Below are 113079 nucleotides of genomic sequence, written 5' to 3'. Positions count from 1 at the left end.
ATATTCTGAGCGGACCAATCACAGCTCTTGTGGTCTGTGTCAATGCGACGCGTACTTTGGATTTTTTGGAGGTGCGAGTCAGGCTATGGTGTAGGGGTCCACGTTGACGGCATAGTCGACGTGATGCAGAAGCATAAACTAGGCTTTACATTCCCCATAATGATTGAGGCAAGATACAGGTATTTCCTCTTCCTCAGCCATTGTTTCCTCCCGGCTCTGCAGACAAATATTTCCTCCTAAGTTCCTTAGGGATCTCGTGTCTCTCGCTGGCCACACCGCTGCTTCAGAGTAGTGATTCACTTGAGTCAGTAAAAGGAATCGAGTATCTCATCACTACTTCGGAGTTCCATCAGCTGATCCCTGGTGTAGACAATGGAGCCAGCACGATAAAAGTACTCCAAACGCGAGAAAAATGTAGGAAGCCACATCGTTCTACTTGCGAGATAACTTAACTTTCTACTTAACTACTTAACTTGCTACTTAAAGAAGAGAACAATTAGGAAAAGTGAAAGAATATAGAAAAAAGACAGGCAGGCTGCCGCCTGTGACGGAGCCGTAAGTCTTATGCACCACCTTGTGCTCAAATATGGTGTTTGTGATGGGCAATCCATGTCTAGCACAGAAGTCCAAAATTAAGATACCACTCGGGTTCAGATAAGGGAGGCTGTTCCTCCCTATCACGCTTCTTCAGGTCACTCCATCATTGCCAACATGGGCATTAAAGTCCCCCAGAAGAACAATGGAATCCCCAGGTGACACCCTCTCCAGGACGGGAAAGCTGGGTAATCTGAACTGCTGTTTGGTGAAAATGCACAAACAACAATCAGACCCTTCCCTCCTGCAACTTACAGCTGGAGTGAGGCAACTCTCTCACTCACCGGGGAGAACTCCTATGTGGAGGCGCTCAGCTGGGGGCTTATGAGTATCCTCACCCAATGCCTCTCTCAATGGGTAACTCCAGAATATGAGAGAGTCCAGCCCTTCTCTGGGAATTTGGTTCCAGAGCCAACGCCGTGTGTGGAGGTGAGCCCAACTATATCTAGTTGTTACCGCTCCACCTCACAAATCAGCTCAGGCCCTTTCCCTGACAGTGATGTGACATTCCACGTCCCTAGAGCCCAGCTCACATTGCACCAGACCTCAAATTTCCTCCTTGATTCCAAGTGGTGGGCCCACGTGGCGGTGGCTTCCTGATTCTTCTTTGGGTTAAGCCCAAGGCTCGGCCACCAGGTGCTTGTCAGCCAGTCCTTCCTCCAGGCCTGGTTCCAGGGAGGTGTCCTAGTTTCCCTTCTGCAAGGCAACTAAATTCCTCTGGTGTTGCTCAATCAAGGTCTTTGAATCGCACTTAGTCTGACCCCTCTCCCGAGACCAATTTGCTATAGGAGGCCCTACCAGGGGTCAAAGTTGATCCAGTACTGATATGCCCCTGACCCAGTGTTTCTCAATTCCGGTCCTCATGACCCACTGCCCTGCATGTTTTCTGTGTTTCCCTCCACCACCACACCTGATTCAAATGAATGGCTCCTTATCGGGCCACTGCAGAGCTTGATGACGAGCTGATCATTTGAATCAGGTGTGGTGGAGGAGGGAAACATCGAAAGCATGCAGGGCAGTGGGTCATGAGGACCGGAATTGAGAAACACTGCCCTGACCCAACAGAGGAGGTAGTAACAAAGTTGTGTATCATGATCAATCAGCATCGTCGAACTCACCACTCTAAAGGCCATGGTATGGTTCGTGTGATGACATCACTGTGTTGTGCCGGCCATATATAGTGGCGTGAGTCAATGCGCCAGTAGTTGCAGTCTTCTCTGTCACAGAGGTGTCGCTGCTACGTGAAGGTTACTGCTAACTACTCTACAACGATGAAAGTGGAGAAGAAAACAATGCCCTCGTCAAGAGTAGGAAGAGTAGCACTGTCATCAATGATCAGCACTCTCACGTCTGCTTACATAATAGCTGATGAGCCTACGGAAGTTGAAATTTCAATCGGCATGATGATGATGCCCATCTCACCTCCAAATTCTTGGGCATTCTCACCCATTACTTACATAATAGCTGATGAGCCTGCAGAAGCTGAAATTTCAATAGATGTGCTATTACCATTATAGTCTGATATAGTACTTAATTGTTACAGGACTTTTCAGTGTATTGTGTTACCTTTTATTTGTTTGTTTGTTATGAAGTAGTGTGCTTCAATGGACACACTTGAGAAATTATCGTTGCCTTTCAGGCTTTTACGTATCTGTCCCGTAGCTTCTTCCACACACTCTTCACCTCTCTCTTTCCCCAAAGTTCTGCCTGTCTTCGTCCACAAATTATGTGAGTTGACGTGGTCACTATGCTGTTTCAGTGCAGTGTTGTACAGGTGCCTGTACAGACGCACTCCCTTGCTGAGCCTGTTTTTCTAATTGGTCCATCCAGTTTGTCCGCGCCAAGTTACAAATTTTGACTGGTGCACGACTACATGCTGTGCTGCTTTTTCATGGCGCACGCCAGGTGGAAATACAAAATTTTGACGTTACGCGCCATGAGCGACGTGTCAACTATAAAACAAGCTTAACAGTGCTGTCATCACTCAGCTGATTCCATGATGCTGGCTCAATGTGTGTAGGCACACACTGATGCAGAGTTGAAAGTCCTCTGTCTGGCATGTGCCAATTACTAAGGAGGAAGGGTGGCACATTAATAAAGATGTCTTTTTTTCGATTTGTGAAAAGGACGATAGTTGAGTGTGTAGCATGATGTAATAAAATATAAGGATTTATAAGAAAGTCCTCACTATCTAAATAAGCCTTATATAACTTTGTGTTTTGGGTATCACCATCAATCGAAGGAAAAGACAGAATCTTACGATTCTGGTATGTTAAAATTAATATTACAGTCTCATGCGCTACTCGTGAAATTCTCATTTGGTTGGACTGAGAAATACGTAAAGAAAACATACAACACAACCGGTTAATTATATACATATATATATGAACCATTTATTTAAATGATATGACCAAAGACACAAACCTTAAGACAACAGTAGAAATGCTTTGAATATGGAGGATTATATAGGAAACATTGAGTGAATCGAAAAGAACTAAGGGGGGGTGAATGGAGGGATACCGGACAGGCTGACAGCTTGGATTAATTTATCATTTTAACAGTGAATTCTCTCGACACCCATTGCATAACATCTGAAATGTGAGAACAGGGGGATCTTACTTGGTTGACACCTTCGTCCTGTTAAGTCAGCTCCGAACAACAGGCGATCGCCAGCAGGTCCAAGTGGTTTCTCTCGGTTCCATGTCTCACGACCTTCCTTAGTCGTGGGTGACTTTGTGGACTTTCAAGTCATCTGAGGCAGGTCGCTGCTTCTACACAGGAGCTTCTCTGTGCAAGGAGACGTAACTGGGTGGTATAGAGGAATTCACCGAAAAGAATGACAAAAATGTCCAAGTCTCGGAGTTGGTTCATGTTGCTGACCAACAAGGTGAACTTAAATTCACAAAATATAAACAAAAATTTTGAGAAGCTTAACGCTGGCTCTCTTGGTGAGCAAAACTATGTGATGACGCGTGCCGCTGTGGACGAAAACGTGCGATGTAAAACAGACATGGAGACAGATGAGATGGACGAACAAAGAAACACAAAAGCGTCTGTCTTTCTAATACTTCATCCTGTTTCTTTCTTTGTTCGGATCTTTTTCTTCCTTCTCATCTTCCTCTCCTGTCATCTTTCTGATTACTTTCATGTGTTTTGTAAGATGATCTAATTCTAGCCTTAAGAGATTTTGGATGAAACAAAGAAACTTCATTTCTCCATTCCTCCGTTTCATAGACATTCGTCTCGTGGATTTTAAAAGCACCACAACTTGTTAAGATATGGAGGTTAGAGATATAACATAGACTTATGATATAAAGACATCAAAAACAACATAACATAACATAGCTAATGATTATGAGTCTCAAAATTCAGATGGATCTCTGCAAAGTTATGACATGAATAATGAACCAAACAATGTTTCATGTGTTAAACATGGAATACAAGAAGAAACAGCAGGAAACATCGGTTAACAGTTGCATTATTTCACATAATTGTCCAGTTGGTGACTTCATTTTTGGGTTTAACTATTCAATACTACGGACCACAAGGGGGGAATGTGGCTCCATAGGCAGGTTTGTCATTTTCCAAAATAATGATTTCTTCGGTATTCTTCCAAATACGATTGTGAAAAAGGTCTAAAATGCAGCTTGTGATTTCACTGAGAACATGAAAGAACCTGTACAAAAATATAAAGCACATTTAATACAGTTTCAACATTCAGCTGAAAGTGAATCTGAGTAAGGTAATTTTAAGAGTTCCATGAGACGGTCTGTCCCTTATCTGGCTGAGTCAGGGAAAATGTCACTGTTGGTTTACTTTTGTCCAGATAAGTTGGGAGTGTTAAAGTCTGGGTTTTCTCCAATACTCTCCTAAGAGGTTCCATTGTTTGTTCAGCTTAGTTAGCACTAAGTCATTAATACATCCACCTAAATTTATGGTGCAGGTATGTGAAAGAGGGGCTGGTAAACTTCCCAAAATGCTTTCATGGGGCAAAGGTTGTTGTAAATTTCTCTTTCTTGGTGTAGAAAAACCCCCCATCTGGTCTTTCCACACTGACCATCCCCACAAAAGAATGTTGGAGTCATTCAAAATCTTAAGTTTGTATTAAATTCTACACTTGAGTTCGCTACAAGTGAGATACCAAGGAACCAGAAGTCAGTCAGAGTCGGGAGTGCTGTGAGAAAATCGATATACTGACATCATAATAAATGCAGAACAACAATAATTTTCTTATTTTAATTCAAACAGTTTTACATTATTTTACAATGTAGAAGACAAGAAATTTGGATACTACTATGCTATATATTAAGACAAAACCAGCAAGGCTATACCCAGAAATGTTTAATCACACTCAGAAAACAAATGATTTTGCATATGCGTAGACAGAAAACGTTTTCAACACATGCATATTCACATTTGAAGGCTTTTGTTTAAAGACCACACTTCAAAACACAACTTCAAACAGTGGGGCTAACTTTTACTTTCATTCAAAGCACATTCAAAGTCACACTACCAGAGCTGTCACATCAATAAGACTTAACATAACTCATGAACTGATAAAGTAAGTTCATACACCCTGTAACTGATAAGACAGGAAACTGGGACACAGCTTTTGTCATCACCCACCACCACCACACATTTAACAGCAGAATTGCAGGGCTGGTAAAAACTACTTTGAGGCAAACTAATTTGTCAAATAAAGTTAATTGATTTAACCAGGCACTGGAGTAACAATATGAGGCCACCACTTGAAAATCAATGTTTAAAAATGAAAATGAATATTCTATTGATGATTGAAACTTATAGAGCGGCTCACAGGGTAGCATACATTTAATTTTTGTAATCAAAGCAGACAGTAAGGCAACAGAGGTTCTTCTGCAGTGGTGTGATGCTAATAACCTCGATCCTCCACTCTTCACTGTTCTCTGTGATCAACACTAGTCCTGTCCAGTGTGTCCATCTTGGGCTGCATAAATGGCACAACACCTATGTATCAGATCAGCTAGATTGAAAACACATCATATAGGTAGGCTTTCAAATCATCAATAAATAATATTTTATTGCCTACTTGTCAATAAAATAAAAATCCTTTTTCTTTAAATTGATTTGTCCAGTTAACTTTTTATCTTGCAGTTACACCCCCTGCTGTCCCTTCAGCCCCCTTCTTCCTGCATCCCTGCCAGAGACTGTAATATAGGTGACAAATCTATCCATCCATTTTCTTAACCCGCTTAAACCTGAGGGTTTTTCCAATTTAGGGTTGCAGGGGGGCTGGAGCCTATCCCAGCAGTCATCGGGCAAGAGGCGGGGTACACTCTGGACAGGTCGCCAGTCCATCACAGTGTCACAAAAAGACAAACGAGACAACCATCCACAGCTCACACTCACTCTTAGGGTCAATTTAGAGTAACCAATTAACCAAACATGTGTTTTTGGACAATGGCAGGAAGCCTGAGTACCTGGAAAGAACGCACGCATACACAGGGAGAACATGCAAACACAAGGAAAGAACCAGCTGGGATTCAAACCTGGAGGTTTGGTCTTGCTGTGACGTGACAGTGCTAACCATCACACCCCCGTGCAGCCCCAAACATCAAACTTGATTTCACTGGGACTTAAAATCTTGGTTTATGGACTAATTTCAACTTATTTTGGTTTTACAATTGCTGTGTAGAATTACATTTACATATTTCGTAAACTTTGATGTTAATTTATTCCAAAGCTCTAACCTGTGTGTTCCTCCTCTGTTTGGCACGTTTCCTGTCCCTCTGAATCTTCTCCTTCCTGCTCACCTATGCTGCCATCTCCTTTACAGTCTGCTGTACTTCCAGTCAGCACCAAGGGCTGACCCACAGTGGGCTGTTTCTGGTCTGACTGCGAAGAGATTGTAAACCTACTGGGATCTTTGCTCATTGTTAGAGCCGTCTCCATCACTTGCATCCTGAGGGTTTTTTCTGTAAGCCCTCTCTCAGAGCTGGATTTTTTCTCTTCTTGTCTCCTTCCTGTACGTGTGTCCTTCTCTCCTCTCTTCTCATCCTCTTTATTTCCCTGTACACAGAGTTGTTCCATCCTCTCAGCGAGCTCTCTCAGATCCTGCTCTTTATCAACGAAGCTCAATGAGCCAAACTCTGGTTTGGCCTCTCTCTCAGTTTTTCTGTCTGTAAAAATCAAAATACAAATAAAATGAATTACTCATGAAATATACAATATCTTTCAAAATGTTCTCTTTTAGAGACTAAAGGAAGATCATTGTAATAACAAAAAACATTATTATAAATACATTTCTGGGAATTTCCTGCCAGGAACCTCTTCTCGCTTTTATTTGAGTGTAAATAATTCCATCCATCCATTTTCTATAGTACATCCTGGACAGGTCGCCAGGCAATCATAGCGCCACACAGAGACAAACAACCATCCACACTCACTCTTAAAGTCAATCTAGACCACCAATGAACATACAGGCAGAAATTCAAATCTGCTAAGCCTGTAGTGAGGACTGTGGAGAGATGGACTGCAGAGTCAAAGCTGGAGTTACAGGCCTGCTTTGACTGCACAGATTGGAGTGTTTTCGAGGCTGCTGCTACAGATCTGGATGAACTCACCGAGACCGTGACATGCTACATCAGCTTTTGTGAGGACCTCTGTGTGCCAACTAAGACTTTCTGCACATACAACAACAATAAACCCTGGTTCAATGCAAAACTTAGGATGCTTTGTCAGGCCAAGGAGGAGGCCTACAGATGAGGGGACAGAGTCCTGTACAACACGGCCAGGAACATGCTGACAAAGGAGATCAAAGTGGCAAAGATGTGCGACACTGAGAAGCTGAAAAACAGGTTCTCAGCTAACAAGCCTGCGCCAGTGTGGAGAGGTCTACAGGAGATCACCAACTACAGGAGACCATCCCCCCACATTGCAGAGAACTGTTAACTGGCTGATGACCTGAATGTCTTCTACTACAGGTTTGAGAAGCCACCATTCACACCCATCACCAGCTCCAGCATCAAACAAACCTCATCACCTCCTGCACCACCCTCACCCCTCCCTACCAAACCCCCACCAACACTCAGGATCTGTGAAGAGGATGTGTGTCAGCTCTTCAGGCAACTGAAGATCAGGAAAGTTCCAGGCCCAGACGGCATGTCATCCTCCTGCCTGAAGGTCTGTGCTGACCAGCTGGCCCCCATCTTCACCCAGATCTTCAACAGATCACTGGAGCTTTGTGAAGTCCCCTCCTGCTTCAAACACTCCACAACAATCCCGGTCCCAAAGAAACCAGCTATCTCAGGACTAAATGACTACAGGCCCATGGCCCTAACGTCTGTGGTCATGAACTCCTTTGAGAGACTGGCGTTGAGCCACCTGAAGGACATCAAAGACCCCCTGCTGGACCGCCTGCAGTTTCCATATCGGGCAAACAGGTCAGTGAATGACGCAATCAACTTGGGACTGCATTACATCCTGCAACACCTCTGCTCCCCAGGGACATATGCAAGGATCCTGTTTGTGGACTTCAGCTCAGCGTTAAACACCATCATCCTGGACATCCTCCACTCCAAACTCACCCAGCTCACCGTCCCAGCCTCCACCTGTCAGTGGATTACCAACTTCCTGACAGACAGGAGGCAGCAGGTAAGGCTGGGAAAAATCACATCCAGCATCCGGACAATCAGCACAGGCGTCCCCAAGGGACGTGTGCTCTCCTCACTGCTCTTCTCTCTACACCAACAACTGCACCTCGAGAGACCCATCTGTCAAACTCCTGAAGTTTGCAGACGACACAACGGCCATCAGTCTCATCCGGGACGAGTCTGCATACAGGCAGGAGGTGGAACAGCTGGCCCTCTGTTGTGGTCAGAACAATCTGGAGCTGAACACGCTCAAAACTGTGGAGATGACAGTGGACTTCAGGAACAACACCCCCACACTGCCCCCATCACCATTCTCAAAAACTCTGTCTGCTGTAGAAACCTTCAGGTTTCTAGGATCTTCCATCTCCCAGGACCTAAAGTGGGCACCCAGCATCGACTCCATAGTGAAAAAGGCCCAGCAAAGATGTACTTCCTGCATCAGCTCAAGAAGTTCAACCTGCCCCAGGAGCTGCTGATCCAGTTCTGCACTGCAATAGTCCAGTCTGTTCTCTGCACCTCCATCATCATTTGGTTTGGATCAGTCACCAAACAGGACAGGAACAGGACTGAAACGGACAACCAGGACTACAGAGAGAATCATTGGCATTAACCTGCCCTCCATCCAGGACTTATACACATCCAGGCAGGTAACATTTCTGCAGACCCATCACACCCTGGACACAATCTGTTTGAACGTTTCCCCTCTGACAGGCGTTACAGAACACTGTACACCAAAACATCCAGATCCAAAAACAGTTTCTTCCCCCAGGCCATCACACTGATGAACACTTGATCAGTCACCTTGTGTCAGCAACCCCCTGACTCCAAAATTTACTTTGCACTTTATATATGTCTCACAATGTCATAGCATGCTCAGTATGCTCAATATACTGCCTGTACATAAATGAACAGCATAAACCTCACTGTAAATAAAATAACATGTATATATTGGAATATATAGGTCAGATCTTTGAACACTTCATTCATTTATTTTCACACCTTTCTTTAACTTATTGTTTTTTGTTGTCCTTCTTTTTTCTAGTTGAATGTTTGTTATGTTATGTTTACCTTTAGTCAACTTCCTTGTGTGTTCACATACTTGGCCAATAAAGCTGATTCTGATTCTGAACATGCATGTTTTTTGGCAGTGGGAGGAAGCTGGACCCAGAGAGAACCCATTCATACACAAGGAGAATATCCACACTCCACACTGCAAGAACCAGCTGAGAATATAACAAGGAATCGTCTTGCTGTGAGACGATGGTGCTAACCGCCACACCACTGTGCAGCCCTGCTGGCCAAGATGTAGCATGTAAATAGGGAACAATTTAGCTGAGCCTTTGACGAGAAAAAGTTATTCAGATTGTTCATAAGGATTCTATTAGAGAAATGTGAGTGTATTATGCAAAGAGCCAAATCTTTTATTCCAATCGGAGACAACAATGCAGTAAACACTGTGATCATCAGTATGAAAGACAGCGATTAAAATTGAGCAGTCTCCTCTATCTGCACTCAGCAATAGGTCAACGATCACCTTAATAAGAGCCGTCTCTTTACTATGAATTGTTCCAAAACCACGCTGGAAACGTTAAAATCATGTATATATATGATATATATGATGTCAGCTGTGCAGATATGACTTTCTCTAGAACCTAAGATAAAAAAAGACAGTTTGGAGATAAGGGGTCCAAATGAAGTGTCTTCTGCATCAGATTAATAGCAGCATGTTTAATCATCTGGAAAAGAACCAGAGGTCAGAAACAAATGTTTTTATGATAATAGGGATGGATGTCTGTACAATTTGATTTTGGTATGTAATGCTGAAAGAAATCATATGTCATGCCATTAGTGATGTGTCCATCTGTGTCGAGGTTTCGAAGCGTGTCTTTATCTATTACAAACTTTCTATCACTTAATTTCCCTCTGCTTATTGAGATACTTCTAGACTTAGTGGGTTTGATTTTCATACCAGCCCACTTTAGATTGCCATCCTGACGTCTCTCTCCACCTGCAACCCACTTGGAAGCTCTAATAATTATCTCCATCGCCATTGTAAATGCTAATGGAGAAATCGTACACCCTGCCATAATGCCTATTTCTAGCCTCTGCCAACCTGTTGTGAAACCTGCTGTACTTAGGACAGTCTAATATCCTGGAAATATGTGTCACAGTCGGCTGTGTCACTGTTTATATTTAATCATGATTTCAGTTATGTTCTAGTCATGTTTTTCCCCTGCCACCTCAGGTCACTCAAGTCACCTGGCTCATTGTTCACAGCTGCACCTCATTCACTGATCACTCCCTCCACAGTATTTAGTCTTCTGGTTTTCTTTCAGTCATTGCAGAATCCTTACCTCACTATCCCTCCATGCTTCACCACAGAGATAAGTCTGGTTATGCCACAGAGTCCTGTGTCTTTGTTTATTCATAGTCTTGTTTTGTATTTCACAGTCTTGTTTTTTTTTTGTCATAGTTAAGTATTTTGATCCGGCCCTGCCGCGCCTTTTGTTCTTGTCTTTTGCTCCCTGCTTGTGAAATAAACCCTTTTTGTGAACAAAAAGAACTGCATCTGGGTCCTACCTTTCCAACGATCCGTGACAATATGTTCTTATTAAGTTAACAGCTACTACAGACACTCTAAAATAATCAAACGCTTTCCAAATAAGGCTATGTGGGACCAAATGCATTTTCTAGATCCAGACATATAACATAAGTCTTTTTTCTAAATCTTGGCTGTGTGGATCTGATGCCAAATCATGCTAGTGTGCTCTAAACACCCTGCAAAACCTGGTTTTCCTGCCCTCTGCACAGTAGTATCTATTAAGCTATTCATTACTAAATAACTAGCTAATTTCTGTGCAACTACACTAAAGAAAATCTTCTCCTCTACATTTAGGAGCGAGATCATCCAGAACTGACTCAGGTCTGAGGTCATTTGGAATAAGAACACCATCTGCCCTACGTCATGCTCTAGGAATAAACTGTTTCTCCCAAACTATTCTTAACTGCCTCCACAAAAACTTTAGGCTATCAGGTGCACTTTTATAAACCTGGTAGGGGACTCCATTTTACCCTGGGGCCAATGAAGCCTTTGCACACCTGACTACCTCCTCAAACTCCTTACACCTAGGTGGTCTAACATCCATCATATGAGCTATCTCTCCTAATGGTGGCATGTCAGGTGGAAGGCCTACTACTCTACACTGCTCAAGATCTGAATATGTATTTCTTAGATACTCTTCCACCTCTGCCATCCCTTTTCTTGCTTAAACCCTTTAACAAACTTGAACGGGTCCCTGTAAAATGCAGTCCTTACATATTCTATCTTCTTTCTCTTTTTCCTAAGATATTAAGCCGTTCTGAGTATTGCTAGCCTGCTTCTCAATTCTTCCTGCAAAACAATAATTCCCTCCTTCTCTTCCTCTGTAGCTCTTTTCCACTGCTTTCTTAAGTTTCTTCTTTCCTTAACCAACTTTTCTATATCTTTTTGCCGTCTAGACTTAACTAAATGTACTCTCTCAACCTATCTTGCATCTGAAATCTTTCTATACCGTAGGAGTAAATTATATCTCCCATCTTCTCTAGCCTATCGCTTGCATTTCCTCCTAACCTACTTAATATTAATGACAAATCTTTATTGACTGCCTCCCATTCTTTGTTGCCATTTGCCCTCGGCCACTTAACTCTTGCTTTCTGCTCCATATTTCTCTCTCTAACTGGCGTATTTATGGCATTATATTTGTATGGAGTGAGAATCCTGCCAAAACCTTGTAAGCGAACAAAACGTGTTCCACAAGCGAGTAAAACGTGTTTCACTCGCTCCCAACAATTCACAAACAAACTTAGTGTGATTTGCAAAGAAACACTGCCCTTCTTTTACCACACATCTCTTTCTTCCCTGATGCATTTTAAGGCCTCTAACTCGTGTTACTTTGTACCAGCCAAATGGACAAACCTGGAGCTAATTTCCCTCTAGTCTACCACTTTTATTCTCTCCAGCTGCACTCTCTTTGCCCTGAGAATCATTCTGCCCAGTTGGAGCCCTAGAGAATAGGCCCATGCCCCTATCCTTCACTGAGTCACATCTCCACCTGTGACTCTGCCTGTGAGTTATCTTCTGCCCCTGCTCTCGCTGACCCCAAGTGTATTCTCCTTAATTTGTTTGTAGCTTATGCTAGTTGTAACAAAGCTGCTAGGCCTTGCTACTGCTACCATGAATTGCTAGCCTCCTGTCAGCTGTCTTTCAAATCTGTCACATGGTATTTTCCTTGTTGTCAGCTGCCCTATTCACAGCCACTAGCTAGGCTAGATCTGAATTCAAGGTCAACACAAGAAACTTGTGCTAAAGAAATATATGAACCAGTGAATAATTCCCAATAATCCCTATATAGACCAGTGAGCAGTGCTGGCCAACATGTCATTGGGGTCATCAGGTGGGAAAGTAAGAGAATCCATGAGGTGACATTTGAAAAATTCCCTTTCAAACAGGAAGACACTTCTGTCAGAACCAGACCAAGAAAGGGCGGCCATCTGCCTCACCCGGTTGGGGGTTGAGAGGACAGGAAAGAGGGGTCATAACACCAGGCCAGGAATACCTACCTGGTGTTATTGTAATGACCAAGTAAATGCAACTGTGACTACAGTATATGTTTATTACCAGATAGTTGCTGTGTCTCGGCAAGAGGCTCTGTGGTGGACTGAGGCTTCCCGGGCTTCAGACTCATCTCTGCTTTGGTCCCAGCTCTCAATGTGATGTGAAGGGAAATGGCTTGAGGGCCACTGAGCTCATCATCCACTCTCCTTCCATGTGAGCCTTCAAAGCTGCTGTTAATACTGTCTATTGGGGTGGAGATCACGTCAACATTCTTGTCATTACAACTAATGGTTCTGCCATTGTCACCACACAATTTTTCTGCTTTGCGACTTTCACCTTCACTGAGGTTTGTAGGAGTAGCGCTTTTACTCTTTTTGATACAATCTCTTTCATTCAGTTCAGCATTACAAAGTACTCTATTGTTGCTAATGTTATTGCGTGCTTTGTGAGGTTGGTCAGGTAGCAGGGGGCGGCCCCTGAATGCCAGGTCAGGGTATGTCCTCTGCATTTCCATTATTGACTGGTCCACACTAACGAGGTGATTGCCTTGAGGCTTTGGTTGGGGGTTTAATTCAGTCGTTGTTTCCAAACATTGAAGAACCTAGAGAAAAGAAACAGAGCTAAGTTAAGTGCAGACAGAAGTTGTTTCCATGTCATATGTATTTAGTGTGTGGTGCTGTGTTTGATTGCACATCTCTTTCTAGAATGCACTGCACCATAGTGGCAGCAAATTGCAGTAACTTCACTCACAATGTATGTACAACATTTTTTTTTATTTTCAGATTTTTACTGAACTATCTTTTCTGCAAACACTGTTTTTTGAAAGCTCTTCCAAGTCTAGCCAACAAACATCTGAAAAAAGATCCCAAATCCTAGATGATTTGATGAGGATATGCCATTGATGTTGGGCAGGAGCAAGAAGGAGGAACAGGTGGAGGAAGTTTAAACCAAGTTTTACTTTGGTACTGGTAGGGAATATCAGATTACTTCTAAATAAAATGGATGAGCTTCGTGTTCTAATGAGGACATGTCACTGTGAAGGAGAGAATCGGTTAGTTGTGAGTTTATGTCCATGGTGCTTTGACTAGACTTGCTAGACTTGAAAAGCGCTATACAAGTACAGTCCATTTACCATTATTGGCAGGGAGAGCTATACTCTCATGACCCGAGCCATGTTATTCTGGTAGTGGTGCATATACTGTATTACCTGGCACTGCTGTAGACACTGTTTGGGATGTCATCAGCTCAGTTGTTGCCAGGATACAAATACAACATCCCAATACATTTGTGGCGATTTATGAATATCTAAAAAAAAGTCTCATTCTCTACTACACTTCAAACCATTTAAAAGTTCGTCAACTGCTCCACCAGAGAAAATAAAAAGGTGAAATTATTTTATGCAAATGTAACAAATGCATAGAGCTCTTCTGCCTGTCCTCCATTTCAAACATCAAACCACAATCTTGTTCTCATCACCTCAAACTATATACCCATTGTTCAACAACAAACTGTGAGCATACACTTAAGTGGTCTCAGGAAGCTGAAGAAGATCTGCAGTGATGCTCTGAGGCCAAAGACTGGAATGCACTCTGTGAGCCACATGGAGATGATATCAATGTCATGACTGAGTATGTAACAGACTACATTAACTTCCATGTGGAGAGTACTATTCCCACAAGGATAGTGAGGTGCTTCCCCAGTAACAAACCTTGAATAACCTTAACTTCAAAAAGCTACTGAACGTGAAGAAGAAGTCCTAAGGGATGGAAACAGGGAGTTGTGAAAAAACAGCTGAAAAAAGATAAGACCACCCCCTTCATAACATCATGTTGAAACAACTGAGTACTATCAGTTTGAGTTTTATTTAATACAGAAAGATAGAGCAGGTCTTTCCTGCTAGCAGCAATAACTGTTATATGAAAGCTTATAACGATTGCTTGATGAAAAAAAAAAAGAATACAGCAACAATATAATTTAACTTCGGGACATAATTTTTTTCATTTTCATTAGATTCAGCTCAGATCAATACTCAGCATGCTCCTTTCCTGCCTCCAGCAACACAGGCCTCTGATCCTACCTGTACCCGCAGCTTCCCTGTCAAACCTCAATATCATCATTATCCACCTCAATCATAGATCTTAACAAAGCCTCACCAACATCTCCCTCCACATCAGAACACAATGACCACCTCTGCCTCTCCTCCAGAGATACTGAACAAGAACGATGTTGCAGGTCCAGATAGAGTCAGCTCCAGGGTCCTGAAGACCATTGCGGTACAGGTGTGTGGGATACTACAGTATCTCCTCAACCTTAGCAGAAGACATTCTGCCTTGTTCCTGTACCTTACAAATCTCATGCATCTGACTGAGACTGAGACTGTTATTGGCTCACCTCAGTAGACAAGTAAACACCTTTCAGGACCCACTATAGTTTGCATACTGTCCCAAAGTTGATGTTGAAGATGCCATAATTTACCTACTTCAGCAAGCCTACTCTCATTGGAACAAAGCAGGCATCACTGTGAGGATCATGTTTTTCAATTTCTCCAGTGCTTTTTATATAATTCAGCCTATAAAATTATGCTTGAAGCTGCAGAAAATACAGGTGGATGCCTCCACTACCACCTGGATTATCGACTACCTGACATACAAACCACAGTTTTTGAGACTGAAGGGTTGTGTGTCTGACAAAGTGGTCAGTAGTACAGGAGCACCACAGGGGACTGTACTCTCATAGGTTCTCTTCATTTTGTACACCTCAAACTTCCAGTACAAAGGCAACTGGTTGATCACTTTGTGGCATGATTTGGAAACAATCACCTCATCTCAAACACATACATTTTAGGACGACCATGAATAAGCCAAACACTGTCTGCATCTTAGCTGAAGAGGTAGAGTTTGTTGAGGAATATAGATAACCTGGGTGTCTACCTGTGCAGTAGACTAGGTTGTCTATAGAAAAGACATAACAGTATGTATTTCCTGAGAAATCCTGTACCTAAATGTCTGCACAAAGATGCTGCATATTTTCTATAAGTTTGTGGTGGAGAGTACAATTTGCTTTGCAGCATCTGTTGGGGCAACAGCATCGGAGCCAGAGACTCAAAGAAACTGAACAAACTGATAAAGACGGCTGGTTCTATGATGGGGACTGCCCTGGAGCTCCTGGAGATGATTGTACAAAGAAGAATGCAGCACATATTAATGAACATAAAGAACAACACTGACCACACTCTAAATAACATTATGTAAAGCAAAGGAGTGTGTTCAGTTCAAGGCGATAGAAACAAGAGGTCCTTCCTCCAAGTAGCAATAACTTTTCAAAATGAAAGCTTATGATAATTGTTTCAGTAAATAAATATATAATTACTACAGCAATAAGTATAAGTGTTTAATTTTATTCTGACTGCTGTTTTATATGCATGTGGTGAAGAAAAATTACTGGTAATGAGTGTCCACTCACAAGTTTTATTCTATGCACTTGGTTTTCACATGTGCGGCTTTGGAAATTAATTAAACACCATCAAAAAAAAAACACTTGTTTGGACCAGTGTTTGTAAATGCCACTCTGCATTTATAAATTGGAGAGTTGTGAAGCTGAATCTGCTGGTTAAGATTTGGTTATGACAGCACTTTTGAATATGATTATTTTGTAATTGAATTACAGGTTTTAAAAGAAAATATATTTTCAATTGTGATAGAACTTGCTTTGTAATGTAAATATACAGTTACTTAAAATGATCCTATCATATCAACATGAAATTCCAGCGCCACAATGGATTCCAGTTTTTAGGTAACCGTTAGGTGATCTGAAGTCTCATTTTGTGCAGCCATGAAAACAACTGTCTCATTACAGTTCTCATAACACAACGATTGTATCTGCAATCTCCTCTTGTTAAAAGTTTTCCAATTTTTTTTGTTTTTCACTGACTCATACTTTAAAAAAAATCTTTCGTCCTACCTCTTTGTTATCCAACTCTTTCTTTTTCTTCTTCTGGCCTTTCTTTTGTACTGCCATTGTCTTCTCTTCTGTGTGCTCTAACAATTTTGTTGGCTGCCCTCTTCTCTGGAGAAGCTCCAACCATTCCTACAGTGTAAGATCATAACTGTCATGAAAGTCATAAAATCAGACCTTACCTTTCACTCCAGCCCCTTTCAGACATAAGATATGTAACACCAATGGCTTCATTATTCATCTAGGTCACATTAATGTCAATTACAGTACATGAAGTGAGGTATAACACCAAAGTCTATACAGTATTAGCTTTTGAATATTTTTTTTATTTATTTAACATGGCATTTGGCAATCACAATTCATTTTAACATGCTAAGTGCACATGCTGATATGAATGGCATGTCATCTGTACGCTATACGTGTCAAGCATGTATGTCAAATGTACATGCTTGACAGGTACTGCGGTAAAGATCATGCAGCTATGAATTTTGGACAGTGCAGTATTTTTTTTTATTTAACCAATATCTCCTAAAAGAAGATCATACATCAGATTGAGCTGAGGCCCAATGCTGCCTTGGTGTTGATGTTAATTGATTCAATTGAGTTGATTCAGAGTTGTGTTGAACATGATAAGTAAATGTTATCTGACCAAGCAAGATTGCTGCCGCAAACTGTTCTGGAAAAACAGCTGGCACATTCTGTCATTTTAATCTGATTTAAAAAAAAGCAAAACAGGTCCGAAAAGGGTAGGTCTCATAAATGGCATTCATTTAAACAAACACACCAGTTAGAGGCAACAAAACAATCTTTTTAATATCATAAAAAATGTGTATGATAAATCAATAAATAAAAGTTAACTCATACAAAAGACAGCCAGGATCTTTCTTCTTATTTTGTCTTTTATGACAAGATTATGTTTTTGTTTTTAGACATTTCTTTGTATTTAGTTATTCAAAGCAATTTCATGTAGAATTTGAAATGTGGAGTGTAGCAAGACACAGCCACAAACTGCCAGTTGGACGTGGTCCTGTGCTGAATTTAAAAAAGATTAGAAGGTGTAATGATTTTCCAGTGTGGACCTAAATAAAATAGAATAGTATGTTATTTACTACAATAACAAGGCAAATATGAAATACTACAGATTACTGATCATACCTGTGGACCCAGATGATCTTTCGTCTGGATGTCCAGGAGGTGATAACATTCCACCCTGGCCAGCAGTAGTTCAAAGCCCATCTGCATAGCTCTGTCAACATTAGCATCTGCACTGAGTCTGAACTCACTGAAATACATCAAACAGAAGACATGTTAGGCAAGGCGAGGCGAGGCAAGGCAAGGAGGCAAGGCGCGGTGCAGCGCGGCGCGGCATGTTTATTTGTACAGCACAATTCAACGACAAGGTGATTCAAAGTGCTTTACAGAGACATTAAAACAGTGGAAATAAAAAGCATGATTTAAAATTTACACAAAAGAAAGAAAGAAGAACAATAGATAAAATCAGAACAATAAAGATAACATTGAATAAAAATGTAATAAAAGGATATATATGAAAGATAAAATCAGTAGTTAAAATATGATACCGTTTGGGATTGGACTGTCATATACCAACCACCAAAATACAACAAGGATTTCTTGGTTGAGATTAACCCAAAATATGACAAGGTTTTAATTAATCCGTGTTTGATGCCTAAATAAGCCATTTGCGAAAGTCTATTTAAATCTAATTAAATCAACACAAGAATATTGTTATGCCAGGTCCCTTTAGGCCAGGGATGTCCAAAGTCGGTCCTCGAGTGCCGTTGACCTGCAGGTTTTAGATGTTCCCCTGCTTCAACACACCTGATTCGGGTGAAATGGATCTCTTCAAAAGATTGTTAAGTTCTGCACAAGCCTGCTAATGATGCATTGATCAGAGTCACAGACGGTAAAGCAATAGATGATGGCCATCCACTGTGCAGGCGCTGCTATCAAGCTATAGGAGTCAAAGAGGCAACACATCCAACCTCATACAACACCTGCAGTGACGTCACCCAGATTTATATCTCAAATACCAGGTTAGTATACCGAACCACCCAAATTAAATAAGTCAATAAACACAAGAGAAAATCCAGAAAACCTCAAAAAGATTAAGACAAAAAATTTAACTGAACAAAAACATCAAACTATTAAATGTGGTTTGCTGAATATTAGATCTCTCCTTTGGAAGTCTCTGTTAGTGAATGATTTGATCTGTGATCATCATATTGATATATTTTGCTTTACAGAAACCTGGCTGCAGCAGGAGGATCGTGTTAGCATTAATGAATCAACTCCCTCTGACTATCACCTCATGCACAATCCGGACGGGAGATTGGACTGAAGAGAAGTTTCGGTTCAATCTGTTGGTTTCCTTAGCATAGAAAATTGTTTTTTTGATTGGCTCTGTATGTATGAATTGGACTAATTTTGAATTTAATGTGTGGTTGTTTGTGTCGTTTGTCTCTGTGTGGCCCTGTGATGAACAGGCGACCTGTTCAGGGTGTACCCCGCCTCTCGCCCAATGACTTCTGGGATAGGCTCCAGCCCCCCCGCGACTCGACTGATGGATAAATTATGATTAAAATTAACTGAACTCTAATTGGCTTGAATTGGACTGTATCATTGACGTGCCTTAAGATGACATTTGTTGTGATTTGGCGCTATATTAATAAACTGAATTGAACTGAATTAAATTAAACTAATTGTGTTTTGGTGCCACCTGCTACCAATCTAACAGCAGACACCTTTGCCTCATTTTTTACTGACAAAGTGGCAGCTATAAGCAAACAGTTTATCAAACCTGGTACCACAAAATCTGCATGCAGAAGTCCTACAGCATCATTTTCCTCATTTACCCCTCTCGCTCAGAGCAGTGTGTCTAAACGTCTCACATGTAGCCGTCCTACTACATGCCCGCTGGACCCCGTCCCTACTAATCTTCTCCAATCCATTGCTCCTACTGTAACTGCCGCAGTCACGCATGTGATTAATACTTCACTGACATCGGGCACATTTCCTACCACATTCAAGCAAGCTCAGGTTACACCGCTGCTCAAGAAACCTTCCCTCCCTCCAACTCATGTGGAGAATTATCAGCCGGTCTCTCTCCTCCCGTTTCTGTCTAAAATCATTGAAAGGGCGGTTTTTAAGCAGGTCACCGATTACCTCTCACATAACAACCTCCTTGACCCAAACCAATCTGGGTTTAAAAGTGGACACTCCACCGAAGCGGCACTGTTAGCTGTGACAGAAGCCTTTAAAGAAGCCAGAGCGACAGCTAAGTCCTCTGTACTTATCCTGTTCGACTTATCAGCTGCATTTGACACTGTCAACCACAGTATCCTTTTGTCCATACTCTCCATCATGGGCATCACAGGGAGAGCACACTCCTGGTTTGAATCATACCTCACTGGTCGGTCTTTCAAAGTATCCTGGCTTGGTCACACTTCTGCAGCGCACCACCTCGCCACAGGGGTCCCCCAAGGTTCAATACTGTGACCTCTTCTCTTTGCCATATACACCACCTAACCGGGACAGATAATCCGATCACATGGCTTCTCATACCAATGTTATGCTGATGATACCCAGCTCTATCTGTCATTCCCACCTGACGACCACACGGTCTCAGCACGAATCTCAGACTGTCTCTCTGACATATCAACATGGATGAAAGCCCATCATCTCCAACTTAACCTCCCAAAAACTGAACTGCTTGTCTTCCCAGCCAAACCAACCATACACCACAGCATCTGCATCCAAACTGAATCCCTATCTCTTGCTCCATCAAAGGTTGCTAGAAACTTGGGTGTCATGATTGATGACCAACTAACCTTCAAAGATCACGTTACCTCAGCTGCTCGTTCATGCCGCTTCGCATTGCTAAACATAAGAAAGATCAGACCATACCTAACACAACATGCCACCCAGCTCCTGATACAGGCCATGGTCATCTCCCGCCTTGACTACTGCAATGCTCTCCTAACTGGTCTCCCAGCCTGTGCTGTGAAACCTCTGCAGATGGTCCAGAACGCGGCTGCGTGTCTGGTCTTCCATCAGCCTAAAAGAGCACACGTCACCCCTCTGTTCATTGAACTCCACTGGCTACCCTTAGCTGCCCGCATCAAATTCAAGTCACTGATGTTAGCCTACAAAGTGCTTAATGGAACGGCTCCCATCTACTTGAATGCTCTTGCAAAGGCTCTTGCAAAGGCTTATGTCACAACCGTTCGTCCCAGGATTGTCGTCTAGCAGCTCCTACACCACGCCTAAGACAATCCAAACTCTTTTCATGTGTCGTCCCACGATGGTGGAATGACTTACCGAGCGCTACGAGAACAGGGGCGTCCCGGTCTATATTCAAGAAACTCTTGAAAACCCAGCTCTTCAGAGAGCATCTCCTATCCTAGCACTTATCTTGTACTTCCCTACCCCCTCTATCTCTGCACTTTATCTTTCTGCACTTCCTTCTATGCCTGCACTCTATCTCTACTCTGTCACCTCTGACAGAGTCGGACTAGTGGCTTCCTTCTATGTAGTTTATTGTTAGCTTTTTATATAGCTTGTTATATCTTCATCTGTAAGTCGCTTTGGATAAAAGCGTCTGCTAAATGCATAAACATAAACATTTTCTTCAAATGTGTTGCTAAAATACTTTAAGCCACTTTAAGCCACTTAAAGTTGATGTGTGTATGTTTCTCTTAGTCCTGGGATAGAGACTTCCTTGTTGCAGGGGGAATAGGACTTGTAGCCTGATACAGAGAATTATTATCCATTACTTTTTGGATGTTCTTGTTGCCTACCTTTGTGAGACATCATTATAGGGCAGGTAGCCAATAGAAGCCAGGACAGACTGAATGGTGGAAGTGCTGAGAACTGGAAGGAGACTATACACAAATGGACCTGTAAAAGTCTGAAAAAGAAATAGAAACAGTATAAGTTCAATGTATTGTCATGAAAGGGTTCTTATGGAAACGAACGAATAGTTATGTACAGATTTTCGTGCATTATCAGATGAATATCCAATGACACAGCGACCAGTGCGCATGCGCAGTTCCTTGCAGTGAAACATGGCTCCCATTCGTTTCAGCTATTGAACACGCCCCTTTCCATCGGCGAAACAGAGTGGCAGGAATCATGTCTAAATTTGCATATTTTTATGTTTTCATAACATAGCTATTCTCACAACATAAACATGTTAGAGTTATATTTTTTCAGTTGAAGAACGTACAGATTTATGTTTTTTAAACCCTAATTTCGCAATCCTGACCCTAACCCTGAAGCACAATATAAAAACTATACTTTGTACTAAATTGCCGTACACAGTAGCGGGCAGCGCCATATGTTTTGTAGTTCTAATATGTGAAATTGTGGCCAGGAAACTTTCAGACTTATTACAGATTTTGGATTGGGAAGCACATTCAGTTGCTGCTATGTAAACCTTCAAAAATGTCCCATGTTTAAGGTTCAAAGGTTACCTCTGAGGAGCAGGAGCTGCCCACAATTTTCATACTGACATATGTTACTCCCTAGGTCAAGACCTTTCCAATGATGTTTATGTTTATGGATTTGGCAGACACAACCATGACAGCACACACCTGAAGGTTACACCGAGATTTGAACTCGGATCACTGGATACAAAGTCCAGAGTGCTGCCCTGATGTCTTCACTTTTGTCCTACACCAAAGTTTAATTTTCATCTTGCTCCAAGGCCCTTTTTGAGGTGTACTTTCTCAGACCCTTATTAAGACCAAGCTGGATGAAATAATTCAAACATGTTTAAGGGGTAGTTAGTGGCCACATGTGTTCAAAATATTGACGTCTGCTTAATACACTGTCAGACTTTTAAATTTGGACCAGTTTAAACCCGGTTTTCTCCATAATTTACAGTGAGTTTCACATTATATTTTCTAATTAGATTTTTGTATTCCGGCTCTGCCGCGCTTTTTGTTAGTTTTGCTTGAAATTAATCAAGTTTTCCTTTATATTATCTGCATTCAGGTCCTCTATCACCACCACGCCACACAACCACCACACAACCACTGAGACTCATCTGGGCCAGGACATCTAAAAGATTTTAGTAGTTATTTTTAAAAAATCAACAGTCAATTTCTAGCTGATGCTCAGTTGTAACCATACTGTAAATATCATACATGGTATGATAATGTCTGATTTTGATAGCTTGTCCGGTTATGTGTGTTGCCCCATTACCGCTGAATGTGAGACGCACATACTCAATATGGAGTTGCTTTTTTGCCATAATGGTCTGTTCTAGAAAATTTGACACAGTAGGATTCCTGTTGAACCAAATATCTGCTTTACTGGCCGGGTTAAATTGAATGTTTTCAGGCCACTCCTTTTTGATTCCATTTTTTAAAAAAAATCTTGGCCAGAATTTTTGGGAAAAAATAGGTAAGAGACATGTTGGAAAGATCACCAGTCCATCACAGGGCCAAACATGCACTCAGAATCCTGAACCACCAGCTGGCTTAATAATTTTGGTAAGCTTAAAGTTTGATAAAGAGGACACTCAGTCATTTTAAGCCAAAAATGAATATCATGTTCTGAAGCTACAATGTTATGGACAAGAAAGAAAGATAATACAGACAGAAAAAAGGTTAGCCAGACAGAAGGAGAGATAAGACAGAAAGAACGAAAGATTTGTTAGACTTCATCCATCCATTTTCTATACCGACAGTCGATTTGTTAGACTTCAAGAGAGATAATACAGAGAGAACGAAAGATTAGACAGACCGAAAGGGAGAGAAGACAAGAAAGGACAAAAGATTACACAGGCAAAGAGAGATAAGATAGAAAGAACGAAAGATCTGACAAACAGAAGGAGAGATAAGACAGAAAGAACGGAAGATTTGACAAACAGAAGGAGAAATAATACAGAGAGAACGGAAGATTTGACAGACAGAAAGAGAGATAAGACAAAGAACGGAAGAAATGTCAGACATAAAGAGAGATAGGACAGAAAGAAAGGAAGATTTGATTGACAGAAAGCAAGATAAGAAAGACAGGACAAAAGATTTTAGAGACAGAAAGAATTAATACAGAAAGAACGGAAGATTTGAAAGACAGAAAGAGAGATAAGACAGAAAGAACAAAAGATTTTAGAGACAGAAAGAGAGATAAGACAAAGAACGGAAGAAATGTCAGACAAAGAGAGCTAAGACAGAAAGAAAGGAAGATTTGATTGACAGAAAGCGAGATAAGACAGAAAGAACAAAAGATTTTAGAGAAAGAAAGAAAGAAAGAAAGAAAGAAAGAAAGAAAGAAAGAAAGAAAGAAAGAAAGAAAGAAAGAAAGAAAGAAAGAAAGAAAGAAAGAAAGAAAGAAAGAAAGAAAGAAAGAAAGAAAGAAAGAAAGAAAGAAAGAAAGAAAGAAAGCAAGCAAGCAAGCAAACACCTTCAGTGTCCTGATTTCCCTCTTCCAGGGTTGTAAGAACAGGTTGACGCAGATGGTCTCCAGCATTTCGGCGGCTCTGATGAAGGCTGACAGGTGTTTCCTGCAGACGGTGCTCGGCTCCTCGCAGCGCTCTGTTGCCGCTTGGTAGAAAGGGAACACTGTGAAGATCTCTGTGAGATCGGGCTCTCTCAGCAGGTACTGAGCCGCCTTCTTCAACAATTGGTCGTCGCGGCACGGCCGAACGTCTGCACACTGCTGGAGGTAACACTTTCTGTAATCTTCATAAACGTCCTGTCGGGAGAACTCAACCTGTTCTCCTGCTTCGGTACTGTCCTTCATGACTATCAACGGTAAAACTCAGCTAATCTCTCTTAAACTGCAATGAGGAAGTGTGGCTGGAACAAGCTGATGAGGAAGTGAAAGTGACCCGGCTGCTCTGTCTTCTCTTTGAAATGAAAACAAGAAGCACAGGAGCTAATCTGTACATCTATTAAACGGACGAAGATTGAGAAATCATATTTTACTGTACAACCACAATGTCTTCTGAGGCTGCTGTACCATTTTCCCCCCTCAGATATGTCCTCGAAACATAATATTTTAATGTCAGGGATATTGTTGAACAAATTTTCTTTATCGGAAGTTTTCTTCTGGGGTTTTCACACCATATTTTAAACTATCTCCAGTAACCTGGATAGGGAGAAAAGCCTTTTAACTTTGAAAATCCGCACCCGGACATATTTATTGTCGTTTCCGGGTTGACTTCCTGTTAGTGAAGTCAATCTGCCGTTAGATTGGATCGGACGGGGGCATAGGGGGCGGGGTATTTTGTGTGATTGGTGATTATGGTTAGGACATACCGTGTGATTGGTTGTGAAGTTTAGAATAGGCGGGGCTGGTGGGCTGGGTCGTGATCCTAACTGATCCAATGTAGCTCTAACTGTCTTGTTGTCGAAACAGTTTATTCACGGTTTTCAGTCGTTTTAACAACCACGTGGAGCTGTGTTTTTTCATTGAGGTAAGACACCCCGGAGCATATTGAACCTAGTCATCTGAGTGCTCGCACGTTTCGTTGACGAATTTTTGGGAGAGTGTGTTTTTGGGTTTAGTCCTATCTGCTTCCATGTTATTCGTATGATATTTGCATGAACTTTCATTCTAATGTTAGATCCACGCTGAGCTTTCAGGGGAGCTTTCGTATGTGGCGGACATTGCTGTGAGCGTATGTGTTGCTTGCTTTTTAGTAATGGCGAATGAACAGACAAGTTGGTGAATGTAACAACAGTTCTATAAGTATGTAAAGAGAGAACACAGTCGGAAATGGAGATGTGAGAGGAATCTGTGTGTCCAGTGTTGAGCCTAGTTATCCGGACACTGTTGGCATCATGAGAGGACCCGGTTTTGTTGCGGTCTGTTACCCTCTGCATCACTGTTTCACAGGGACATTCTACTGCTGTAGTGAACACACAGGGTGAGGGTCAAAGTGAAGGAAACACCATGAGTTTTCTTATTCATGTTGAGTTGGTCCTCCTCTGGTAACAATAACTGTCAGTGCCTTTGGATTGGAATCATACAAGTGTTAGACAGCAGCTCGATAAACTTGGATCCATTCCTCAAACCAAACCTCTTCCAGCTCTGATAGTTTAATTTAGTCATTTTCATTAAATCCAAAGCTCACCAAATGCCAAAATGGGATGAATGTTGGGACCAATCCAAGTGTTCCACATCTCTGCTAAGATGTTTGTCGTCTTTATCAGTTTTAGCTGTGAGAATCAGCATATTAGCATCCTGGAAGAGTGTGGCCTGCTGGGAAACAGCTGGCCTCTCAAAATGACCAAATACTTCCAATGCCATGCTGTTACAGGACCAAGAGAGTGGCCAGACCACACCGGATCCACCTCCATGCTTCATGGTTGGGATCAGGCTGTCAGAATCTTCCAGAACAAGAACAATCCTTAAAGATGAAGATGAGCTTCTGCTGCTTTGGTTGATGCTGGGTTGGCAGCATGTTGGTTTCGCTCTGCACTTTGTTAGTTCCAGGGCTAGTTTTAGGATGGGGTGTGTATCTGGATACACGGGGTTTGATAGAATTCGGGGTGATCCATTTTTATATGGAACGATTCAGTGCAGTCTGACACAGACTGACATTAAACATTTGTTTAATGTATATATTCATTTTACATTTACATTTTACATTCTACACGAAAACAGATCATTTTTAGGTATTACTTAGCTACCTTTAAGTGTGAAATTTTCAATAAAAGAACATCTGCAGCTTTGAGTGTGCTGTGCTGCATGAGAGCTGCTGGTTGAATGATGTTCAGACACCACTGACATGTGCCGGCGTACAGGCAGGTTATTCATATTCTGACTGAATTAGTAATGAAAGAGGCTGATGTAGAAATCTCTACAGCCCAATCACTTTCTCAGTATAATCATGGATGATGGAAATGTGGGAATGCATGTCACCGCCACCCAAACCACATCCAGGGAATCACTCTTGGGCTGTGAGCCACTTCTGTTTAGATTTCGATGCACCTCAGTCCATAACAACGAGACAGAAGCCAGCACATAACCCTCTTGGTGAGGTTTTAAGAAACCACAGAATACACCTGCCTGGCTGGGACACATGACTTGAAGAGCCTGCACGTTGCGTTCTGAGTAAAAGACTCTTTCAGCAGCTGAAGGAGGATGCATCGCAGGATTCAACTGCAGGTTCAGCTCAGGTTTTCAGTGTCATGAAGCTGGTGCACCTCTTACTCGGGTGTACCATCATGGCAACTAAGGCTGGAAATGTAACCTAAGCAAAGTTACAGATACAAGATGTAAAAGCCCCGCTTCTTGACCATGTTTGTGCATGGGGAGTGTGGGAGACTTTCTACTATTCCTAAAAGAGAGATCACTCTGACTTTCACTGACCTTCATCATCATCATCATCATATGACAGCAGACCGTTCTCATGTTGCCTAAAATAGAGTGATTCCTCTAAAACGTGTCCCTGCTGACTTTCAGTGATTTGGAACTAACATCAATTTTTATTCATTAAATATCTGAACTCGATCAGCTTTTATGTCAGACAGTGTGTGAGTGTCAGCATAAACTCTCCACTCACTGTTGCTCAGGATTAAGAGCGGTCACCTACCAATTGGAAGGTCAGGGGTTCGACTCCCGGCTTTCCCAGGACACATGTCGACGTGTCCTTGGGCAAGACGCTGAACCGCACAGTGCTTACAGATGCATCCATCGGTGTGTGAATTTGTGTAAATGTAGAAGAAGCACTGTGTAGCCTATATGGACAAAGATGTGCTGTGTGTGTGTGAGTGAGTGAATGAGTGAATGTGGCATGTAGTGTTAAAGCGCTTCGAGTGGTCAGCTATCAGCGCTAAACAAGTACAGTCCATTTCCCAAACTGCATCAGATGATGTCTGTACATCCATGTTCATTTGAACTCACATCAACTAAAACCTTTTTCTGGAACCTTTTAGAAGCCCAGTAACAGAAAATGAACTCGGACATGTCCAATCAGCCTTCTGACTGTTTTTTCTGTTTGTTGCAGACAGACTGAAACTTTCTCACAATAATCCATCTTCAGCACATTCATTTAATAAAACAGACAATGGTACATCATCACATCGTCTCCTGCTATAATGAGGGGATATTGATCAGATTATTGATTTGCACGGCTGTTAAATGAAGGTGTGTTTACTCTCAGTGAGCCTGGGTAATCAGGTGACATTTTAAGCTATGACAACATGAAGGGATGGCACTACTCTCAATCCTGCTGGCTGCGTTGGACTACAGTTTCTGTTTGCGGACTACTTTCTGGGATGATCAGTACCGTTTAATATTTCCGACTGGACTGCAGATATCAGCCCACACAGCAGGACTGAGAGTGTTTTGCAGAGGTTAAGGTCGAGCAGTGGTGTCTGGTGGCAGCAGTCCGCTTCAGGGCCTCCATATGAAACATTATGATTGGTGAGCATGTTTTTTTACATTCTTTATGTGCACCCGGATGTTGGATTCCCATCTATGCTGACCGTAACTGGAACTGATAGATCGGTAGAGCGGTTCCTTGCGCCCAAAAATCTAGTTTGAAATTAACATGCAATTCTTCAGACATAATTAAATTCGATTCGATTCAGATTTATTGTCATTACACATGTACAGGTACAGAGCAACGAAATGCAGTCTAACGTCTAACCAGAAGTGCAATAAGCAGTGAGTGCATGCAGCATAGATAGTGTGGTATATAGAGGTATGATAAGTCCATAATGATTGGAATTGAGGCTCAGAAATATGGATTGATGGTGAACACTTTTTAGGTTTTGGGGTACAAGTCTTTATTGTACAATACCCTCTTCCCCCAAACACACACACACACACAGCTCAGATAGGCTATTCATTCCTTTGTTTTCTGCTGTATCCACTGTATTTGATGGGGAACACATAGTACAATATCATGATAACTAAACTGCTCCTGACTGTGCTTACACAGTATAACATGGGCTGCTCAATGGAGTCTATACTGTATTATAATCCATGCACAAACTGCAGGATAAAATCAAGTTAAACTGTTAGTACAACCTGTCTGTGTACTATTTATTGGCGTTCTCATAACCTTAGTTTGGCTCACAAGTATGGTCAGACATCCAGACTTTAATGCGCCTTCAGGCTTTGCTTCAAGACTTTTCCCGGCATACAAATGAGATAGTCACGATTCTTCAGGTTGGGTTAGATCCCTTTCAAGCCTTCAGCTGAACATGATATTCACTTGTTATACTCCCAGGCCCATGACTGGCATTGGCAGCCATCCCTTTCAGGGACCATTACCTGGTACAACAGCAGGTGAACATAGGTGTGTGACCTCTGCCCTGGGGCTTCCATAGCACCTACACAGGCAGCCCCTGTGATAATGACAGCTCAGCAGCCTGGAACTATCAAATGGTGATTATAAATCAACTCTGCATAAAAAGCAGGAAACAGCAGACAGGCCTTTTAAGCATCCCTCTGGATGTGTGTTGTGGTTTATTGCTCTGTGGGGACTCTGCCTTTATTTTCCCAGTTTTGTGTAGTTTGTTGGGTTTGGGACACAGATATTTTCTTCTGTAGTTACGTGATCTACACACATTATTATAGTAATAATAAACTATTCATATACTTAAAGACAAAGTGTAGTGTGGAGTAAAAACTCTTAGTGCATGAAATGAAACATACACTGACTTTTATAAGAATGAAAACCAGATGAAACAGTTTATACAACAAACTGAAAGAGTGTGTTTCAGAGAAGACTGAGTGGAGCTGCTTCATATCTGCTCAGGGGCTTGGACACAGTAGGCTGGTGAACCTCCGGTGACACTGCAGTGAGGAATCATCCTTCAGATCAGGCTCATAGGATTACAGATAGAAGCAGGAGCCGACCATCCAAGCCTCTGAAACAGGCAGTAAAATTGAAGAATTTACATTTATGGCTCTGATTGTCCTTGAACTATGCAGAAATGTTGAATTTGAATCAGGTGTGTTAGGGATCTCATACCCAAAACCGACGCCAAGATGTTGGAAAACAGCTGCTCTTGTGCACCCTGCAAAAACGGCCTCCAACAGCCGACTCTGAACATGTACGTGTGTGCAAGAGGACACAACTCTGCCATTCAGAATGGACCAGGAGTCTCTAAATGATTCAGCAAGTTAAAAACAATAATGGAATAAAGTCAGGTGATTATTAGTCCAGTTTTATGGTTCCAGCTCAGTTAGAGGTTACCTTTAATGGGTTTAGCTTTATGCCTAGATAAATAGCAGTTACAGTCACATAAGCTTACTACAGAGTTCATTCGGTACGACGAACAGCCAATCAGTGTGATCTCTATCATGAAGAATCTGTTGAAAAAAGCCTGGACGAGGTCTGGCAGAGCTAACAGTGCATTACACACCGTAAAAACACAAGACAGATGTTTGTGACGTTTCTGATGTTCCTGGCGGCTGATTGTCTGCTGCGTGAGAAGGGAGACCTGAAGGGAAAAGGTTACAAGGACCAAACCTGGCAAACACTACCCTAAAGAAGATACTACAGATTCACAGTCAGAAGACCAACACTCTGGTTTGTTTTCTTCTTCCTGTTTTAATCTGGTTCCTCATGACTGTCTTTTTCTAGGCTCAGAGTATCATGAAGAGCAGAAGTGGTGGCTGGCTGGATAGTCGGCTGAGACAGAGAGTGGAACAGGTAGGGGTCTTTCTTATTCTTTCCAGGCTTTATGAGTTCACTGTTATTATTTTAGCATGGTTAGAAGGAAAAGTCTGTTAGATCAAGTTACAGTTTGCTAACTGTTTAGCCAAGAAAACGAGTACCCGTCAAGAGGAAGCAAGGTCTGCTTCAGTTGTTGGAGAACCAAAGACATGCTGATGAGAAGGGGGCAACTTTTTTCCCCTTTCAAGTTGTTTTTGGACACTAATGACCTTAGTGAACAGTGGGTGGACAGGAAAGGGGGGCAGAGAGAGTGGGAAAGACGGGCAGGAAAGCAGCCCAGACTGGGACATGAACCCGGGCCAGCTGTGTTGAAGAAGAACAGCCGCTGTACATGTGACGCCTGCTGAGCCAGTTGAACTATGCAGCACCCCATACTGGAACTGTCTTACTTGGAGAAGGACTGAGGATACAGGAATGATCCACCCCAGGACAAAGTTTGCATCTAACATATTTGAATATTTTAAATTTGAATATCAATTCCCAAACGGAAATTATATTGTTGCAGCCCACATTATAAAGACAAATGAGTTATTAATTATTAGGGAAATAAGATAAGATAAAAATCAGTACACAAATTGTCAGCAAGATGGACGTGTAGCAAAAGAGGTGTGGTTGAAATCTCTAAATATCCCCATTAGCAGTGAAGGCTGGTATATAGCTCTGTTCAGAAGTCTTGCAATGTCTTAAAACAATGTCCAGCATGTGCAAGTATATGACCGGTTGCTAGTAACAAAGTGCCTAAAGATCCAGTTTAAAATGTCTTCTTTGCTAAGTTGTCTGTTAAGCTATACTCTTCCAGAACGTCGACGTGACGTCTTCAGTGAGCATTCGAAGTTCTGCGTCGAGGGAACACGTTGCTCTGCAGTTCACCGCCATGCCAGTAGGGGGGTGTGGCTGTGTGTTTGTGTGGTTTCAGGTTATAGCCGAATCCTTGCTTTTTCTTCCGGTCACAGTTAACAACAGTAACCAATGGCAACCGAGGTGGAGCAGCTGTATTTGCAGCTGGAGCTCATCAATATGAAGAACAAAGGCTTAAATTGCAAATGTTGAAGCGCAGGCGGCAGAGAAGACGTTTGCGGGGGTGGTCTGTACGACCGGCTGAGGCTGAACGTGTGAATTTACAACACTGGTGTGATTTCACAACCTGGATGAACAAATGCACTTTTAGATCATTTCGAATGTCAACGAGCTTCTTCGCCATATACAGCCATTAAGACCAGAAAAAGTAACTGCCGGAAATTACGTTCTGAGCGGACCAATCACAGCCCTTATGGTCCAGGTCTACGCAACGTGTAGTTAGGATTTTTTTGAGGTGCACGTCAGGCTATGGCGGAGGGGTCTACCGACGTCGTCGACATGACGTTAAAGCATAAACTATGACTTATGTGTCGACACAACACTGGTTCATCCCTTGAGTTATCCCTCTGCCTGAATGGTTCATAGGTCAGAGTTAAGCGGCTGAACAAAGGAAAGTGCTCCCAACTTTGTGGAAACAGTTTGGGGATGGCCCCTTCCTGTTCCAACATGACTGCGCACCAGTACACAAAGGAAGGTCCATGAAGACATGGATGAGCCAGTTTGGTGTGGAAGAACCTGGCTGGCCTGCACAGAGTCCTGACCTCAACCCGATAGAACACCTTTGGGATGAATTAGAGCATAGACTGAGAGCCAGGCCTTCTGTCCAACATCAGTGTCTAACCTCACAAATGCGCTTCTGGAAGAATGGTCAAAAACTCCCATAAACACTCCTAAACCTTGTGGGAAGCTTGCCCAGAAGAGTTGAAGTTGTTATAGCTGCAAAGGGTGGGCCGGCATCATATTAAACCCTATGGATTATGAATGGGATGTTACTGAAGTTCATATGCGTGTAAAGGCAGGTGAGGGAATACTTTTGGCAACATAGCATATATATATATATATATATATATATATGTGTGTGTGTGTGTGTGTAAACTGTTTATATGTATATATTGTACTTTGAGAACACTGTGTAATGTGTGGGATTCCTAGCTGGTAGAGCTGGTGATGCACGGTACCCCCCCCTCAACATGTCTTTGTGGCTCCCCCGCCATATAATCTTTATATCACATCCATCTCTAGTTTTAACCGTAGAACCCATTTGCTGACATTGGAACACGGAGTTACAGGCTGTGTGCTTGTTGGAGTAGATGGTTTTTTTTCTGCATTTATCCCCTCTTGCTGGGAACACAGGATGCTTGTAGAACAGCATTCCAACAGTAATTTTCTCTGCACTGCTCAACAGTTGTTCCAGTAACCTACTTCAAAGCTGCATGTCCTGGTTACCCCTCATTTGACTTGGATATATGTATATCTCACCCAGAATCATGTAAGATCTCAGCTTAGCTTGGTGAAATGGTGCTTTTATGATTTCCCTTTCTTGAATTGAGCTGTGGTCGGTGATTGGGTGGAATATGATGTCATCGGTCTTGGTTATGTTTCATGGTGATTTTGTGTTTTCAGTATCTGGCCTCCAGCAGCAGTGAATATGTTGACCTTTCAGAAATGTCCCTGGAACTTCAAAGACTATACAGGTAGGGGATTTGATGTTGCTCGTGCAAATCTGTTTAACTTTGCTTCATCTCTGTATTTCGCTGGCTTCTTACACCGGCCCCTGCAGTCACGGGCAGATCCACTAAAGTCACATCAGCACTCCTGTTAATTCTGTCAAAATCTTCAGAACAAACAACAGCTTCAAAAATTAAAACATTGTCAACGTTAGTTTTAAACATCTTTATTTTCCTTAAGAGCACAACCTTTGAAGCACTTTGTTGGGTATCACTAACTGGTTACTAATTGTATATTAATATGGACATGAAACTCATTGTGAAGAATATATTATGCCTTTTAGAATGGACTATGGCAGGAGAAACAAAACAGCTTTCAGAATTCAAGTTGGAAAAGGTAAGTGATGCAAAAATGGTCTGATGTCTTATGACGGTATGATTTCTGTTTGTTTTGTGGGATATTAGTTCAGTCTTTAAAATACAGCACCATGGATAACTTGTACCTGAGGGAGATAGAGATCAATGGTCTGATTACATTTTTTTATGACTATAGAAGATAAAGTGTTTGCACAAAAAAAGGACCATATACGAAGACAAAATAAATACATTTAATTGAAGATTAGACTCTCAAGCCTAATAAACAAAAAAAGACTTTCATGATCATCATCATTTCATGATTATGCACTGCATGTGCAATATTTTCTGTAAGTGGATCTGACTGGTCTTTTCATTATGACTTTTGAAGTGTATGAAGCAGTCAAGGAGGAATTTGGGTTGAACGACCTAGAGAGCAAACACTTGGCTAAGAAAGCTAAGAGCAGCCACAATGATGCTGGGTAAGGACACACTGCACGCCACCTGCATGTCTCTCACCTAAGGGCACCTCACAACCTTTCCCTTGCTGTTCTTTTAAGCTGTTTTCACACATTGATTCCAGCTCAGCGTCTGATGAATTAAAGGAATGTTAATGAGCGGTACTTCTGAGCAGTCAGTGTCTGAGCTGCAGTAGTTAGCAGTCACAGTGTTCCTGTCTGGAAACCTAAGTTAACAGCTTCTCAGAACAGGGCCTTTGAACAGCATATTTTCTCCATCTAAACCAACTCAAACTTACAAAATTACATAGTGGCTCCAGTGAACACAACTATGTATGGTGATGAGATACCGAGTGCCACTTTTGCAGCTGACAATTGTTGACTTTGTCACTATTTTCTCAATCAGAGTTCAGACATTCTCTTCTAAAGCTCCTTCACACTTGCCTTTAATCGTCAGGAGAAAGTTCATGCAGGATATGTTCTCATGAATGCTAATACTCCAGGTTGGACAGTGCAGGAGCCAGGATAATTCAATTCAATTCAATTCAGTTTATTTATCTAGCACCAAGTTACAACAAATGTCATCTCAGGGCACTTAAATAATACAGTCCAATTCAAGCCAATTGGAGTTCAATTCATTGTAATCATAATCCAATCAAATCCAATTAATTCATTTAAAAATAATCCAATTAATTCATTTAAAAATAATCCAATTAATTCATTTCAAAATAATCCAATTAATTCATATAGAGCCAATTCAAAAAATAATATCCTAGCTAAGGAAACCAACAGATTGCACCAAAACCTGTCTTCAGTCCAATCTCCCGTCCTGAGCCTGAGGGACTGTGGAAAGGAACGACTCCCTTTAACAGGAAGAAACCTCTGGCAGAACCAGAACCAGGAAGAAACCTCTGGCAGAACCATCTGCCTCGACCAGCTGGGGTTTGAGAAGACAGAAAGAAAAATATGATGAGTGTACTGTGACAAATGCAGTGTTACAAAACATGGAGGATGTTAATGACTGTTTTTGACTTGATATCTGCACTAGACGTATTTAGACAAAGGCAGAAAAAAGGTAGAGAGCAGCAAACGCCTGCAGCACAGTGTAAATTCTTTAGACTTTGAACTAGGGATGCACCGATCTGCTTTTTTCACCTCCGATACCGATATCTGAGGTTTAGTATCGGCCGATACGATACAGAAAAACAGCACGGAATTATAGTAACAAACGGTAAGTTTCATTGTGTGGAAAAAACTGGAATCATTCTCTTGTGCAAGGCAACATCAGACTTGACTTAAACGTTTCTTTCCTATTTTTTTAAAAAACATAAACAGATATAAATATACTGAATTACTTGTTTATTTAATATTTGTGCAGCTCTTTATATAGTTTAGTGAAAATGGGAATTAAACATCCATTACAAAATCATCTGAACAAAACAATAGCTTATTTAGCTTGGTAAAAACAAAAAAAAATTAGAAGTTAATCGCAAAAAACTTACTAGAGGGAGGGAGCAGAAGGCCTTGGATGAATGCCAATGCTGGACAGGACAGGGGGGGGACTGGCCGATATAGATCAGCCCATTGTCGCCGATACCTGATCTAGAATTTTCTTCAATATCAGTACCGATATCGGATCGGCACATCCCTACTTTGAACTATGGAACTGATGTGGTAAAGTTCCAACACAGTTGTCCTAGGTTATGACAAGAAAACATCTGTTCTGTCGAGCTTGTGTGAAAAAGATGCACTTGGTAACATGTCAGACTAATTCCATTTGAACCTGTGTGTTTGCAGTGATGGGAGCAGCTCAGAAGAGTCCTCTGACAGCAGAGACCACATTCAGGACAATACTGTAAGAGATCTGTGAAGGTCGACTGTGACAGCAGCGTACACAGCGTATGAATGAGTGGATCACAGAATTGATGATTGTACATGTTTAATCTGTGGTAGATACCAGTTACGTCCGCTCACGCTTCTGGTGCCACTGATAGGAGCTAAGCTACAATGTTCTCCTGCAATCTCCTCTTTTGCCTCCGTGTGCTGCAGCAACAAAACGCTGTTTTTAAAATGCTTTTAAAGGCTTTACAGAAATTCCTTCTTTTTTTTTTTTTTGTCTTTCACATACACACAGATTAATTTGCTTGAGAGGCTTGTTGATCACATGCTCCTCCATCTCCTGCTGCAGCTCTCACTTCTTTTCAGGGTTGCAGCGCTGGTGCGCCTGCCAGACATTACATGTAGAAGTAAATTGTATATACAAGAAAAGCTTTGAAATATTCCCCCAAAAATGTAGACACCCTGACCATTTAATAATAATGAGATGTAACCACTCCTGTTGCTTCTCTTCCCTATCCACAGCCCAACAGCTCTCTTTTGTCTCTGTACCGGAAGGGCAGCCCTGCTCCTAGCGGTCATGCCAGCAAAACCAACCCCCCTCCAAATGCAGGGACGCTGGTTTCCCCCGGAGGCTGGTTCATTGATAAAGGCAGAGGCCCTACGAGGAGCAGCGTCCTCATCGACCTGTGTGAAGAGGACTCAGCTAATACAATGACAAATGTATGTAACCATAGCTGTACTCTGTGGTGGACAGCAGACATCCTAATATAGTTACACTGTAACAAAGTAAAGGTGAAGTATATTTGTGGACACTGATCAGCCACACATGAAAAGCACCTGCCTGATACTGATTGCTGTCAGAATAGCTCTGACCTGTTGAGATGACAACATGGATCCCAGATTTTGGTGTTCTGTGGATCAGCCCGGTTCTGGTGCATTCTGTGTGCATTGTAGCCTGGGTATTTGAGGAGTGAGTCAGTCACTTGGCCTGTTCATCATTATCTGTGAGCCACCCCATCTGCAGAGGTTTCACAGCACAGGCTGGGAGACCAGTTAGGAGAGCGTTGCAGTAGTCAAGGCGGGAGATGACCATGGCCTGCACCAGGAGTTGGGGGGCATGTTGGGTTAGGTACGGTCTGATCTTTCTTATGTTTAGCAATGCAAAGCGGCATAAACGAGCAGCTGAGGTAACAAGAAGGACATCCCAAAGCTCTTCTTTGGACGTGGGCTGCCTTTTGTTCCGTTCTCTGTCAGATGATCCCACACTGCTTCAATAATGTTGAGGTCCGGGCTCTGGGGAGGATTCATCCCTCCATAAGACCTGTTGCCACTGATTTTCAGTCCACTTCTTGTGTCATTTGGCACAGCTCAGCCTTTTCTCCCTGTTTCCCTTCCTTAAGAATGGCTTCTTGACAGCCACCCTTCCATGGAGCCCATTTCTGATGAGGCTTGGGCCAACAGTAGATGGATCAGCTGAAGGTCCAGATGCATCTCTCAGGTCCTGTCAGGTCACAGCTGGATTTTTTCCTCTTTCTTAAGGACATCACTTTCAGATCCTGTTCATCTGCTGTAGATAGTTTTTTAGGCCTGACACTTCTTCTTTTGTCCTCCACTTGTCCAGCTTCCTCAAATGTTTTAAGGACACACTGCACACCATGCTGAGATATGCCAAGTTTTCAGCTAATAGCTCTTTGGGAATCACCTTGTTGCTGCAGAAATCCTATTTTCTGTCTGTCAAACTGTGTTATATTTGCTGTTTTTCATAGATGCAACTAAAGAAATGGGAACAAATGATGTGTCTTTGTGACAGGCTGCTGGTAACAAAGAGCCTAAAGATCCAGTTTAAAATGGCTTCTTAAGTTGTCTGTTATGTAAATGGTAAATGGACTGTACACAAGAATTATATCTAATGTAAAAGAAGAAAAAATTGGAAGTAATGGTGCAACGATTAGTCGACGTTGTCGACAAAAATCGATAACATAATTCGCCGTCGACGTATTTAATTGTCGGTTACATCATCACACGTCTTTTTCACGCTGTCGAGCTGAACATCATTTTTCGTACGGAGTGAGTCATCTGAATTCCTGCCTATCTCTGCTTAGAGATGCATGCGCATTACGATAAATAATAGCGGGACATGACCTGTATTAACACTGCTGATGAATTATTGTCCTCTCGTCCAAAAGTGTCCAGGGTCTGGCAGCATTTCACCCTCGACACCCAGAAAAAAACAGATTACCTGCAAGTTTTGTAAAGCCGACCTCACGTATAACTGAGCACGTCGGTCAGGGATGAACATTTGAAGAGGAAGCAGGTTGGAGTTCTGGGAGACAGACTCACCATGGTATTTAGATATTTAGCTTGTTAGCGTAGCCTGCTAGCTAAATAAGCGGAGTTGTGTGGGATTTTAACATTAAAGTGCAACATTAAAATTGTATCATTCAACTTCACAGTCCAAAGTTCCAACCAGGCTGTATTCTTTTTTTACTTGTTCACTTTTTGGTATTGATTTGACTGCTGGTGCATTACTGCCAGCCTCTTCTTAGCATTTTCAGTTAATGTTAAAAGTCAATATATGATATGGTTTGAATGCATCTTTTTTCAGTTGTGGGGTGTTTTAATTAGTAATTAACCGATTAGTCGATTAATCGTTTCAATAATCGATGACTAGCCGATTATCTAAATAATCATTAGTTGCAGCCCTAATTGGAAGTAAAAATTGATCACAAAAGCACTGGAGACATGGTTAGGGCAGTCAGTATGGAAAATATAACAAATATGATAAATAGAAAATGATGAGACTATGTGCAAAATACATTGACACAAGTGTAGACCAGAACAGATTTAATGAAAATACTCATAATACCATGTTTTTTATTTTCAGATCTATTTCTCTGAACCATTCTCCATATTTATTTTGTCATTATTTAATTAATTCCTTTCTTTTTGTGCACAGGACAATCTAAAAAGATTAAAAGTTGAAAATATATTTGCTTTAGTTTCCTGTTCTATAAAGATTCCTATGTTTCATTTTCTAGTTTTGATGTCTTGGGTTTATTAATTGAATACCTTTCTCATTGGGAGTTGTGTTAGGATGTCATCTGCCTGTGATGCCGCATGAAAACAGGACTGAAGATTAATCTGAAAAGCTTTTAGTTTATTTGCTGTGTCTGAAGCCGTAGATGTTGGTTCAGCTTATGTACCATTTGCATTGTGTTTTTGTTTCAAGCAAACAGATGTGTCCATGCTGGAGCCTGACAAGTGTCGCAAAAAGCAAAGAAAAAGGACCCAGAGCTCAGCTGAACCTGCTGAGTCGCACCCACTGAACAAGAGAGGTAACTGCTGCTGTTCCTGTGTGACTGGAACATGAAAGAGTTGTACCACCCAGTCATTACACTGTGGATCCCTACTTTACATTTAAACACCACGCATCAGTATGAATATGAATATATATTCGTTGCCTCAACCAACAGTTATTTTTATTGTTGAAGTTAGTAATTTTCTTTATATTGTGTATTATGTTAGCAACAGAAAGCTCTGATAAGTTACCAGCCTTTTCTGCTGCCTATCTGTAAAAGTGTTTTTGATTTTGTAGTAAAACCAAAGTCACCAGAGCTGCAGTATCCCACTGTGAAGTTTGAAGACGTGGGAGGTAATGAGGATATGTTAACGGTTAGTGCCTTTAACCTGTTGCTCTGTCTCAATTCATTCATGTCAGAGTGACCTCGGAGTCCCCAGAGGAGGAACTTTGAAAAGCTACAGGGTTTCATTCAGTACGGGATGGGTTTTGCTGTCTGTCTTTCACACATCTGCAGGAGGTGTGTAAGCTGTTGATCCATATGCGTCACCCTGAGGTGTACCAGCAACTGGGGATGGTTCCTCCCAGGGGCTTTCTCCTCCATGGGCCTCCTGGCTGTGGAAAGACCCTGCTGGCCCAAGCTGTGGCAGGGGTGAGACCAGCACACACTGTATTTAGCAATAACTGAGCAAATCACGTTTGTATTCCATAAATCTGTTTAGCGGACACTGGTTTTATTACATAGATGGAAGTGTTGTGAGGTATCTGTAGTGTGTTGGTATTTAGTAACTACACAGTTTGGATTATTGCAGATTAAAACCCAACTATGTTAAGGAAAAGCTTGATGCGAAGCACTATAACTGATGATAAATCTTTGTCGTCCCATTTTGGGACTCTTTATGAGTGTCAGAAATATTCTCTCAAAAAAGGCTCCGAGTCGCTGGATTCAACACAAAACATTTATTTCTTGCAAGAAAGAGACGAGTTCGCACAACCTGTCAGGAAGCTGGCTCAGAGTTGTCTGGCTCACAAAATGATACTATTGCTGTTTCTATTATTGATGTTTACTGGCCACACGGTGTTATGGGAAGACGAGTTCAGACAGTCAAAAACTATTTTGCTTGCTACACAGTGTTACGAGAACCAAAAGGTAGGAGGAAGCTTCCCCCATCACATGAACCTTTATTCTTGCAGCTTTTCTCATAGTATAACGCCGTAATTTTTTTGAGAGATTTTGAAGCAGTTTTGAAACATTTTCAGATAGGTCTGTGTCCCTCTATAAGAGTTGTGTTATTATCAGGATGTGGTTGTGTGTTTCAGGAGCTGCAGCTGCCCATGTTGAAGGTGTCTGCCCCCGAGCTGGTGTCTGGAGTGTCAGGAGAGTCTGAGCAGAAGCTAAGGGAACTGTTTGACCTGGCTGTGGTCAGTACTTGTTCTCTTTTTGTATGTCCTTGTGACTTCCAAGGCAGCTCGAGTGATAGGTAGGCTGTAGAATCCAGGAGGGATCCACCTAACATATCATCCCAAAGGCACTGGCCTTGGTTAGATCATCGCTTTGGAGGGAGGTGTTCAGAAATTCTTTTCAGCTACTACATCAGAATTGAGCCGTTTCCACCTGCCTTGTTGTGCATCAACCGTTTTTCAAAAATAATGAAAGTTTGCCTCTACTTTGAAAGAGTTTGCTGTGCTAGTTCACAGCAAAGCAGCTTTTGCTTTTCGCTGAAAAGCCTGCGATGGTTTTGGGTCAGTTTTTAGGTGTTTTCCTGTCATTTGGAAGCTTGTAGAACAAAAAGTGTAAGTCTGTTGGCCTTAGAGTTATGCAGACAAATTCTCCTACTTTTTGATGCTGCCTGTGGAGTGAAAACGGGGCATGGCAGCAGGTTCTAGAAAAACTGTTGAATTTCAGTTGAAAATTCTGTGCATTCATTTCAAACATGAAAACAAGTGTAAAACACTTCTATTCTGCTCTATTCTCCGTTCAGCACACAGGACACTGATGTTCCTGCGGCACAGCGAATGCTGTATAACTGCTCTTACTGATATGACGGTCTCTGATTGTGTTTTTTGTTTTACCTGCAGAGTTCTACTCCGTGTATCTTGTTCATAGATGAGATAGATGCCATCACCCCAAAAAGAGAGGTGGCTTCTAAAGACATGGAGAGGAGGATTGTAGCCCAGCTGTTAACCTGCATGGATGGTAAGTGTCTCCACACTGACACAAGTTCCCTGTATGGCTCAGGAACAAGCGTGTGCACACACTTGTGACCCATTCACAAAGTTCAGAACTGTCAAAGTTTCCATGTAGGAATCCATGCTACACGAGTGCTGCCTTTCTAAACCAGCTCAGTCTGCGGAGATTATCTTCACGATCAGAGGAGCAGGTGTGATGTGCAGTGTGTGATGGTCCGGACATTATGCTGACTGGTTAACCATAACACCAGAACTCCCCATTACAAAAAAGCTTTTCCACATGGGTAAGAAGTTGACATTTCTTAGGTTTAGCTCCTAAAAAGCAGAGCTGGAATGGGATGGAGGAGTTACAAGCGGATTTTTACTCTTCTGTACTAACATCCATCCATCCATCCATTTTCTATACCTGCTTAATCCGTCGGTCGGGTCGCGGGGGGGGGGGGGGGGGGGGCTGGAGCCTATCCCAGCGGTCATCGGGTGAGAGGCGGGGTACACCCTGGACAGGATCACAGGGCCACACAGAGACAAACGAGACAAACAACCACACTCACACTCACTCCTAAGGACAATTTAGAGTCTCCAGTTAACCTAACAGCATGTTTTTGGACGGTGGGAGGAAACCGGAGTACCCAGAGAGAACCCACGCATACACGAGGAGAACATGCAGACTCCACACAGAAAGGCCCGGGCAGGGATTGAACCTGGATCCTCAGCTGTGAGGCGACGGTGCTGACCTGTACTAACATCACATCAGTGAAATGCAACCAGAGAAAAGCCCGTAGCCTTTTTTAAAGCCTCCAGAACTCTGAGAGAACTGTTTGGACCATATGTGTCTGCTGCGGTGTCTGGTTAGACATGTGGGATGGATACAAGGTTGATCGTCACTACAGAATTCGGATTTAAAGAGCATCCTAAAACATCAGATGTTCTGAAGATGGGTTCTGATACTGTTACCTGCTCCTGTGTATGATGCATGAAGGGTGACATGACAGTTTGAGATCATTCAGAAGAGGATAAACATGCAGATTCAATTCAATTCAATTTTATTTATATAGCGCCAGATTACAACAATTGTCATCTCAAGGCACTTAAGTAATATATTCCAATTCAAGCCAATTGGAATTCAATTCATTGTAATCATAATCCAATCAAATCCAATTAATTAATTTAAAAATAATCCAATTAATTCATATAGAGCCAATTCAAAAATAATATCCTAGCTAAGGAAACCAACAGATTGCACCGAAACTTGTCTTCAGTCCAATCTCCCGTCCTGAGCGTGCCTGTGGCGACTGTGGAAAGGAACGACTCCCTTTTAACAGGAAGAAACCTCTGGCAGAACCAGACTCAGGAAGGGTGGCCATCCGCCTCGACCAGCTGGGGTTTGAGAAGACAGAAAAGAGGGAAAAGAGGGGGGAAAAACACCATAACACCATTCAAAGGATATCTGTTGGAACAGAGAAACACAAGTGAATAACCACAATAATGTCACATGTACATAATATCATTTGAGAAATTAAACGGGGGGGGGGAAAGGAGAGCAAAGTGAGGAAAGGTGTGACAGATGAGGTCCCCCAGCAGTCTAAGCCTATAGCAGCTTAACTATGGGATGTTTCAGGATTACCTGAGCCATCCCTAACTATAAGCTTTATCAAAAAGGAAAGTTTTAAGCCTAATCTTAAAAGTAGAAAGGGTGTCTGCTTCCCGGACATTTACTGGCAGCTTATTCCACAAGAGAGGGGCCTGATAACTGAAGGCTCTGCCTCCCATTCTGCTTTTAGAAACTCTGGGAACAACAAGTAAACCTGCAGTTTGGGAGGGAAGTGCTCTGTTAGGAAAATATCTTACAATGAGATCTTTAAGATATGATGGAGCTCGGTCATTAAGAACTTTATATGTGAGGAGAAGAATCTTAAATTCTATTCTGAATTTAACAGGGAGCCAATGAAGACAAGCTAAACTGATCTCTCCTGTTAGTTCTCATCAGAACTCTGGCTGCAGCATTTTGGATCAACTGGAGGCTTTTCAGAGAATATGTGGGACAGCCCAATAATAAAGAATTACAGTAGTCCAATCTTGAAATAACAAATGCATGAACTAGTTTCTCTGCATCACCCTGAGACAGGATGTTCCTGATTTTAACAATATTACGAAGTGTGATGACCCAAAGTGAAAAGTTTCTATTCTATGTCTTCTTCCAGATCTGAACAGTCTGGCAGTGACAGCTCAGGTCATGGTCATCGGTGCCACCAATAGGCCAGACTCCCTGGACCCTGCCCTCCGCAGAGCTGGACGCTTTGACAGAGAGATCTGCCTGGGGATCCCTGATGAAGCCGCCCGTCTCCGGTAACACTCACGTGTTCAGTCAGTGGCTTGGTGGTTTATAAATAATAAATAAGAGACTTTTAACATTAGAACTAAAAAATAAATAAATACATTTGAGGGTTAAAAAGCCTTATGGCTGTGGGGACAAAGGACCTCCTGAAGCTCTCAGTCCTGCAGCCTCTCACTGCAGCTGCTCCTCCGTCCTGTCAGGATGCTGTGGAGAGGATGTCTATTGTTCTCCAGAACAGAATATAATACACATCACAGTGTTCAAATCTTCTCCCTCTGAACAGGTTATGGAATGGGCCTGTTTTCAGTTCTCAGGACATTTTAGTAGTACTTTTGGTATTACTCTGTGTATCTTCCACAAACCTCCACATTCCTGCCAGCTTATTGTTGATGTGCTTGTAATGTTTCAGCAGCACCAATGAGCTGAGAGGAAGTCCAGTACGAAAGCCAGTGTTGTCCCTGTTCAGTCTGATATAAGCTGTCCACTTTTACTGTAATTAGTTGTTGAAAATCAGTTGATCTCATTCCGTTAAAACTGGTGATATTAAAGGAAAACTGAGGGCGTTTGGCATCATTAGAGTACGACAACTTTTCACCAGACGTGATAATAAGTAAAAGTGATTCAAATCAAAAACAACTGCATGTTTTCTGTATGTAGAACAGTACGAGTCCTACTTCCTTCCCAGACTCGTGCTTCCAGTTGATTCATTCTCTGATGTGAGTGCTCAGTCGATCCCTGTGTTTCATGTCACTCTGAACTTAATGGTCTCTTTGCTTTGTCAGGATTTTGAAGACTCTGTGTCGAAAGCTGACACTGCCAGAGGATTTTGACTACCAGCAGCTAGCTCGGCTCACCCCAGGTTACGTTGGTGCAGATCTCATGGCCCTGTGCCGCGAAGCTGCCATGAGTGCTGTAAACAGGGTTCTGCTGAAAATAAGGTCGCTTCCACAAAGCCAACCACAGAGCTCTACTGAAGCAGAATCAGGAAGCAGAGACCAGGCTGAGACTGGACAGACTCACCTGCAGGTACGGGCAGAGCAGCACAGCTGCTGGGCTGCTGTCAGGTTTCCTGTTGCACATTTCAAAGTGTTGTAGAAAAGGCTACTGGAATGTTTTTTGTTTTTTTTAAACACATTTTTTCTATGGCAGGCAGCAGGATTTGCATGTTAAAAAAGCATTTTCCTATCTGACAGGCTACTGGTGTTTTCCATTTACACCAAACATAAAACTGTAGAAGTCTTCAGGACACCTGAGGCCTGTGCTGCATAGCCGGGCTCTCCTGTAATCATCTGGTTTCATGATGATGTCACACAGCAGTGATCAACAGCACAGGAAGTCACATTTTCATGCCGCAACATTTGTATAAAACATTATCTGAGATCGACAGAGCGCTCTGCAGTCTTACATGTATGTTGCACACTGATGAGCATATCAGGGCAACTTGAGCGTCAGAGTCCCGCAGAGGGACGCGGTGGAGATGGGGATGGAACCACCAGTTCCCTTCCTGAATGACAGCCACTCTCCCCCTGAGCCAGAGTGGTAATGAAACCAGATGATGGCACATGTACAGCTGTAGGGCGGTCACATGTGTCACAGCAAAACAAACTATAACACTAAGGAAAAAACGAGGAGTTTAAAAAATGGAACTTGGACTGGAACTGTCAGAATTTTTGCTGGAGTTTTAACACTCAGGTAAAAAAAAAAAAAAGCCCACAGCCGGTAATCTGGTCAGTGAGAAGCAGAAGCAGAGCACACACATGAAGTACCCTAAAGTAGCCTAAAACCTCTGCCAGGTCATGTGCTACTGTACATTTCTACCAAGACATAAGATCATAGTCTGTGGGACAGGAGATGTGCCGTCCCTGACATAAATGCACTCCATTCGTCCTCAGATTTTTGGGTCATTCTAATCAGACTCCCTGACAGCACAGTCAGGTAGCCGTCTACCCAGCATCTACCCAGCTGAATTGTTTTTGTGTGTTCTGAAGAGGTGGCATGTGTGAATGTAAATGTCCACATCATTCCAGACGTAGTAAAATCTCTGAAACATCAGCAGGTGAGACAATATGTGAACATTCTTCTTTCTGCTGACCTGTGTGATACCTGCAGTACTCATAAAAACACAGTGAGGAGCCTCATCTGCTGTTCTCAGCAAGTTGTAAAGATAACAGAGAGTTCCACAGTCATTTCTGCATAACCTGCTGCCTCCACGCGTTCCACTGTGCCCCCCCCCGACCAATCTGCCTTCACATTTTAAAACTGATAGACAAACAAAAGCAACACAGCTGCTGCATTTCTCCATTGAAATGAATGGACAGAATTTTCAACTGAAATTCAACAGTGGGGAAGCCAAAATAATCCGTTTTTTTCTAGAACCCGCTGCCATGACACTCACCTGTGTGTCCACAGTTTTCACTCCACAGGCATCATCAAAAAGTAGGAGAATTTGTCTGCATAACTCTAAGGCCAACAGACTTACACTTTTTGTTCTACAAGCCTCCAAATGACAGGAAAACACCTAAAACTGCCCCAAAACCATCGCAGGCTTTTCAGCGAAAAGCAAAAGCTGCTTTGCTGTGAACTCACCTGTGTGTCCACGTTTTGTGCACCAGAAACAGATGTCACACAGATGTGTGCAGGGAGGTAAACCCATGTCATTAGGAGTTAGAGTTTGAACTGTAAAAAGCCGAGTGACTGAGTGAGTCAGATAGAATCTTCTGTCACCATGGCAACATAACCTGCTGCGCAGAACTGACAGCTGATACACATTTGATAACCAGTAGTTTCTTTCACCTTTATAAAGACAGCATGAACTTTTTACAGATTGGCAAAATAAATAAGTTTAGTTAGTAATCCCACCACAGCGTCTCAAAGAATGCATTGGCCTTTTTTACAAACTACTCTTTTGGAGGAGGTGGAGTGAAAATATAAAAAAATAGTTTGAAGCTAAGCAAAATATGCTTGCATTCTTTGAATTGAAATGACATGCAGTATTTCCTGCCTCTCTAATCTGCTGGGTTCAGCAAGGTGAGCTGTGGCACCTGTTGAACCTGCTGAAAAGCACAGAGACACTGTCGGAGGAGGAGCTGGCGGGCCTGTCCATCCACATGTCAGACTTCCAGGCTGCTCTGGCCAGTGTCCAGCCTTCAGCTAAGAGGGAGGGCTTTGCCACTGTGCCTGACGTGAGCTGGGAGAATGTGGGAGCCTTGCAGGACATCAGAGAAGAGCTCACCATGGCCATACTGGTAAACAACCATTTCACATTTTGTAATTATGAATGAACCACCGAAATGATAATCAATTAAATTTCACTTCAGTTGTATTTATCTAGCACCAAATCACAACAAATGTCATCTCAAAGCACAATAATACAGTCCAATTCAAACCAATTGGAGTTCAATTGATTGTAATCATTATTGAGTCAAATTAATTTAAAAATTAATGTAATTCATACTTATAGAGCCAATTCAAAAACAATATCCTAGCTAAGGAAACCAACAGATTGCACCGAAACTTGTCTTCAGTCCAATCTCCCGTCCTGAGCCTGAGGCGACTGTGGAAAGGAACGACTCCCTTTTAACAGGAAGAAACCTCTGGCAGAACCAGAACCAGGAAGAAACCTCTGGCAGAACCAGGAAGAAACCTCTGGCAGAACCAGAACCAGGAAGAAACCTCTGGCAGAACCAGAACCAGGAAGAAACCTCTGGCAGAACCAGAACCAGGAAGGGTGGCCATCCGCCTCGACCAGCTGGGGTTTGAGAAGACAGAAAAGAGGGAAAAGAGGGGGGAAAAACACCATAACACCATTCAAAGGATATCTGTTGGAACAGAGAAACACAAGTGAATAACCACAATAATGTCACATGTACATAATATCATTTGAGAAATTAAACGGGGGGGAAAAGGAGAGCAAAGTGAGGAAAGGTGTGACAGATGAGGTCCCCCAGCAGTCTAAGCCTATAGCAGCTTAACTATGGGATGTTTCAGGATTACCTGAGCCATCCCTAACTATAAGCTTTATCAAAAAGGAAAGTTTTAAGCCTAATCTTAAAAGTGGAAAGGGTGTCTGCTTCCCGGACTTTTACTGGCAGTTTATTCCACAGAGAGGGGCCTGATAATTGAAGGCTCTACCTCCCATTCTACTTTTAGAAACTCTGGGAACAACAAGTAAACCTGCAGTTTGGGAGCGAAGTGCTCTGTTAGGAAAATATCTTACAATGAGATCTTTAAGATATGATGGAGCTCGGTCATTAAGAGTTTTATATGTGAGGAGAAGAATCTTAAATTCTATTCTGAATTTAACAGGGAGCCAATGAAGAGAAGCTAAAACTGGAGAAACATGATCTCTCCTGTTAGGTCTCATCAGAACTCTGGCTGCAGCATTTTGGATCAGCTGGAGGCTTTTCAGAGAATATGTGGGACAGCCCAATAATAAAGAATTACAGTAGTCCAATCTTGAAGTAACAAATGCATGAACTAGTTTCTCTGCATCACCCTGAGACAGGATGTTCCTCATTTTAGCAATATTACGAAGGTGAAAGAAGGCAGTCCTAGAAACCAGTTTTATATGTGCGTCAAATGATAAATTCTGGTCAAAAATAACTCCAAGGTTCCTCACTGTAGAACTAGAAGCCAAGGAAATACCATCTAGAGTAACTATATAACTAGAAAATTTCTCCCTGAAGCGCTCAGGTCCAAAGAGAACAACTTCAGTTTTGTCTGAATTTAAAAGCAGACAGTTCTGAGTCATCCAGGTCTTTATGTCTTTAAGACAGGCTTGTAGTCTGACCAACCTATTGGTTTCATCTGGTTTCATAGATAAGTACAGCTGAGTATCATCAGCATAGCAATGGAAATTTATGCCATGCTGTCTGATAATGTTACCTAATGGAAGCATGTACAAAGTAAAAATAATTGGTCCCAGCACAGAACCCTGAGGAACTCCATGAGTTACTCCAATGCGTGAGGAAGATTCTTCATTTACAAGAACAAACTGGAATCTATCAGATAAATATGACTTAAACCAGCCTAATGCAGTTCCTTTAATCCCAATAACATGTTCAAGTCTCTGTAACAGAATGCTGTGATCGATCGTATCAAATGCAGCACTGAGATCCAACAGGACAAGCACAGAAACAAGTCCGCTATCAGAGGCTAAGAGGAGATCATTGGTAACTTTCACCAGTGCTGCTTCTGTGCTATGATGCACTCTGAATCCTGACTGAAACTCTTCAAACAGATTATTTCTATGTAAATGATCACAAAGTTGAACTGCAACTATTTTTTTATTATTTATTATTATTATTATTATTATTATTTAATTTTTTAAGTAAAGGTTTAATTACAGCAACCTTAAATTCATGTTTAGTCTTTACACTAAATTTCAGGGTTGTTCTGTTATCCTTCTTCTGTTAGTGGATCCCAGCTTTATAATGAACATACTGGCTTCTTTGGAGTACAGTGGTGGGCTGGCCCTGATATAACCTTGTGCACTTTTGACCTATTCATGACTTCTATGCTTCTTATGTAAAATGTTGGCCCAGAGGAAAACAGAGGTGCTTTCTTGTGTCCCCTGCAGGCTCCCGTTCGGTCGCCAGAGCAGTTCAGAGCCCTGGGGCTCAGTGCTCCGTCTGGGGTGCTGCTGGCTGGACCTCCAGGATGTGGAAAAACTCTTCTGGCTAAGGTTTCCTTCCATACAAACACTGTCATACATGCGAGGCAGCTGTTTCTGTACTGAGGGCTTTCACGTTAAATCAAATCTCATTCAAGCATAAGCAGTTGCTTGTCTTGTTACTGTTACATTTGGGGAAATTTGCTTTCTTTCTGAAAGGGAAATAGTTTCAGGTTTGTGTGATGAGTCAGCCTTACTTAACTTGGCATACATTCAAAGAGTGAAGCTGCTTTTCGTTGCCCTGTCTCACTGTATGTTACTGCTCCCCCAACAGGCCGTGGCCAACGAGTCAGGCCTCAACTTCATCTCTGTCAAGGGTCCAGAGCTGCTCAACATGGTCAGTGACTGAGCTGGAGGAGCATGCTGCTGCCTTTCTAGAACTGCATTGTTATGTAGAGTCATGGTACAGCCAACAGAGGCGCAGTTTGTCCTGCTGTCGTATCAGTGTGATCGCACAAAAATGATGGAATCACCACACAAGCAGGACTTCATTCAGCTTTTTAATTTTTTAAGAATAAACAAACATATGACACAAAAATATTTTCTGAAACAACTGAACATTCTGCCATTTTAAAATCTATTTAGACATTTTTATGATGAATGATTTTTTTTAATGAAAAATTATGGAATCATGAACCAAGAAAGAAAAAAAAACCTTTCTGACAGCTGAATTCTTTTTTCCAATTTCCACCATAAATCTGAACTTTGTGCTGGTTTCCTTCAGCCAGTCATCTTTCTGTGTTTCATTGGACCAAACTAAAGTTCCAGCATCGTCTCCTTGGCGACTCATCTCTGAGTCTCAGTTCCATCCAACCTTCCACAGTCCATGGCTGCTTCTCTTCAGCTGACTGTAACCTGCTCTTCTTCTCTTAAGGTGTTGATTGAGTGCCGTTTGGCTTCTCTGGAAGGAAATCTCATGTCCTTCAGCTGGTTTCTTGTTTCTGTCCATTTGTTTTTCATTTCTTTTGTTGAACATTTTCTGTTTTCAGACATACTGCTTTGAGTTTTCTGTCCTGACTCTTTGACGTGTTCCCTGGTCGAACCGGTCTGCTTCCCTTTTTTTTTGTTGGTTCTTGCTCCAAATTTCAGACAAGCTGACTGGGAACATCCAACATCTTCTGCCACACTCTGAGCTGAATTACCTTGTTGAAGGAGGTTTATAACCCTTTCCACTGTTTCCACTGACAGCTCTCTGTTTGGGACCATGTTTCCTGCCAATCAGCAGCTTCAGCAGAGCTCTTTAACTGCACACTCATTTGCTTATTTGTATTAGAATTGGAAATGTCATGGTGATTTCAGTATTAGAATTTTAATAAATTAATTGATTTAGATAGTCCACATGTTCAGCTGTTAAATGAAATAGTTGTCATATATATGAGCTATTCATATATAAATATACATATGTATATATATTTTTTAAAGTAAAACAGTTGAATAACAATCCTCTAAGGGTGCTGATTCCATCGTTTAGTTGTTGCTGTCTTTCTGCCATATGTAGATGACTGGACTCCGCTCCCTGTGTTCACTCCTCCTTCTGTTTGTTGTTCCCTTCACAATTAATATTGCAGAAGACAATTGTCCTCACATCATGCTAAACTGATGCGTGTGTGTTTGTGTGTGCAGTATGTCGGAGAGAGTGAGCGGGCTGTGCGGCAGGTCTTCCAGAGAGGACGCAACTCAGCTCCTTGTGTCATCTTCTTTGATGAGATCGATGCTCTGTGTCCGCGCCGTTCAGGCCACGAGGTGAGGAAGATGAGCTCAGTGGCACATGACACTCTGCTTGATGACGTCCTGCACTCTTGATTTAAATGACAGTATGAGGTCAGCAGAGGCAGACCAGCAGCAGCATTCACCTTCAGAAGTGAGAAACAGCCCTGGTGTAGCTGCATAAAAAGGTTCTTTGGGTTTTTCAGTTATGTGCTGCCCTGTTCAGCACTTCTTCTAATTCAACAGTATACAGGCTCATGGTAGGCAATACGTTGGCTTGAGATTTAACTGTGTGTTGCCCTGTCATTGATGTGTACGTAGACAGTTGGTGCTGTTCTCAGAGTTTGTCTTGTTGTGACCTGCTAACTTGCAGTGTCTGTGTTCAGTCAGGAGCCAGTGCGCGGGTCGTTAACCAGCTGTTAACAGAGATGGACGGCTTAGAGGCTCGACGACAGGTCTTCATTATGGCTGCAACAAACCGACCAGGTACAGATCCAGCTGTTGTCACACCTGGTCCAGTCAATGTGACCATACTGAGATGTTCGCCTTGTCCGATCAGCTTTAGATACTCAAGTGCTGTTCTTAAGTGCACGTGTGATGTGTTTGTGAACACACTCTGATCACTCGGGTCACATTCAAAGGTGGTTTAGGACCTTTCTTTCTACATTGTTAAGATAATCTAAATGCAGTCCATCCCAGGGACACATTGTGGAGCACCTACTGACCTGGTGTCACTCAGCACCAGCAGCAGAGTTATCACCAGGATGTTTCCTTACTGTCCAGGTGTCTGGAATTACACTGTACAAAACTCCCACTCTACTCGAGAGAAGGAGTTTCTCTTTGATTTTTTTGGTGTAGATGATGGCTCCATCTTTTATTGTCCTGAGACATAATTCAATTCAATTCAATTTTATTTATATAGCGCTAAATTACAACAATACAAGTCAATAATGTTGACTATATGTGTGAGTGTGTATGGTTGCCAGTCTGTGATGGTCTGGTGACCTCATCAGGGTGGACCCCCATGACACTGGCCCACAGCAGCAGGATACAGCGGGTACAGGGAAACAATGGATCATGCTCCTCACACACCTATATTTCCTATATTTTGGTTGGGTAATATTGTACTTTTCACTTCATGCTATATTTACATCTTTGTAGTTTTTACTCACTTCAGGAAAAGATTTACATGAAATTTAGCTTGTTTTACAGATGTTAAAGTTCTTCCAGACTTATTCTAAAAATGCTTTTTCTTTTGGGTTCCTCTGTAATGGTTGTCTAAAACCTCGAATAAGAAATGTTCTCACCGATAGACTTTCATTAACAACCAGTAATCTAAATGTGGAGATGAGACAGGGTTGTCCTCCACCTCCCCCACATCAGTGCTGGCCACTAACTGATACTAATCAACCATGGCCGTTTATAGAGACCATGTCTTTGACTCAGGAAGGACAATCCTTTGAAAATTAATCTTTCTTGGGTTCTAAAATGAAACAACAAATCTTTTGTATTTTTTACATATTTAACAATGTCTCCCGTGGACTAACTGTCTTTTGTACTTCAGATTGCTTTTAATGAAGTGTACAGTGGGAGGACATCACCCAGTATTGTTCAAGCTTTATCAAGGATTTATAACCCACATTTGTTCTTCTTCTTCTTTTCTTCAGATATTATTGACCCTGCCATTCTGAGGCCAGGTCGTCTAGATAAAACCTTGTATGTGGGTCTGCCAGGTCCAGCAGATCGCCATGCCATCCTGCTCACTGTTACTCAGGTAAGCTGATTGCAGCATTCTACAGACAACCCCATAGAGGACGTGTACAGAACCCAGAATGTGAGTTGCGTTTTCTCAACCTGAGCAGCAGCTAGAAACAAACTAAAGACTGTTGTCCCTGCTAAGGCACATGGAAACTCACTGTTATGTGAGCCTCCATCAGGTCAATATTAATATTCACCAACTGTGAAGTATTCTTACTTAAATACAGTGTAAAGTGAATTCAGTCATTTCTTCTAAAAACATTAAATAGGTCATAAATGTATTTCTCAACAATGTGTAAAAAGCATTTCAACCATTTAGATTGGAATTGTGGAGCTAAGCTTCACAAACTGTGTTTCAACATTTTTGTGTCTGGATTTAATGGGCGGGTCTAAAATCAGTGTTTAGCATAAACCCGCCCTTGCTGCTGTAGTAGCATTAATACATTCAGCCTCGGTGGTTTTCCCGCTCGGTCTCGAGTCTCGGATAGCATAGCACGGTAGTTTGCAGCTAGCTGGCTAACAACTGTAACTTACTCGTCATGTCTCCTCCTCGTTCATCTTCCCTGGATGCCACAGCGACCAGGGTAGTGGCTCCATTCCTTTATTTAAAGTTCCAACTGACAACGGCATCAAGAAAGGGCGGATCGATTTTGTTAGGAGCTACTGTGGAACGTTAATAATCACCACCACCCGTCTCTGTCCACTTTATCCCCGATAGTTTAACCAACTCTCACCAGGTAAAGTCTGGATTCCTGAACAGTCCATTGAGGCTGGTCAGGTGGGCCGTACCGACCGTCTCCCTCCCCGGCTTACGTCCTCTCGTCCCGCCAGCAGCGGGTGCCGTCATCACCGCCACTAACCGTCACTTTTGCTAACTTGCATAAATAGGAGAACTACGTTACCATTCTGTTGCAGACTGTGAGGCACGAGGTTGTGCATTTTCATTGTCTGACTCAGAGTCCGTGTCTGGCTCTGATGGCTCAAACATGTAGAACTGGGTCACTGCCATGCTGTTGTTAACCCTAGCACCCATTGCTACTGTTGCTACGTTACACGGAGGCGGCCCCCCTCCCGCATGTGGGCGTGGTTCGAGCGCCTTCAGCGGACACGCCCCCACAGTCCTGGAGCTGAGAGTACTGCTCATTTTTACCTGAGTTTGAGCAGGGTAGCCGTGGGGTATTAAAAAGTCTTAAAACGTCTAAAATCCAATCATTTGAATTAAAGACCATAAAATGTTTAAAACTATCTTCAAATTTCATAAAATGTCTTAAATGCGAATGTGAAAGGTCTTAAAAACAAATGCATAAACTTCAGTCTTGCTTTTAATCATTTAGATTTTTGAGGAGCTGTAACATAACACAACTAGTTAGTGTGCTGTGGCACGGCGCACCCGGCTCGTGTACAGTTTAACCAGCACAACTAGTTAGTGTGCTGTGGCACGGCGCACCTGGCTCGTGTACAGTTTAACCAGCACAACTAGTTAGTGTGCTGTGGCACGGCGCACCCGGCTCGTGTACAGTTTAACCAGCACAACTAGTTAGTGTGCTGTGGCACGGCGCACCCGGCTCGTGTACAGTTTAACCAGCACAACTAGTTAGTGTGCTGTGGCACGGCGCACCCGGCTCGTGTACAGTTTAACCAGCACAACTAGTTAGTGTGCTGTGGCACGGCGCACCCGGCTCGTGTACAGTTTATCCAGCACAACTAGTTAGTGTGTTGTGGCACGGCGCACCCGGCTCGTGTACAGTTTAACCAGCACAACTAGTTAGTGTGCTGTGGCACGGCGCACCCGGCTCGTGTACAGTTTAACCAGCACAACTAGTTAGTGTGTTGTGGCACGGCGCACCCGGCTCGTGTACAGTTTATCCAGCACAACTAGTTAGTGTGCTGTGGCACGGCGCACCCGGCTCGTGTACAGTTTATCCAGCACAACTAGTTAGTGTGTTGTGGCACGGCGCACCCGGCTCGTGTACAGTTTAACCAGCACAACTAGTTAGTGTGCTGTGGCACGGCGCACCCGGCTCGTGTACAGTTTAACCAGCACAACTAGTTAGTGTGTTGTGGCACGGCGCACCCGGCTCGTGTACAGTTTATCCAGCACAACTAGTTAGTGTGCTGTGGCACGGCGCACCCGGCTCGTGTACAGTTTATCCAGCACAACTAGTTAGTGTGTTGTGGCACGGCGCACCCGGCTCGTGTACAGTTTAACCAGCACAACTAGTTAGTGTGCTGTGGCACGGCGCACCCGGCTCGTGTACAGTTTAACCAGCACAACTAGTTAGTGTGCTGTGGCACGGCGCACCCGGCTCGTGTACAGTTTAACCAGCACAACTAGTTAGTGTGCTGTGGCACGGCGCACCCGGCTCGTGTACAGTTTAACCAGCACAACTAGTTAGTGTGTTGTGGCACGGCGCACCCGGCTCGTGTACAGTTTAACCAGCACAACTAGTTAGTGTGCTGTGGCACGGCGCACCTGGCTCGTGTACAGTTTATCCAGCACAACTAGTTAGTGTGCTGTGGCACGGCGCACCCGGCTCGTGTACAGTTTATCCAGCACAACTAGTTAGTGTGCTGTGGCACGGCGCACCCGGCTCGTGTACAGTTTGTACAGTTTAACCAGCACAACTAGTTAGTGTGTTGTGGCACGGCGCACCCGGCTTGTGTACAGTTTAACCAGCACAACTAGTTAGTGTGCTGTGGCACGGCGCACCCGGCTCGTGTACAGTTTGTACAGTTTAACCAGCACAACTAGTTAGTGTGTTGTGGCACGGCGCACCCGGCTTGTGTACAGTTTAACCAGCACAACTAGTTAGTGTGCTATGGCACGGCGCACCCGGCTCGTGTACAGTTTAACCGTTAACGCTGTATTTTCCTCTGGATTCCACTCAGGAAACCACAGCAGTCTAACGTTACATGCACTGACACATGCATGAAATCGATGAGAAACCCTAACGTGATGATGTTGGTACACCATGTAAAATCACCTTACCGGGCAGCACGTCACCTGTTCCTGTAGTTACTGTATTTTCATGTCTCCTTTAACGTGGCCCTTCATCATCACATCATCTCATCTCCAAAGTAAACAGTAGAACAAATATTAGTTCACAGTAGGCACAGTAGACGGGTAGAGGCTTCTGGTGTTTATTCTGGTAGTTAGGTTCAGCATTTTGTATTCCAGTGTGAAAGAGCTGAACTTTGCAAGTAATTCGGGGCCTCCGAGTTTCCTTCAGGCCTTTTGTACTTTTTTGCCAGTATGGTTGTGAAATGGGTTTTAAATTGTATTCATTATGGTCTTAAAAATGTCTTAAAAAGTCTTAAATTTGACTTGTTGAAACCTGCAGAGACCCTGTTTGACACCTAATTTCATAAACTTATAAATAACACTTAAACACTCAAAACACATATTTATTTTCACTTTATGTAGTCTTTAAATTCAGTTTTGCTGTGCTCAGACACTCAAAATAGATGTAGTCCATTTTCTTCGAGCTTCTACACAGCTTGGGTTTGAATTGTCCCATTTCTTGTTTTTTTTTGTGTTTTGTTTTTATGTTTCTCTTGATTTCTGAACAGAAAATTTGTCAGATTTTATTTTCTACCTGCTGATTTTATTGTAAGATGGACCTGCACTGTGGAATCCATCCACTCATTTGATATATCTGCCTCATCCAGTACAATCCACCAGTCTGTCCATCACAGGGCTACACAGAGACAAACGAGACACACAAGCATCCCCGGCTGGTTCTTTCTGAGTGGAGTTTGCATGTTCTCCCGGCTTCCTCCCACCCTCCAAAACATGCCTGTCAGGTTAACGGGTGACTCTAAATTGTCCTTAGGGGTGAGTGTTGTGGCTGTGTGTCCCGTCTGTCTCTGTGTGGCCCTGTGATGGACTGGTTACCTGTCCAGGGTGTACCATGCCTCTCACTCAGTGACAGCTGGGATAGGCCCCAGCCCCCCCCACAACCCTAAAGTGGGTAAAGAAGATGGATGTCTGAAAATACAACAATTCATACCACAGTGGTCTTATTTCTGTGTTCTTCTGTGAATCAGAAAAATAAAACACACTCACTTGTCTGGGAATCTGTCAGTTTGGCCACATCCCCTCACACACACACACACACACACCTGCTCAGCTGATTGGTTAGGTAATCATCACCCGTGGGGTAACCACCACGTCTCTGCAGCAGCTGTGAATCCTGCACACGACCAACACTGCTTTCTTCACTGAAGTTGTTTGAAAGTCTGTGCACACAAACTACAGCTCCTGATATCCAGATATCCCATCTGTGCACACGGGTCACAAATTCTGAATCCATGTGCACGTTTATTAAGAGAGAGCAAGGATCTATAGATCTGTAGCTTCATCTCTGCTGAGAGGCGGTGTAGTGCTTAGTTTCAGCCACTGTCCCACACTGAGCTGCTGTCATATTCCAAACTTCATTCTCTTCACCCTTTTTGATAGAAAATATCTGCATATTGAACTATTTCCAGCCAGCTTTTAGGCATTTCACTAGATTTTATTATCAGGATCTGGCGGTGTGGGTCAGGCCTTTAAGCTCAGCAGAAGGCTGAGGACAACCCATTCATTTGAATCAGGTGTGCTGGAGCAGGGAAACCTGGAAAACATGCAGGCCGGTGTGCCTGGAGGACCAGGGTTGGGAAACACTGACTTAGACTATTGACTTTATTCTAAATAAGACATCATTCAAGTTGTGGTCATGTTCATGCTCATCCATATTCCTGAAAACACAGCATTTCTCTGGTGTCAACATCAGCTATGTCTTGTTTTTACCCACAATCCTGTTCTGTGGCCTGGCTCATGTGCTGTAAAGCAGCAGCATGTAAAAGTGTGAGTAATTCAACATATTCCACATAGCTTCACTATACGACCATGTCAGATAGAAGTGTCATTCAGAGTGAGCTTTTTATCAGCTAAATGTAGCCGTTGCCTCGTCAGCACTTTTTCAACATGCAGTGAACACACATGGTGGCGTTACAATGAACATCTTCGCAAAGCATCTGATATGATTTTTATTTACCTGCCACAAACCCTGACTGAAGTAAAAACTCACTCATGGACATTTGGATCTGTTAACTTAACCACATGAAAGCAGATCTCTATTAGGAAACTGCATCTTCTTTAGAAAATGAATTTATTGAGCATTATCAGTTATGGCTTGCACTTGAATCCTGTAAGAAGCTGTCCATCCATCTATCATCTGCTGCTTCTCTGGGGGTCGGGTCGCGGGGCAGCAGCTTGAGCAGAGAAACCCAGACGTCCCTGTCCCCGGCCACTTCCTCCAGCTCTTCCGGGGGGGCCCCGAGGCGTTCCCAGGCCATAGTCTCTCCAACGTGTCCTGGGTCTTCCCCGGGGTCTCCTCCCAGTGGGACGCGCCCGGAACACCTCACCAGGGAGGCGTCCAGGAGGCATCCTAACCAGATGCCCGAGCCACCTCATCTGACTCCTCTCAATGCGGAGGAGCAGCGGTTCTACTCCGAGCCCCTCCCCTACGAGGGGCCATTCCTCCCAATCACACCTCTCCAGGTCTCACTGTCATTGCCCACGTGAGCATTGAAGTCCCCCAGCAGAATGAGGGAGTCTCCTGCAGGAGCACTCTCCAGTGCCTCCTCCAGGGACTCCAAAAAGGGTGGGTACTCTGAACTGCTGTTTGGTGCGTAAGAACAAACAACAGTCACGACCCGTCCCCCCATCCGTCAGTGGAGGGAGGCACCTCTCGTCCACCGGGTTAAACCCCAATGTGCAGGCACACAGCCGGGGGGCAATGAGTATGCCCACACCTGCTCTGCACCTCTCATCACGGGCAACGCCAGATTGAAAGGGAGTCCAACCCCTCTCAAGGAGACTGGTTCTGGCTCCAGATGGAGGCCCTGGTGACCCGCGTCCAGGCAAAAGATAACGTGGTCCAATTTCCTTGTTTGCCTGTAAGAACCTGTTTAAGAGTAATTACAAATGCTGCCCACCACAGCTATAAGCCCACCAACAAAAGGCAGCAGACCTGCACAGTGGTTGCTATAGAGATACAGCCCTCTTAGGGCCATTTTTGATCAGGGTATGGTATCGAACAGAGAAAACTGTTGATCTTTTTAACTGACTTCACGTCTGTATGTTACAGCGAGGGACCAAACCACAGCTGGAACCGGACGTCAGTCTTGAAGAGATCGCCCTTGATGAGCGCTCTGATCATTTTTCGTAAGTACCCACTGGAAACAGCAGCATATACTCGCTCTTGCTCGTAGACACAGTCTGCTGCTTCACAGTGAAGATGTACATGTTTGTTCTTAAGTTTAATTAAGATAGAGCGCCATGAAATACCATCCACAGCTAAAGAGGAAACAATATATGGGTCTCAGCTCCATTTATAACACACTATGTGGTGGGGTGCACTAACAAATAGTTGAAAGTGTCCAAGTTTTTATTAGCCAGGAAATTGAAGGTTTTTTTTTGCCCCCATGATACTACAATCTGTCCTTGTATTTGGGTGTCACATGTCAACACTGTTTTTGTGTGTGATGCAGTGGAGCTGACCTGGCAGCATTAGTGAGGGAAGCATCTGTTAATGCGCTGAAGGCCTACCTGAAGACTCAGGATGCTGGTAAGTCACTCCTTCATCTGTATATTCATCCTCACTACTGAGCATGGTCAGACAGCATATAGGCCCAGTCCATGTTTTCATTATACTGTTATGTGCCTGTACGTGTGGATGGGTTTCATTTAAAACCGTGCAACTTTATGTGCGTTTTTGCTCCCCATTGTACCTGTTGTTTCCAGTTGTGTTCAGCAGGTCCCTGCATACTAACAGTTGTGTTGCTTCCAGCGAGTATTTAGCTGTACTGTATTAGAGAGTACGGCAGTGTGAATAGTGCCATGTTAGTAGCAATAAAGAAAAAAAGTCCTTCGACTTCTTTTGTTTCCTGCACATTTCCCCACATGTACATGCTAACATCTAAAGACTGAGCACACAAACAAGCTGCCTTTTATGCTTTTGGTCACATTTCAACATGTGCACCAGTGAGTCTGCTGACTGAGGCTCACGTTTTTTTTTATCTTGTTGTCAGTTTCTGAGAATGTTTTGGTGCTTTTAAGGTTAATAACTAAAGCCCCACCGTATTATGAGCTCTCACATAATCTTACAGCCTGACCTAGAGCCTTGAACTGCAATTCAATTCAATTCAATTCAATTTTATTTATATAGCGCCAGATTACAACAATTGTCATCTCAAGGCACTTAAGTAATATAGTCCAATTCAAGCCAATTGGAATTCAATTCATTGTAATCATAATCCAATTAATTCATATAGAGCTAATTCAAAAAATTAATTAATATCCTAGCTAAGGAAACCAACAGATTGCACCGAAATGTGTCTTCAGTCCAATCTCCCGTCCTGAGCGTGCCTGTGGCAACTGTGGAAAGGAACGACTCCCTTTTAACAGGAAGAAACCTCTGGCAGAACCAGACTCAGGAAGGGTGGCCATCCGCCTCGACCAGCTGGGGTTTGAGAAGACAGAAAAGAGGGAAAAGAGGGGGGAAAAACACCATAACGCCATTCAAAGGATATCTGTTGGAACAGGGAAACATAGGTTAATAACCACAATAATGTCACATGTACATAAAATCAATTTTGAAATTAAACAGGGGGAAAAAGAGAGCAAAGTGAGGAAAGGTGTGACAGATGAGGTCCCCCAGCAGTCTAAGCCTATAGCAGCTTAACTATGGGATGTTTCAGGATTACCTGAGCCATCCCTAACTGTAAGCTTTATCGAAAAGAAAAGTTTTAAGCCTAATCTTAAAAGTGGAAAGGGTGTCTGCTTCCCGGACATTTACTGGCAGCTTATTCCACAAGAGAGGGGCCTGATAACTGAAGGCTCTACCTCCCATTCTACTTTTAGAAACTCTGGGAACAACAAGTAAACCTGCAGTTTGGGAGCGAAGTGCTCTGTTAGGAAAATATCTTACAATTAAATCTTTAAGATATGATGGAGCTCGGTCATTAAGAACTTTATATGTCAGAAGAAGAATCTTAAATTCTATTCTGAATTTAACAGGGAGCCAATGAAGAGAAGCTAAAACTGGAGAAACATGATCTCTCCTGTTAGTTCTCATCAGAACTCTGGCTGCAGCATTTTGGATCAGCTGGAGGCTTTTCAGAGAATATGTGGGACAGCCCAATAATAAGGAATTACAGTAGTCCAATCTTGAAGTAACAAATGCATGAACTAGTTTCTCTGCATCACCCTGAGACAGGATGTTCCTGATTTTAGCAATATTACGAAGGTGAAAGAAGGCAGTCCTAGAAACCAGTTTTATATGTGCGTCAAATGATAAATTCTGGTCAAAAATAACTCCAAGGTTCCTCACTGTAGAACTAGAAGCCAAGGATATACCATCTAGAGTAACTATATAACTAGACAATTTCTCCCTGAAGCGCTCAGGTCCAAAGAGAACAACTTCAGTTTTGTCTGAATTTAAAAGCAGACAGTTCTGAGTCATCCAGGTCTTTATGTCTTTAAGACAGGCTTGTAGCCTGACCAACCTGTAGGTTTCATCTGGTTTCATAGATAAGTACAGCTGAGTATCATCAGCATAACAATGGAAATTTATGCCATGCTGTCTGATAATGTTACCTAATGGAAGCATGTATAAAGTAAAAAGAATCGGTCCAAGCACAGAACCCTGAGGAACTCCATGACTTACTCCAACGTGTGAGGAAGATTCCTCATTTACAAGAACAAACTGGAATCTATCAGATAAATATGACTTAAACCAGCCTAATGCAGTTCCTTTAATCCCAATAACATGTTCAAGTCTCTGTAACAGAATGCTGTGATCGATCGTATCAAATGCAGCACTGAGATCCAACAGGACAAGCACAGAAACAAGTCCGCTATCAGAGGCTAACAGGAGATCATTGGTAACTTTCACCAGTGCTGTTTCTGTGCTATGATGCACTCTGAATCCTGACTGAAACTCTTCAAACAGATTATTTCTATGTAAATGATCACAAAGTTGAACTGCAACTATTTTTTCAAGAACTTTGGACAAAAAAGGGAGATTGGATATAGGTCGATAATTAGCCAACACTTCTGAATCAAGAGTAGGTTTTTTAAGTAAAGGTTTAATTACAGCAACCTTAAAAGTCTGAGGTACATATCCTGTCAACAAAGACCGATTGATCAAATCCAATATGGAAGTGTCAATTAAGGGGAAAACCTCCTTGAACAGTCTGGTTGGGATTGGGTCTAACATACAAGTTGATGGTTTAGAAGAGACTATTGCTGTTGTTAGCTCAGAAAGATCAACTGGACAGAAGCTGTCTAAATACAATTCAGGTTCGAAAGATACTTCTAAAGCTGCTCTACTTGATGATACATCAGTGATAATAATGGGAAGGATTCCATTAATCTTCTCTCTGATAGAAACAATTTTATTGATGAAGAATCTCATGAAATCATCACTGCTGAGAGTTAAAGGAATACATGGCTCAACAGAGCTCGGACTCTTTGTCAGCCTGGCAACAGTGCTGAAAAGAAACCTGGGATTATTCTTATTCTCTTCTATCAATAATGAATAATACGCAGTTCTAGCTTTACGAAGTGCTTTCTTATACGTTATTAAACTATCTTTCCAGACTAATTGAGACTCTTCTAAATTAGAGGAACGCCACTGTCTCTCCAGCTTTCTTGCAGTCTGCTTTAACGCACGCAGCTGTGAATTATACCAAGGAGCCAACCTCTTCTGACTGATTACCTTCCTTTTCAGAGGGGCAACATTGTCCAGTGTTGTACGCATTGAAGCTGTAGTGCTGTCAACAAGAGAGTCAAGTTCTACTGGAGTAAAATTTAGGTAGCCATCCTGTGTCATATCAGCACATGGCAGTGAAGAAAAGGATGATGAAATCAACTCTTTGAATCTGGTTACAGCATTCTCTGACAGACACCTTCTATATGTAGAATTCTTCTCAGAAACCGTGTAGTCAAGTAATGTAAATTCAAAAGTTATTAAAAAATGGTCAGACAAGACAGGGTTATGAGGGAACACTGTTAACTGTTCACTCTCAATGACATAAGTCAGCACAAGGTCAAGGGTATGATTAAGGCAGTGAGTAGGTCTGTGAACACTTTGAGAAAATCCAATAGAGTCTAATATAGAATTAAAGTTAATATTTAGGCTGTCATTTTCAACATCTACATGAATATTAAAGTCACCCACTACAATGACTTTATCTGTACTCACCACTAACTGGGATAAAAACTCTGAGAATTCAGACAGAAACTCAGAATAAGGGCCAGGCGGACGATACACAACAACAAACACAAGAGGTTTTTGTGATTTCCACTTTGGGTGGGAAAAACTGAGAATCAGAGATTCAAAAGAGCTAAAACTAATCTTGGGTCTAGGACTGATTAGTAACCCTGATCTGAAGATAGCTGCCACTCCTCCTCCTCTGCCTGTGGTTCGAGGAACGTGAACATTTAAATAGTCAGAGGGAGTTGATTCATTAATGCTAACATGATCCTCCTGCTGCAGCCAGGTTTCTGTAAGACAAAATATATCAATATGATGATCACAGATCAAATCATTCACTAACAGAGACTTCAAAGGGAGAGATCTAATATTCAGCAAACCACATTTAATAGTTTGATGTTTTTGTTCAGTTAAAGTTTTTGTTTTAATTTTTTTTTTTTTGCACAAGAGGATTTGCTCCTTTTGTGTTTTTTGATTGAGGGGGGGGCAGCATCAGGTGGGAAGCCGCAGAGAAGTGTGTAAGACTACAACTCTGCATCCTGGTCTCAACCCTGGGTTGTCATGTTTTTGGATGACTAATAAATTCGTCCATATTTCTAGAAATGAGAGCCGCTCCTTCCAAAGTGGGATGGATGCCGTCTCTCCTCATCAGACCAGGTTTTCTCCAGAAAGATTGCCAATTATCTATGTAGCCCACGTTGTTTGCTGGACACCATCTAGACAACCAGCGATTGAATGAGGACATGCGGCTAAACATGTCATCACTGGTCAGATTTGGCAGGGGTCCAGAGAAAACTACGGAGTCCGACATTGTTTTGGCAAAATTACACACCGATGCAACATTAATTTTAGTGACCTCCGATTGGCGTAACCGGGTGTCATTACCGCCGACGTGAATAACTATTTTACCGTATTTACGTTTATCCTTAGCCAGCAGTTTTAAATAGGATTCTATGTCGCCCGCTCTGGCCCCTGGAATGCATTTGACTATGGTCGCTGGTGTCGCTAATGCCACGTTTCTGACTATAGAGCTGCCAATTACCAGGGTTTTGTCCTCAGCGGGTGTGTCGCTGAGTGGAGAAAATCTATTAGAAACGTGGACAGGTTGATGGTGAACCACGGGCTTGACTTTAGGACTATGACTCCTCTTCCTGACAGTCACCCAGCCACTCTTAAGTCCCGGCTGCTCGGGATCTGCTCGGGGACGACTAACAGAGCTAGCTACGCTAGGTGGCTCCGCACTGACTAAAGGGGCCTGGCTCGCTATCGGGTGGTTTTCAACAGTGCAGAGCCGAGCTTCCAATTCAGATAACCTTGCCTCCAAAACTACAAAAAGACTACATTTGTTACATGTACCATTACCACTAAAGGAGGCAGAGGAGTAACTAAACATCTGACACAAGGAGCAGGTGAAAGCAGGAGATAGAGGAAGAGAACTGGTAGCCATGCTAAGCTAGAGAACCAGACACAACGCTAAAAAGTGAAAAATAAAAACTAAAGATCTGTAAGAGTGAGCGTTAGAATATAACAAGTATGGGATAGAGTTAACTATGCAAGATGTGTAAATTATAGGGAGAAATAAGGTGATTATTAGTAGTTCAAGAAGAGCGAGAACTGTCACAGTGCACACACACAAAGCAACAGGAAGTGATGCAATACGTCTTACCGCAAAGCAAAGCCGTCAGACCGTCAGCATCAATAACTGGATGAGGATCACAAAGCTGAACCTCAGGGAGAGCCCTGCACAGGGCTGTTGCTTTATTCCCACTCCTGTCCGTTCTCAAGACATTTCTGACTATTACCACCTGCTTCTGCAACACAGGTCTTGTGGATCCCACCCCAGTCCACTGCAGGCCTCTTGTGTGAAATAGTTAACAATTGTGCTGCTATTGATAGCAACATGACGAAGTGATGAAGAAGGCTACTGGACTATTGATTTCTATTAGATTAAGTGTATTCACAACCTAACATAGTGTCAGCATGAATCTACAATTAGAAAGCAATATACATTTTATTAGCGTTCAAAATAACATGCAGGTAATAACATAACCACTGTGAAACCTATTCTGAAGGTGAAGAAGAAAATCAAGAGTATAAAAGTAACCGAACGAGTGGAAATACCCCCTAACTTTTGCACCCTCCTCAGTCTTTGTGAGAGATTCACCTAGCTTTACGTTTGTACATTAAAGTCCTGCTTAATTGTGGGACATTAATAAAACGTCCATGTCAGAAACACAGAAAAAAACTTGGTTAGCAAATATCTTACACAATGAGTCGTTCAGATTTTTGGCCTAAATTGAGGTCACTCCTTGAGTTGACTCCGCCTCCTCCGCTAAGCCCCGCCCACTCACATACACCCTGCTGGAGCCAGCTTCTGGTGGAAATGTTCTGCTGTCAGCTGTACTGAGGAGCATGCATCTTCCATCCAGCAGCAGCCTCAGAGGATATAAGAGCCCAGTGGATAAACTATATCTGAGGCTAATGTTCCAGCAGAGTTAGCTAAAGACTGTGAATGTGCAGCAGCCACTTTTCATCCCACTGTTTTAACAACTTGGTCCAGTTCAACATTCAACAATGGACTAATTAAATTAAATGCAAGTTAGTCTTCTTCATCTCAAAGGCAAATTATAACTTAGCTGTCATTGTTTCCGATTATTATTCATCATAAGCACATAGAATGAATGAAATTGATAAATGATTTAAAAAAGAAATAAATGTGGATCAGTTGCTTTTCTGTGACTGAATTTCAGGCACGGAAAATGTATCTGAAAAACAATTCATCTTGTTTTTTTATTTGACTAATTATTTTAGATTAAATTGATGTCAGTCTCCAACGGTACTCATGCACTGCTACGAGCTACGCTGTGCACATTGGTCCATTGCTGTTGATGAGGAAGCATTGCTTCCTGGTATCGATAACTTAGTGATGTAATGTAACTGTATCTGTATGTTGAGCGTTATTGGTGTGACTGGAGGAATAGCTTCATTATGTTTGTGGAATTAAACTGCACACCAGAGGCTCAGGTGTTGATAACAGTATTGAAACACACTTAAACTCGAGTCACTTGCAGTCGGTTGCACAACAACTAGTATGATAATGTGTTAGCCACCATGCAAACAAAAACTGTTCACCAATTTCCTGTTAAAGTGTTGAAGGTTGAACTTCATCCTGCTTGTTGAGGGTGCTCAGTTTAGTTCCAGATAGCAATGTTCAACTGTGCTTCTCCCCAGCTTTCCTTAGCAGTTGCCATGATGGGGATAAGCCTCTGGTCTTAACCCCAGAAGAGAATGCGGGTATGGAGCAGAGCCAGTAGCTGCTCATTTCCCCTCCCTTAAAAGAGGCTGTTCTGAGCAAGTGTTGTTTCAGTGAGCTGCTGCAAAGCCTGTTTCATAGATTTTAATTAGACCTCAACCAACTGTCAACTGGGCAAAAAAGGTAGAATATGTCTCCTTTAATCCTCTCCCCCACTTCATTTATTAATTGCAACACTGTGATTGAAGCCAACAACAGCACTGAGGGGAGAGGAGGACTGGTATTACTAAATACAGGACTTAACATCGTTGCCTGTGAAATATTTGAACTCTCTAAACACTGGTTAAGGAGTCATTTACATCCAGGTTGGATGCAGATAGAGAAACTTCTTATCTAGAACAATGCTCATAAAATGTTTATCCATCCATCCATCCATCCATCATCTGCCGCTTATCCGGGGGTCGGGTCGCGGGGGCAGCAGCTTGAGCAGAGAAACCCAGACGTCTCTGTCCCCGGCCACTTCCTCCAGCTCTTCCGGGGGGACCCCGAGGCGTTCCCAGGCCAGCCGAGAGACATAGTCTCTCCAACGTGTCCTGGGTCTTCCCCGGGGTCTCCTCCCAGTGGGACGTGCCCGGAACACCTCCCCAGGGAGGCGTCCAGGAGGCATCCTAACCAGATGCCCGAGCCACCTCATCTGACTCCTCTCAATGCGGAGGAGCAGCGGTTCTATTCCGAGCCCCTCCCGGATGACTGAGCTTCTCACCCTATCTCTAAGGGAGAGCCCAGACACCCTGCGGAGGAAACCCATTTCGGCCGCTTGTATTCGCGATCTCGTTCTTTCGGTCACTACCCACAACTCGTGACCATAGGTGAGGATGGGAACGTAGATTGACCAGTAAATAGAGAGCTTCGCCTTCTGGCTCAGCTCCCTCTTCACAACGACGGGTCGGTGCAGAGCCCGCAATACTGCAGACGCCGCACCGATCCGCCCGTCAATCTCCCGCTCCATTCGTCCCTCACTCGTGAACAAGACCCCGAGATACTTGAACTCCTCCACTTGGGGAAGGATCTCATTCCCGACCCGGAGAGAGCATTCCACCCTTTTCCGGCTGAGAACCATGGTCTCGGATTTGGAGGAGCTGATTCTCATCCCAGCCGCTTCACACTCGGCTGCGAATAGCTCCAGTGAGAGCTGAAGGTCACGGCCTGACGACGCTAACAGAACCACATCGTCTGCAAAAAGCAGAGACCCGATTCTGAGGTCGCCAAATCGGACACCCTCAACGCCCTGGCTCCGCCTAGAAATTCTGTCCATAAAAGTTAGGAAAAGAATCGGTGACAAAGGGCAGCCCTGACGGAGTCCAACTCTCACCGGAAACGTATCCGACTTACTGCCGGCAATGCGGACCAAACTCTGGCACCGGTCATACAGAGACCAAACGGCCCCTATCAAGGGGTCCGGCACTCCATATTCCCGGAGCACCCCCCACAGGACTCCACGAGGGACACGGTCGAACGCTTTCTCCAAGTCCACAAAACACATGTAGACTGGTTGGGCGAACTCCCATGCACCCAAGATCCTGCCGAGGGTATAGAGCTGGTCCACTGTTCCACGGCCAGGACGAAAGCCACACTGCATCTCCTGAATCCGAGGCTCGATTGTCCGACGGATCCTCCTCTCCAATACCCCCGAATAGACCTTACCAGGGAGGCTGAGGAGTGTGATACCCCTATAGTTGGAACACACCCTCCGGTCCCCCTTTTTAAAGAGGGGGACCACCACCCCAATCTGCCAGTCCAGAGGCACTGTCCCCGATGTCCACGCGATGCTGCAGAGGCGTGTCAGCCAAGACAGCCCTACAACATCCAGAGCCTTGAGAAACTCAGGACGGACCTCATCCACCCCCGGGGCCTTGCCACCGAGGAGCTTTTTGACCACCTCGGCAACCTCAGCCCCAGAAATGGGAGGCCCCGTCTCCGAGCTCTCCGACTCTGCCTCTTCCGAGCACGTGTTGGTAGGATTGAGGAGTTCCTCGAAGTACTCCCCCCACCGACTCACAACATCCCTAGTTGAGGTCAGCAAAGCTCCGTCCCCACTGTAAACAGTGTTGACTGTGAGCCGCTTCCCCCCCCTGAGACGCCGGATGGTGGACCAGAATCTCTTCGAGGCCGTCCGGAAATCGTTCTCCATGGTCTCACCGAACTCCTCCCAGGCCCAAGTTTTTGCCTCAGCAACCACCGAAGCCGCGGCCCGTCTGGCCTGTCGGTACCTATCAGCTGCTTCCAGGGTCCCACTGGCCAAAAAGGCCCGATAGGACTCCTTCTTCAGCTTGACGGCTTCCCTCACCACTGGTGTCCACCAGCAGGTTCGAGGGTTGCCGCCACGACAGGCACCGACCACCTTACGGCCACAACTCCGATCAGCTGCCTCGGCAATGGAGTCACGGAACATGGCCCATTCAGACTCAATGTCCCCCACCTCCCCCGGGATATGGTTGAAGCTCTGCCGGAGGTGGGAGTTAAAGCTCCTTCTGACGGGGGATTCTGACAAACGCTCCCAGCAGACCCTCACAATACGTTTGGGCCTGCCAGGTCTGATCGGCATCCTCCCCCACCAGCGGAGCCAACTCACCACCAGGTGGTGATCAGTTGACAGCTCCGCCCCTCTCTTCACCCGAGTGTCCAGGACATACGGCCGCAAGTCCGATGATACAACCACAAAGTCGATCATCTAACTGTGGCCAAGGGTGTCCTGGTGCCAAGTGCACATATGGACACCCTTATGCCTGAACATGGTGTTCGTTATGGACAGTCCATGACTGGCACAGAAGTCCAACAACATAACACCACTCTGGTTCAGATCGGGGGGGCCGTTCCTCCCAATCACACCCCTCCAGGTCTCACTGTCATTGCCCACGTGAGCATTGAAGTCCCCCAGCAGAACGAGGGAGTCTCCGGTATAAAATGTTTAGGCTGTCTAAATACAACAAGGTTATTGTTGTACGTGGGAGAATCCCGTGATGAGAATAGGGGAGACAACAATATGTTGGAGGACTGCGAATGAAAAGAGAAAATAGAGTTTTCCTCCTACCAGAAGCTAAAAGAACAATATCATTTAACTGATGCAGCAGATTTTGTTGTGTTGTGTTTGTATTTCTGGTGGCTTTGAAATAAATAAAAAAAGAAACGGCTAGTTGCATAATGAGGTGCTACTACCACAGTTCATTTTCTGACCAAACACTCCAGACTTCCGGCACCCATGAGAAGATCACATCTTTGTTTTACTGTTTTTCACTGACTTCCCGTCTGAAGTTGTCGTGTTCATTCTTCCTCTCAGTACAAAAACATACCTCTGGCTCCATAGCTGACATCAGAGTGAGCAAAAACAACTTTGAGGATGCCTTCAGGAAAGTTCGTCCATCCGTCTCCAAAAAGGTAAGAGGGTGGCTTCTTTCAAGTGACTGCTGTGTGACTGCAGCACTTAAAGTCCAACTTCTGTTTTAAAAAAAATGCTGAAATGAGTTAAAAAGAAAAAGTGGCTATTTTTTATCCTGCAGAACAAGTTGAGGGAAAAAATGGAATCACCACGTTATTTTAATTTCTAAAACAAATACCTAATCAAGTGTGAGTGTGCAGTTAAAAGAGTTCTGGCAGAGCTGAGGGAGCTGTTGCAGCTGCTGATTTGCAGGAAACATGGTCCCAAGCAGAGAGCTGTCAGTGGAAACAGTGGAAAGGGTTATAAACCTCCTTCAACAAGGTAATTCAGCTCAGAGTGTGGCAGAAGATGTTGGATGTTCCCAGTCAGCTTGTCTGAAATTTGGAGCAAGAACCAACAACAAAAAAAGGGAAGCAGACCGGTTCGACCAGGGAACACGTCAAAGAGTCAGGACAGAAAACTCAAAGCAGTATGTCTGAAAACAGAAAATGTTCAACAAAAGAAATGAAAAACAAATGGACAGAAACAAGAAACCAGCTGAAGGACATGAGATTTCCTTCCAGAGAAGCCAAACGGCACTCAATCAACACCTTAAGAGAAGAAGAGCAGCTTACAGTCAGCTGAAGAGAAGCAGCCATGGACTGTGGAAGGTTGGATGGAACTGAGATTCAGAGATGAGTCGCCAAGGAGACGATGCTGGAACTTTAGTTTGGTGAAGGGCCAGACAAAGTGTGATTCCACAACCCTTATGACGTCTCATTCACAGAGCCCACTTACCTTGGCCAGCTTAGTGAGACTTGGGCGTCACGCTGGAGCCAGGCCTTAGAGAGAGGCTTGTCGGTGTGCATCTGGTGGTTGGTCCTTCTCCCATGGGGAGGCACAGCCCAAAACATCTACATGGGACCACCCTTCTGTGGACCCACCACCTGCAGGAGGCGCTGTAAGGATCTGGTGCTTTGTGGATTGGGCAGCAGCGATCCAATCCCTGGCCGCTGAAACTGGCTATTGAGATATGTAACATAATTTCACTGGTGAGGCAGGAACCCGAGCTTGTGTGTGAGGTTGAGAGATAACAGCTAGATATAGTTGGACTTACCTTGATGCACAGCAGAGGTTCTGGAACCAATCTCATGGAGAGAGGGGACGGGCAGAGGTTGGCTTACTGTTTGGATGGCCTGTAGCGGCTGGATTAAACATGAGGCTTGAAGCAGAGATTCGGTGCAGACCACCCACAACAAACCAATAACAACATGACACACATAGACAGACCTCTTTCTCTCAGGTAGCCTAAGGTCATAGCAACCACTGCTATTAACTGACAGCCATTTATAGACTTCCACTAATTCCTTCCACAAGCTCAACCATCTAACAGGGTAGTCTAAATCCAACAAGAAACTATAAAACTGATAAAACGTACACAAATGACCTAAGTAACAAACTTAGAAAAACAGGACATTAGTAAAAAAAAGTATGTCAAACACCACACTTAAATCTAGCTTCTTAATTCAGCACTGCAACACATGCTACCCCCTCCTTAATTAAGGCCTCTTCTGGAACCTTAAAATGGTGTTCAGGCACCTGGGGACTCTTTTAGCCTGAACACTCTGGAAAGGGAGACAGAGGTAAGAAACTACCACATTACACGCGCAGAAATCCATCTGTCAGTTTCAGAGGTTGAATCAAGTACTATGTATCCATGCACAGAACGGGCCTTCGGCACCAGCTGAAAAGCAGCTATCCCAGAACATCAATTTCCAAACACCAATAAAACACCTCACTATCTGTCATTTCATGCCTCATGTTTTAATGTTAAAGTTGCATTTTATTTAATTCATGGTGCTTCTGGTGAAGGACTTACCTCTGACTTACCTATAGATGGTGAGTTTTCCCCAGTGGACGAAAGGGTGGTGTCCCTGCCCATACTTTGGCTGTTATTTGCAGTATGAGGTGGTTGGTACTTGTCCTGCAGGCAAACACTGAACCCGATGGTGAATGCCTGAGTTGAAGGGAGTTGTCAGACTGAAGAAGGACCTACAGAGCTTGGTTAGCTTTTGGACTCTTGAGGGATCTGCCAGGTACCAACAGCCCAAATGGAATGCAGCTTGGGTAGTAGTGGAATCAAAAACTCAAATGTGAAAAGAGTTAAGGTGAGGCTTTGGAAAATGTCTTTCGGTCGGCATCAAGTCTGATGTCTGGCCACCATTGAGGGGGTGAAGTATCTATGGTCTTCAAACAACTCCGAGGTGGCAAGGCCACAAGGGGGGATGAGATCTGCCCTGAGTTCCTTAAAGCCCTGGATGTTGTTGGGCTGTCTTGGTTGACACGCCTGTGCTATATTGCATGGAGGACTGGGACAGTGCCTTGGGGTTGTAATCTCTCTATTTAAAAAGGGGAATCAGAGGGCGTGTTCCAACTAGAGGAGAGAAATGAGCAGAGAAATGAGCCTGGCAGTCAGTCAAACCTCAGATTGAGGAGTTTTCACCCTGGTCGTGGAATACTGGACCAGTTCTTTGCTCTCACAAGGATATTGGATGGTGCATGGGAGTTTGCACAGCCAGTTTTCATGTGTTTTGTAAACTTGCAGAAGGCTTAAAACTGTGTCCCTTGTGGTGTCCTGTGGGAGGCGCTCTGGGAGTGTGGGATTTTGGGCCTCTTGTTATGAGCCATTTGTTCCCTGTACAAATGGTAAATAGACTTGTACTCGTATAGCGCATTTCTAGTCTAACTGACCACTCAAAGCGCTTCACTACATGCCGCATTCACCCCACTCACACACATTCATACAGCACGTCTTAGGATACATAACTACGTGCTTTTCTAATCACTCATACACACATTCATTCCCCAATGATACACTGGGAGGCAACGTGGGGTTCAGTGTCTTGCCCAAGGACGCTTCAACATGTAGCCCGGTATGGGCTGATGTAAAGGACCAGGGGAGATGGCAGCCATCACCTCTGCAGGAGGTGTTCAGGTGGACTCTGTTCTCCTTCCATCACTGATGATATGGGCTGATGTAAAGGACCAGAGGAGATGGCAGCCATCACCTCTGCAGCAGGTGTTCAGGTGGACTCTGTTCTCCTTCCATCACTGATGATATGGGCTGATGTAAAGGACCAGAGGAGATGGCAGCATCACCTCTGCAGGAGGAGTTCAGGTGGACTCTGTTCTCCTTCCATCACTGATGATATGGGCTGATGTAAAGGACATGGGGAGATGTCAGCCATCACCTCTGCAGCAGGTGTTCAGGTGGACTCTGTTCTCCTTCCATCACTGATGATATGGGCTGATTTAAAGGACCAGAGGAGATGGCAGCCATCACCTCTGCAGGAGGTGTTCAGGTGGACTCTGTTCTCCTTCCATCACTGATGATATGGGCTGATGTAAAGGACCAGGGGAGATGTCAGCCATCACCTCTGCAGGAGGTGTTCAGGTGGACTCTGTTCTCCTTCCATCACTGATGATATGGGCTGATGTAAAGGACCAGAGGAGATGGCAGCATCACCTCTGCAGGAGGTGTTCAGGTGGACTCTGTTCTCCTTCCATCACTGATGATATGGGCTGATGTAAAGGACCAGGGGAGATGGCAGCCATCACCTCTGCAGGAGGTGTTCAGGTGGACTCTGTTCTCCTTCCATCACTGATGATATGGGCTGATGTAAAGGACATGGGGAGATGTCAGCCATCACCTCTGCAGGAGGTGTTCAGGTGGACTCTGTTCTCCTTCCATCACTGATGATATGGGCTGATGTAAAGGACCAGGGGAGATGGCAGCCATCACCTCTGCAGCAGGTGTTCAGGTGGACTCTGTTCTTCTTCCATCACTGATGATATGGGCTGATGTAAAGGACCAGGGGAGATGGCAGCCATCACCTCTGCAGCAGGTGTTCAGGTGGACTCTGTTCTCCTTACATCACTGATGATATGGGCTGATGTAAAGGACCAGGGGAGATGGCAGCCATCACCTCTGCAGCAGGTGTTCAGGTGGACTCTGTTCTCCTTCCATCTCTGATGATATGGGCTGATGTAAAGGACCAGGGGAGATGTCAGCCATCACCTCTGCAGGAGGTGTTCAGGTGGACTCTGTTCTCCTTCCATCACTGATGATATGGGCTGATTTAAAGGACATGGGGAGATGGCAGCCATCACCTCTGCAGGAGGTGTTCAGGTGGACTCCAACAATCCATAGAAGGTTTGGTGATGCTCATTTTTCAGGATGATGATGATGCATCTCTCCACAGAGCAAAGAGGGTTCAAACCTTTCTTCAGGAAAGACACCAACTCAGTGACATGGCCAGCAAACAGTCCGGATCTCAATCTGAGATAGAAAAAGGTTCCTGACAAGGCTCCACCCTGCAGAGCTGATCTGTCAGCTGCTGTACAAGAAAGATGGAACCTGACTGATGAAGAATGATGAAAGAATTCAAGCTGGCAGAAAACAGAGAGGAACTGAAACTAAGGACTGGCTGAGATCTTTTGTTTCTTATTTTTTGGTTCATGATTCATGATTCACTTCATTGAAGAAAAGTTGCAATTTTATTCCAATTGATCATTTGTGTTCTGTTTAATGAAATTGTGTTCTACCTGTTTTTTTCCCAAAATGAAGGGGTTCCTGGGACTGTTTTTTTTTTTAAAAGGGCTCTCTGCTGCGTCAGTCAGACTGTGCTGGTGTTTCCTCATGTGTTTTTTGCAATTTCCTCCATCTTGGACATGATAGTGGACACTGAAGTCAACATAATGTGTTTAAATGACACATGAGACTCAACTGTAGTTTGGTTTCACTTGATTTCTTTTATTCAGTCGACCTCTTCACAGGACCATCAGAGCAGCACACAGCCTGTTTGACCCTCTGTTTCTTCTTCACTGCAGCTGTTGAAATGCAGTTGCAATTAAAGAAAAGTGTTTTTATAACCTGACTGAGTACAATTAAGGATCTGATGATTGCACCAAGCTCCAGTTCATTGTTTGTTGAGCAGATGAGTGGTTGTTGTGTGATCTTCCACAGTAAAATGCACTGTCGATGTTTCTTCATGCGTTCATTGCTGTTTGAGTCTTGCAGCTTGTTGGTTTGTTAGACGTGTGCTGTGCACCACAACCTCCAGGAGCAGTTACAGGCTCTCTGTGTCGTCTTGTGAAGCTGCTGCTTGTCATGAAACGATCTCAGAAGAGGTCTGATGTCCTCCTGAAGCTCTGCCAGTGTGTGAGTGAGAGAACCACAAACATGCAGTGACTGTGTCTTTGTTCCCTCTGCAGGAGCAGATCATGTATGAGCAGCTCAGAGAGTCCCTCAGCAGATGACTGCCACACCAATCCCACAGACGGCACCTCTCTTGTTGTTTCATTCTGCTTGAATTATAACACATGTTCTGCATTTTCTAATAAAGTGTGTGACAAAAGCTGACTTCATTTCATCCTGCAAACCTATGGGTAGCTGTTGGGCCATTAGAGCACACTTCATTGCACATGAACTCTCACATGCAGAAACTGTTGGAAACGAGCAGTACCGTCAATAGATACAAGTGCAGATCCTCATTCACAACCAGTGTGCAGCACACCCAATAACAGAAACTCCCAAGTACACAAAGAGGTGGCTGTAGCTCAGGAGGAAGAACAGTCAGCGGTCGGTGGTTCGGCTTTCCCGGGCCACATCCTGACCCTCATGTTGCCTCCCGATGCATCGTGTGAATTAATGTGCATGAATGGATCGAGGAAAGCACTGACTAAGAGTGTGAGTGAGAGGGGGAATGTGGCTGAGTGTGAAAGTGCTTTGAGTGTTCAAATAGACTAGGTTGTCATTATACAAGTTTTACAAAACATATGAACACAGCGGAGAAGCTGCAGTGTGAGCATTCACAAAGTATGAGGCCTGTGAGAGTAACGATGTCTTACGGCAGCGTTACTGTGGTTGTCCTTCAATCAGAGGGTTGGCAGTCCAGTCCCATGTTCATGTCCATAGGCAGGACACATTGTCCGCTAAATTCTCATCTCTGTATGATGTAGAGAAAAAAAGCTAAATCGAAGAAACACCGTGACAAATACCAGTTTTCCTCCTCTGGTAACAATAACTGTCAGTGCCTTTGGATTGGAATCATACAAGTGTTAGACAGCAGCTCGATAAACTTGGATCCATTCCTCAAACCAAACCTCTTCCAGCTCTGATGGTTTCATTTAGTCATTTTCATTAAATCCAAAGCTCACCAAATGCCAAAATGGGATGAATGTTGGGACCAATCCAAGTGTTCCACATCTCTGCTAAGATGTTTGTCGTCTTTATCAGTTTTAGCTGTGAGAATCAGCATATTAGCATCCTGGAAGAGTGTGGCCTGCTGGGAAACAGCTGGCCTCTCAAAATGACCAAATACTTCCAATGCCATGCTGTTACAGGACCAAGAGAGTGGCCAGACCACACCGGAGCTTTGCTTCAGCAGCTGTTTTACGTGTCTGCTTTCCAACATGCTCCAGCCTCTTTGTGACTTTTTTTTGTGAAGTTTTCATCTTCAGTAGCAGGCGATATGCCACGTTAATTTTCATAAGCATAAGGTTTGTGAGTAACATGTTCCAAGATTCAACTGTAGACAGAGTGCCATAGAAACGCCAATAAAGCTGTTAAAGAAGAAGAGAAAAGAAAAAAACATGAACATTATTTCCCTTTAAATATGACTTTATAATGGAATATTTAGTTCCTTTATTTTTCCCTCAATGCTTTGTCATTTCCAGTAAATCCTTGTAATGCCACTCCTAGTTTTTGTTCTGAGTCAGTTTGAGTTGTCTGCTGGCTCTTTTTCATCTGTACATCTTGCATGAAGAGAAAACTTACACCAGTCTGATTCAGAGCTCCTTTTAGGGTCAAATGAAGATGATAGTTGCTGGACTGGATAGTGTAGCGGTAAGATTGCCACCTTTCATGTGGGTGACCTGGGTTGAAATCCCCTGAATGAAAGGCCCTACATCCAGCAGGTCCTCAGGTAAGACCCCTTTACACCTACCAGTGCAAGTTGCTTTGGATAAAAGTGTCTGCCAAATGCATAAATATAAGTTCAAAGTTGGTTTTGACTCACATCTGTCACTGAATTATTGATTTGCACTAAATGCTCTTAAAAGGCCATCTGCACTCACTGTAACACACACAGTTAGTGTTAATTTCTTTCTGCTTTCAGTTTCACTGCTCGTCAGAGTTTACAAGAGTGGACACAGTCAGTGGACTGAGCTTTAAACGGAAAGCAGAGGATGTAGCGTAGTCTTCTGCAGCCACATCTGTAAAAGCTGAAGGATTCTGAAGCTCATCACTGTACAAAATAAAGTTCTAGTGACATCTGTTGTCATGACGTCTGGAGTTCTCTGAAGTATTGCATGAAAAAGCGACATGAGGTCCAGCAGAAGGGAACTGAGATGACAGCGTGCTCCACCTCTGCAGCACACAGCCTGACAGAGGCCTTACTGTGAGCTGGACTGGTTCCTCTTCATTTGTTCCACTAGTTTTACACATGCTGGCAGCTCGTGTGTGCCATGATCTACATGCACTGCTGTCATGACTGGTTCTGTTCACTTTCTGGTGAACTCAGTCTAAACAAGATGTGCAGTGTTGCTGGAAAGTGGCCACGGGATTCTGGTGGTCTGTTCAGATTCACTGCTGCTTGGACAAACATCCTGCTCTCTACTCCGACTCCTCTGAATGATGTGCATTAATCCTGTGACAACATTATCCAGCCCTGTGTGTTTGGTGCACTTGTTTGACTTCACCCAGCCTGCTCCTGACCAGCGTTGGCCATCACATCCCACATGGGACACCGTTACGTCTGATCCATGCTGATGATCACCGACAGGAACAAAGAACAAACACGCATCCAACGTAAGGTCAGTGGTGGACAGAAAGGAGGACGTTTATCTGTCCTTAAGTACATTTCTTGAGTGTCTGTTCTTTACTTGAGTATTTGTTTTTTTGGAAACTTTCGACTAATTTCTGGTAGGCTTGTCGTTACTCGTTCCTTTCAGGCTTTGGAATCCGCGGTTGCTGTTTTTCGAGTCTTCTGTGAGCTGAAGATCTTCATCAAAGCAGAGTTGTAGTTTGCTGGCGCGATGGACTCAACAGTAAAATACTCCACAATGAAAAAAAAAAAGGCTCTCTGGTTTTTTGGGTGGGGATGTTTTATGAAAACAGCTGTTCATATTTTTTTCTTGTTACATTTTTATGCTGAAGCTTTTACAGGTGGTACAGTGGTTCTGCATGGCAGTGCATCATCAGGTGGTTTCAGTTTCACGGTTCTGTAAAAGCACAATACAGCACTGTACTGATAGTAGAAAATGTACTTTTGAATACTTAGGTATTTTTAAAAGTACTTCAGTACTTTAACTTGAGTAAAATTTTGACTGAGCAACTTTTATTTGCAGTTGAGTAAGATTTGATCATGAGTATCAGTACTCTGACTTTGTCCACCTCTGCGTGAGGAAAACCACAACAGAGGGAGCGGCTTTAGCATCGCTTGTGATGCCAGGTGTACTCGCACAAGGAGAGGATCAAGTAAAGAAAAGACAACAGTTGTTATCATTTCATTTTATTCTTCAGTCAGATTAGTAGGGGAGAAATGAGCATCTGATCTGAGCTGATGACCACTCCTCGGGGTTAGTGCGGGGCAGAAACGTACAGCTTTGTAGGATTTTTACGTTGACTTTCAGACAAACGGGCTATTATTTGCATATTAAACATGAAATTATCATACTTCTGTTTAGAATATATAGCTGCAGCAGGTATCAAGTTGTATCTTGTGCAAAGTATGAAAAAATAAGTCTTCACAAAAGCTTTGGATAACAATTTAAGTAATTTTATTTATTCTATATAACACCAAGAAAAGGCGAGTGGGGCGACCCATGGACTAAAAAGAAATTTGATTCTTTGGTGTTCCAATAAAAGCATTAAAGGCAGAATAAGAAGAAACCCTGTGCAGGAGGACTCATCAGGATGGGACCCAAATGGAACCTGATGATTTTGTTGGATAAGTTCAGCCTGAAATGTGAAGTTTGGTCCTGTTTGAATCATGAATCTGGTTGTGAACTCTGATGTTCTTCAGGCTTTTTGGGCCGTTTCAGGTGATCTGAACCAAAGCCCCCAGGAGAGAGCATTCGCCACACCAACGGGACATTAAATGTGTAGCTTCACCAGCTTAGATGTGTTTCACAGCATCACTAAACAGAGGAGATCCAAATCAGATGGAGTTCAACTGAACAAAGCCAAAGTGTTTTAGCACCAGTCCAAACAGAACACACAAGCACAAACTTCAAACTCTTCTTCTGAACCCAACAGCACCCGTCTGACCTGGGTACCACTCTCAGACCCAAACTAACAATCTCATTTAAGAAGCGGAACACATGAATGTGCAGAAAGCGTTAAGTTGGGGGGGTGAGCAGGACTGCAGCTTCGATCCAGAGAAGCTTTCAGTGGAACTACTCTTGTTTCACATCTCCCTTCAACCTCCTCTTGATTCGGGAGTATGGGCTCAACGTGTCATCCATGATGAAGTCGTACAGCACCTTCACCCACGATGTGTACTGAGGCAGGTCATCATAGTACTCTGCTGCTATTTTCTTCACCTGGAAGACAAAAGCAGGCACAGTTTGATACACATCCTGTATGAAGACGCCAGTTTCCCGGCCTGGAAAAGTCTTTACGTTTGTCACGTTGACCGTGTTCACGTGTCACCGGATGGACCTCTGATCCGTTTCTACAGATGTGCACTTGGATAACAGCAAAGTGTGATGTGCACCACAGCTGTCAGCAGCTGCTCATTCCAATTACACACAGCAGCGTCACACAGTGATCTGCCCTCACACGCACACGTATGAGCGTGTGTGTGAATGGACTGGAGTTGACCATTCAGCGTGAGTTCATTCATTTACACACTGACAGCCTTTAAAGCTAATTTGGCGCTCTATAAATGAAGATGACTTGAATTGAATTTAAAGGTCTTTGCACACATTCAGTTCAGTGTCTTGCCAAAGGAACGCGGTCCAATCGGTGGGCCATCACTCGGCTGCTCTTCCTCACTGACGCTGCAAGCTCGTCTTAGAAACATTCAAGTCTGCTTAAAATCCCGGTTGACCCGTCATTTTCTACTCGTTCCAATTCCAGCAAACATGCCTCAGGAGCAGCTTTGTTTCATGTGCAGAAACTTTCATCACATCTGGTCTGAGGCCACGCTAACTTCCCTTCAGCAGCCAGGTCACGCAACCCACAATTGAATTTAAAATCCTTTTTAGAACAGCCTCTTAGCAGGGAGTTGAAAGCCCTTATTGTTCCTCAGCACCACACTCAGCTCTTTGTTCAGACTGTGGAAGCCTGAAACAGGAGCCGGGGCTTGGTCATATCCAACCGGAGCTTTTAGAGATTTGAAAATGTATCACCACTAAATCTATTCTGACGACTTTAGGTTTTGGATAGTAAAAAGAAGACGAATGAGCTCAACAGTTTTGAGTCTGGTCCTCTTCTCCACCGGCACCTCAGCAGGCACATGGCGTGATAACCAACAGCTGTGTGCTGAGGGACAGGCCGGCATCGTTTCAACTCCCAGCGCTAATTCAAAGGCCTCACTTTCAGTCGGCTGAGGTCTTAAAGTGAATGACTCTGCCGATGGGAACAGTTTGACTTCTGCAGCATCAGAGCTGGAACATGCTGCTTGTAGAAATTCTTTTTATTCAAACTGCTCTTATCATTTCTAAGGCTCGAGTAAATTATTTTAATATTACATGGCTTATAGTATGGTGGGTCTAAAACAAAAGAAAAACTATTCAATCATTCATCACAATCTGCTCTAACAGAATCATTACAGTCCTTGTTAGAAGCTGTGCTCTTCACCTGGAGGTCCACCAAGGCTCATGTTTTCCTCTAAAACCCACTTTGTTTCACTCAGCTCTTTCATACGAGCCCACCGGATCACTTGATGTGACATACCTACTTCCTGTTATGCGTCCATCATTCTAAACTTTACAAAGATTGGGTTAGAGACAGATCTGTGTTGGTGTGAATGACTGAGCCTCCTGTGTGCCAAAGGATAGACTTTAAAATCTTGTTACTCGTCTATAAAGCAGTAAATTGCCTCGGGCCCAAATACATCTGATTTACTCGTACGTTATGAAGCACCCAGACTCCTCAGATCATCTGGAACAGGTTTACTCAGTGTAATCAAAACCAACAAAACCAAACAGGTGCAGCAGCCTTCAGTTTCTCTGCTTCCCGCCTGTGGAACAAACTTCCAGAATATCTGAGGTCGGCTGAAACTGTCAGCTCCTTTAAACCAGGGCTTAAAACATGACTATTTACTGCAGCTTACCAGTGAACCAGATATTTTTTAGAATAATCTGAAGCTATTGTCTTTATATTTGTCTGCTTTTGCTTTTTAAATGCACTTTCTGCACTGTTTCTCTTGCTTTTAGCTGTCGTTTTTAATGATCTATGGTTCCTTTAATGTATTTCTCTTGTAAAGCACATTGAATTGCCTTGAGTGTGAATGGTGCTACACAAATAGAATTGTCTTGCCTTTTAACGGCACCAGCAGCCCCAACGTCACGGCTCATTTGAATTCACCAAATGATCAGCAAACTAAACCAGTACTGTTGATGAAAAACAAGGAGGCAAAGACTGCGACCGCTCCTGTGGGTGCTAGGGCTGCCACGATCAGTCGACTAGTCAAGATTACGTCGACTATTAAATTCGTTGACGACTAATTTAATAGTCGATGTGTCGTTTTTTTTTCTTCAAACTTTGTTCTTCTCTCAAAGCTGCTGCAGCACCTTCCACTGCTGCGTCTGCCTTTCTGTCCTTGACACACATGCGCAGTAGTGGTAACCGGGCTCAGCCGTGATGTCACAGGAAGTTAAACCAGACAGGCTCTGGTATCACGGCTACCCGGCAACGGAGCTCAAAAGTGTGGGAGCATTTTGAGAAAACTAAAGACAAATGTGTGCAATGCAATATCTGTAAGGCAGAACTTGCCTTCCACGGCAGCACAACGACGATGCACGAGCACCTGAAAAGGAAGCATGTTGTTGTGGCTCATTATGAAGAGGGACGTCATTTTGGTAAGCTAACTGGCTAGTTAGCTGCTACTTTCTCATATTGATAGCTGTAAACGTTAACATTAGCGATGACAATGTGCCTTAGCACACATATTTTATGTGTTTTCTGTAACGTTATAACAGTGATGTGTTTGAATAGGAACGTTAGAATGTTTTCTAACGTTATGTTTCAGTGCTAAAAAAGTACGCTCATCTTCAATGGACGGCTTTGTTACAAAGCTAGCTACATGCACACCTCAGCAAGCAAATGTCCTGACTGAGTCCATATTGAACATGTCGGTGCTATATTTGAGTTAGTGAGACCAAAACTTTTAGTGAATAATTCCTGAGTTTCAGGTGCCTACTTCATTTGATTTAAATGCAGCTATGTTTGATGCCAGAGACAAATGAAGGCAAGAAAAACCTAAAAAGACCCAAAATTGTTTGTTGCAACAAGCTGCATATTTCATCAAAGGGTTAATGAACTATGATATTAATTGTCTTTTTTTAGTTGGCATATACCTTAAACACTCCAAGCTGAAAGCTAATGATGGTTATATAAGAGCAGCTTCATCCTGGTGCGATAAGCTGTATGTTTTACATTCAATATACGTATGTCGATTAGTCGACTAATTGAAAAATAATAATCGGTGATTAGTCGACTATTAAAATGATCGTTTGTGGCAGCCCTAGTGGGTGCTGGGAGCTCTGTTTCAGGTGAGAGGGAGTCTACATGACGAGGTCAACTATACCTACTCTCCTCTCCTCTTTGTAGACGCCAACAGGGCTCCCTTTATCTTTATGGTTCAAATGTACCGTAACGTCCTGTGAATGATCTAAAGATTTACAGGGAACTGAGCTGTGTTCAATCACAGCTGATGGCTAACACTAGCTGGTTTCTACCGCACAGATAGAGTCACTTCAACACTAAATATACAAAGAAAATACTGGAGGTGTAGCACCACTGGTTCTAAAAGTATAGTAGCTTATACTTTTCTTTGGCCCTACCCTGCAGTTAAAGGTACTAACCATGGGGAGCCTTCGTCCTGGGATGCTGGGGAAGTCGTGGTGTTCATTGTGATAGCCCACGTTGAAGGTGAGCAGGTTGAGGGAGCCGTAGTACGAGTACGTCTCATGACCCTTGAGAAACATATAGTGCTCAGCTATGAAGTGGCCAGAGATGGGGTGCAAGCCCATTCCCAACATGGAGCCAGCCAGCATGTAGACAACTGGTTTGGCCCCCCACATGCAGTACAGCAAGATGTCAAAGGTGACCTGAAAGGCCACATTTGTCACCTCCAGCTGACTGATTGGTTTGGGGTTGATGCAGAGGGGTCGGATGGCATAGAACAGTGGCTGCAGGATAATCCAGATGAACTTGCGGAAGCGGGTGCAGAAGAACCAGCCTTCAAACTCAGTGGGAATGTCTACATCAACACCTTCTCCACCCAAGTAGCGGTGATGATCCAGGTGATAGCGCTTGAAGGAGGCAGAGTACGGCAAGCCGATGGGCAGGTTGGCAAACATGGCAAAGTACCGATTCCACATGGCCTTGTTGTTTCCAAAGGCGGTATTGTGCGAGATCTCATGAATAGCAAGGGTCATTGAGTGGTTGATACAGCTGCCAAATGCATAGGTCCAAAACAAAACCCATTTCCAGTCCAAGTCTTTGACCAGGTAGAAAGATAAAAACTGGATCACCACCATCATGCACACAATCCATTTCAGCCTCTGGTCAGGACCCATCAACGACTTGATTTCTGGATACTTAGCTGTAGGGAAAAAGACGAGAAACTGGGTTAAATTCAATGATTACTGACATGCTAATGAGAAAACTGGTGGGTTAGGGTCCTGATTTCACCAGGTCAAAGGCTGCACTCCTTGTTCATGTCATCTATGTGCACTTTCTGGGTTCAAGTGCAAGAGTGGTGAAAAAAGATGCTGGTACAGGGGCTCACAGACCAAAAAAGGACTGATGGGCTTAAATGAACGGGGAATTCTGGTTAATATATTACAGTCACAGACAGCTGGTAAGATGTAAACTATCTAAAAAACACTGGGGAGTAGCTGTAGTTCTATTATGACCTCAAAAGAAGAGAAAAACTGAATGCCCGATGACAGGACATGTCGAGTAGATGGCACACCTTTAAACTGTAAAACTGAAGTTAAACTGGCACATCCAAAGAAACTCAGACAGCACCGCCAGCAGCATCCTCCCCACATCTCATACAGCGGAGTTATTTCTCTTTATTCATTCTTAAAATGGAAGAATAGTCACCGACTCTACTGAGTATGTAGTGTCAGTTTAGGCTTGAACAAGCAAATGACTTGTGGGCTTTTTGCCCTCTGCTCCATGTGCATCTTCTCAACAATTAATTAGCCAAAAAGCCTGCGGCTGAGACACATCATCGTTGTTCCAAAGTGATGCCTCCTCCTCTTCATTTGGAGCCAGCTCCTCACTCATTGTGTCTGTATCCAGTGAACAGGATGGTGATGGCATAACGGAAGGCTTTATAGGACCTTCCTGTTGACCAAGAAGTCGGCCTGTGACGAAGGAGGATGTGCATCTAACACTTTAACAACACTCACAGTCCGACTAACGTTCAACAAAGCTGTGTACACACAGAGAGCTTTTATGCGCTAACATTTCCAAAAGTGTTAAGAACGGTCGGTGAAACACTGCAACCAGTCGCTACACGCGTTCATCTCTCTGTGACGCGCTGCAGTTTCGCGGTGAGAAAGTTCACAGCCAGTTATGTCATTTCAGGGAGTGGCGCCATGTAGCGGCCGACTTTATGGAAAGCCCTTTATTTTATCAAGATGAACTGCCCAAAACCCATCTACACCTTTTCATCAGTGGTGGGGCTTTCTGACACGGGAAAGATCGTCAATTATTCACCAACCTACCGTCGATCAGTTTGCTAAAATCGGCTGAAACGGGACCGTTAGCTTAGTCAATAAGCATTAGCAAACTGGTGGCGACAGGCGACCGTGGTGTACAGTGTTGCTGAAGTTATCAGACGGAAGAAAGCATTGAGGAAGCTCCCAAAGTTACACCACCGTTAAGTCTTGACTTTTTGGGGACTGGCTAACGGATAAGCTAGCTCACCGAGAATTTCTTTCCTCCTGTCGGCATGCGGCTGCTCCGTGTACACCCACTCGTAGTCCTCACGGACGACCCGATTTCCCATCTTTCTTATTTTTGCCGTGAGCAGCTTACTAACACAAGCAAAGAGCCGAAACTACCGAGGTTTCAGTAGGAGCTATGTGGTAGTCCTGTCGGCTGCCGCTGCTCCTCCCAGCCTACGTAACCTGCGGAAGTCTTACGCAAGCGCAGCGTCCACTGCGCTGTTAGCTAACAGCTCCTCAGCGGCTCCTCTGCGCTGTTAGCTAACAGCAACGCGCTGCTCTTCTGACGCACTCAAGCAATCTTCAATCTAAATGATAGCGTTTTTATATAATCGTAGAGTTTGTTGCACTTTATGTTCTGAACTTGGAGGAGACATGAAAACATCGCCTCCGGGTTTACAGAAATACTCAGGTTGTGAGTCAACTGTCACAATGTGTACCTGGTGATATTAATTAGTGACTGAAAAACCGTGTCATGCGCAGGAAACTTCTCTATAATGTTTCCTGATATGTCCAGACACAGCAGAAATGACGGTTACAATGTGTGAATGATAGCCGTAGCTCCCTGAGCTGGGCCCAGACGCATCTGAACAAGCCTACACACAGCAGCTGGGAGAGGAAGAGCACGAGATGTCAAAGGAATTCATTGTTGTGGCCTCTCATTAGACTTGGTATTGGGTTGCACAGTCAGCATTTTATACCACTGCAGCTTGTCAGGAGTAATACCTGCACAGTGGCAGCACTAAAAGCTGCTCCCATCTGAACCATTCATTTCCATAAGGCTTATCTCAACATCTGAATGTGGAAAAACACATTTCATGTTCATTGTAACGTCTTTTCCTCAATGCATAGTCAAACAAAACCAGAACCATCCGATTTCATTTTTGACATTTTGTGAGCAAATAAATAAGGAAATGCTTTCACAGCTGATACAGTGTATAAAGAGGATGTGCACAATGCTTTGCAGTGACACATCTGTCCATCTATGAGTAAGTAAAGTCACACAGAATCAGCTGTTTGAATTTATTCAATTCAACAACTTTGACTTGTATAAACTGTGAACATGTATAAATCACATTAACAAGCATAAAAACTTTTATCCCACCTTTGCGACAGCAATCTTAGTAGCAAATACGGAAGATCAGGTTATGGTCTTATAAGAGGCACCATGAGAACTACTTTGCAGCATCTGTTGGGGCAGCAGCATCAGAGGCAGAGACTCAAAGAAACCCAACACACTGGTAAAGAGGCTGCTCTCGGGCCCTGGAGCTGATTGTCCAAAGAAGAATACTGCTTGTTGGGGAACATAAAGAACAACACTGACATAACCTTGTGGTAAAACAAAGACGAGTGTTCAGTCAGAGGCTTCCTCAGCAGCAGTAAGAACTCGTATAGGTGGTCATTCCTGCCAGCAACTATAATTCTCCACAATGACGACTGAGTCTTCCTCTTTAAGAAGGTTGCATTGTGGGTAATCTAGTTGTGTTGTAGTGACGCTCATACAAGTCAGAAGCAGGGACAGAGCAGCCTGACATTTTTATTTAAAACTGAATGCCTTCTTTCCTATTATTATAACAATATGTAGATCATATTATGATTATGTATCATATCCCACCCTGATGCTGGTTATTGTGGGAAGTGTGGCACAACAAAGCACAGTCCGTCTGTAGCTGACAGACAAAGATGATTAGATTGCGCAAATAGTGAGTCATACAGGGAAATAAGGATTCAAAGGGTCCAAACTGCCAAAGCAAGTTAGCAGTGAGGCTTCAGAGAAGACACTATAAACTTCTGCAAACACTACACATCAGTGGGCTCAGGTAGCTGCAACACTAATGTTCATTTGGTGGAGGGGCAGGCTGGATTCACATCAGCTTGGTGGCAGTTATACAACTAATGCTGTAACGCCATGACATAAGAGCTGATCCTCTTCATCTTATCTCAGCTCTAAGGGCTGCTGCCACCACAGGACATGAAAACAATAGACCTTTCATATCATACAGTCCCACACTCATGATCTCAAAGGGGAAATGTGGGGTTCAGTATGTTGCTCAAAGACAGCTGGAGGGGCTGGGGATCCAACCTCCAGCCTGCCACAACCAAATGAAACGCTCACAAGCAACACATTTTTCATTTGGTCTATTCTTTTTTTCCCCCCACACTGGCAATGCGTGTAACAGTTCTGATAAATCTAATTCAACTAAAGTGCAACGTTACATCTCCGATACCTCCGATTTACAATATGTTTGACAACTGAAATATCAAAAATGCTTCCAATCTCCTCAAGGTAAATTAGGTGATATTAATTAAGCTACAAAGGATTAAGTCAAGCATAACGGCTGCAAACATACACAGATATGTAGTTAGATTAAGATTTAATAGGTTTGATTTGTACATTTGTAACAGTAATGTGTGCAACAGAACCTTACAGTCGGCCTCAGACCAGCCAATTCAAAACATAGTTTTCTTCGTTTACATACATGAAATAATTAACAATCTACAACTTTAAGTATGTGAAGATTACAGTACAACTTCTTTCAAATTAAGCCACTAGATTACATTGCATGTTTTACTGCCCAGTGTAACTATAATAAACACAAGTGCAGTTCCAAAAGTTCATGCCAAGAGTGGTTCAGGTCATCCAAAAAACAGAGAAAACAAAAGTGCAGCCACACAATGATTTCACAGCTAAACTAGCAACACAAGGCAAAAGACAAGTTTGTACAGGAGAGGAGGACATGGCCACAGGCAGGAGCTGACACAGCTTTGAAACCCATGTGATGAGCAGCCCTCTCTTATCACTGCAAGCCAATCACTCGCTTTTACTGAGAGCAAGGCCAGGCTTTCCACTTCACCGTGTCTTGGTAGGACTAGAAAAGCCACAACCATCTGTATGGCATCAGAAAGTGAGAAAGCCTAACCCTTACTATGTCTCTGCATATGCAAAATTATCCTGAAATTATCTCCACTGTTTTTCTACAAATAACTAGCCTGTGAATCCAATGTGTGAGGAGGATGGGTGGCCTTTGCATGAGCTCTGAGCATTAAAGTGGATTCCTGCCTGTGCAAACAGAACAGACTGAGTCAGATGCAGTTTAAAAGAGCCCCTTCGGAAAAAATATGAAGCAAATATTTAAACATATCTTTCAGCCTCCAAACAAATTCTAAAACTAAATTAACCGGCTTTTTGCAGTTCACAAAGTCTTCACCAGCTGATTTGCACAGCTGTGAGATATGGTTAAAAACACTGAGAAAAGTTAGCAGTAGAGCTGGAATATGGGACTACCGTGAAAAAAGAGCACACACTGTTTGACACAGAGTCGTAAACAGTAACGACTCACATGAAGTATGTGCATCAGCTGATTGTTTTCACAGGCAGCACAGCCTCCATCCCTGCTGCATCTCTGAGGATCCGAGCACTCAGAGCTGCTGCTAACTGTTCTACCCTGCCTGGCTACAGGGCCACTTTGATTAATGGCATCTGAATCCTGCCTTTCCTTCCATAAAAAGCCATCCCTCTGGGTTATTAGTTCAGAAACAGGAATAATGGAACAATGAGACCTGTGTTAAGTCAATGACCCCTGGAATTAGTAAGTAAAAGTATGACCATGCAGTCATCCTCATGTTACCTTCAGTAAACATACAGTAGAGATGGCATCCACTCTCCCTCTAATGCTTTAGTTCAGTGGTAAAGAAGCCATGCATGCAGAAAGAGTGTAGCTGAGGAAACAGACTCAGGATCACTGTGCAGAACCTTTAAAGAGACAGTCACACTGTTGAACTGGCTGACATCTTCCTTCACAACCACGGACACACTGTAGATAGAATCAGTCTCCTGTCAGACATTCTCACTTAGAGCATCACATATGGATTAATCCAGTGTTGAAACCACAGGACACTGTCGTCACACCTTCCCACTCAACGTTGGACTAGTACAGTATTTGGGAGTTGTTGCATTCTTTTTTAACAATGTTTTTATGGAGTTTGCTGACTAAACGGAAACAGCGGGCTCCAACAGCCCTTGAAGAGACAATCAAATGTTGACCCTGTCAATGTTGTGCAAAGTCCTGGCTGCTGTTGGCGCTCCGGTGTTTGAGCTGCAGACATCAGGTAGTCAGTTCGCTCTCTCACATCCAACACCACTGGAGGTGCTCGCATCGATGTGTGTGAGGCAGTACACGCGATGCGTGGGGTTGGAACGGGGGTGCTGATGCAGGGTACAGGATACAAAGTGTGATCAGTCGGACCTGGAAACCAAAAGGAAAACTTGAAACGACACAGAGTTTCATTTCCTGCTGCGAAGGCGTTTGGATTGTCGTGGCAGGTCTGAGCTCTTTCTGGTGCGTTTAAGCGATGAGCCTCCATCACTCTCTTGCTCTCTGGGTGAGGCTACAGACACGCTGTCGCTCACCAAAACCACAGCCGATGTGTTGGCAACAGTGGAAGACACAGCAGAACTGCTGGATGTGGAGGGGGCAGCAGTGGTGGGCCTGGACCCTCCCATAGCAGCAGCACTACTGTCCATGAGCTCGCGGAGTTTGTGCTCCAGCTCAGCAAGGCGGGCATTCTGCTCACCGATCACCTGACTCTGCTCCAGAAGTTTCTGCTCCTGGTCCTGCAGCTGCTTTTGTTGCTCAAGTTGCTTCACACGGATTTCCTGCATCTCCCTCCGCAGCACTGTCATGGAGGCGCCGTTCACCTTCACCTGCTGCTGCACCTTTGTCATCTCAGAGCGGGAGGGCGTGTTCTTGGCCAGCAGGGACATGGTGGTCAAGGAGGTAGATGGACCTGCCACTGAGAGGGGACAAGACAGACCCCTTAGAATTTCACAGATGCACAACAAAAACTTAAACAACTTGGAGTGAGAAAGTAAAACTGCATGAAGGATCAGTGCTGTGGGAAGAAGAAGAGCCTAAATATTCACAGAATACCCCCTAACAGCCACTAACACCAACATCATTCGTTCATGTGCTTCGTTCATCACACCCGCTGACCACACCACACACTAAAAGTCCCCCCTTCAGATTCACTTCATCACCGTGAGCAGACCTAACGGCATACTTTGTCCTCTGGTTAAAAAACTGACAGACTTTCTTTTTCCGTCGCATTATGTGAGCACGTGCGACAGATACAAGAACAAAGAAAGACGACCACAGATTCAGTCCTCACACGTGCAATCAGAGGCCGGAACACGGTGCCTGGAGACGAGGTGCGACCATGTGAGCAAAACAAAGTAATGACGGTGCAGTGTGACGTGTGTCAGGCAGTTAAACCGCAAATCTATCCACTGTGGGGTCTCAAGGGTCCGCACTTAGATGGAGCCCACAAAGTATTTCACAGCGTGTTATTCATTCACACACACACTCTCATGCCAATCCAGGTTGTAGCCTGCCACCAGGAACAACATGTGCGAGCTGAGCTGTAACTTTGTGTCATTTTTTAATGAACTAAAAATGGCTCAGAACCATGGGTGAGCTCAGCTATGCCCGAACCAACATCACTGCAGCTTTGTGTCCAAATATTTTGAAGAATTCAAATCAGGACACGAAGAACCAAAAGTCTTACCTCCAGCCAACAGCTTTTTCTACTATAAACACTAAAAATAAAGCTTTTTATTAGAGGAATTATGAATAAGCATTTATAAACTAGCTTTCAAAGACAAAAACTCTTCAAACTTTCTAAGAATGAAAACCTGAGATGAAAACCAGGTGAAACAGTTTGTACAACAAACTGAAAGAGTGTGTTTCAGAGAAGACTGAGTGGAGCTGCTTCATATCTGCTCAGGGGCTCGGACACAGTAGGCTGATGAACCTCCGGTGACACTGCGGTGAGGAATCATCCTTCAGATCAGGCTCATAGAATTACAGATAAAAGCAGGAGCCGACCATCCAAGCCTCAGAAACAGGCAGTAAAAAGTTAAACTCACAGTGAAGGATTGGTGTAAAATGGTTACCTCCCTGGCTGCAGCACTTTGTCTGGATATGTTACCCGTTTGCTCCAGAATAAAAGGCATCTCAATAATGAGGTCCGGAGGAAATAAAAGTGCAGCGACTGTTTCTAAGTATGCAGCAGACAGAGATGAGCTGATCTTGGCTGGCCTGAACCACTCAATCTATCTTTGCGATTAATTAATTATTTTTCCTTTCCTCTTGTCACCTGAGCATAAAACCTGAGGGCATAATAACACCAAAGGTTCAGCTTCTTTCTTAACATCAATAGAGGAGGCTCCCAGATTATGGTATGTTAACGCTGCTGGTGCAGGGCTCATTAAAACTTCTCTGAGATGGAAACGTGCGCTCTTTTACGTTGGTGAAGCAGGACACAGTAAAGGATGCACGTGTGGTGCCAGACTTCAACTGCCCATTTAACTAAGTATCATGTGCATGCCAAGAAAATCAAGGTCGGGCTGAACGTTATGTGCCTCATGGGTAGTAAATCAGAGGGCTCCTTTGGAGGACCCCACAGAATAGAGGAGCCTGAGGAAGAGCTTCAGAGTAAAGGAACTGTAAACTCAGTGCCTCCCCACTGATCCTGACATGTTTCTTCAGATGAATGATGATAAGATTGTTCTTTGCCTTTCCCATTACCTTGTTTTGTCTCATCTGGATTACTGTAATTCCCTTTTCACTTGCCTGAGCAATTCATCTCTGCATCGGCAACAATTGGTCCAGGATGCAGCTGTCAGACACCCAGAAGGTCCCATAGAACATAGTCTTGATTTCTTTACATTTGCTCCCCATCAGGTTCAGAGTCCATATTAAAATCCTTGTTCCAACATTCTGAGCTTTGCACAGCCAGGCCCCTGTGTATCTGTTAAACTAACTGCACCCCCACAACAACAGGGTCCTGATCAGGGTTGTTGGTTGACCCTCGATCTCCACTCAGAACAAAGGAGACTGTGCTTCTGGGACTGTTGGCCCTAATCTTTGGAGCTCTCTCCCATTGGACTTAAGATCTGTGAACACGGTGGACAACTTTAAAAAAAAAAGAGCAGCTTAAGACCCGGTTGTTTAAAACAGGCTTTTGTCTCATTTATCTTGTTTGATTGCTTTTTATTTCTATCGTCTCAATTTTTTAAAAATCTCTATGAAACATTTGGTTTGTATCTCTAGCCGTTTTTTTTATCTTTCTGGAGCACTTTGTGACGTCTGGTCCTGTGAAGCTCAATATGAATACATTTTACTCACTTCCTGTTAAGGAACCTGCTGTTTAAAAAAAAATCCCTTCCTTTCAACACAAAGAAAAATCATTGATAAAACAAAGTCCAAAGGCAGTGGTAATAATCTGCTTCCACAGGTACAGACTCCAGAGGTTAAAACAGTCAGAACCCTCAGTTCTGGTCCATGTAGGCCCAGAAAGGTCCCACCCAGCTGTAGAGGCTGATGACTCAGCTTCATCATGCTGCCCTCATGTTCAACTGTGGACTGTCAAGGGATTTCACGCTGGCATTAATCACAGGACTCTCTGAAAATTATCACAAATTCAATGTATTTCGTAATATGTTGAAATTTTTTAAAATGCTCAAATTGGGGTGCCGTGTTGAGCAGGTGCCACGTGTACAGAGGTGATCTTTACCCCACTCTCTGCCCCCTGTCCTGTCCAGCTACTGTCCAAATAAAGGCCACTAATGCCAGAGAAGAGCAAGAAAAAGAATGCAAAAATCCAAGCAGGCGTACTATTACCTGCTGAGCGTTCCCCTGTAAGACAGAGGCCTTGTGGGTGATCTGATTATAATGTTTTATGAAGCAAGTAAAATATTCAGAAAGACAGAGATACATGTTGACAGGGGTGACACGTCCCTCATTATCAACCATAACCTTATTCAAGCGCTCAGAAAGTTGCCCAATAACAGCTATATAAACATGTTGTTCAGCGTCTCAGCAGTAGAAACACAGAGCTGTGATTGGCAGGTTGGGACTGTGGATCACCTGTGTCTACAAAGCCATCTGTAAGGGCATTAAAGTGAGAAAGTAGAAACACATCCACTTTATCAGAGCCAAGACATTTGCTTTCTGAACTAGCCAGAGATTCATGTATGTTCTACTCATTAACATTTTTACAGATGTCATATTTTAGGACTTTAGCAAACTTAGGGTACCTTTGGTGTCAAAGCCACTTTTGTTAAATCAAAAGTGGAGAAAAACATTTGCACAACAATGACTGCATTGGTTGCTCATGTTGGTACTCGGGACACACTTTGCATTTTTCAGTGCTGAATCAGCAGCTAATCTATGCATTCATCTCCCTGCAGGCTGCATTCTTCTTATTAACTCTTTAAGAGCACTTTTATGAGCAACATGTGCAAATGACCTGGGGCAGAGCCAATGAGGCGGCCGGACAGATCCGTCCCTGGCAGCTTCTTCTTCAGAATGGGAACAATCTTCTCATCAAAGTACTCCATGGCCATAGAGGAGATATCCCTCAACTCCTGGAGAACCTCGTGAGCTCGCTGGGGGGCTCGGGTGGAGTTCACGTAGCGCAGCACACGGTAAATCTCATCTATCACCTGATAACACACAGAGGCACATGGAATAAGACAACCAGACAACACACACAAGAGAAAATACTAGCAGTGGCTTAATATTCTGGATGTCTCAATGGGGCCTGTCCTGGACAGGTCTGAGAAATTCTGTCAGTACCTGTCAGACTTTTCTGAAACATGGCTGGGTAATAACAATGAAGGCTTTTAGTGATACACATCTCACACATAAAACTCAGGAGGGATTCCAATCTGCTCTTTCAGATAAGCTGTTAAAAAGCAAAAACCCAAAGGAATTAATGTGCCCACACCTTTGTGCATGTTCCAGCCAAAGGCACCAATTCTGCACGATGTCTTCCAGGATGTTTTCATGAGCGATAAGAAGCATCTAAAGTTTATGTTTATGTTTATATATTTAGCAGACGCTTTTATCCAAAGCGACTTACAAATGAAGATATAACAGCTATATAAAAAGCTAACAATAAACTATATAGAAGGAACTCATTAGTCCGACTCTGTCAGAGGTGACAGAGTAGAGATAGGATGCAGGCATAGAAGGAAGAGCAGAAAGATAAAGTGCAGAGATAGAGGGGGTGGGGAAGTACAAGGTAAGTGCTAGGATAGGAGATGCTCTCTGAAGAGCTGGGTTTTCAAGAGCTTCTTGAAGATAGACAGGGACGCCCCTGTTCTGGTAGCGCTCGGTAGGTCATTCCACCATCGTGGGACGACACATGAACAGAGTTTGGATTGTCTTAGGCGTGGTGTAGGAGCTGCTAGACGACAATCCTGGGATGAACGGAGGGACCGAGTTGTGACATAAGCCTTTGCAAGAGCATTCAAGTAGATGGGAGCCGTTCCATTAAGCTCTTTGTAGCTAACATCAGGGACTTGAATTTGATGCGGGCGGCTAAGGGTAGCCAGTGGAGTTCAATGAACAGAGGGGTGACGTGTGCTCTTTTAGGCTGATGGAAGACCAGACGCGCCACCGCGTTCTGGACCATCTGCAGAGGTTTCACAGCACAGGCTGGGAGACCAGTTAGGAGAGCATTGCAGTAGTCAAGGCGGGAGATGACCATGGCCTGTATCAGGAGCTGGGTGGCATGTTGTGTTAGGTATGGTCTGATCTTTATTATGTTTAGTAATGCAAAGCGGCACGAACGAGCAACCGAGGTAACGGGATCTTTGAAGGTTAGTTGGTCATCAATCATGACACCCAAGTTTCTAGCAACCTTTGATGGAGCAGGAGATAGGGATTCAGTTTGGATGCAGATGCTGTGGTGTATGGTTGGTAAAGTGGGGCAGGGTAACTATGAGTAACTATCATGAACCTAAAACTGACACAACAACCAGCAGTCTGAATAGATCCGTGGTTACATTAATAACTTATGTTGTTGCTTCAGGTCCATTGGAAGGTCAACCAAGTCAATACCTCATAAAACACTGGATTTATTCTCGGGCTGTGCGTTATTAGGAAAACATACAACGTGCATTATTATTGCTGAATATTGCAATGACAATATGAATAGCATAAGATAAGACAATAATTAAATATATGGTGTTAGTCTCAGGTGTATTAATGAGGGCTGTATTGTACTAGTTACTTTTAAAAACCTGTGCAAAAGCAGAACTTTCTTTAAGTGGAATGCAGCTCTCATAAATATATCTGTGCTTGTTCTTTTTCAAGTCACAATGTTTTCGCAATATCTGACTGTCTTTGCTATGTTGACATGGCAACAGTGATAACTTGATTTGTTGGGAGGTCCTAATTTCTTCTTCTTTGCACTTGTAAGAGAGCTCCTCTGCCCATCCTCCATGAGGAAAATCAGACCACTGGTCGCTGGTTCTCCTCACCTCTGGCTACACACCCACTGTGCAGCAGTAATAAGAATAAGAATTCCTTTATTCACCCCACAGTGGGCAAATTTTCATGTTGCAGCAGCAAGAGATAATTAGAGAAAATTAAAAAAACAAAATAGTAAAAAATTAAAACGCTTCAGGGAGAAATTGTCTAGTTATATAGTTACTCTAGATGGTATTTCCTTGGCTTCTAGTTCTACAGTGAGGAACCTTGGAGTTATTTTTGACCAGAATTTATCATTTGACGCACATATAAAACTGGTTTCTAGGACTGCCTTCTTTCACCTTCGTAATATTGTTAAAATCAGGAACATCCTGTCTCAGGGTGATGCAGAGAAACTAGTTCATGCATTTGTTACTTCAGGATTGGACTACTGTAATTCCTTATTATTGGGCTGTCCCACATATTCTCTGAAAAGCCTCCAGCTGATCCAAAATGCTGCAGCCAGAGTTCTGATGAGAACTAACAGGAGAGATCAGTTTAGCTTGTCTTCATTGGCTACCTGTTAAATTCAGAATAGAATTTAAGATTCTTCTCCTCACATATAAAGCTCTTAATGACCGAGCTCCATCATATCTTAAAGATCTCATTGTAAGATATTTTCCTAACAGAGCACTTCGCTCCCAAACTGCAGGTTTACTTGTTGTTCCCAGAGTTTCTAAAAGTAGAATGGGAGGCAGAGCCTTCAGTTATCAGGCCCCTCTCTGTGGAATAAGCTGCCAGTAAATGTCCGGGAAACAGACACCCTTTCCACTTTTAAGATTAGGCTTAAAACTTTCCTTTCTGATAAAGCTTATAGTTAGGGATGGCTCAGGTAATCCTGAAACATCCCATAGTTAAGTTGCTATAGGCTTAGACTGCTGGGGGACCTCATCTGTCACACCTTTCCTCACTTTGCTCTCTTCCCCCCCCCCCCCCGTTTAATTTCTCAATTGATTTTATGTACATGTGACATTATTGTGGTTATTAACTTGTGTTTCCCTGTTCCAACAGGTATCCTTTGAATGGTGTTATGGTGTTTTTCCCCCCTCTTTTCCCTCTTTTCTGTCTTCTCAACCCCAGCTGGTCGAGGCGGATGGCCACCCTTCCTGGTTCTGGTTCTGCCAGAGGTTTCTTCCTGTTAAAAGGGAGTCGTTCCTTTCCACAGTCGCTTCAGGCACGCTCAGGACGGGAGATTGGACTGAAGACAAGTTTCGGTCCAATCTGTTGGTTTCCTTAGCTAGGATATTATTTTTGAATTGGCTCTATATGAATTAATTGGATTATTTTTAAATTAATTAATTGGATTTGATTGGATTATGATTACAATGAATTGAACTCCAATTGGCTTGAATTGGACTATATCATTTAAGTGCCTTGAGATGACAATTGTTGTAATTTGGCGCTATATAAATAAAACTTGAATTGAATTGGATTGAATTGACAGGAACAGAGAGCAAGGAAGTGTACAGAAAAAAAGATGGAAAGAAAGCTCCAGCAGAACAACACGAGAGACCTTTGGTCAGGGATCAGACAGGCTTTATGGTGAAAGATCAGTGAAGGATCTGACTGATGGCCAAGTTTCAACAACACTCCGCATGCTCCTCTCCTGCCTCCAGGAACACAGACACCTCTTCGGATCATGTTATTGGATTTATTTGATTGATTGCTTTTAATACAATTCAGCCTGCACTGTTATGTAAGAAGCTGTAAAAAAAAAGTGGTGGATGCCTGCACAGCCACCTGGATCGTTGGCTACCTGACAATCAGACAGTGAGAAGGTGGTCAACAGCACAGGAGACCCACAGGGAACTGTTGTGAAGAATCCCCTCATCTTTGTGAATTTTAGGAGTAGAGCTGTGTTCATGTGTGAATGTAAAAAATTTGGTTTGGACTTTTTCTTTGTTCACACATGTACTTAACAGCCAAGTGATATTCTGCTGGAGATGAGCTCTCATTTTATTTCTGGTGTCATTTAAACACGCTTAGGGTGTTACAGCTGCTTACTGCAGAACAACACAAGCCTATGTTCAGCCAGTGTTTGAACCAAAGATGGAAATATGTAAGGCATGTGGAGGTTAAATCTGGTCTTAATCCTGCAACTTCTCTCCTTAGACTCTAAAATGATCACAAAATGGGACAACATCAGTGTTGACATGGAGATTTTGTGTATGTAGCCTGCTGTTAGTAGTTGAGCAAACCTTTCCAGGGATGAAGCAGCAGAGGTTGGAGTCGACATATTTCATGAAGGTCATATTGAGCAGTGAAAGGCGAGTCTCCACAGCTGCCAGGATGTCTGCGTGACGGGCCAATGAATGGTTTCTCCTCTCTGACTCCCGCCTAGACAATTCACAATAACACACTTGAAGAGAACTCTTGTTAGAAATATAACCTATTCATACCTGACCCTTCTTCAGACAGCATTCCTAAACCTCAGCTGTGTTTGTTTTATTTCATTTCACCTTATCGGTAGCAAAAAATATTTTTGAATCATTGTTTGTGTGTCTTGAGAATGATAATCAGCCCCTTTATTTCCCTTTGGTATGAGGAAAGTATAAAGGTAAAAACTCACCACCAGATTGCACATATTACATTAGGTCTGAATAGGCTGGACTGTGTGCCACAACTGCACTACGAGCTTTCAGAATAAATTTAATGAAGAGATATACATACACAGATGTTTCAATGTTCAACAACAACAAAGCTTGTCAGTAAGTGTGTTTTCTATCATGGGAAAAGTGATACCTGCATGCAGTGTGATCGCTCTCTAATGTCTCCAAAGGGTTCATTATTCACAGTGCTGATATAAAAAAATAAAGTTAATAACTCAAAGCTATCTTTAGCAAACGTAGCTGGAGTCAGAGACTCGGAGTAGAATCAACCTCGGACCTCAGACGGCAAATGTATCCTGAACCACAGCATCAGAACTTTCTTTGAACAGGTTATCTAACATGAAGCCAATACCAAGAAAGCTTTCAAAGTGTAACACTCAAGGTGTTCCACCCATTGGATGCATATTTATTTCATCATGTGCAGACCCTCTGGAACACCATCACCATGATGATTTGACTTCATTGCATGGATTTGTTGTGCAGAGCTTGAGGCAATGTGACACTGACCTGGGCAGCTGGGCTTTGACCTGCCTCTGACACAAACTGTGGTACCGCTCCACCTTTAGGAAGCCCTGATTCAGCACACGCTGGCAGATCATGTCCATGCGTTTGCACACCTGAAGAAGACAAGAGGTGAATAAGAAAATAGTCTCACATGAAAATCAACATGACCATAAAGAGGGAGTCGTGTTCAAAGCAACTTTAAAGTCACTAAGCACAGTGTAGACACCCAAAGACAAGCAATACATCTTTATTGGACATTTATTCCCAGAGGGGACCAACTCCAGCACAGAGCAGAGCAGGGTGATTAAATGGTCCACATTTTAGTCCTTTTCAACATGAGATAGCTAATATCCATGTCTTCATCCATGTGTTGCAGTGACAGGATTCAGTCGGTCAGTCAGTCACAGTAATCATTCATCTGTTAATGTTCCTTTATTCAAACATGAGTGTGGAAGTGATGAAAAGAGCTACAATGCATAAACATTATTTAAGGTTGTACAAAATTAGATTATGCATTCAGTATTACATCAAAGTTCTTCTAGACTCCCTGTTTCTCATGACAGCATGTCATATCACCATAATACGTCATATCTGTGTACAAAGTGTTTGTGGTGGAAGGAAGCAGCAGAAAATCTCTCTTTTCACTATGTTGCGGCTCAATGAACAGCCAGTGTTACACTGTGAATGTTTAACTGTACAACAGTAACAATGTAGTTGTTATCTACGGCAGGAAAAGGTGAATGTAACCTCACCTGAGGACACCATCACTGCTGTTTGTCAGGTGAGAAGCGTCACCACCATGAACTCTGTCAGTCCCTCAACAGTTAGAGTTTTCCCAGAAAAATGCATATCAAGCTAACAAACATTGTGTTAAACAAAAGACAGTGGATGGAGCAGCTGGAAATGTAGGGTTAGAAGATAAAAGATAAAACCATGGAGGATTCTGCTGACAGCTGAAGTCACATGAAGCTGTGGGTCTGTTTGCAGCTGACACTGTGTTTAAAGTGATATGTACAGACTGACAGGTCGGAAAGAGGCAAAATTAAATAAAAATAAATGAATTAGGAAGTACTGCAACAGTATCATTTCCCTTTGGGATTGCTAAAGTGTTTTTTTTCTTTCATTTTCTTTTACAGGTATATAATCATAAGCAAAAGCAAAGTCTCAGATATAAACTATGATTTGTCGTGGTTCTTTGTATCAGATCATAAAAATAATCTGGTCTTTATAAGGTGAATCCATCCTCAGATGGAACAACACACAGAAGCTGTGCACAACATCATTTAAATAAATAAGAAATGAAATCTGACTGAGTGGCTTCAGGAGATGCTCAGACATAAAGAGTCAAGTGAGACAGTGGAAAAAAGCTCTTTCTTCATTCTTCTTGTGATGCACGTCATGTTCACTCAGGTATGTGAAGAATTATTTTGGATTAATCAAATTCTTCATATCATTATTCCTCTGCATTTAAAGCAGAGAGGTCAAGGTCTGCAAATTCTTACTTCAACAGAAGGTGTATTTGTGTGAAGGCTGAACAGTCAGCAAGCTCGCTGTCAGACACACAACTTATGGTTGGAGGTTAATGCACCGAAAGGGGTCTCTTTACAACATTCCAGCTTTAGAGACAGGGTTGGCTGAAATTTCTGCTCCACAGCATCAAGAAGCTCTGATTACAGACCAGCCCTAAAACTCCTGATCAGGAAATCAATCCAACTCCACCACTGAGTAAAACTACAGTCTAACTCATGTAACATACAGTTTCTCCATGCTAGGCTCTGAACTTGCTTTCCTCAGACTTTAAACACTACAGCAGCAACTCATTGGGGGGAAACTAAGCACGGGGCCATGTGGCTAATAAATACATGAATGCACTTCGTATATTGTACCATGTTGTAAATGTACAAATAGATGCTCAGATAAACAGGACCACTGTACTGAGGTGACAGTAAAAGCTTCAGTAATCAGTTATCAGCTCAGAATGTCAAACTTCACTCTGTGATAACTCAAATCTGCAGCTTTTCCACAGTTCACATTCTTACTGAGTCAGGAGAGGAAGGATTTGCACAGATCCACAATATGAGTAATTCCAGTCATTACCTTTCCCCCTCCTTCCTCCTTCCTATCCAAACTTCCTCCAGTCCTCTTCCTCTCTGCTCTAACTGGTGTGACAATGCACATCAGAGGTCGTATCGTGGAGTCAACACTAACCAGTTTGTGGTGACGCTTTTCACAGCAGTGGACTGAGCAGATCCTGTCGGTCGTCTCCTTTTGCAGGTCAAGCCTTTTTTCATCTGGTTGTCAGCTTTCAACACAGTTTAAAACTGGTGTTCCTGTCTCAGTGGGGTTACATGTGGGCCATCGGATCGGATTAATGGCTAAATTACAATAAGACTGAGTTATTCAGTTCATGTAGACACCTTAATCTGACAAGAAATCGAATCGGATCGGGTTACTTGCGATCGAATTAAGACCCCGGGATAACTCGATCCAAATGCCCACTGAACGTGCACGTAGACGACAGTGGATCGGATCGAGCGTTCTGCGCATGCTCCAGATTTTTTCCCTCGTGGAAGGAGACGATATTACTGTTGTTGTCGCCGCCGTCAGAAAGAAACAAACAACATGATGGAGAATGCGCCGTTGTGCATCGTCTGTGCCATAACCAGCTCATCACAGATGTAGAGGGACGCAGCTTCATCTCACTCTGCGTTCGCCATCTTTCTGAATGCCTGAGTTTGTTGTTGTTGGTGGTGAAGACGTCAACAGGAAGTGGCTCTATTAGCGATAGCTGAAATGGGGACAGCGCCACCTATCGTACCGGGGTATGACATGCTTTGTGCCAGTGATTCCATTCATTCACCGCCATGTATCCGAGGATAATTAACCTCAGATAAGGAGCAGAACCCTACTATAGCTATAATCCAGTTAATCTCATCATGTAGACCCACTGACTGCTAGCAGGGTTAACCTGTGCAGGACTGTGTGGCGGCAAAGCAGGAACTTAACACTGATCACTTCTTTAAATGACAAACCACCACCCTTTTTAAGCATAAAACAACAGTCCCACTCATTCTGGTCTCTACAAATACACACAAAACTACCACCCACCCTTAGAAAACTATTGGCCACACTCATTTAAACGATGGTAGCCAAGACTGATCCATTTGAAGAACACTGAAATTTTATTCAGTCCTCAGTTTTCTTTTACTTTTATACCACAGGTTTCCAATCATGGGGGTAACATTTGAACCTGTTAAAAAGTGTCTAAATGTCAGCTATATAACCTTCAACAAACACTAATGAACCACTAGAGGCCCTCAGGTAGAAAGTTTTAGCCACAGATAATATCAGTGAATACATTCTAATAAAATGAAAATGGTTTAGCAAAGAAGAAAGGATTTGCTTTATATTTTTTACTTCAAATGCTCGGGAGACTACAGAGCATTTAAAGATGTTCATCATCTTTAAATTCTCCGCTTCTCGGCACTGACATAGCTCTGTTGACGTCTGAGTGTTTTAACAACACTAACTAACGTCTGTCATTTTTCAACTTTTGCAAGTTGCCTGTTAATATATATCCCATGGATATGGAGTACTTCCAACTAGAAAACAGCAGCAAAAAGCTTGTTTATTCAAGAGAAGCTGCTCGAGCTCCGGACAATGCCGGGTATGTTCACCCCATACCTGAGGAGCTGCGTCAGAAGTACCGAGGCTGCCGAGCCGGAGCTAGGCTAAAGGCTAAACGTTGAACGAGACGGTGGAGGTATCAGCCTGCAGTTCCCTCCATGATTATGGGGAATGTGAACTCTATGTCAAACAAGATGGACGAGCTGGCCGCCCTGGTAAGAAATGATAGGACCTACAGGGGGTGCAGCCTGTTGTGTTTCACTGAAACATGGCTGACCGGCAACGTAGTGGATGCTAATGCGGAGCTGCCCGGTTTCCATCTGGTTAGAGCTGATTGGGACTGTAAACAAAGCTGCAAGAGGAAAGGAGGGGGACTGGCACTGTATCAGAACCCAGGGCCATGTGACTGTGAAGGAGACGTTCTGCTCGCAGGACACTGAACTGCTAGCGGTGAGTCTCCTGCCGCAGGAGTTCTCCTACGCCATCGCCATTGTTGTTTACATTCCTCCGCGAGTTCACGCGGACACAGCGTGTGACATCATTCACTCTGTCATGTCGAGGCTGCAAACCCAGCACCCTGAGGCCTTGATTCTTCTAATACACTTCAGGATTTCCACTAGTTTGTTGAATTCCCCACCAGGCTGAACAGGACAATAGACCTCCTACATGCCAACTCTAAGGAGGCACACTCAGCCATCCCCCTACCCCACTGGGAAAGTCGGATCACAACCTGGTGTTCCTACAGCCCCTGTACAAACCAAAGCTCAAGGGCCAACCAAACTACCCGCTCGGAAGTGGTCTCCTGAGGCATGGGAGGCTCTGAAGGACTGTTTTGAGTCCACTGATTGGAGGGTACTGCAGCAGCCACCCAGTGAGGACATCGAGGGGGTCACACACTGCATTACGGACTACATGAACTTCTGTAGGGACACGGTGCTCCCTACTAACACGGTGCACTGCTTCCCAAACAACAAGCCCTGGATCACGAGCAACATCAGGGATGTCCTCAACAGAAAAAAGAGGGCGTTCAGAGATGGAGACCGAGTGGGGCTGAAGCAGGCACAGAAGGAACTAAAGGTCCGTCTGCTGGAGGCCAAGGAGTCCTAGAGCAGAAAGGTGGAGCAGAAACTTCAACAAAACAACTTAAAAGTGGTCTGGGAGGGGATGTAGACCATCACAGGCTGCAAGAAGAGCCGCAGCATAGCAGAGGAGAACACAGAGAGAACAAACCAGTTTAACCACTTCTTCAACAGGTGTGACTATAATGTTAATGTGTCTAAAAAAAAAAAACACCCTGCTCCCCTACCAACCTCCTCAACACCCATCCCCAGCAGTCAGGGGGAGGAAAGGGAAAACAACAGCAGAGATGATGGAGATAGAGACCCCATCTCCAGTCCATTTCCATCGAGGGATCTGACGTGGAGGTGGTCAGGACTTATAAGTACCTGGGACTGCAGCTGAATGACAAATTGGACTGGACTGCTAACACAGACAGGGGGATTACAAACACAAAAACAAAAAATAAAACAAGCTCACTGCGAGTGCTTTTTAGGGAATGACAGACAAAAGTTAAAGGCGATGGAATAAAAGTGCGTTTTTGGAAGAGATTTAAAAACAGGAAGCGAGGAGGCCTGTCTGACATTTAAAGCCAGCTCATTCCAAAGCTTGGGTGCAGCAGCAGTAAATGCTCTGTCACCTCTGAGCTTCTGCACAAGCTGCAGACGGGCATGGGAAGCCTGGCTGATCCCTATGGACAAGGAATTACAATAATCAAGACGAGTCGTAATAAAAGCATGAAATTAATTTTTCCAAGTCAGGTCTTGATAAAATAGGTTTCACCATTGCTATTTCATGTAGTTGATAAAAGCTTTTTTGTACTGCACCACTGATCCGTTTCTCAAATTTAAAATCAGAGTCAAACTTGACCCCCAGATTAGTGACACAGTCCTTGAGATACAGGGACAGAGAGCCAAGGTCAATGTTGGGGGAGGAATAACAACTTGGTCCGTACATCATTACTTCAGTTTTGTTTTCATTAGACTAAGAAAATTGAATGAGAGCCAAGCTTTAATGTCATTAAGATAGTCTATCAGTGGCTGGACTGAGTGGGAATCGTTTTGTGCCAATGGAAGATAAATTTGGCAATCATCGACATAAAAATTAAATGAGATGCTGTGTTTCCTAAAAACAGAACCGGGGGGGAGTAAGTAAAGAGCAAATAAAAGAGGACCGAGGATTGAGCTCTGGGGGACCCCATGTGGAAGAGGAGCTGTTGAAGAGGACCTGTTGAAGACACAAAATTGTCAAATTTTCCACAGAGGCTTCTGTCAGTTAGGTATGACTGGAACCAGTCAAGGGCGACACCCTTGATGCCCTCACAGTGCTTGAGACGAGAGATTAAAATGCTGTGGTCAACAGTGTCAAATGCAGCAGACAAATCTAAAAGCACTAGCACAACAAACTTTACAGAGTCTGTTGATAGAAGTATATCATTTGAAACCTGAAAGTGCTGACTCTGTGCTATGGATGGGTTTGAACCCTGACTTGAACAGCTCAGTGATGCCATTTTCTTCTAAGAATGGTAACAACTGATTGTAGACAACCTTCTCTAAAATTTTGGACATGTATGAAAGATTAGCGATAGGCCTGAAGTTGGAACAGAGGGAGGGGTCGAGGCCTGTTTTTTAAAGTTGGGGTCATACTGCTGCATGTTTAAAATCCCCAGGTACTGTACCAGAGAAGAGGCTACTATTGACAATCTCAAGGATGCTTGGTCCAATTGTGGCAAGTACCTCTTTAAACAGACGAGGGGGGATGGCATCTGCAGGGGAACCAGAGGGCTTCTTATGACTAACGGTGTCCTTTAAAATGGAGAGGGAGACCTATCCATCCATCTATCTATCTATTCATCTATCTATCTATCTATCTATCAGAAGGCTGAAACTGCAGCACACAGAGAGACTGCAAAGGAAACAGCAAGAGTGAAAGTGCATTGAGAAGAGCCATCCGTGGATGTTCACAAACAAAATGTGTACAAACTGGAGACTTGTGTGTGTGCGTGAGTTGAAGATGGCCCAAAAACTAAGGCAGCTGTCCTCAACCAAAAAGTAATTATTGATAAAAAGACATAAAATAGGACAGCGTGTTATTCTTTAGCTGGGAAAAAAAAAACTGCAGGACCTTCAAGCGTCAATTACCTACATCAAATCTGAACATGAAATAAGTCTGGAGGAGCAGAATAAATGCTTCAATATGTTTATATGAACTGATGAAGAGCACACACTGTTTAATGTAGTAAAATGAGAATGTGCAGCTCCCATCATGTGAAAGAGTGGAATGCAAACAAAGCTCACAGTTCAGCTTCAGATGCAAGACCCTGAAGGAGTCATAATAATAATCAAATAAAGTTGAGTCTGAGTCTCGGCATGTTTTAACCCTGTAGTGTCTGACAAAGCTGCAGCTTTCTGAGCAGCATCTGCAGCCTGCTGTTGGTCTTTGTGTGTGTCAGCAATCAGCAGCATGTTCTCATATCAGCTCGCCTTCAGGTGCTCCTCACAGTGCAAAGGGATGCCAGCTGCTCTCAGGACTCTTTGGAAAGGTTACATTCCTGTTTGTGCTGACATTCAAGCTTGTTCCTGGTGTACTTAACATCTGGAATTCCTATAGGTAGATTTTCGTTTTGCCCCCCCCCCCTCTATGTTCCTCAAACTGCACAGCTTAAAAAGCTCTCACTCAGTCTTCACTGATAAACTCCAGGAATCCTCCCAACCCCGTTAAAACTGCAGGTCCCCCACAGCATGGATGAGCCCAGCTCCAGGTGTGCCCTGGCTGTGGACCACCCACTCCACATCAGCCTCATAACGACATGTCTGACAACAGGAACACATTTTGAGCAGAAACTCTCAGCTGACACCGTTTAAACCGGGACAGAGGGAAACTGGGTCGTCTGTTCAGCTAATTTTGAACATAGTGTTGCGGTGCACGCGCTAAAACGTGGGATGTGAACAATGAGGAGGGCGCGTGCCTGTAGACACGTCCTCTGTTGTGTCTGATGAGAGGTGAAGATGAGGCTGACAGCTGCACGCTGCAGCTGCTCTGAGATCAGATCGCTGCTGCTCTCACACTCATTCTGGGTGTGTGTGTGTGCGGGTGACGGTGTGTGCATGTGCGTGTGTGCTGCCTCGGCTCAAACACATTAATGAGATAAGCTCACACGGAGCACAGCGGCCCCGGCTGCCAGGCTGCTCCGCCCGGTCTGATGGGCTCTGTTCCGGCTGCTTACCGACCGCAGCAGGCTGATCTCATCGTAAGAGAGGAAGTTCAGGATGGTCTCGATGGCCACGATGGGCAGCCCCAGCAGCGGGTTGTTCTGGTGCGGCTGGTCCGGCGGAGGGGAGGACTGTCTCAGTGACACCGCGTCTGAGTCCAACGATCCAACACATCCATCTACTCTTTCTACGACAGTCGCCATCTTGTTTTGCTGTGGAGGAGGCGGAAGTGACGTCTGTATGAGAAACGCGTGCCATGTTTCTATAACTTGGCAGCATTTCCTTAGAGATGGCAGAGCGCTGACATGCTTTTGAAAGACCAAAGTGATGAGATCTTTAACAGAAAGTTAAAGCCCGACATTCATTCATGAATTCATTATTTCTTATTAATTTTGACACAGAAAAAAAAAAATCTGCACATTCCCCTTGTATTTGATTTGACTTTATCACTGAAATATTCTGTCAATCTTTTATCCATATATGTATATTTTACCATATAGCAGCCAATTTCTGAATAACATACATTTGGTTTTCTGCTGATTCTGTTCTTTGCAGTATCTGTACCAGTTTATTAGAATAATTATGTTACGTTGTTGGTTTTGAAGTTTTCTTTATTCTCCACATTTCCTTCATGGACTGCACAAAACATCTGAGAGACCAACTTAAACTAAAGATGCAGAGTTCTTAATGTGAAATAAATCATTAGAAGCTTTTCCTCTGATATATTTCAGGCTGTGCTGCACGGTGGTGTGGTGGTTAGCACCATCACTTCACAGCAAGAGGGTTCCAGGTTCAATCTGTGGCATGTTCACCCATTTATGTATGTGTGGGTTCTCTCCAGGTACTCTGGCTTCCTCCTACTGCCCAAAAAACACGTATGTTAGATTAATTGTGGTCTCTAAATTGTGCCATTGTGCATCTCTGTTTGTCTCTGTGATGGACTACTGACCTGTCCAGAGTGTGTCCTGCCTCTTGCCTAATGACAGCTGGGATAGGTTCCAGCAACCCTGAAATTGGATTAAGCAGATATGAAAAATGGATATTTTAAGCTTAGTTTTGTTTTGCCATTCACACACTCAGACAGTCGCACTGATGATGTGGACTGAACCCTCATGTGTCAGCAGTGACATATCAGAGCCATGCTGTTCCCCAATGTAGAAATCTGAAAGTGAGACCTGGTTTATTGGCAAAAAAAACCCAACAGGTTTGAGAGTAAAGTGATCACGGAGGTGTGCATGCAGCAGAGACCAGCTCCTGACAGATGATATGGCCATAAACTCAACAGGGAGGGAAAAAAAACAATTGGAAGTTTCTAAGCGCCTCTTTGCCAAGAGCTGAAGTTCTGATCCTGTCTAGTAAAAAGATGACTGAGGTCTCAAATGTATAACTCTGACCCACTTGTCTCTTTGGAAGTACACAGAGAACAGATTTACGGATTCAGAGCTTGCTGTGAATGGTTTAATCTGCAAGAGCTTGTGCTCAAACTTTAATGTCATAACGAACATCATACATGAATGCAGCCTGTAGCGTCTCTTGTTCATGCTCTAACTCCCCACCTCCTCAATCCACATGAAACCTGAAGGTTCTCTCTGCTGGTCACATTGGGTATTGCATTATATATCAACACACCCCACATTCTTCAAAGCTGTAAGCAAAAAAAATGTCCTAACATACATAAATGATACTGGCATTGTGAACACCAAAATTCAAATTCACATATTTTTTCTTTTCATCAATATAACATATATATCTTCTTCTTTTTTCTTTTTTTTTAAACATACAACATAGGAACATCACATTTTCAGCCAATTGATTCCCAGATCAAGCTTAACTGGTCTTTTGATTGGACGCTTAGACCTCCTCAAGACAGGTGACCCTGAGTAACAGTCACTTGTGCCCACATGCACACGTCCATCTGATTTCAGGTCTGGTACTGTTTCTGAATGCGACACAGAAGAATTTCCATCTGCATCTTCGCATTGTGTTTCAGTGAAAGCCTTTTTGGTTCTGAGAAGGTTGCAACGTTCTAACCTTCTGAGCACGTGACCTTCTTCAGTGCTTACTTCATATGATCTCGATCTGACCTCCTGGAGAACAGTAGCTTTTGTGACATGCTGAAAACCATATTGTTTTGCAAACTGCTGCCATTCCTTGCTGTTATAACAAGGACCATTGTTGCTCACTACAGTCTACAGTGAGGTCAAGCTGAAGAAGGAGTCCTATCGGGCCTTTTTGGCCAGTGGTTAGAGCCGCTGCTCCTCCGCATTGAGAAGAGTCAGATGAGGTGGCTCGGGCATCTGGTTAGGATGCCTCCTGGACGCCTCCCTGGTGAGGTGTTCCGGGCACGTCCCACTGGGAGGAGACCCCGGGGAAGACCCAGGACACGTTGGAGAGACTATGTCTCTCAGCTGGCCTGGGAACGCCTCGGCGTAGTGGGTTTGGGTTGGCGGATAGCTGCTGCCCCGCGATCCGACCCTCAGAGATGTGGTAGATTTTATGATTCTGGTATGGCATTATATGTCTTTAGTTCACCAATACTTTAAGACAAATGAATGAATGAACGCGTACTATTGCAGTTAGTTTGTTAGTTTATAGCTGAAATGTTGTTGTTATTGGCGGTCATCAGGGGGCTTATAGAGGGATATTTATCAGATTTTGATGACGTGGACGACAACTTTGAGTACGATGGACGTCCTTATCGGAGTGAATGAGCTGTGCTGCAGCAGCGTGCGTCAATGACGTCATCCCAGTAAACCAGTGTGTAAAAAGCCCTCTATAAGCCCCCGATAGCCGCCAATAACAACAACACAGCAGCTATGAGCTAACAGTGCAATAGTGCACGTTCATTCATTCATTCGTCTTAAAGTATTGGTGAAATAAGGACAGATAATGCCTTATTTAGAGACTGTATTGTCAATGCCCTGTTCTCTCCCCTTATATGGATATACGCAGATCTCGAGTAATCTAAATATCTTCTGAAGGACACCGACTTTCACCAAACTGTTCTCGGTGAGTAGATAAAAGTATTTCATGCCAGAAATAAGGTCTAGGTTTAAAAATACCTTGACCTGTATAACTGTATAATGAGTGTATAAGTGTATAGGGCCACAATCCACAACCCCCTTCAGCAATCAGAAGCAGGCAGAGAGCGCCACAAGACCCAGGCAACCACCAGCCCCAACAGAGCACAGAACCCGGGAACACTCATCCACCCAGAAGACCGCAGAGGAAGCCCTCGGACAGAGCCCCCATAAGCACAGGGCAGAGGCCCCCCGGGAACCAGGGGCAATAGCCCATCGACCCCGCCAGGCCCCAGCCACCCAGACATGGGCCGTGTGCCGGACCCAGGCCCTAAGAGCCTGAGCACCCCCAAACTCCCTGGCAGAGAACCCACCCAATACCTGAGAGGGCCAGGCACCCCAGACAGCCACAGTGGGCCAGCGTATGCCCCAATGCCCCTGGCCAAGTGCCAAGATACCAAGAGTCAAGAAGTGCCCACAGGTGGGTGAAGCCATGAGCAGCGGGGAGAGGCAACGCCCCCCCCCCCCCATCGGGAACAGCACAAGAAGGCCACAGGACAGCAAGTCCCAGGCCCAGTCACCAGATGAATCAGATCACATGCAAACACATTCCTGTTCCCCCTCCCTCAACTCCGCTGGGGTGTGGTGCAGTGGGCACATCCGGGGGCCAGCAGCCCCCCAGCCACCACAGACCCCAACCCAGCAGAACAACGCTTCCTCCCGGCCCCTCCCGACCCAGGCAGCAACCAGGCAACAGGGGTGAAGGAAGACCGCTCCCCTCTGGCTCTTCAATATTTTCTAATAGTGGACAATTAAAATTGAGGGGCAGACAACCCTGTAGAACTGGGGGCACGGCCCTCTGGGCAGCCTACATACCCAGAGAGCCCCGCCCACCAGATACCACTCCTGATCTTATTTTATCCAATACTCCCCTGAGAGGGTCCTTTGTTTGTTCAGCTTAGTTAGCACTAAGTCATTAATGCATCCACGTAAGTTTATGGCCCATGTCTGTGGAAAGAGGGGCTGAGAAACTCTCCCAAAATCCTTTCATGGGCAAAGGTTGTTGTAAATTTATCTTCCTTGATGTAGAAATCCCCCATCTGGTATTTCCACACTGACCATCACCACAAAAGAATGTTGGAGTCATTTAAAGTCTTAAGTTTGTATTAAATTCCACACTTGAGTTCGCTACAGAAGAAAGAGATGTGTGGTAAAAGAGGGGCAGTGTGGCCGTATCGATCAGTACTTTTTACGAAGTCAATTGAGTAAGTCGGATGAAGTCCTGCAGCAGGTAGAATGGATATCAATAACACAACTACGGAGGAGGAGGTTCTAAGAAGGGATACAGCTGATACTGAGGTGAATAGGCCAGTTAGAGAGAGAAATATGGAGCAGAAAGCAAGAGTTAAGTGGCCAAGGGCAAATAACAACAAAGAATGGGAGGCAGTCAATAAAGATTTGTCATTAATATTAAGTAGGTTAGGAGGAAATGCAAGCGATAGGCTAGAGAAGATGGGAGATATAATTTACTCATAAAGATATCAGGTGCAAAATAGAAAGAGGGTTGAAAGAGTACATTTAGTTAAGTCTAGATGGCAAAGAGAGATAGAGAAGTTGGTTAAGGAAAGAAGAAACTTAAGAAAGCAGTGGAAAAGAGCTACAGAAGAAGAGAGGGATCAATGTTATTAATTAGAATATGTAAGGACTGCGTTTTACAGATATCCGTTCGAGTTTGTTAAAGGGTTGTTTAACCACGAAAAGGGAGGGTTGTAATTGTTGTAATTTGGCGCTATATAAACAAACTGAATTGAATTGAAGTGGGTTGTAGGTGGAGAGAGATGTCAGGATGGCATGCGCCTTACACCAATTAGGGCCTACAGGGATGATAGAATAGAATAGAATTGAATAGAATTCAACTTTATTGTCATTGCACATGTCACAAATACAAAGCAACGAAATGCAGTTTGCATCCATCCAGAAGTGCTTTAGCAAAAAATATAAATATACATATTACATATGTACGGTAAAGTTGTTGTGAATATGGTATAAATGTAAGTAAAAGTATATTCAGGCTATGAATGTACAGACTATGAACACGTTATAGTGGGTTTCACACGTTGGATAAGTGGTGAATACCGAGGTGTGAGGAAAAGGGAGAGGTGGTCCAATTGTCCTATGTGGGAGAGAGGTGTTGCTCTGTATGCTCCAGCCAGGTTTGAGTAAACATGATCCAAAGTTTTGTCCCCTCTGGTGTGGCAGGAGACATGTTGGTGGAATTTGGGGAGCACTGTTTTCAAGTTGGAGTGGTTGAAGTCATCAGCAACAATAAAGACAGCCTCAGGGTGTTTGATATGATGTACAATATGACGTTGGTGACTACAACAGTGCCATGTATGACGAGAATACTTGAGAGACTTGATAAAAAATCTAAAGTGGGCTGCTATGAAAACCTACTAAGTCTGGAGGTATCTCAATAAGTAGAGGGAAATTGAGGAAAGCTTGTTGTTCCCAAGGAAATAGCCTCTACGAATCTAAGGCCTGATATCGTCTTGTGGGCTATGAGTAGAATGAGAGTCTATTTCATAGAGCTGACTGTTCCTTGGGAGGACTTAGTAGCAGAAGCATATCAAAGGAAAAAGCACCCCCCACAGGACTCCACAAGGGACACGGTCAAACGCTTTCTCCAAGTCCACAAAAGACTGGTTGGGGCGAAATCCCATGCACCCTCCAGCATCCTGCCGAGGGTATAGAGCTGGTCCACTGTTCCACGGCCAGGAAGAAAACCACACTGCACCTCCTGAATCCGAGGCTCGACTATCCGACGGATCCTCCTCTCCAGTACCCCCGAATAGACCTTACCAGGGAGGCTGAGGAGTGTGATACCCCTATAGTTGGAACACACCCTCCGGTCCCCCTTTTTTAAAGCCCTACAATATCCAGACCCCCCCCCCCCCCTTCCAGAGTCTCACTGGCCAAAAAGGCCTTCTTCAGCTTGACGGATTCCCTCACTGCTGGTTTCCACCAGCGGGTTCGGGGGTTGCCGCCACGACAGGCACCGACCACCTTATGGCCACAACTCCGATCAGCCGCCTCGACAATGGAGTCACAGAACATGGCCCATTCGGTCTCAATGTCCCCCACCTCCCCCAGGATATGGTTGAAGCTCTGCCGGAGGTGAGAGTTAAAGCTCCTCCTGACGGGGGATTCCGACAAACGTTCCCAGCAGACCCTCACAATATGTTTGGGCCTGCCAGGTCTGATCGGCATACTCCCCCACCAGCGGAGCCAACTCACCACCAGGTGGTGATCAGTTGACAGCTCCGCCCCTCTCTTCACCCGAGTGTCCAGGACATACGGACGCAAGTCTGATGATACAACCACAAAGTCGATCATCGAACTGCGGCCAATACATATATATTTTTGTATATGTATTTTTGATATGTAGATGATGTATGTTAATAAAAAAAAAGAGCAGAAACACAACTAGGTGGGAATCCTTCAGAAATACTGCATCTTACATTTTTCACAAGATTAAAACTTTCAGTTATGAAATATGTTTAATGATCCATTCTCTCAATTATTAAGGCAACAAAAATGTACAAATGATTAAAAATATGTTGAGGTTTTATAGATTTTTTTTTCAATTCAAAACATCCATGCACATCCATTAATGTTTGTTGCAGATAAACCCTGGTGTTAGTTTTATACCTCAGCCGTCAAAAGTATTGCTCACATCTGGCAGCCTGAATGCTTGCATAGTTTGTTAAAAATATTTGTGAAGCTCCTGGTTACAACGTATCATAATGACCATCAGAGGATCTGAGAGAAGAAACAGCTGGGGTCAGATGCATGAATGATGCTCCAAACAGCAGCTGGCAGGCTGCATAATTTGACACAAAACAGATGATTTTTCAGCCTCTTCAGTATAATGGCATTTATTTGTGATTTTGGAAACTTTTGCTGCTGAATTTTGTGGAGCTGATGCAGGGAAGTTTTCTCATAATGACCATCAGATTTAATGATGCAGGGAAGT

General features: G+C 43.6%; 4 protein-coding genes across 5 annotated transcripts; 1 reads left to right on the top strand and 3 right to left on the bottom strand.

Annotated features, from left to right (window-relative positions):
• Window positions 1-4816: 4816 nt before the first annotated feature.
• On the bottom strand, window positions 4817-24618 carry LOC140313442 (uncharacterized). Of its 2 annotated transcripts, XM_072391538.1 has the most exons (6): window positions 24202-24618; window positions 21591-21700; window positions 17929-18055; window positions 16780-16905; window positions 12883-13420; window positions 4817-6752 (listed from the first exon to the last, which is right to left on the bottom strand). In XM_072391538.1, the coding sequence occupies exons 1-6, from the start codon at window positions 24538-24540 to the stop codon at window positions 6319-6321; spliced, it is 1674 nt and encodes a 557-aa protein (XP_072247639.1). In that variant the 5' UTR covers window positions 24541-24618; the 3' UTR covers window positions 4817-6318. The 2 variants fall into 2 exon arrangements, with proteins under 2 accessions (XP_072247639.1, XP_072247640.1); XM_072391539.1 differs by lacking the exon at window positions 16780-16905.
• A 520-nt stretch (window positions 24619-25138) lies between these two features.
• Window positions 25139-74925, top strand: nvl (nuclear VCP like). Its single transcript, XM_072391536.1, has 24 exons — window positions 25139-25216; window positions 30347-30415; window positions 32921-32991; window positions 33309-33361; window positions 33710-33800; window positions 35574-35631; window positions 36138-36335; window positions 38845-38950; window positions 39211-39287; window positions 39431-39565; window positions 40234-40335; window positions 40993-41110; window positions 43305-43449; window positions 44221-44464; window positions 46462-46683; window positions 49017-49121; window positions 49384-49446; window positions 50733-50852; window positions 51203-51302; window positions 52484-52590; window positions 58706-58782; window positions 59109-59185; window positions 69427-69524; window positions 74779-74925. The coding sequence occupies exons 2-24, from the start codon at window positions 30359-30361 to the stop codon at window positions 74821-74823; spliced, it is 2469 nt and encodes an 822-aa protein (XP_072247637.1). The 5' UTR covers window positions 25139-25216; window positions 30347-30358; the 3' UTR covers window positions 74824-74925.
• A 3145-nt stretch (window positions 74926-78070) lies between these two features.
• degs1 (delta(4)-desaturase, sphingolipid 1) lies at window positions 78071-84878 on the bottom strand. The gene is made up of 3 exons (XM_072391523.1): window positions 84680-84878; window positions 82600-83342; window positions 78071-79110 (listed from the first exon to the last, which is right to left on the bottom strand). The coding sequence occupies exons 1-3, from the start codon at window positions 84759-84761 to the stop codon at window positions 78964-78966; spliced, it is 972 nt and encodes a 323-aa protein (XP_072247624.1). The 5' UTR covers window positions 84762-84878; the 3' UTR covers window positions 78071-78963.
• Window positions 84879-87057: 2179 nt separating this feature from the next.
• Window positions 87058-106245, bottom strand: fbxo28 (F-box protein 28). The gene is made up of 5 exons (XM_072391541.1): window positions 106041-106245; window positions 98135-98244; window positions 97217-97355; window positions 93010-93205; window positions 87058-89493 (listed from the first exon to the last, which is right to left on the bottom strand). Exons 1-5 carry the CDS (start codon window positions 106227-106229, stop codon window positions 88985-88987), a joined length of 1143 nt encoding a protein of 380 aa, XP_072247642.1. The 5' UTR covers window positions 106230-106245; the 3' UTR covers window positions 87058-88984.
• Window positions 106246-113079: the final 6834 nt, after the last annotated feature.

This window comes from Leuresthes tenuis, unplaced genomic scaffold (assembly GCF_036924035.1).
Source record: "Leuresthes tenuis unplaced genomic scaffold, fLeuTen1.0.hap1 SCAF_8, whole genome shotgun sequence".
NCBI lineage: Eukaryota > Metazoa > Chordata > Actinopteri > Atheriniformes > Atherinopsidae > Leuresthes > Leuresthes tenuis.
This window is presented reverse-complemented; position numbering and strand designations above follow the sequence as displayed.

What these genes read in the sequence shown, in the direction of transcription:
- LOC140313442 (XM_072391538.1), bottom strand. Translation starts at nt 24,540, where the DNA reads ATGAAGGACAGTACCGAAGCAGGAGAACAGGTTGAGTTCTCCCGACAG. An exon ending in AAGAGTTGGATAACAAAGAG is followed by an intron (nt 13,421 to 16,779) that starts GTAGGACGAAAG and finishes TCTTTTCTCTAG; the next exon opens with GTTCTTCAATGTTTGGAAAC. An exon ending in CGAGACACAGCAACTATCTG is followed by an intron (nt 6,753 to 12,882) that starts GTAATAAACATA and finishes TGATTTTTACAG; the next exon opens with ACAGAAAAACTGAGAGAGAG.
- nvl (XM_072391536.1), top strand. Translation starts at nt 30,359, where the DNA reads ATGAAGAGCAGAAGTGGTGGCTGGCTGGATAGTCGGCTGAGACAGAGA. An exon ending in CAGAATTCAAGTTGGAAAAG is followed by an intron (nt 33,362 to 33,709) that starts GTAAGTGATGCA and finishes TGACTTTTGAAG; the next exon opens with TGTATGAAGCAGTCAAGGAG. An exon ending in GAAAAACTCTTCTGGCTAAG is followed by an intron (nt 49,122 to 49,383) that starts GTTTCCTTCCAT and finishes CTCCCCCAACAG; the next exon opens with GCCGTGGCCAACGAGTCAGG.
- degs1 (XM_072391523.1), bottom strand. Translation starts at nt 84,761, where the DNA reads ATGGGAAATCGGGTCGTCCGTGAGGACTACGAGTGGGTGTACACGGAG. An exon ending in CAGGAGGAAAGAAATTCTCG is followed by an intron (nt 83,343 to 84,679) that starts GTGAGCTAGCTT and finishes TTTTCCCTACAG; the next exon opens with CTAAGTATCCAGAAATCAAG. An exon ending in CAGGACGAAGGCTCCCCATG is followed by an intron (nt 79,111 to 82,599) that starts GTTAGTACCTTT and finishes TTTGTCTTCCAG; the next exon opens with GTGAAGAAAATAGCAGCAGA.
- fbxo28 (XM_072391541.1), bottom strand. Translation starts at nt 106,229, where the DNA reads ATGGCGACTGTCGTAGAAAGAGTAGATGGATGTGTTGGATCGTTGGAC. An exon ending in GTCAAAGCCCAGCTGCCCAG is followed by an intron (nt 97,356 to 98,134) that starts GTCAGTGTCACA and finishes TGAATTGTCTAG; the next exon opens with GCGGGAGTCAGAGAGGAGAA. An exon ending in GCTGCTTCATCCCTGGAAAG is followed by an intron (nt 93,206 to 97,216) that starts GTTTGCTCAACT and finishes GTGTGTTATCAG; the next exon opens with GTGATAGATGAGATTTACCG.